The sequence below is a fragment of the Vulpes vulpes genome, chromosome 1 (genome assembly GCF_048418805.1).
Source record: "Vulpes vulpes isolate BD-2025 chromosome 1, VulVul3, whole genome shotgun sequence".
Lineage (NCBI taxonomy): Eukaryota > Metazoa > Chordata > Mammalia > Carnivora > Canidae > Vulpes > Vulpes vulpes.
In genome coordinates this window covers 5,315,729-5,451,323 of record NC_132780.1, presented here as the reverse complement: position 1 = coordinate 5,451,323, position 135,595 = coordinate 5,315,729, and the positions used below count along the sequence as shown (strand labels likewise).

At 51.1% G+C, this 135,595-nt stretch overlaps 9 protein-coding genes across 23 annotated transcripts; 2 read left to right on the top strand and 7 right to left on the bottom strand.

Moving 5' to 3' along the window:
- Window positions 1-11,021: 11,021 nt before the first annotated feature.
- Window positions 11,022-13,217, bottom strand: LOC112928523 (free fatty acid receptor 3). Its single transcript, XM_072751073.1, has 3 exons — window positions 12,987-13,217; window positions 12,834-12,882; window positions 11,022-12,586 (listed from the first exon to the last, which is right to left on the bottom strand). The coding sequence occupies exon 3, from the start codon at window positions 12,573-12,575 to the stop codon at window positions 11,601-11,603; it is 975 nt and encodes a 324-aa protein (XP_072607174.1). The 5' UTR covers window positions 12,576-12,586; window positions 12,834-12,882; window positions 12,987-13,217; the 3' UTR covers window positions 11,022-11,600.
- Window positions 13,218-16,680: 3,463 nt separating this feature from the next.
- Window positions 16,681-17,652, bottom strand: FFAR1 (free fatty acid receptor 1). The gene has a single exon (XM_026010348.2). It carries the CDS (start codon window positions 17,578-17,580, stop codon window positions 16,681-16,683), a length of 900 nt encoding a protein of 299 aa, XP_025866133.1. The 5' UTR covers window positions 17,581-17,652.
- A 3,678-nt stretch (window positions 17,653-21,330) lies between these two features.
- CD22 (CD22 molecule) lies at window positions 21,331-44,883 on the bottom strand. 9 transcript variants are annotated; one of them, XM_072751015.1, is made up of 17 exons: window positions 44,607-44,826; window positions 33,250-33,347; window positions 33,062-33,159; window positions 32,662-32,703; window positions 30,357-30,417; window positions 29,739-30,116; window positions 28,523-28,816; window positions 27,133-27,399; window positions 26,742-27,005; window positions 25,462-25,719; window positions 24,988-25,251; window positions 24,644-24,907; window positions 23,312-23,408; window positions 23,063-23,138; window positions 22,781-22,905; window positions 22,480-22,564; window positions 21,331-22,176 (listed from the first exon to the last, which is right to left on the bottom strand). In XM_072751015.1, the coding sequence occupies exons 3-17, from the start codon at window positions 33,062-33,064 to the stop codon at window positions 22,045-22,047; spliced, it is 2,610 nt and encodes an 869-aa protein (XP_072607116.1). In that variant the 5' UTR covers window positions 33,065-33,159; window positions 33,250-33,347; window positions 44,607-44,826; the 3' UTR covers window positions 21,331-22,044. The 9 variants fall into 9 exon arrangements, with proteins under 9 accessions (XP_072607116.1, XP_072607109.1, XP_072607122.1 ...); XM_072751008.1 differs by having other exon boundaries at window positions 33,250-33,350; window positions 44,607-44,811; XM_072751021.1 differs by having other exon boundaries at window positions 29,739-30,143; window positions 44,607-44,811.
- Window positions 44,884-48,101: 3,218 nt separating this feature from the next.
- MAG (myelin associated glycoprotein) lies at window positions 48,102-62,430 on the bottom strand. Of its 6 annotated transcripts, none has more exons than XM_072750982.1 (12): window positions 62,288-62,396; window positions 60,493-60,717; window positions 59,557-59,625; window positions 59,025-59,393; window positions 57,544-57,840; window positions 56,952-57,209; window positions 55,666-55,926; window positions 50,969-51,256; window positions 50,515-50,611; window positions 49,630-49,729; window positions 49,354-49,392; window positions 48,102-48,621 (listed from the first exon to the last, which is right to left on the bottom strand). In XM_072750982.1, the coding sequence occupies exons 3-11, from the start codon at window positions 59,600-59,602 to the stop codon at window positions 49,366-49,368; spliced, it is 1,743 nt and encodes a 580-aa protein (XP_072607083.1). In that variant the 5' UTR covers window positions 59,603-59,625; window positions 60,493-60,717; window positions 62,288-62,396; the 3' UTR covers window positions 48,102-48,621; window positions 49,354-49,365. The 6 variants fall into 6 exon arrangements, with proteins under 6 accessions (XP_072607083.1, XP_025866029.1, XP_072607087.1 ...); XM_026010244.2 differs by having other exon boundaries at window positions 60,493-60,552; window positions 62,288-62,389; XM_072750986.1 differs by lacking the exon at window positions 62,288-62,396 and adding an exon at window positions 62,186-62,285 and having other exon boundaries at window positions 60,493-60,812.
- Window positions 62,431-65,877: 3,447 nt separating this feature from the next.
- HAMP (hepcidin antimicrobial peptide) lies at window positions 65,878-67,147 on the bottom strand. The gene is made up of 3 exons (XM_025989465.2): window positions 66,982-67,147; window positions 66,208-66,267; window positions 65,878-66,111 (listed from the first exon to the last, which is right to left on the bottom strand). The coding sequence occupies exons 1-3, from the start codon at window positions 67,066-67,068 to the stop codon at window positions 66,001-66,003; spliced, it is 258 nt and encodes an 85-aa protein (XP_025845250.1). The 5' UTR covers window positions 67,069-67,147; the 3' UTR covers window positions 65,878-66,000.
- Window positions 67,148-69,372: 2,225 nt separating this feature from the next.
- USF2 (upstream transcription factor 2, c-fos interacting) lies at window positions 69,373-78,612 on the bottom strand. Its single transcript, XM_072750941.1, has 10 exons — window positions 78,478-78,612; window positions 78,168-78,214; window positions 77,953-78,071; window positions 77,630-77,830; window positions 77,051-77,201; window positions 76,840-76,927; window positions 76,498-76,556; window positions 70,361-70,455; window positions 70,116-70,244; window positions 69,373-70,016 (listed from the first exon to the last, which is right to left on the bottom strand). The coding sequence occupies exons 1-10, from the start codon at window positions 78,537-78,539 to the stop codon at window positions 69,927-69,929; spliced, it is 1,041 nt and encodes a 346-aa protein (XP_072607042.1). The 5' UTR covers window positions 78,540-78,612; the 3' UTR covers window positions 69,373-69,926.
- A 1,118-nt stretch (window positions 78,613-79,730) lies between these two features.
- LSR (lipolysis stimulated lipoprotein receptor) lies at window positions 79,731-93,554 on the bottom strand. Of its 2 annotated transcripts, XM_072750900.1 has the most exons (10): window positions 93,184-93,554; window positions 91,654-91,998; window positions 86,480-86,599; window positions 84,634-84,690; window positions 83,931-84,077; window positions 81,308-81,469; window positions 81,093-81,152; window positions 80,858-80,989; window positions 79,957-80,585; window positions 79,731-79,864 (listed from the first exon to the last, which is right to left on the bottom strand). In XM_072750900.1, exons 1-10 carry the CDS (start codon window positions 93,290-93,292, stop codon window positions 79,829-79,831), a joined length of 1,797 nt encoding a protein of 598 aa, XP_072607001.1. In that variant the 5' UTR covers window positions 93,293-93,554; the 3' UTR covers window positions 79,731-79,828. The 2 variants fall into 2 exon arrangements, with proteins under 2 accessions (XP_072607001.1, XP_025866107.2); XM_026010322.2 differs by lacking the exon at window positions 84,634-84,690 and having other exon boundaries at window positions 93,184-93,552.
- Window positions 93,555-103,665: 10,111 nt separating this feature from the next.
- LOC112928330 (protein FAM187B-like) lies at window positions 103,666-104,382 on the top strand. The gene has a single exon (XM_026009953.2). The coding sequence runs from the start codon at window positions 103,666-103,668 to the stop codon at window positions 104,380-104,382; it is 717 nt and encodes a 238-aa protein (XP_025865738.2).
- Window positions 104,383-121,885: 17,503 nt separating this feature from the next.
- On the top strand, window positions 121,886-126,806 carry LOC112928520 (protein FAM187B-like). The gene is made up of 2 exons (XM_026010337.2): window positions 121,886-122,656; window positions 126,293-126,806. The coding sequence occupies exons 1-2, from the start codon at window positions 121,899-121,901 to the stop codon at window positions 126,687-126,689; spliced, it is 1,155 nt and encodes a 384-aa protein (XP_025866122.2). The 5' UTR covers window positions 121,886-121,898; the 3' UTR covers window positions 126,690-126,806.
- The last annotated feature ends 8,789 nt before the right edge of the window (window positions 126,807-135,595 follow it).

Sequence of the window (135,595 nt, the reverse complement as noted above, 5' to 3'; positions counted from 1 at the left end):
GGGAGAAGTGGTAGTGTCCAAGGGCATGTGCTGGCCCTACAAAGGGAGTAGGTTGTGAGACTCCCACATGTGTCTCTGGGGTCATTTCGTGATGGCCTGTCCTGCCCACATCTCTGCCATTCTCCAGGACAGCACACTCAGTTTTCTTAGTATCAGAGAAATTAAAGTCAAAATAGTACTGAGGGGATGTTTAATTTTATGCATCAGCTTGGCTGGGCCACAGTGCCCAGATTTTTGATCAACTATTATTCCAGATGTTTCTGTGAAGATGTTTTTGGATGAGATTTACATTTAATTTGGTCAACTTTGAGTAAAGCAGAATTCTCTCCATAATATGGGCACATCTCATCCAATCAGTTGGAAGACCTGAATCAAAAGCTGAACTTTCCTGAGCCAGCGGGAATTCTCAAGCAGACTGCCTTCAGATTTTACTCACAACATTGACTCTTCCTCATCTCCCAGCCAGACTGCCTTTGGACTTGAACTACAACCCTTTGGACCTAAGTCTTCAGCCCACCAGCCTTCATCAGATTTGGGGCCCATAAACCACCACAGTCACATGAGCTAAGTTCTTAAACAAATCTCTCTTTACATTGGTTCTTTGTCTGGAGGACTCTAATACACTGAGTTACAAAATTCTAAATGTCAACTTAAAAGGTGGTGCCGGGTAGCTTGGTTAAGCATCTAACTCTGGATCTCAGCTCAGGCCTTGATCTTGGGGTCATGAATTTGTCCCTTACATTGGGCTCCACACTGGGCATGGAGCCTATTTTAAAAAAAAAATAAGTATCAACTTAAAAAAATTAAAATATGATATTTCCCCTTGCTGGCAGGGTTATGGAGTCTCCTACAGACAGGGGACAAAGAGTTGATTCAGCTGGAGAAGGTAATTTGTCAATATTTATTTTTAAAAATCAAATGGCAAAAACAAACAACAACAACAACAAAAACAAAGACATTGCCAGAAAAGAAAACTGAAGGGCAGTATCATTCATAAACATATTGGGTGGGGGGTTGGGGTGACTGGGTGATGGGCAATGAGGGGGTCACTTGGTGGGATGAGCACTGGTTATTATGCTATATGTTGGCAAATTGAACTCCAATAAAAAAAATTTTTTTTAATTAAAAAAATTAAAAATCAAATGGACCTACCAGGTAATATAGCAGTACCCCTTTTAGGAAATGTAGACACACTAGCATTTATGGAAAAGGGTGTTCATTGAAGCATTACTTAAAATAGTGGAAAATCAGACATACTTTTATTATTCATTCATTTATTTATCAAATACCAAATGCCTACTCTGTGCTAGGACTGTGTTAAGCGCCTGGATATAGAGTGAGCATGAAATAGAAGCAGCAACTTGTGGTCAAGGGCTTAAGCGAATGATCAGACAAATAAATAAACCAAACTGTCTTAGCACAGTGTGAGATAATGTCAAGGTGGGGGAGGGTTACTTGAGATTAGGTGATCAGGGAAGACCTCTCTAAAGAGTGACATTGGCGAGAAAACCTGAAAGGAGAGGCCGGTCGGCCAGGTCAAGCATGGAAGAAGCTGTGTGCAGAAATTGAGAGCTTGGCCTGCTTGAGGCCAGGCCAGCATAGCGCTACTCGCGACGATGGGATGGCCTCCCCAGGAGCTTAGAAACTCTCGAGAGGTGGAACCAGATGGCACAGGGCCTGGGAGGCCAGGAAGAGGGGATAGGAATGGATAATGGACAATGACATAATCTAATTAATGTTCCTTAATGGTCCCCGGCCGTGGTGTGGACTAATGGGGTTAAAGACAAGAAGAAAAACCAGGTTAGAAGCTTTTGTAGACCAGGTGACAGATAATGGTTGCCTTGCATTGGAGAGAAGCAGATTCATGCAAGACACATTTTGGAGATAGAAGTAGTAGGACTTCAGGTGCCTGGTGGCTCAGTCAGTTGGGCATCTGCCTTTGGCTCAGGTCACGATCCCAGGATCCTGGGATCAAGTGCCACATTGGGCTCCTTGCTCAGCTGGGAATCTGCTTCTCCGTCTCCCTCTGCCTGCTGCTCCCTCTGCTTGTGCTCTCTTTCTGTCAAATAAATAAAGTCTTAAAAAAAAAAAAAAGAAGCAGTAGGACTTGGTGATAAGTTGCCTGTGGGCAGTAGAGGAGTAGGCATCAAGAATGGCTGCCTGAGCCCCTGTGGCGCAGCGGTTTAGCATCGCCTGCAGCCCGGGGTGTGATCCTGGGGACCCGGGATCGAGTCCCACGTCGGGCTCCCTGCATGGAGCCTGCTTCTCCCTCTGCCTGTGTCTCTGCCTCTCTATAAATAAATAAATAAATAAATAAATAAATAAATAAATAAATCTTTAAAAGAGAAAAAAAGAATGGCTGCCTGACCACCAGACACCTGTCCGAATGGCCCAAATAGAAACACCACACTGCCATGTGCTGCAAGATTATGGATCAGCTGAACCTCTTGTATTGCTGGAAGGACTGCAGAATGGTACAACCACCAACACACAGGCTGAAGGTATCCTTAAAAGTTGAATATACAGTTACCAATGGCTCAGCCATCCGTCTCCTGGGTATTTGACCTAGAGAAATGAGAACTTGAGTCCACACAAACACCTGCCACATGAATGTTTTGCGCAGCTCTATCCATAACTGCCCTAACCTGAAAGCACCCAGAGGGCGGCAAGTGGGTGTGTGGATGGGCCCATTGTGGTACAGCCAGATAATGAGCAAACCACTCAGCACCAGAAACAAATCATGATGCCCACAGTAACTGGGATGCATTTGAAGGACACTCTGCCCAGTGAGAGAAGCCAGTGTCAAAAGGTTAGAGATGGTATGATTCCATTTAGGTGGCACTTTTGAAAAGATAAGATTACGATAGATCTGTGGTTGTCCAGTGGTTAGGAGCCAGGGGAGGATGTGACTATAACTAACTGTTCTTTATCTTGATTGCAGTTGTGGTTACAGGAATCCATGAGTGTTAAAATTCACAGAACTGTAAAGTCCTCCCTGAAAAAGTTCCTTTTCGTTGTATGATCATTTTAAGCATAAAAAAGAATTTAATTGGGGCATCTGGATGTCTCAGCGGTTAAGCGTCTGCCTTCGGCTGAGGGTGTGATCCCGGGATCTTGGGATCGAGTCCCACATCGGGCTCCCTGCAGGGAACCTGCTTCTCCTTCTGCCTATGTCTCTGCCTCCTCTGTGTCTCTCACAAATAAATAAATGTTTTTTAAAAAAAAATTAAGCCTTTGATTTAAAAGGGGGGAGGATTCCTGGGTTTGTGGCACGGGCAGATAGGAAGATGGTCTTGCTGCTGCTCCCTGGCGTGGCCAAGGCTCGGAAGGGGGGCTGCTCCCAGGGAGTGAATGAAGAGCTTGGTTGGGACCAATGACGAGATGTTCACAGTTGAGTACACAAGAGTCTGAGGCTGGAGATGGGAATCTGGAACCATCAATGACTAAAGCTGTGGCCGTGAATTAGAACACCTGAGGAGAGAGGGTGGCGAGCACAAAGGGACAGCCTTCCAGAGCAATGGCTTCCAGAGCTTGGGGACAGAAGGAGGAGCCAGGGCTGAGCTATATAGGGGCCCCCTGGGATTGTGAGGGTTCCTCCGTGGGCTCATCTGCTCTGCTCTGCCTGTGTTCTCCAGAGGCTTCCCTCAGGGAGGACAGCAGAGGGGAGGACAGCCCTCAGAAAGGGCTGCTGGGGTGGGCAGGGACTTGGAAATGCTAAGAATGATTTTAGAAAGTCAGCAGATCTCTGCAGCTGTTTGCCATCAGATCTGGGTGAAGTTATCTCTGAGCTGCACTTGTGGCAAAACAACACTTCCTCCGGCTGCTCTCCCCACCCACCCCCAGCATCTGGACCCTCCTCAGCCTCTCCTGGCGCAGGGGCCACACACTGGAAGCCGGCGCGCCAGACCACAAACCTTAGCCCTGTCTTGTTTTCACCACACACAAGACTTTACCATTATATCAGCTTAAGGAAATGTAAGATTTGACAGCGAGCAGCAACAGTGGGTTTTCAACTAGAAGAATCGGAAGGTATCGCAGCCCCAAACCCACAGCCCTTCTCGGCAACGAGACAGGAGTTGAATTCTGACGAGCTGGGCATTCCCCAGTTGGCCTAGTCCCCGCTACTCCCTGTGGATCTCTGACGCCAAGATAAGAGCTGGTTGCCACTTACCACCTGTTGGCACATGGTGTCTGCCCCCCCCCCCCGCAACCTGGGTCATCTTCAGCTGTCTCGTCTGCAGGGTGGCACGGCAAAAGCAGAAACCTGCGTGGCCTGTCCAAACAGGGGAAGGTGTATTGCCACCATTATGCACACATATAATACGAGGTGACAGAGAGAGGCAAGGTGACCTTGGTGATGAGTTGTTTTTAGAAAGGCTACATGTACACGCAATACAATGCGTCCACTTTAAGCATAGCGTTCGGGAAGTTTTGATAAATGTAGAAATCTGAGTAACTCCCCACCCCGGTCAAGTTATAGAAAACATCCATCACTCTTTTAAGTGGCCGCCTGGCATCTTCCCAGTCCGTCCCCTCCCCTTCTCACCCGTGGCTCCTGGCAAGCACAGATCCGCTTTCTGTTAGCATAGGGGTTCTGGTACCAATTCTAACCAGAGGTTGGAGGGGGGTTCCCCCCCGCCACGCCACCAAGCAATTCTCTGGACACTAGCTGGGTGTCTTGTGATTCAACTTAATTCTGACACTACCCCCTTAGAGATAGTGTCGCATTCCATAGGCTACGGGGCTGTCTTACAAAACTAACCATCACCCCTCACCGCCCTGCCGCCGCCACTTCAGACACCAATTGCTGGCCCAGGTTCTCCATCTGTGCTTCTGACCCAATGGCTGCAGATTGGAGGTTCCCACGACCCCTTTCTCAGGTTCAATTGATTTGCTAGAGCGGCTCACAGAACTCACAGAAACATTTTACTTGCTAGATCACTGGTCTACCGTAAAGGGCTATGACTCAGGGATAGCCGGATGGAAGAGACACACAGGGCAAGAGGTGGGATGGGGAGGGGGTGCGGAGCTTCCACGCCCTCTCCTAGCGCACTGCTCTTGCCCAGTTGCCATGTGTTCACCAACCGGAAGCATCCTGCACCCCACCCTCTTGAGATTATATGGAGGCTTCATTACCCAGGCAAGATTGATTAAATCACTGGCCATTGGGGTTGACTCAGCCTCTAGCCCCTGTCCCCTCTCCAGAGGTCAGGAGGTTGGCTCCTCTGGCAGCCAGCCCCCATCCTTAAGTGGGAGTCCAGAAGTCACCTCAGTGTAACAAAGGACACCTTTGTCGTCGCTCTCATCACTTAGGAAACTCCAAAGGTTTTAGGAGCTCTATGGCAGGAATGGGCCACGGAGCAAATAAGACCCTTGGCTAAAGACCAAATACATTTGTTATTATAAATCACAGCGTCACAGTCAGAGGCTATACGGTTACCTATTTCAGCAGTTCATTACTTTTATTGCCTGGCGGTATTCTGTTGCATGGCTACATCACAGTTTTTAAATCCGTTCTCTTCTGATGGACACCTGCACCATTTCCCCTTTGGGGCTATTGTGATTAAAGCCGCTGTGAATATTTGTGTACAGCCTGTGTGCACAGAGTTGCTCTCATCCTCCTGAGCAACAGCTAGGAGGACATTGCTGGGTTGTGAGGTCAGAAGCGATGCCCGCTTGCGTTTCTCTTGTCCCAGAGCCTGGCCCGATGCCTCCCCAGGCTGGCTGGGGTACGGTTGGTGGACGTGCAATAGCAGGAGCACTGCCAGCACCCCCAGTCAAGGCCCACTCCTCGCTGGCCTGGATGCTCGGTTCACCCTGCAGTGAACTTTTCCTGTTTATATCTTTTCCGGCTGACCTTTTGATTCATAGCATATAATTTGATTCTTTTCCAAAGAATAAACAAACAAGGAGTTGGTCTGAAGGAGGTTTCTAGGGTGTTGAAAGATGAGGCTTGTGCTCCGAGTGCTGAGAACCGTTAGGAAAAGATTATTAGAAGGGGGGGGGCAGGGACAAGGTAAGCAGCAAGCCCTTAATTGTGTGCATAGATTGTTAAGTGGCGAATTAGGCATCTAGGAATACACCTCGTCATCTTCGTGTAGCCATAATGTGTGTGACAGTGACTCCACAGGCAAGAAGGCTGGGTAGCTCTCGTGTTTCTAAGAACACTGAGCAGGGCCAAGTGTCCTTCCACAAGACATGATCCCCTCGCTCATGATCCCCTCCCCAACTCATTCAACCCTCTCTTGCTTCCATGGCAATCTGTGTCCCATAATAAGCCTGGGAATTTTTATCACTAAAAGGAGAGGAGCTTGCAGGCCAGACTGCCCAGTCAGATGACATTCAGCCTCAAAAGTATCCCATCCAGTAGGTTTGGTTTTTTTTTTGTCTTGTGATGCTGTGTCCACACAAACCCAGCCAGTCAGCTCTCAAAAAAGCCAAAAGCCCTCTCGAACGAGGGGAGTCCTGACACCTTGGTGCCAGAGCTACTTGACTGGACCCATAAGAAATCTCCCCTGCGTCCAGCTATGATAGGTAAGATAAACACTAGGATTTCATAGCGCCTCCAAAGCGAATCGTCAGAACTTAGAAATTCTAAGTAAACTAATTTAGAAGAAGAGGAGATGTCACCAAGTGGATTCTAGTAGGATATAGGATGTTTAGATAGAGACTTACCCGTTACAGTTAAGATGCAGTTGCTCCAAGTTAGAGACTGGCTAGTAGCGAGTCAACTATAGGATTGCTTATTGACGATGAGTGTGGACGTGGGGGTCCCAGCTCAGCAAGGCCTTTTGACCCTTCTCCTCTGCCACCCTTAGCTTGTTAGCTTTCTTCCTCCAGTTTGTGGCCTCATGGCCCCCAAGTGGCTGTTGTTACAGCTCCCAGTATCACATCCTCATGAAAAAATTTCCAAACCAGGAGGAGAGAGGGCAGCTCCGCACACGTCTATCTCTTTCAATACAGAGAAAAATCTCTCCCAGACGCCCCTCAGCAGACTTCTTACCTTGGCTGGCCTGAATTGGGTCACTGGGTTTTCATTCTGAGAGCAGTCACCGATAAAGGGGAACAGGATTGTCATAGTTAGTGCCAATTACAACTTAACCCTGGGACTGGGGGACCTGCAACAGGGGATGATTGATTTGGTTGTCTAAACCCAGTGAAGTGAGTCTAAATCCAGTAAAGTCACCTCCTTTCCAGAAACATTTCTGGAGCCCATTTCCTCTTCTGCAATATTTTCGCTCCACGCTCCCAGAGGGGGTGAACTCTGTGCACCATCCCACTCCCACCAGGTTTCCCAGACTTCATTTCTTCTAACCCGTTCTTTCTCTGGAATGGGATCCCAGCATCCTTTTCCCAGATTGTGGCCACCATCTTGGTGCTTCGATCTCCCTCCATAGGGACGGTTTTTCAGAACTGGCCTTAAAGGGAAGTCAGTAGGCTTCTCACAGACTTTCCAGAGTTTTAGGGGCCACAACTACCTATATTGCCTGGAGTTCTTTTTTTTTTTTTAACCAGAGAGGTCATGTCAGGGAGAGGAAGGTAAAAAGTTGACCACTTTCTCACACTATTTCACTTTAGTTTTTTCCTCCACTGCAGACTCTGTGTCCCACTTACAGTTCTCCTCTCCCAGAATCTATGGCCTGACTTCTTCCACATTCTTTTACTTTTATTGCTGCTCTGCTTCCTGCTTTGGGATGATTGTTGCAACTAATTTTGCAGAGTGTCAGGCTTCTTGCTCACCCCCATCTATTCTTCAGTTCACTTCATGCCCCCCCAACCCTGACTTGGTCTCATTTTCACCCCCTTCCCAGCATCCAGTTGAAGCAGATTTACCTCTCCTTGCTCCGAGGGACTACAGCGTCCCTCGCCCTTCTGGGCACATTCACAGGCCGAGAGGTCACTTGGTAAAATAGTCAAAGGCTCTGGTCACAGGTGGCATATGCAACTCAGGAAAAGGCAGCAAGTCAGCCTACCCTACCAAACCCAGTTTTCTCTCTGCTTTCCTCCCTGCCCCTCTGCCCTCCTCTGATGGGTGCTGGTCTACATATAGTTTGAACTTGTTGCTGCACAAGCCTGCAACACTCAATGCCTTTGGCCAAGCTGTATTGGGCTGTCTCTGCTAGTTTCTTAATGACTTTGTGAGTAGCCTCTCTAGGTCTCTGGTCACACTTGGAGCTTTACAACTTCTGGCATCTTCTCAGTTCCTTATAAGCTGAGACTTGACCTGTGACCCAGGGAACCCTGTGGCAAGGGTGGGTCAAGTCTACCCTTCCTTCCTCCTGTCCTTCTGGGTGGTGCTGCCTTGGGGCTTGCTAAAGGAGGACCCTTCCTTCCAAGAGAGAAAATCTCCTCCTCTGTCATGGCCATCAATGAGTTCCTTTTATAAACTTAAAAAAATTTTTTTTTGTTAATTAACAAAATTATATTGCTGAGAAACCTTGCTCTCTAAAACCAGGTTGTTAGAAGCTTGGCTCTTTGAAATCTGGTCAGTAGGAATGGAACATCCCACTGCTGTTCAGATGATCTGAGCGGGGCATGTGACACGGAGAAGCAGCCTGGCTTTTCAACCTCCAGAGCTTCAGAAAAAGAGTTTTCAGACTCAAAATTCCGCCTTTATCTTTTCCATTTTCCAAAGGAAAAAGCCCAGGCCTGAAATGGATCTCTTTGCATACAGGTCTCTTTGCTCTGTGCCTGTCAAGCCCTGCTTCACTGAAACTTTGCCTAAAATTCCCCTTACCCCAAATCCTAAAATAACCCTGTCTTGTCTCTCATGAGATTCCCATGGTTCCTCTGGAATGTGGTTTCCTTTGCTCCAGCAACCTAATCAATTCCACTCTGTCGGGCTACAGTTGTGTGCGACAGGCTTTATCACTCTGTGAGGTAAGACTAGTTCTGTAGCTCATTCGTTCTCAACAGGTCCAACATTGCCCCCCAAAGAGGTGAAAGTTAGTTTTAGGGGAGCAGTGGTTTGTGGCCTGTATCCATAAACAGGTACAGAGTGTGTCTGCTGTGTTAAAATTTCACACACAGGGGAGAAGGGACTGAATAGAAAAAAATATCCAAAAAGTTTCCTTGAGGGGACAGAGATACAAAAAGTTTGAGAAACAGTGCTTTCCCTAAATATTGAGTAGCTTTTTGTGTCCATTGTCGATAAGTAGGTGTCTACTTATCGGCTCTTGGTTGCAACTAGAATTGAGTTCTTCTGACCTCTGTCTTGGGAGAGGTTTGACCTCTTCCAGCATCTAGAATTTCCACCTTACCTGTGGGGAGCTCCCACCCGCTTGCATTGCCAACTGGTGAGAGGGCACAATGGTCCCTGTCATGCACACATACACTCCCATGACACTCTACCAGTCTCATTTCTCTGCCCAGGCAGACACAGGGTAATGGTTCTAGAACACACCTGCCATTCCCTGAGCACCCCTTTCCCTTGGCTTCCACAAGACATGGAAAACGCTGCCACTGTCCCCTCAACACAGCCCAGACAACGGCCCCAGCCTCTGATGATTGTTTATCCTCCCCACCTCTAGCCTTTTGCTTATACAGACCAGGGAGAGGGTGGTGCTGGGTGATAATTGGAAGCAGCAAAGCCCTCTAAGCCGCCTCTTACTCCTCATTATGAACCCTGGGAGAGGAGTCAGTCTCCTGTGCTGCATGGCTCTCTCTAGCACGTGGGGTTTCCAACTCCTTCTTGTTCCGAGTTGGGTCCTTGTTACCCATTCTGGAGTCACAGGACTTCATGTCACCTCTGTTCCCTTTCTGAGCCATGTAGACTCGTGTCCATATTGACTTCTTAGCTGTCACCAGGGCTGAGTGCCTCGGGACAGAAGATGAGTCACAGGTCAGAGAGGCAGCTCGTGCCTTCATCTCTGCACTGAGATGATGTCTGTCCCCTTCCACCTGAAGCCCAATCTTCCCGCACCCCCAACAGCCAGCCCTGGTTCTCCAGTGACCTTAACCCCAGGGAGAAAGCGGATGCTGAAGACGTTAGTATTGGAAGTCCGTGTGGTTCTCAGCCCAGCCACCTGCACAGGAGGGGCCCAACAAATGTTTTTTGAACCAAAGTTGAGTGAGTACAAAGAGGTGCCCGCGTTTCTCTGGTTGCCTTGCTGGGAGAGGAGGCCCTAACCCACTCTTTCTCATGCACCACCCTTCAGTAGGAAAGGAAGGTTTACTAAATGGTCACATCTCGATAAAAATAGCTCTTAAGAACGTTCATCTGTCTTTGAAGTCAACCGTGCTGATTATTTTTTTTTTTCAAGCGAGTTTCTAATAATACGGGAAGAAGACTTAGCCACACAGAGAGCCAAGCTGCTTTGCATGTAATTCCAGTTGTCCTCGTGGCCTGTTTACATTTGTCCTGGCCGGACCATCTCACTGGCTCTGGAAGACAGACCCGGCCCACTCTGTGTGAATAATACACAGCTGCAGGCAGAAGAGCAGAGTGGGTGAGGGCACGGGATTCTGGGGCAGCTAATTCTGGCCTCCAGGCCTGCATCAATCACTCACGGACTCATGGACTGTAGGATCTCAAGAGAGAGACTTCACCTGTCGGGGCTCATCCCCTCCTCTGCAAAATGAGAATAATAATAGTCCCTGCAACATGGTTGCTGAGAGGATCAAAGATAATGAATCAGGCCAAGTCCTTTGCATAAATTAGCTGTTATTTTTATTCCTCCAGCCCAGATCCTCTCCCAACATCTGGGCATTTTAGCTCTTTTCCTTTGGAGTCTAGGATAAAATCCTTCCATCCACCAATCCCATCTGGCCCACGTGTACCATAAGAAAAAGCGGCTCCTGGGTGGCTCCGTTGGTTGAGTGTCCAACTCTTGATTTTGGCTCAGGTCATGATCTCAGGGTCCTGAGATCAAGCCCTTTATCAGGCTCTGCGTTGGGTGTGGAGCCTGCCTGCGATTCTCTCTCCCTCTCCCTCTGCACCTTCCCCCATCTCGCGTGTCAATGCATGCATGCATGTTCTCTCTCCAGAAAAAAAAAAAAAAGAAGAAGGAAAAACCATTCTCTTTTACTTGCTACCAGATTTATTTAGGTCATTTTTCTTCTGTCATTTTTCATAAATATTCCTGAAAATCTGAGTTTACTAAACAATGGAAACTTTCTGGAAAAGTCCACATAAGAGCAAGATACTCCCTCAAGCCTGGGAATCTGTGTACCCACTCGTGACCTGCTGGGCAGGAGCAGCTCTGAAGGGTGGCTGCTTCCACCTCCCGTCCCAAGCCACCGGCAGCTCCCTCAGTCCCGGCTCATGGCTCTCTTCTCCTCTTTTACCCTCAGAAAAGCCCGGGAGCTGGCCTGCTGCCCTGAGAGCCCATTTTCCTTCAGCACACGCTCTCATCTTATTTCCCAGGGCCAAGTCCACAGCATGGGGTGTGGGTGGGTGGGTGGGTGGGGATGGGAAGGGAGGGCAGTTGGGGAAGATGGAGAGCTGGGCCCCGCGAGCGCATCCTTGGGAAGCTGGGCTGCCTCGGTCCCCAGCACCCCCCCACCTCCCCCGACTCCCCAGTCCTGCCTGACTCAAGCTGGGAAGTGCTTGGCAGCTCAGCCACCCACTCCACAGCCCTCCGGAGTCCACTCCCTGCTCTCTACATTGGACAGCTCCCGCGGCTGCCCCCCTCCTCATTCTTCTCTTTCAGCTTCAGGCTGCCCTCCTCCCTCCAGGGGCGCCAGCCCCCAGTCAGCCTTCTCAGCAGCCCGTGAAAGTCAGCCTGGAATCCGGATGATGAGAAGTAGTAGACAAGGGGGTCAACACAGGAATTCAGGGTGCTAAGAAGCAACACATAACTTCTCCACGCTGGGCTTTCACCCCGGATGTAGCCCACGACGTGAGACACATTGTAGGGCCCGAAGCAGACAAGGAAGTTGAGCAGGGTGGCTGCCACAAGCCCAACCACCCTCCGCCGCCTCCGGTGGCTGGCTCCCCTGCTGAGCACCCATACCAGGTGGCCGTAGCAGTAGCTGGTGATGAGCAGGGGCACCCCGAAAAGGACCACAGCCATCTCCAGCCTGACGGGCAGGAGAATAGCCAGCTGGTTCTCCTGGAATTCCAAGTAGCAGGTGTCATTGTTGGTGTGGCTGTAGGAGGAGTTCCCTGAGAATTCGATGATGTAGACCACGCTGCAGTGCGCGCCGGCCACGAGCCAGCAGGCCCCACTGACCAGGCCGGCCTGTCTAGGCCTTGGCCGGGCCTTGTACCATAGGGGGTAGGCCACGCTCAGGAAGCGCTCCACGCTCACAGCTGCCAGGAAGAGGGAGGTAAGATAGATGGTGGTGAAGAAGAGGAATCCGGAGAAGGGGCAGAAGATGAAGGGCAGGGGCCAGCGCATGCCGCTGGCCGCCTCCACCATGCGGAATGGCAGGAAGAGCAGCAGGAGCAGGTCGGAGATGGTCAGGTTGAGCAAGAGCACATCCACGGCCACCGGGCGCCGCCGCAGCTTGCCCAGGAAGATCACCAGGGCCACCAGGTTGAGAGGGAGGCCCACGAGGAAGGTGAATAGGTACACAGAGAAGTAGAGCCAGTGATTGCCGGGGAAGAAGGATAAGTCCGGGCTTGTGTCCATGGTGATGGCCACTGGAGAAAGACAGACAGATGGAGGTGTTAGTCTGGGTGCGGACCTTGGTGTCTCGTGCCAGCGGCATCTCAACCACTGGCAGAGAACACTGAAACCTCCCCCCCAGCCCCTCAAGCCCCCTGATACTTTCTCCAGCAGGGACAGCCTGGCTGTCTTCCTGGTCAGGCCCTGTCCCCTGTTGCTTCTCCAGAAAAGCAAGCACCAAGGGGCCCTCCCTTCCCAAGCCCCTCATGGTCCCTTGCTCACCTGCTTCTTTGAGAACCCAACTGCTCTGCCCCCAGCACCTTGCCGGCTCCTGCAGAACAGTATAGTTAGCTCTTTATCTGGAAGAACTGATAAAGACCCATGACATCATTCCCCGTTGAGCAATCACACAAAAGATGCCTTTAGCTGCATTACCAGCACCGCGCCAGTATGCAAAATGAGGAGCAAATTCCACAACTCTGCGCCTTGCTCATGGGCTGTCTCAGAGAGGATGCTCGAGCCAGCCCCAAGCGGACCGACTTTATCTTCCCCTCCCGGATCCTCCACTTGAATTTTATCTGCTTCTCTGGAATGGCAGTCATCCAATTTGCCTTGTAAGGGCAGGAAGCACGACGCCGTGATGGAGAGCCTGGGATCTGGAGCCGGTGGCCTGGGTGCACTGCCGACTCTGTCACTAACTCTTTGTTTTGGGGGCAAGTGACGTAAACTCTCTATCTCTGCTTCCTCGTCTGCAAAGCAGGGATAATCACAGTACCAATGTCATAGGGTTGTCGTTATTAAAGCATTAATACCTGTCAAGTGCCGGGAACGGAACCTGGCATGTTGTGATGAATACTTAACAGATGTTAGCTGCCATCATCCGAGTCACTGGTATGGGCTTGTCTCCGGGGTGATGGCAGTAATGATGATGATAATGATGATTTAGGGGGCACATAATCCGTAGCAGACACTCTGCCTCCGAGGGCATCGCCAATCTGTCCTTGTGCCTCATGGGGTGGGAGGGAAGTGACTCACTCCGGGCAATACAGCTTGCCCGGATACAGTAAGAATCACCACCAGGGTTCAAACCCAAGTTCTGTCCAGCGTCAGAGAGTATTTATTTATTCATTCAAATATTCATGGAGCACAGTGAGATACCATTTTATACCCTCTGGAATGGCCCTAGGCAAAAAAAAAAAACTAGACAATACCAGGTGGTCAGCAAGAGGTAGAGGTACCAGGCGAGAATCCTCTTGTACGTTGCTGGTAAGACTATAATAAAATGGTAGAGTGACCTTGGAAAGCAGTTTCTTAAAACAATTAATATAAACTGACCACGTGACCCAGCTCCACTATAAGATCCACGTAAGCAAAATAGCATTATTCATAACAGCCAGCAGGTGAACGGAATACTATTTGCCAATAAAATGGAATAAAATATCTGTGAGTACGAGGACACGGATGAACCTCAAAAACATGCCAAGTGAAACAAGCCAGACATAAAAGACCATGTGCTGTATGTTTCCATTTATACAAAATGTCCAGAATAGGCAAATTTGTGCATACAGGAAGTAGATTACTAGTTGCCTGGGGACTTAGGGGGATTAACCGTGAATGAGCAGGTGGGGCCTTACTGGGCTGATGAAAATGTCCTAAACTGGATGACAGTGATAGTCGCGCACCTCAGCAAACTTCCTAAAACTCAGGGACTAGTGCACTTAAAATGGGTGAATTGTAGAACACATACATTTTATCTCAAATAAATTGTTAAAAACGGAGACCACAGCAAAATTTTTGCTGTCACGGGTTGGGTGGTAGTGAGGTCTCGGGGGACTGAGTGGTAGGAGGGGAATAAAGACTCGGTGACACAGGGGCAGGGAACCACCGGGGAAGCCCTGCAGGTGAACAGACTAGCGGGTGCACGGGTGACCTCCTGGGGAACCTGTAGAAGGAGCTTCGTAGGGGCAAGGGTCACGAGGGCGCTGGGGGCGGGTCATGTGGGGCTTCGGGGACCCTCGGGAGGAACTAAGTTCCACCCCTAAGTGGAGCAGACACAATTAACTGGAAGAAGTGGTCCGGCAGCAGCAGGTGCTCCAGAGCAGTGGGAGAGCAAGCGGCCCTGGCTTGCTGGGAGGGGCAGTGAGGCCGCGTGGGCTAGAGTTTGGCTTACGCTGAAATTCTCTGGTGTCACCACTGTGCGGGGAATAAACTTGTTCCTCGCTTCTGTGGAGCTTCAGGCCAGTTTCGTGACTTCTCTGGTCTGTTTTCATTTAATTATAAAACAGATAATAAAATTTCCTTCCGAAGGCTGTTGTGAACAGTCATTTGTTCAGCAAACGTTTGCCGAGATCCTACTAAGGTGCCAACGCTCCCCTCTAGGTGCCGGGAACGTATCAGCAAATAAAACTCCTTGCCCCTGTAGACGTTGAAGCTGGTATAAACCCGTCCATGCACACCAGGCCTTTTTGTGTCCTCTATGTGCGTGGCATGGCTGTCTTTAGAGGAACGAGTCTGCTTCCTGCATCGCGCCTCATCAGAGCAGATGCCCCAAGGTTTGTCTCCTCCGTGGCCACTCCCTCTACAGCTCTCTCGAGGGGTCCAGGTGCCACCATTCACCTTTGCAAAGTGGACCACAGGGACAGGCATGAACCTCGACACCCCAAAGTTTTCAAATATCCCCTGACCCTTTGGGGTCCTGCCTTGAAGGATGGCATCCCGCATCCGCCCCTCCCTTGCTGTAGAGCCCTGGAAAGTTGCTTTCATATATATATATATATATATATATATATATATATATATATATATATATATTATGATAGTCACACAGAGAGAGAGAGAGAGGCAGAGACACAGGCAGAGGGAGAAGCAGGCTCCATGCACCGGGAGCCCGACGTGGGATTCGATCCCAGGTCTCCAGGATCGCGCCCTGGGCCAAAGGCAGGCGCCAAACCGCTGCGCCACCCAGGGATCCCCTATATATATATTTTTGATTGAAGTTTGATTTGCCAACATATAGTATGACACCCAGTGCTCATCCCGTCAAGTGCCCCCTTTAGTGCCCGTCACCCAGTCACCCCATCCCCTCTCCCGCCTCCCCTTCCACTACCCCTTGTTCGTTTCCCAGAGTTAGGAGTCTCTCTCTATTTATTCCCACTCATTTTCCCTCCTTTCCCCCATTTCGTAACCTGCAAAATGAAGACAGTAATAACACTTGGCTCCGGGACCGTAGCTAACTTTTGCAGTGCCTCTGTGCTACGTAATTAGGGAAATGCACCCCCCACACCCCCTCCAGGAGGCAGCACCCTCCACCGGGGTGCACTGCTTGAGGAACAAGTGGTATCTTTGCTCAAATTAGAATAATATGCTCCTTCCTCTAGACGGAAGCAGCCCCGTGCCGAGCACATGGCTCGGTGAGCAAAGCCCAGGTTGAAATGTAGTCAATGTTTGCCCCTCTGCCCGGCATGCTTGTGCAGTGAACAAGCTGCCCATCCGTACAGCAGCGGCAAGGCCAAATCAGAGCATTGCGTGAAGTGGGACAACACTTGAAAAGCGCTGCATGTGGTGACTACCACACCTTAGAGACTCTATTGGTTAGGTGACTATTTCTGGTGTTGTATTATTTTCCCTCTCCCTGCTGGAGCATCCTTTTTCCTACCAGCTTCCTGTTCACAGTTCCAATGCTGCCCTCTTGTGAGTCCCAAGTGGTATAACAGCGTCAGTATCTTGACTCCTGCCTCTTCCTCCGAAATGAAGATGTTCTTTCCTAGGCCACGCGTTGGGAGTAGCATCTCCCAAAGGGTATCAGCAGAGCGACCCTTCCTCAACGTTGGAGGAAAACCTCCGTAGCACTGGCAGGGGGGGCACGGGGAGAAGAGGGACGGGCACAGGTGGGGAGTTGCGCCGATGGGCCCAGAGGCAAGCTTACCTTCCTTCTGTGACCTAGCTCCTGGCCTCCGTTCTTCCCTGCAGCTGGGGTGCGGCCTTCTGCCGGGCTCTGGCGTTTCTGAGCCGCTCCAGGGATGCTCCCAGGCAAGGCTGCACTGCAGGTCCTCTGGAGGAGTCCCCAGCAGGGGCCTGGCCAGGCAGCCAGGCTCTCCTGCTCCATGCCCCTTGTCCCCAGCAGTGGCTACTACTTCTGAGATGTCCCTCCTTTCGTTCTTGCCACACTTGTCACCCGGCTGGTGCCCCCTCCCAAGTAGCCAGTCACCAGCGGGTTGAGCACCACGCTCCAAGCCCCCGTGATGAGCCCCAGTTTCCGCCAGCAGCCTCCTATGTCGGGGCGCAGGAAGCCAGCCACGTTGGAGGCATTGTAAGGTCCTAAGCAGAACAGCAGCGTGAGCAGAGCCCCGCCGGCCACCCAGGCTGCCCTTAGCTTCCGTCTGTGGCTCAGGCCTGAGCGGGCCAGTGCCCGGAGGCAGCCCACGTAGCAGAAGGCCGTGATGGTCAGGGGCAGGAAGAAGAGCAGGAGAGAGAGGGTGAGGCGAGCGGGGCCTGCTGAGGCTGGGTCCCAGGCCTCCAGGCAGACTGGAGAGCCGTTGACCGGCGTGTTGATGCCCAGGGAGCTGGTGGTGTTGTCCACCCAGCCTCCCGGAGCCTCCAGCCCGAAGACCAACCCCAGGTGACAGAGGACCAGGGCCCATATGGCCGCACACACGGCCCAGGAGTAGCGCGGCCTGCGGGCCGCTTGGTAGCCCAAGGGGAAGGCGGCCCCCAGGTAGCGGCCGACGCTCAGGGCCGCCAGGAAGCCCCCGCCGGCGTAGAGGGGCGCGAAGTGGGCCAGGGCAAAGGCGGGGCAGAGCGGGGCGGGCAGAGGCCAGGCGCCCAGGGCCAGCGCCTCCACCGCCTTCAGGGGCAGGGAGGCCGCCAGCAGGAGGTCAGAGAAGCCCAGGTGGAGGGCGTAGACGAGGCTGGGGGTGAGGCGGAGCCGGGCGTGGGACACGGCGCCCCCGATGGCCAGGATGTTGAGCGGGAAGCCCAGCGCGAAGGCGGCCACATAGAGGGCGAAGAAGAGCTGCGGGGGCAGGTCCATGGGGCCAGGGCTGAGCTCCCCTCGCTCCCCACCCTGGGATGGGCCCGGGCAGGGTGGGGGGGCAGGGCAGGGGCTCCCGGGGTCACGGACCGCCCCGGGCGCTAGAAGCCATCTAGTGCGACACCAACTATCTCAACGAGGGAGGCCCCCAGGGAGCAGGCGAGCCTGGGCGCCAAGTGAGGTCTCTAGCTCGGGCCTCTGCTTCCTGTCCTCCGTATCCTGTATCCTCGTATCCTCGCTTAAAGCACAAAGGAAGCGAGCAGGTCCCGTTCGAGGAAAGGCCGCCTGGTTTCTGAGACTGGGGAGAGAAGGGGCAGAAAGTCAGGACAGAGTCAGGCCCCCCGCAGGGACAGGGGGCGCCTGCATGGCAGCCGGTGGGGGGCTGGTGGCGACTCCTAGCTGAGGGGGGATGTCAGGATTGGGGTAAGGTGGGTAAAGGGCAGGCGAAGGGGGGCGGCGCGGGGCTGAGCCCAAAGGCAGGCCAGGCCCCATCAGGGCCACCGGGAATGACCTTAGCCAACCTCAGGGGGCGCCCCGGGCAGGTAGGCTGGGGGGCCTGGAGGGATAATCGCAGGAGAGAGGAGCCACAAGAAGAGGGACTCACCTCTTGGCGCTGCCAGATGTCTCTGAGGCTCAGGAGTCCCCCTCGCTGGGCTGAGGGAGGGCGTCCAGGATGGGCACTGAGCCGGAAGGGAGAGGAGGGCGGGGAGGCAGGGCCATTAGCCCGAGGCTGCAGCAGCCTGGGTGAGCAGCTAATGGGGCATCTCGCGCAGGAGCCGAGGCCGGGTACGGGTCCAAACAGATGATGCAAACACAGGACGGGGGCTGGGGAGCAATGAGGGGTAGCGTGAGGCGTGTGCAGCTAGTCCCTTAAAGGAGTAGAGTTGTGGGGGGTGTCCAGGCTACGGCTTGATCCCACCCCACCCCAGCCTGTTCAGCCCTGCCCTGGGCGCTGTCTTCTCTCCTCCCGGCCTTACCGGCCCACTCAGACACCACAAACTTTGGTGGCCCACCCCACGGCCATTAGGTGACTGGAATGTGGGACAATGAAGTAATCATTTCAGGATGTCTCCTCTGCCCTCCCCGGACCCCCACAGATGGTGGGCACATTTTGGGAGGAGAAGGCTCCTGTGTTCCCTGTCCTTTCCCCTCTGGCTCGATGACAGTAGTTTCTGACCCTTCCTTCTGGTGCCGGCAGGAGTGGCGCAAAGGACAGACGAGGGACGGGTCTCGTTGGGTGGCCCTGAAGTGCCGGGCCGTGGTCCCCGTACTGTGTCCCTCTGGGACACTTGGACCGATGCTGGGCGGATGGTTCGAGGCACGGATGGTGCGAGACTCCAGCGCACTGCTTAGCTTTCTTCTCAGCCTCGGAGAATTCACCCACTTACTCCCTGTGGGGGTCACTTTGCCCTTCTAGGAAGATTTTTTTTTTTAAGATTTAATTTATTTATTCATGAGAGACACAGAGAGAGACACAGAGACATAGGCAGAGGGAGAAGCAGGCTCCCTGCTCCCAGGACCCCGGGATCACGCCCTGAGCCACAGGCAGATGCTCCCCCACTGAGCCACCCACGTGCCCCTTCTAAGTGAGATTTAAAATGGCCACAGTCTGTCTGGGGTTTTGTCTCTCTGTCTCTGACTATACCTGTGTCTCTCTGTCTCTGCCTCAGACAACACAAACGCTCTCTGGACTTCAGACTCCTCTGTTTTGGGGGGTGTGTTCTGGCCATCAGGTCCTCCCGGATTCCAAGCACCCAGGACAAGCTTCGCTAGGGGTTTCCTGGGAGCGTCCCCCCCTTGCCCCCCAGGCTTCGGGTGGGGGCAGCACGGGATTCTCAGGGCACCAACAATTGCCTCCAAAGAAATGACTGAATCCATCCCCCCGTCCCTACTTCATTTGCTAAACTGATTCTTGGTTGCTTCTCTCCCGTGGCCTGCGTATGAGGTCCAGCACCTCCCTGGGGATAGAGAAGAACTCGCCATCTGTTGTTTAGTATTTTATCCTTGGGAACCACAGAACTAAGGGAAAAATCAGAAGGGCCATTTCACCCCCTATAACAAGTGTTTGGAAGAGGAGAAAAGCAAGGCGTGAAGGGAGACATCAGACCTTCAAGATCTCTGCTTTGGCCCCACCCATCTGGGGTTCAGATCTGTGCCCTGTGTCACCCCCTCAGAGGGCCTCCCTTGAACTCTCTCCAGATGGGCCCCTGCCCTGCTCCTGTCTCTCCGTCTTTATCTTGGGCTGTGTTTATCCCTGGCACTATGAGCCTGTGACATCAGATTTGCTGGCTCCTCTGCTAGGATGCTGGTCAGTGAGGCCGAAGGTTTCTGTCTGCTTTGTCCACCCCTTGTTGCATCATGGTAGGGGCTCGGGAATTGAGTGAATGGCCAGTTTTCTGGGCCCTGGGAGGACAGTGAGCTAGGGGGCAGGGTGGAGGACTGCCTGGATTCAGGAGTCCCTGGCTTTGGAGTTGTCTGACCACCTGCCCTGCACACCTCCGCGGTGCCTATTACAGCCACATCTCTCGGGCAATTGGTCACGAAGTAGGTTTATGTCAGCAGCTGGGCTCGGACAGGCTGGCGGGGCACCTGCTGGTTGCCAGGGAGCCTGTGCCAGGCCTCACTGGGGTCAAGGCTGTCTTCAGCTCCTTTGAGGGGATCCTGCCCTAAAACCTTTTGGGCACCCAAGACTAGAGATCCCCCAGATTAGGCGTCTGCCATTTCTTTTCTATATCCCAATGACTGCTCTATGCTGGATGCACTGACACGTGCTGGGTAAATATTTGCTGAATAAAGAGTTGAATGTGTGAGCGATACTGGACTTCATTCGTGAGACAGTAACCCCAAACCCCTACTCTCTCCCTGAAAGGGAGTTCTTGCAGTCTCCCCTTCCTCCAGAAATGCTCAATCACACTGGGAACAAAGTGGATTGATGGGGAAATCAGTGCCCCACTCTGGCCTAATTCCGGGAGGACCAGAGCGTTGTCTTCTCAGGGAGCATTCGGGAACTGAGCAGATGGGAAGGGAGGGCAAGGAAGCAAGGTGGAACTTGGGGAGCACCCACCACGGGCCAGGAATTCGCATCCTCTCGCCGATTGATGGAGCACATGTTTCTGCTTCTAAGAATAGGTGGAGAAAGGTCAGACCTGAGAAGCGGAGGGGAAGCTGGAAGGGACCTCGCTGGAAAGTCAGAGTTAGCAGAACATGACAGGGAACTGGTGGCAGTGACGGTAGGTAAGAGAAAAGCGGTGAGGTTTCTCAAGGCAGTTGCCTTATCGAGAAGCTCTTGGGCAACTGTGGGCAACTGTGGGTCGTGACCGACCTTGGCAGGGTGACTTTTGAGAGCAGCTTGGAGTGACGGAGAGGCTTCCCCTTCTTAGGTCCATCTTATGAGGCAAAGAAGATAGCAATCTGGTTTTTAGAGACTCTTGGCTGTTGTGTCAGGTTTCTTATAATGTGACTCCAGCATATGTACGATTGGCCCTCACTTCCTCTCTTGAACCACCGGCACCGTGAGTAGTGGCAGCTCCGTTTTACAGACATGAGGCTCAGTAAGCTGGTGAGCTTGCCCAGGATCCCTGAGCCAGTGAAGTGGAAGAGTCAGGGCTCAGCCTCCTGCCCGTCTGCCTGCAGGGCCAGTGCGTTCTTTGCAATAAGACAATGGATCCTGAGGTTGCCTCCAATTCATTTCCCTTCTCCCAAATCTCTCCATTCTCACTCTGACCCCACGGACTGGAAACAGTGCACAGGTTCTTTGAAGTGGCGTCTGAGCCATTTTTATTGTGCAGCTCTGTGTGTGTTACACGTCTGTCCACATCGGCATGTGTCTCAGCCCCCCAGACCCGTGCGGGGGTGGGGGGGTCACAGCAGCTAATGGAATGCCTCGCTGATACTAGAGGAGAGCCCAGCCCCAACTCAGGACAGCCCCTCTTTCCCTGCGCTTTGCCCCAGAGGCAGAAGAAACTAGGCAGAGGATTCGTAAGTGGGGCTTTCAGAGCAAGGGTAAGGGGCTCGAAGGTTGGAGAGGGAAAGGAAAAAAATACAGTAACAAGCTGATCCCAGCAGGGACACAGCCCTCTGCGGACGGGGTTTGAGAGGGGATAGGGGGTGGCAGATGGTAGGGGATAGGCGAGATGATTTGGGCAGTGCAGGGTAGGTGTTTAGATGACTCCCCGGATGGGAAGGAGAGTGGACGGGGAGCGAGCCTTCAGGAGGGGGGGCAGGGTTACCAGTGTTGAGACGGGGGCCTGTCTCCGGGCCACGGAGGAAGTTCTGTGCGCCGACTGAGGTTTCGGTAATTGTGTGCGTGTGCATGCATGCGTGTGCGTGTGTGTGTGTGTGTGTGCATGTAAGTTGGCGGGGAGGCCGCGGGACTTTGCAGCTGAGCAGCAGGCCCCGGGCGAGCTCGACGCCCACCTGGCCTTTGCAGTCTCTCAGAGCCTCTGCTTCCATGGGGTTGGCCTGTCAGTGCTTGAGGGTCACGTACTCCACCGCTTCCTGGCCCAGAGGCCGCTCCCCAACCCCAAGATGAACCAGCTCCGAGTAATGTATCCCCTCGTCTTCTACATTTTCTGGAACCACGTTCTCATAGTCGCCCTGAGAAAGGCCCTGTGTGAGGTTGGCTCCTGGTCTGCGTCCCCTGCCTGTTGTCTCCCTGGCTCCTCTTGGGGGTCCAAGAGCCCGAGCAGGTCCCTTTGTCCACACACGCTGGCTGCAATCAGCTTCTCCGCCTGGGAGGTGCGGCCCTGGCTCCGGCCGCACCTGTGCCTGGGCAAACCACCGCCCCCCCACACACACACCAGCCCTTGCCACCACTAAGGCCACCAAGTCCTTCCCTTTTGGGACTCACAGCTGAGGCCAGCCCCCCCCCCCCCACCTTCCACAGCCCTGCCCTCTTACCACTCGACGCTTCTGCAAGACAGAGTAAGTGACGGTGTCATCCCTGTTTGGAGAAGGTCCCTCTGCCTCCAGGGTCCCTGCATCTCTGAGGGAGGGTAGATGTAGATGGATGGCCGCAGATGCAGCCTTTCGCTCGATCTCTCTTATTTCCAACTCCCCTAGACCCCCGAGAGCACCCCAGAACAGAGCCTGGCTCGTGGGTGTGCCATAAAGAGGGTAGGCGGGACACGAGCTGCTCCTCCCGCTGCCCTCCCTGGCTGCCAGTGTCACCATCCCCCGGGGGCCCTCCCTCGCTCAGTACCTAGTTCTTGGTGTGTTGGTCTCGCCAACAGGAAATCGCAAGGTGGCATAACTGATGGCATCTTCCATCACAGGGTTGTAGCAGCCCAGGGAGTGGGGGTCTTCGGAAACCGGGACCCTTCTAATCTGGGAGAGAGACAAGGCCTCAGTTCCCACCGCTCCTTTCTCCACCTGAATCCCCCACCCCTGGCCTCTGACCCCCAGACCTCCCCACAGTGTTCTTTGCACCCCGTCTTTGATGCATCTCTGTCTGCTCTCTGTTTCATCTTTTCCCATATCCTACCTTTTTATTCCTCACAAAGAAGCTCTGCCCACTAGAATTTTCCTGGAGCCCCTGCTGGCTCCGTATCCTCTTCCAGCTAGGAGATAAAGACCAGCTCGGTGAGGATCAGGGCAGTGGGACCACGACCCTGTGCAGTGGGCATCTGGGGGCTATGGGGTGGCCAGCCAGGGTCCTTCCAGGGAAGGAGTCAGGGAGAGCTGAGGACCTGGGCCTCAGGAGGTGCTCACCTGGGCCTCGGGGGGTGCTCACCTGCGCTGCAGCTTGACTCCCCAGAATGCCAGGAGGAGCGTGGCCAGACAGAAACCCACGCCCACGGCCACTCTCCTGCCGATGGTCTCCGGGCTGTCTGGTGGGGGAAGGAGCGACCATGAGTTGGGAACGCTGCTGCCTCTCTGGGGTCACGGCTGGCTCGTTCACCGGGAAGGCATCCATCCTCCACTTCTCTGCGTGGCCACTGCCCTTGCCCCTGCAACTTCTCCTCCCGCAGGCACGTAGGGGAGGGGACACAGGGAAAGGGAAAAGCCGGCCCCTGCTCCCCGCCCCCCAGGCCCCGTTGGGAGGAAAGGGCTAATTCTTCCCAACACACACAATATGCAGTAAAACCTACAACTTCTTTAGAGGCAGCTTAACCAGACTTATCAGAACTTAAAATCACTTGGCCTTTGACACAGCATTTCCATGTAGGGACTTCTGCAACTGTCCCTGAGGGGGACAGAGCCGGGGACACTCAGGGCTGTGGGAAAGGCACAGGGTAGACATGCATGGGAATACAACGGCCGTGCAGCCCTGCGGGCAAGAGGCAGGTCTCCAGGGGTGTCTGCAAAGGGGAGACCCCCGGAACAGGTTTTTATACAACATGTTGCATTTCCAAATAACACACTCAGGTCTCCAAGCTTTGCAGGCCATGATCTCCTAAATTTAAAGTCAGGCTCCAAGTTTAATCTGAAAAGGGCAATAAATCAATTAAATATCTTCCCTATTGTTTTCAGACTCTTCAGATGCCCTGTGCATGCAGGAATATAGCTCCGAGTGGAATTATTACGTGGAAAAAAAAAAAAAAAGAACATCCAGGGCAACATGTGAGCTCTCCCACGATTTGCGAGACGAAGAGTATAGAGACATAGATCCACTTATGCGACTGTGCGTGTGACGAGTAGCTCTGTGAGGAGAGGCAACCAGCTGCCAGTAGTGGAGACCTTCAGGGAGGGAGGGGAGTCCCCAGGGAGAAAGAAAGGAGAGGTGTCTCTACTATTTACCCTTTCATGCTGTTTTATCTTACCTTGTCTTAAAAAAAAAAAAAAAAAACTACTGAAATCTCAAAAGATAAAGAGAAGCAGCCTATTAAGGGTGAGACAAAGAGGGACCCGGTAGCAGCTCTGGATGTCTGGAGGGCAGGGGCAGCCTGAGAAGCAACCCCCCTAGAGGGGGTCAGAAGAGACTGCGAGGAGGAAGACAGGTTAGCCTGTGTGGAGCAGGTGCCATGCCCAGGAGTGACCCGCTGGGCTGCCCCAAGGACAGGGGAGGGGCGGCGGGGGAGGGAAGGAGAAGGAGGGGCAGAGAAGGACAGGGAAGGGGCCTTACAGTAGACAGTGAGGGTGCCGGGGGGCGACTGGCCTGTGCCCAGCCGGTTGGTCGCCTGGCACCGATAGGCGCCGGAATGCTGGACCTTCACCGGATCCAATCTCAGCATCTGATCATAGTGGCGGAGGTTTTGGTTATTCCAGTCAAACCAGGCGTACTGGAGGATGGGAGGGTTGGCATCGCTCTCGCAGGTCAGGACTGCCTTCTTCCCCTCTATCACTTCGTCCTTCGGGCTAATGGCCACGCGCAGCATCCTTGGTGCGTCTGTAGAGAGACGCGAAGAAATCAGGATCCCAGATCGCTGTCACCTGCCGTCCCGCGTGTCTCCAGCACCCGCCACTCACACAGCACTCGGAGCATCTTGGCCTCAGACATGGTCTGTCCGATGGAGTTGTTCACCAGGCAGTTATAATTGCCAGCGTCTTCTGGAGAGATGGAGTCAAAGCTCAGTTCTCTTCCTTCCTTCAGGAAGATTCCATTTTTCTTCCAGAAGAAGCGGACGTCTCTGGGGCGGCTGCTTGAGAAGTTACATCCGAGGAGGACTCGGTGCCCGGAGTGAATCTCAGAAGAGGCGCTGGTCTGCTGGACCCTGACGTCCTTGGGGGCATCTGGAAAGCAAGGGGCTCCGGCTGACCTCTTGGGTCCCTTTCCCTCTTCCTCCCCCACCCCCAACCCCGGGATTTCCTCTCCCCTTGGCCTTGAGGCCAGACTCTCAGCCCTCAATTCTCTGTGAAGGTTCTGGCCCAGGCCCCAGTGCCCTAACCTTAGCCCATTTCCCAGATGCGCTACCTCTTGGATCCCCTCGCCCGGTCACTCACGCTGGACATCCAGGTTGACAGAGGGAGCCCACGAACACCACTGGTTACAGGCTGCACAGGCGATTGGCCTGGCGTCCCAGGAGACTTTCTGAATTACCAGCACCTCAGAAAATACTTTATTCCGGGAGCCTTGGACGTTCCATTCGTATCGGTTAACTCGGGGATTACTGGAATTGTAGTTACAGGACACGGTCACATTGTCTCCTTCTCGAATCCGCGTGGGGTTCTGAATCACTGCGGTCACCTCCTTGGGGGGATCTGGGAAGAAAGCAGACAGATGGGCAAGGGAGAGTCAGCTGCTGTCCAGACTGCCTTCCAGGGCCGCCTCCCCCACCCCTTAGGCACCCCCCCCCCCCCGTTTTCACACAGTTCCTAAATTAACCAAAGGAAGGCTTGTGCTTCCCTCTTGCATCTGTGTAAGGACAGGAAACCTGGCCACTTGGCCTGGCGGTGGTTTGAGGCAAGATGACGTGGTGATTCAGAGCAGAGCTCAAGTAGAGAACGCGGGGTGTGTGCGAGGCCGAGGCGCCCTGCCTGGGGGTCTCCGCAGGGGCCTCGGCCGTGGAGCAGGCCTTCACCGGGGGGTTGGGGGGGTGGAGAGGGAACAGCACAGCTCTGGACCAGATGGCCAGACCCTGTGACTCAGCGTTGCAGGACTGTGGGCCGTGGGACTCAGTTTGCTTATCTGTCAGATGGAGTCCTAAGGGCCCCTAACCTGCTAGAATCATTGCAAGGAGGAAATGAAATCCTCACTCCAGAAGCACTGCTGCCGCTGCTGCCTATGGCGCACCCAGTGTCCACACGTTCAGGATTCGAGCAACCCCATCAAAGTATCTGGCTCGGACCCTGACATTAGGGTCCAAGGATCAAACTTATGGATTCTCTTTGTCCTGGGCTTGGCTGCCTGACAAGATTCCCTGTGCTAAACAAGGTCTGACCTCCGATGGAAAGGCGATGAGACGCTTTACTCCAGTTCTCCAAAACGTCAGGCCCCCTCTGGGACTCAGCCACTGCCTAGTGGCACCAAGCCTCCGTGTCCCTCACAAGGCCCTGGCATCTTGCAGTTCATTCATTCAACAAACATCTACTGAGCACCTGCCACGAATGAGCCAGACCCTGTCCTGGTGCTGAGTGTACAACTGGGAACAGCAGCAAAGCACCCACCGAAGGAGCGTACCCCGGCCTCTGCATGCCATCCACTCTAGGACCCGGGAATCGCCTGCGCTCCATCTGCCTTCCTCCTTAACCCTCAGGAACCCAGAGGCCCTGTGACTACTCACATTGGACGTCTAACTCAGCTTTCTGGCCAACTTGTCCAAGACCAAGGCTGTTTTGTGCCAAGCAGGAATAACTCCCAGCATGCCCGATGAGGACCGCTGGGATCTGGAAGGCCTTGCCTGTAATTCCTGGCACTTCTCTATCATTGTGATACCAGGTGTAATTTGTTGGAGGAGGATTGGCCAGTGACACACAGGTCATCTCTACTCTATTTCTCTCCTTAGCTGGCGAGGAGAGGATCTCAACCGTGGAAGGTTCCGGAGCATCTGGAAAAAGGTGCAGAGGCAGGGGAGGGAGGTGAGCAGAGGCCTCTGTTGTTCACCTCTCAAGGGCCTTGCTTCCACCCGCTGCTGACTCCCTGCCTGCCCCCCTTCCGGCTCCCAGGAGGCTCACAGTATACTTGAAGGACCACTCCATCCGACTGTCCCGAGCCTACATCATTGAAGGCCTCACACTGGTACTTTCCACTCATCTTCTTGGTCACAGGGGACAGAGTTAGTGTGAATGTCTCCTGCTCCTGCAGTGTGTCCCCATCCTTGAGCCAGGATATTCTCCGGTACTCTGGGTTGCTGCTGATGACTTGGCACGTCATGATCACAGACTCTCCCTCTGTTACGTTGGCTCCTCCGGGACTGACCTCAATCTTCAACTTTGGGGCATCTAGAGGAGCAGAGAGGCAGTGGGAGAGGGGGTAGGGAATTCCCAGAGGGTGTGACGTGGTGGGAAGTTGCAGGGCTTCGATTCACATAAAGCAGCAGCCTACACTTCGCGTGCGAGTGTGTGCAGCCACTCGCCACTCCCCTGGTCCACGGGGCTGGGCTGGCCCAAGGGCTCAGGTGACTGTCGCAGACTCTTAACGTGTCTCTCTGCTCGGAGCATCACTCCTCCCACTCGTTCCCAGAAGTTCAGGTCTCCACCAGCAGCCAGCCGTCTTCCTAACTCCGTCAATCAGACTTTGCCACTCCCCTAATTGAAACCATTCAGTGGACTCCACACCCAGAATAAAATCCAAAACCCTGCTGCCACCTATGAGGTCTGGCCATGGCTCATCCTTCCTACCATTGGGCCATTGGGACGCAGGGCTGAGGCTCTCCGGCCCCTTGCTCTGTCGCAGGCACACCAAGCTCCTACCGCCAGGCCTTAGTCCTTGTTCTTTCCTCTTCCTGGGATCTTCTGGCAAATACCTGCCTGCCTCCGTGTTTCCCTTCACCCAAGTTCACCTCCCTCTCTCGCTCCCTCTGGCCAAGCCGGGCCTTACTTCCTCCTGGTACACTTATCACTGCCTCCAGTTAAGTTCCATATTTCTTTGTTAATCTGTTCATTGTCTTCCCCACTGCAGTGCTAGCTCCTCATGGGCAAGAACAGGCCTGGCACCTAGGAGGCTCATAGTAAATATTTATTGAATGAATGAATGAATGAATGAGTGAGTGAGGCACAATGACATGAAAACATTTCTTAGCCCAACACCCTCCCCCTCTGGGGGAACAAAAATACTTAACCACATGATCTCCAACTCACGTCATGGCTCGAGGATATTGAATTATGTTATTCTGTTAGACCAAAGCAGATGCTACGATGAATCTGTTCCCTGAAACCCTGGGGCTGACCACTGGGGTGGCGGAGGGACGCAGCCCTGGCTGGACCTCCCCCAGCTGCGTGGGTCCACGCACTGATCATGCTTCCTTCTGTGTAGGTGCCCGCTACCCTCTGCACTCCTTGCGGGGTTGGGGAAAAGAGACAAGACCCACGTCCTTCCCCGGGGTGGGGCACTGGGGACACTCACGCTTCACATCCAGGTACACCGTGTCCTCAGAGAGCACCCGCTCCGCTTTGTGATCCCAGAGCTGGCAGGTCAGGTTCTTGCCGTGGTGCGTCCACTGCGGCCGGAAGGTGAGCTTGCTCTGGGTGGAGACGGTCTTGGTGCTCAGGGAGGTCAGGGTGACGGCAGGCTCCTGCAGGGACCACTTCAGTTGGATCGGGAACCCAGGGCAGGAGAAATTCAGCAGGCAGGTCAGAGTGACTTCCTGGGACTCCTGGATCTCTGGAGGGAGCTGGATGTGAGGTGGAAGCGGCGTCTCTGCGAAAGAGGAGGGGCCGTGCTGGAGGCCTGGGAGACCTTGGGGGGAGCAAATGCCAGCGTCCCACACCTGGCGTTAGATGCCCCACCCCAATTAACCCCTCAGGAGCCCCCCTCCCCCCAGCCGGTCCCTTCCACCTCTCTCTGGGCCTTTCTCTGCTTTGGGTCACTTTTGCTCAGCCGAAGCATTCTCTAGAAGGTCTTGTGAAAGCTGATGCTCCTTAGGAATCGTATTTTATATTTATATTTTATACTTACCTCGTTGTCCTTCCCTGATGTGTGCTCCCTAAACATTTGCAAGCTCGCTCCCTCACCTCAAGGGAATTTTATCAGTTTAGGTCACCATGCCTTTCTCGGCTTCTTGGAGGACAAACCTGCCTTTGTAACGGCCTCAATGCTGGACACACCCAGCATGGCATTCCTTTAGGGAATCCCCAGGGCTGGGCCACCCTAGAACCGCAGGTCTGAAGCTACATCCATCATCGCGGTGGAGGGCTGCTTAGAACCCCCCTCCTCCCGCACCGAAGAAACAGGCTGTGGGGTAGAGGTCCCAGGCCTATGCTCGACTCATCTCCTACAGGGGTCTCATTTAGCCATGGAGGCCTTATTAGAATTAACCATCAACATTAAAGCATTAGGAGATTTCACTTGAAAATCCACATTTCCATCTTCTCTTGAAAAATCAGGCAACCCCGGACCCAGATTCCAGAATGGGCGGGAGCTAAGTGGCAGGTGAGATGCTTGAGGAGAGACGGGTGCCCAGGCCACAGCCTGCCACAGCCGCCACTGTCTTGTGTTGCCTGAGTCACTTACTGGCACCTCCTGCCTGGCTTCTACAGGCAGCCTGGCTTGCACCCCTGTCCCCAGAGTTGAGTGGTTCCCACCTCCCTCCTTGCCCACAACCCATCCCGCAGGGTCTTACGAGAGACGTTGAGGTTTATTTTCTCCATCCATTTGTCAGTCTTCGTATTCACTCTGATTCCCAGCCAGCCATTGTCTTCTTTAGACACAGGGTTGATGCGGAGGGTGCAGTTGAATTTTTCGTTTCCCAGGAACTGAACCCTCATCTCCTGAGGAGGATTCTTCTTAAACTCTTTGGTCTCATAGAGAATGGACCCCTGGAAGTCCTTGGTGGTGTCATTATATTCATAGTTGCTGTACACGGTCAGCTTTTCCAGCACACTACCACTCTCTGGAATCGTGTAGCTACAGGGAATCCAGACGCAGGCCTTTTCCCAGGTGTAGAGAGTGTGGGGGTGATTAAACCTCCAATAGGATGAGTCAGAGAAGGCCAAGTATTCTGGAACCCACCACAGTGATCAAAAAGCTTTATTGAGAGACATAAAGAGCTTTCAAATGAATAGACTCCCCTCCAAAGATAGAGGGAGAGAGGAAGGTACACAGAGAAGTGTATACACACACACACATACCCTGCCTGTCCCCACCCTCCCCAACACTTACTCTTTGCTCCAGAGCTTTCCTCCTCCTCCTCCAGCTCCCACAGACATCCCAGAACCCAAGCCTAGGCCACAGTCCTTACCAAGGAGCAGGAGCAAGGGGCCGAGGAGATGCATGGTGCTGTGTCTAGGCAGGAGCCTGGGCTGAGAAGAGTTTGTCTTTGAGCCATCTGGTCGCTTACTCTTTTCAGATGGCTTTTCTCGCTCACCCACCAAGCCCCAATCCCTCTTCCCTGATCGTAGGAGGACCACATCTGGTTGTATCGCATGATGTGAATTCTGGAAGTCCGTGGGGCCTTTTGTGGATATGCCATGTCTATTCTGTCTGCCTAAGAACTCTGTTCAGCTAGCCTGTCTCTCTTCCTAGCCTGCCTGCCTTCCTTCCTTCCTTCCTTCCTTCCTTCCTTCCTTCTATCCATCCATCCACCCATCCATCCGTCCATTCATCCATCCATAATTTTACAAACTTCCTGCCCAGCTCTCAGGCTTTGAGTGGCACCAGACTACTGGGTGCCTTGAATCCCAGGCCTTGGGGTAACTTGAAGCTCACCTTGAGACAACTAGTGAAGGATTTTATGTAGGGGAGAGCCATGGCCAAAAATCTGATTTTAAAGATCAAGAACAGAATTACTCTAAAACTAATAATTAAGTGTGATTGCAGGACAGCATTTAGAGGGCTCTAGGAGGACTTAGGAGAATGTGGTCCAAGAATCCCACTCAGATAAGCCCGGGGACGGGGGAGGCTGGGAGAAAACAGAAATCAGCCAGGGGGGGTCATGCTTTCAGTAAAGGCAGTGAGTCTCTCAGTACCCGCCAATTGTTGCCAACTGGGGACATGAGCTCAGCACTTCCTGATCTTCTACTGTTTTAAGAGAAATAAGAAGCCAGATTTTCATGTGAAATGTCCTGCAATCAGAAACCAACCAGCCAGCCAAACAAACAAACGTGGTGCTGGTCAAACAAAACCTGTCTATGGGCTGGAGGCAGTCCAAGGGCCTCTACTTCGCAGCTGCTGCCCATCTGTCTCTCTTTGAGACATCAATGAGCTTACCTGCCACTTTACTAGACTTTTACATAGAGTTACATTTACATAGAGTTAAATTTAAGTCCCAATTTGCATGGCTGGGCCCCTCTGTGCTGGTCCCTCTGGGGTTAGCAGGATGTGTGACAGAGTGTGTCTCCGGTCTCACGCAGACCTGCACCCCTCCCACCTGGCCAGCGACATTTCCCATGCATCAAAGGCCCCTCACCCCCTCAGGCTGTTTATCTCCTCAGGCTGCGTGGCTCATGCCAAATGCTGTTGGGTGTCTAGTACCTGAGTGGGGAAAGCTAGCCTGCTTGCTGAGCAGGAAGGAGTCTGTCCCCAGGCGTAGTATGCTGGGCTGGACCAAGCACGGGTTAGGGGTGAGAGCTCCAAACTGGGGCAGACTCTCCAGGCAGAACTGACACCAGCTCTGCGGGTGCTAATAGTGCTACACAGAAAAATGTCTTCAAGGCCACATCCACTTGAGAAAAGCTGGGTTAAAAAGGTAAATAGATTCTTTACTGTGGGTCTTAAATAGATTCTTTACTGTGGGTCTTTTTTGATCTCTTTAATCAGCTGTGTGAGCATGACACGTGTCCCCACATGGGGCCTAGAGTACAGTACGTTGCCCACACTTCTTTCACCACGGAACCGATTTTACATTTCCCGTGAACAACTTGGCAGGGTTGCAGGGTCAGTGTTTTGAGGGATGCACTTTGGGTCCCCTTGGGTTTCCACAAGGGCTACGGCAAGGGCTAGATTCCATTCTCTGTGGCAAAGACTAGCCTCCAGTAGCTGGGCCATCGTCCCCTCTCTACCACCAGCCCCCCTCATGGAGGAATGGTTTGAGGACACCTGGACAAGTAGGAAAGGGCACATGAGCAGAGCAGAGCAGAGCAGAGCAGGGCTCAGAGCAGGGCTGCGTGCTCAACCCAAGCAGCTCCAGGCAGTCTTGGGACATAAGAAGTGGGACCACAGACCTGGAATTGGAAGGCTGCTGAGACAGGAGAGGGTGTGGAGGCTGGGGACAATAGGCATTAAGCACAAAGACTCAGGACAAGACCATGCTAGCCAGGCCTGTGGCCTGCTCATCAGAGACCTGTTGAGGGCCTTGCAAGATCTCAGAGCCAGCCTCCCTGGGTCCATTCTTCCCTCCTGGGCATCTGGTAACCCATCTTACTCTCAGAAGACTCATTAAGCCCGTCAGGGGGCATACTCAAAGACAGGGCTCAGAATCAGTTATAACACAGGCAAGAGAGAGGAGGGCTTCCTGCTGTGCTCCCAGCCCCAAGAATCGTGCCTGGCACACAGCAGCTGCTCCATACTGGCTTGCTGAATGCATAAGAGAGCAAAATAGTTTTTACCTGTTGTCTCGTGTCTTCCTTCTTCGGGGACCCTGGCAGCATCTGAGAGTGAAAGGGGAAGCACAGTGAAGGATTTTCACTCTCCTTGGCCACACCCCCTGCCTCCCTCTGTGACTCTCAGGGCAACCAAGAGGCATGGCAAAGTGGAGAGTTGGGAAAAGAGGGAATGAGGGCAATGTGGGCTCGAAGGCAGATTGGAGGGCACATTCGGGCATCCACGGTCAGTTTTTAGTTTCAGTATATGGAATTTCTATATCAGATAGTTAGAGCTGGTTCCTCCACAACTTCCCCTCTATCCAGCTCTCAGGAAATGCTAAAAATTCAAGACAAACAGATTAGAACTGCCAGTCTGTTGGAAAAGGCCCAAGGCAATCTGAAAGTATTTGTAGTTTAGTGATACCATCCAGTTATTCTCATTCTTATACTTTCCCTTCAGAGGCAAGAATGGTCAAGAGTCTGATTCCTATTCACACTGATGCTTCAGCGGCTCCGACGGTTCTAGGGAAGAACACATAGATATCAGGAAGAAAAAAGATAACTTACATGAAGTGTCATTGAATTGGGCAAGTCATGAGACTGGAAACTTACCACTTGGTCAGCCTTCTAGTGGCATCAGACAAAGCCATTCAAATCCTACAGATGATCAAGGACGTCTCTGAGTAATCTGCATCTGGCATCACCAAACTCTACTGATGGCCAGCCATTGAGAAGGAAACGGAGAAGGGGAAGCACAGCTCATTCAAAAACAGTAATGTTCTGGAAAGATGTATTCTTCCCTATTTCTTTTGCTGAGAACAACTAAAAACCCTGGATGTTATAAAACAAGCACAAGAAGACATCGAAAGATTGAGAGAGGAACACACTGGTTAGGGACCTTGGGACCTGAGGAATGATATGATGGTGAATTCTCTGGGTTTTCTCTTTATTTATATATCCCAGATTGGATACTGAAGAAGCAAGCGACTGGAAATGCCAGTGGACACAGACAAAAGAATGCTCAGCAGAAAAAAAAAAAAAAAAAAAGAACGCTCAGCAAAATTCTGCTCCTCTGGCCAAAAACTGAGAAAAGGGTAACCCAGAAAGACAGACATCTTTCAGGCAATAACTGTTCTACTCCAGCTAACTATCAGAAAAACCTGCTGCTGACAGCAAAGGCTGAGTGGGGCCCTAGACTTCCACCCTTGCTAGGCCATAATGAAGAACCCAGGCCACTGCCCCATACCACATCTGAGTGGTGCCAGGCTGAGTGTGGAGCTGGGCCCTCCATCCCCACTGGGCTATTCCTCCTCACAGTGTCATTGGAGACCACATGGGGAGCCTGAACATTCACCACCACCCATGGTGATCATTCTCCTCACTGGAGTGATGTAAGAGGGGATCTAGGGGAGAGTCAGGACTTTTACTGTCACTCAGTGGTCATAAGCCCACCTCCTACTGTGGAATCTATATGGAAACCATGTGGAGAGTAGTAATGAAGTACCCCTCCCACTCCCAGCTAGGGTGATATTAGTAGATGCATACTGGGGAACCCGATCTACTACTCCTGCCCAGCAGTAATAAGAAAACTTCACACACACACACACACACACACACACACACACACACACACACCAGATGTCAAGAGAGGCTGAGTGGAGAACCTGAACTTCTACTCCCATTTAGCAGTAATGAGGCAGTGCCCCCATTATTTCACTGAAGCGGTGGCAGGGGAGACTTGCTAAAACACAGATTTAAATAAGATCCAATCCCATAAATAATACCCAAACTGTCCAAGTTTAAATTGTAAATCACTTGTCATACTGAGAACCAGGAAGTTCTCAAACTGAATATGAAAAGATAATCAGACACAAACACCAAGATGACACGGATGTTGGAATTATCGGACAAAGATTTTAAAGCAGCCATTATAAAAATGTTTCAATGAGCAATTACAAACATGCTTGAAACAAATGAAAAAATAGAGAGTGTCAGCAAAGAAAGAAGAAAATTTTAGAACTAAAAAAATACAATGACTGAAATAAAAAGCTTAATGAATGGGCTCAACAGCAGAATGGGAATTATAGAAATAACAATCACTGAAATGGAACATAGAACAATATAAACTACCCAGTTTGAACAGCAGAAAGAAAATAAACAAACAAATAAAAATTAACAGAGCTCCAGGGGCATGTCTGGCTAGTATAACAAAAGATCTAACTTTTATGTCATTGGAGTCTCAGAAGGAGTGGAGAGGCAGGGTGAGGCTGAGAAAATATTTGAAGAAATAATGATTGAAAAATGTCCTTAATTTGACAAAACAAAAACCATGTATCTACAGATTCAAGAAGCTGAGTGAATCCCAAACAAGATAAATCCAAAGAAATCCATGACAAAACACATAATAGTCAAACTTCTAAAAATTAAAGACAAAGCAAAAATCTTGAAAGCAATCACAGAGAAATGACACATTACCTATGGGGAGAAACCCATTTAAATGACAGTAGCCTTTGTATCAAAAACCATGGAGGCCATAAGGAACTGAAACAGCATTTCTCAGATACTAAAGGAAAAGAACTTTTTTTTTTTTTTAGATATTTATGTCAGTTGTTAGTTTATTTTTTTTTATTTTTATTTATTTATTTATGATAGTCACACAGAGAGAGAGAGAGGCAGAGACATAGGCAAAGGGAGAAGCAGGCTCCATGCATTGGGAGCCCGATGTGGGATTCGATCCCGGGTCTCCAGGATCGTGCCCTGGGCCAAAGGCAGGCGCCAAACCGTGGCACCACCCAGGGATCCCCGGAAAAGAACTATCAACTTGGAAACCTATATTTACTGAAAATATCCCTCAGGAATGAAGAGGAAATCAAGACATCTTCAGATAAAGGAAAACTAACAATTTTTAACCAACAGAGACCTGAAAAGAACAGCTAAAGGGAATTCTCTAAACAGAAAGAAAATGATTTTTAAAAAAAAGAAAGAAATCTTGGAACATCAAAAAGGAAGAAAGAACACGGAAAGAGCAAACCTATGGGTAAATACAATAGACTTTCCTTCTCTTCTTGAGTTTTCTAAATTATGTTTGGCAATCAAAGTAAAAACTATAACACTGTGTAATGCTGTTCTTAATGTAAGTAGAAGAAATGTTTATGACAATTATAAATGGGAGAGGGTAAAGAGATGTGAAGGTTGGTGAGATTTCTATACTTCACTTGAACTTGTAAAATGTTGAAACCAGTAGACTTTGGTAAGTTCTATATAATGTAATACTTAGATCAATCACTAAAAAGCTATGCAAAGTTATTCACTCAAAAACACTAGATAAATGAAAATGGAATTTTAAAATTGTTCAAGAGACCCACAGGTAGGAAAAAAAACAAAACAAAACGGAGAGAACAGAGAGAAAACAAAAGCAAACTGACAGGCTTAATTAAGCCTTACCATGTAAGTATTACATTAAATGTAAGTGGTGTAAATACACAAATGAAAAAAGAGATTGACAGAGTGAATAAAAAACATGACCCAACTGTATGCTGTCCATAAGAAAATAACTTCAAATATAATCAAGTTGAAAAATAATGTAAAAGGATATACTATACTAACATTAATCAAAAGAAAGTAGAGTTCTTCCAAAAAATTAAAAATCTGTGTTTGAGCAATTCTCCTTCTGGGTATTTAGCTGATAGAAATGAAAACATTAATGCAAAAACCATGGGAGTTCCTCAAAATATTAAAAATAGAACTACCAAATGGTCCAAGAATTTCACTTCTGGGTATTTATCCAAAGAAAATTAAGACACTAATGCAAAAAGATATGGCACTTCCAAATTCACTGCAGATTATTTACAATAGCCGAGACATAGAAGCAACCTAAGTGTGTATCTGTAGCTGAATGGGTAAGGAAAGTGTGGTGTGCACATACAATGAACTATTATTCAGCCACAAGGAAGAAGGACATCTTGCCATTTGTGACAACATGGATGAACCTTAAGGGCATTATGCTAAGTGAAATAAACCAAACTGAAAAACAAACATTGTCTGACCTCACTTGTATGTGGAATCTAAAAAACAAACACAATGAACTCATATATACAAAGAACAGATTGGTGTTTGCCAGAGACAGGAGTTGGGGAGGTGGGCAAAAGGGTGAAGGTGGCCAAAGGTACAGGCTTCTAGTTTTAAAATAAGTCCTGGGGATGTAATATACAGCATGGTGACTATGGTTAATAATATTGTTATATTTGAAAGTTTCTAAGAGAATAGATCTTAAAAGTTCTCATCACAAGAAAAAAATTGTAATTGTGTGGTGATGGATGTTAACTAGACTTATTGTGGTAATCACTTGACAATATATAAAATTTTGAATCATGTTGTACATTTATGTTATATGTCAATTATATCTCAATATAAACAAATAGGAAAAAAATATAAACAAATAGGTAAAGTAGACTTCAGAACAAAGGAAATGACCAAAGCTAGGGAGGGATATTATATTTTAAGGAAGGGGTCAAACCACCAAGAAGACATAGCCACCAAGAAGACATTTTGATATGTGTATCAAACAACAGAGCTGCAAAATATATGAAGCAAACCCCAACAGAAATGAAAGGAGAAGTAGAAAAATCCACAGTTATAGTTGAAAACTTGAGCACCCCTCCCTCAACAAATGATAGAACAACTAGACAGAAAATCAGCAAGGACATAGAAGAACTCAACAACAGCATCAACCAGCAGGATCCAGTTGACCCCAAAACAGCATAATACACGTTCTTTTCAAGAACCCATGGAAAATGTACCAAGATAAACTAAGTTTAGGGCTAAAATACAAGACTTAAAATTGTTGAAATAATTGAAATCATGTAGAGTATATTTTCTAATCACAATGGAATCAAACTAGAAGTCAGTAACAGGAAAATCTCCAAAGACTTGGAAACTAAACATCACACTTCTAAATAATCTATGGGTCAAAGAGGGCATCTCAAGGGAAATTTTTTTAAAAAATTGAACTGAAAGAAAATGAAAATAGAACTTATCAAATTTTGTGAGACACAGCTAAGTACAGGAGGGAAATGTATAGCATTGAATGCTTACATTAAAAGAAGAAAAGCAGGGCACCTGGGTGGCTTAGTCAGTTCAGCGTCTGCCTTCGACTCAGGTCATGCATGATCCTGGGGTCCTGGGATTAAGCCCTGTATTAGGCTACCAACTCAGTGGAGAGCCTGCTTTTCCCTCTCCTCCCTACGTGTGCTTTATCTTACTATCTCTATCTCTCTCTCTCAAATAAATAAATAAATAAAATCTTTTTAAGAATAGAAAATAGGGACACCTGGGTGGCTCAGTGGTTGAACGTCTGCCTTTGACACAGGGTGTAGTCCCGGGGTCCTGGGATTGAGTCCCACACCAGGCTTCCTGCATGGAGCCTGCTTCTCCCTGTGCCTATGTCTCTGCCTCTCTCTGTGTGTGTCTCTCATGAGTAAATAAAAATAAAAGCTTTTTTTAAAAATATAAAATAAAAGAAGAAAAGCTTCAGGGGCACCTGGGTTTGTTAAACAGCTGACTCTTGATTTCAGCTCAGGTCATGATCTCAGGGTCATGATATCAAGCCCCACATCAGGCTCCATGAAGATACCAATAAAACTGACAAATCTCTAACAAGGCTAACAAAAAGAGAAGACAAATTGCTAACATCAAGAATGAAATGGTGTATCACTACAGGACCTGTAGACATCAAAAAGGTATTAAGGGAATACTATGAACAAGTTTATGTGCATAGATTTCAAAACTTAGATTAAATGGATCAATTCTTCAAAAAGTACAAACTACTCAATTCACGAAACTTGAACAACCCTATAACCACTGAGATAATTTAAAATATGAAAAAGAACTCTCCGGGCTCATATGGCTTTACTGAAGCATCCAAGTCAATGTTTAAAGAAGTAACAGAAATTCTACATAATCTCTTCCAGAAAACAGTCAGAGGAACACTTCTCAACCCATTCTCTGAAGCCAGGATTACCCTGAAACAAACAAGACAAAACAGTATAAAGGAACACTACAGACCAAAACTCCTCAGGAGAAAAAAAAATTTACCAAAATATTAGCAGATAGAATTCAGAAATATATAGGAAGAATTATACACAATGACCAAGTGGATATTATTCCAGAGATGCAAGGCTGGTTCAGTTTTGAAAATCAGGGGATCCCTGGGTGGCTCAGCGGTTTGGCGCCTGCCTTTGGCCCAGGGCATGATCCTGGAGTCCTGGGATCGAGTCCCGCGTTGGGCTCCCGGCATGGAGCCTGCTTCTCCCTCCTCCTGTGTTTCTGCCTCTCTCTCTCTGTGTGTCTATCATGAATAAATAAATAAATCTTTAAAAAAATTTTTTTGAAAATCAAATGACATAATCATATTAATACATTAAAGAAAAATCACGATCATATAAATTGTTGCAGAAAAAAGTATTTGCAAAATTCAACACACATTCATGACAAAAACTCTCTGAAAACTGGGAATAGAGAGGAAATTTCTCAACTTGATGATCTATAACTCACCTAGAAAACCCAAAGCTAAAAAAAAGTATGCGGTGCTTTCAATAAATAAATTAAGTATTCAGTACTTTCCCCCAAGATTGGGAACAAGACAAGGGTGCCTACTATCACCACTCTACTCAGTGTAGTACTAGAAGTTCAGCAAGATTGCAGAATATGAGATACACACAAAAATTAGTCACTTTTTAAAATACTGACAATGAACATATGGAAATTGAAATGTAATATACAATTCCATTTATAATGGCTTTTTAAAAAGAAATAATTAGATGTAATCTAAAAACATATATAAGACTTGTATACTGTAAAAGTATACTTGTATACTTGTAAAATGGCAAAACCCTGCTGAAAAAATAAAAGGAGACCTAAGTAAATACCATATTCACAAATTGGAAGACTAAACACAATAAAGATGTCAATTATCCCCAAGTTGATAAGCAGATTTAATGTAACTACTTTCAAAATCCCAGCAAAAATTTGTGTAGCTATAGACAAGATTATTCTGAAGTTTATATGGAAGAGAGCTACAATAGAATATTTGTTTTCCTTTTTAAGATTTATTTATTTATTTTAGAGAAAGAGAGAAAGTGCATGTATGAGTAGAGGGTGGGACAGAGGGAGAGGATGAGAATCCTCAAGCAGAGTCCCTGCTGAGCACAGAGCCTGATGGGGGCTCAATTCCAGGACCTTGGTATCATGACTTCAGCTGAAATTGAGACGATCACTCAACCAACTGAGTCACCCTGGTGTCCCTAGATAGAACATTTCTGAAGAAGAATAAAGGGGTAGTCAGCCTACCCTGATTTTGAAGCTTATTATAAAGTAACATACAGTAATCCAAACTATGGTATTGGGGCGGGGGGAATAACACATAGATCCATTGAATGAACTAAAGAACCCAGAAATGACCCCAAATAAGTGTGGCCAACTAATTTTTTATAAAGAAGCAAAAGCAATCCAATGGAATAAACATAAGTCTTTTAAGCAAATGGTGGTGGAATAATTGGCTATATCCATAAGCAAAACATGAGCCTCAACCCAAACCTCACCCTTTATACAAAAATGAACTCAACGTGGATCATAGATTGCATGCAAAGCATTAAACTATAAAACTTTTAGAAGGTAATATGGGAGAAAATCTTTGGGATGTAGGGCCTGATGAAGCATTCTCGGACCTGAGACCAAAAGCATTACCCCTAAAAATCTATAAATTGAACTTCATCAAAATTAAAAATTTGTGGGGGTTTTTGAGGGTTTTGGGGATTTTGCTTTGTTTTGTTTTTCTCTGTGAAAGCCCTTGATAAGACAATAAAAAGACTAACTACAGACTGAAAGAGAATATTTGCATATCTAGAATGCATATATATGAAGAACTCTCAAAACTCAACATTAAGAAAAACTCAAATTAGAAGATAGCATTAATCCTAAAAATAAGACAGTAAGTTATTTTACCAGCAAAAATTAGTTTATTCGAGAATAACAGAAAATTGCAATGTGGGACAAGCAAGCTATGTAAAACCACAGGCAGGCCCAACAAAGGAGAGGATCATTATTTTATGGACAAGGAACAAGTTAAAAGAGGTTGTTTGGAATAAAAGTCCACTAGAGAAAAGCACAAGTCCAGGGTGATAACAGTTTCTCATTGGCTGACTTCCAGGGATAGTTGATTTCTTGCAGGAGACGCAATGTGCATTTTTTCTCCGTTTGGGGCCTGCAATTGAGGATTCTTTCCTGTTGAGAATTCTTCTTTTGGGGTCTGTAGTTAACCATTCTTTCGGTAATTGACATTGAATTGGTGTGGCTCCCCCTTTTAGCCTCCCCTTCTAGCCTCCCTGCTCCATTTTTGTGAGGTTCCCCTTCATTAATTTTCACAGTGGGCAAAAGACATGAGGAGATATTTCACTGAAGATGATATATATGGATAGCAAATAATCATATAAAAAGATGTTCACGATGAGTGTTGCATGCAGCTGATAAATCACTGAATTCTACCCCTGACACTAATAATAATAAAATAAAATAAAATAATAAAAAGATGTTCAACAATCATAGCCTTAAAGAAATGCAAATTAAGAGCACAATGAGGTAATACTACCGCACACCTATTATTATTAGACAGCTAAAATAAAAAATAGAAAAAAAATAGTGGCAATATCAAATGCCGGAAAGATGTGCAGTAACTGAATCTTTTATATGTTCCTGGTAGGAATGTAAAATTGTCCAGCCACTTTGGAAAACAACCTCAAAACAATTCCTCAGAAGGTTAAATGTATAATTACCGTGTAACTCTTCACTCCCACTCCTAGGTATACACCCGAGGGAAAAAACATATCCGCTCAGAAATTTGAACACAAATGTTCACAGTGACATTATTCATAAAAGCCAAAAAGTAGGAACAGCCCAGGTGTCCTTCAAGTGATGAATGGATAAACAAAATATGGTATATCCACACAATAAAATATTTAGCAATAAAAGGAAATAAAATACTGATAGATGCTGCCACACGAGTGAACGTGGAAACATTAAGTGAAAGAAGCTGATCACAAAAGACCACATATTATATCATTCCATTTATATGAAATGTCTAGAAAAGGAAAATCTATAGAGATACAAAGTAGATTTAATGGTTGCCTAGAGCCAGGGTGGGGGTACTGGGAGGAAATGGCAGGTGACTGCTAATGAGTATGGGTTTATTTTGGGGGTGATGAAATGTTCTAAAATTGATTGTGGTTGGGGTGCCTGGGTGCCTCAGTCAGTAGAACATGAGACTCTTGATCTTCAAGTTACGAGTTTGAGCTCCACGTGTGGTGTGGAGTTTACTTAAAATAAAACATTTTAAAATTGATTGTGGGGATGGCTGCACAACTCTGAATATACATAAAACCACTGGACTGTGCACTTTAAGTAACTGGATTGTATGGGCAATTAGAAAATGGGCAAAAGTCATGAAGAGACATTTTATAGAAGGGGATACACAGATGGCTAATAAACACCCAAAGAGATGTTCAACATCACTAGCCATCAGTGAAATGCAAATCGAGACTATGATAAGATATCACTACATAGCTATTAGAACAGCCAAAATAAAAGCTAATGACAAGACAACATGCTTGTGATGATAGAGTGAAACTGGATCAGTCATACATTGCTGGCAGGAACGTAAAATGGTTACAGCCACTCTGGAACATAGTTTGTGAGTTTCTCTAAAAACGACTCAGCAATTGCATTCCAGGGCGTATATCCACCCCCCCACACACACTGAAAACTTATGTCGACACAAAAACCTTTACACAATTGCTCACAGCAGCTTTATTTGTAATAGCCAAAAACTGGCAAGAACCAGCACGTCCCTTAGGAGGTGAACCGTTAAACTGTGTTCCATCCATACCATGGAGTGGCAATAGCACAGCACAATAGTGACACACACAACTCGGAGGATTCTGACGGGCATTCCACCGAGTAAGAAAAAAAGTCAACCTCAAAAGGTCATAAACCATATGATTTCTTTTATGTAACATTCCTGAAATGACAAAATGATAGAGATGGAAAACAGATTACAGGTTGCCAGGGTCAAAGGGAAGTGGGCTTGACTACGAGGGAGAGCCTTGTGGTAAGGGAATAATTCTGGATCGTGATTGCAGTCATCATCACATACATCTAGACATGTGATAAAAGGACTTGGAACTGTACACACACACTGTACTAATGCCACACTCCTCGTTTTGATACGCTACCGTAATTGCGTAAGATATGGGCACGCTGGACCTCTCTATTCAACCCATGCGATTTCCTGTGAACCTATAATTATTTCAAAATAAAAAGTTCTATTTTTGCAACTTCCCGTGATTCTATAATTATTTCAAAATAAAAAGTTATAACCCCCGGCAATCTCAATTGCTGGTGGGAAGGGTCCTGAAGGTCTCTGACAGGAGACCCACTGGGGACTGAAATCCCTGATAGTCACCTAGAAGGAGCACCTGTGGCCTCTGCTGGCATAACTCCAGGCATTGCTCACAGTAACAAGAGGAAACTGTGCAGCAGGCTGATGGACATGCCTTGCTGTCTGGTGGCCAAGGCCTATGGAGAAGGCCAGGGTGGAAGCAGGACTCCGTGACGTGGTGCCCTTACTCTTCCTTCCATCTTTTCCTCCAAAGAGGTAGATGGCCTCCATTTTGGGTGATCAAGTGTTCTAAATACTTTCTGTAACAGATGATTCTTTCCTGTTGATGAGTCTTCCTGTAACTGACAGTTCTTCCTGTAATTGACATCAGGTGGTATGGTGGGTGACCACCATTTTGGGTGACTCCCCCCCCCATCCAGGGAAGCAGCGGAGCTAGGCAACTAGGTGCCACTGTGAGCCCTGGCTGTCACCCCCCACCTGACCATGTGCCCAGGACTATAAGGTGAGGATAGTGATAGGGCCTTCCTCACAAGGTTAGGGCGGCCACACGTGTGATGCACTTAGCTGCGTGTGCAGCTGACAAGCATGTGGCAAACAGACCTGATTCAAATCCTAGTCCTACCAATTGTCAGCGGTGACGTCCCTCAGATTCCTCTTTTTTTTCTTTTTAAATATTTTATTTATTTATTTATTTGATGGAGAGAGAGCACAAGCAGGGGGAGTGGCAGACAGAGGGAGAGGGAGAAGCAGGATCCTTGCTGAGCAGAGAGCCCAATGTGGGGCTCCAGCTCAGGATCCTGGGATCATGATCTGAGCCGAAGGCAGATGGTTAACCGACTGAGCCACCCAGGCGGCTCCTGAGTTTCCCTTCTGAGGGAGCTGATAATATTGGATATTGGCAGCACCGACCTCGTGGGTGGCCTGTGAGAAATCACGAGCACAGCAAGCACTTTGCACGGTGGCTGTCATGGAATGAGCGCTCTGCAAAAGTGAGCTGTTATTCTTAGGGATATTGTCACTTGCTGTGCTTGACTCCATGATGACACTGAGTCACACATCTCTGGCTACTCAGCCCTGCCCTGGGCTTGACAGAGAGACCCTATGGTTTCCCTCCCATTCCCCAGGGAAGGTATTCCAGACACACCAGACTGGGGGTGGGCCTTCTGCCTGTCTCCTCCTGTCCTGGGAGCAGGCCAGAGTCAAGAGCCAGGAAGGTGGGGAAGAAAGACGCTTGGCTACTCCTGAGCAGTGCTGAGAGTCCCCAAGCCTGGCCCAGGGGAGGAGGCTTTGGAGTGGCCCTCTCTGGCCTGGAGCCCTTTCATCAATGAGGATAACAGAGCCGCCTGGCACAGGCACTGTCCACAGGACAGGATTGGGGGCCACCAGGGTTGGCTTGTCTCAGCCAGGAGGAACCGGGAGGTTGGCGGGAGAAGAAGGAAAAGGAGACCCATGTTGCCATGACCCTGGCCTGGTGCCCAGGTGTCCTCCTTCCTACATGGGGTGGCCTGTCCGTGCTCACCTCTACTCTAGCCCAGCCAACCGTCATCTCACGCGTCTGTTCCCGTCTCTCCAAGCCACCATGCCGTGGGTTCTGAGTCTTCCTCAGCTTGTAATTTCCCAAGGGAGGGGGGCTGCCATCAACTTTTTCCTGTTGACGTGGTCAGTGTAGATGGAGCACACTTGTGTTCTCCTCGAACCCGTTCCTTCCACCGTCTTCGACAGCTGAGGAAGTGGCTCTCTTGGATTCCTGTTTCCCTCCCCTCCAGCTTTCGCAAAGCTCCACCAATTCTTCTTACGAAAGAGGTCCTGACCTGCCCCCTCTCGCCATCCCCACTTCCTCTCACTTGGCCTCCTGAGCCCTCTGCCTGCATCTGCTGACCAGCTGTGCTCATTGTCCGCACAGCTGCCAGCGGGGTCTTAGAAACCTCAGCCCCTCCTTAACATTCCTCTGTGTATAATCCTCCAGCAACAACCCAATCTGCCCGAGTGAAAGCCTGAGTCCTAACCGTGGCCTCTAGGGCCTTCGGTGACGAGGCTCCCTTGGGCAGCTGCTCTGGCTCTCCAGCCCCCTCCAGGCAAGCTGGTCTCCTTCTCGCTCCTGAGCATAACAAGTACATTCCCACCATGGGCCTTTGTGCCTGATCTTCGCTTTTCCCTGGATCTCCGTTCCCCAGAAATGGACAGAATTCTCTCTCTTGCTTCCTTCCTCTCTCTACTCAAATGGCCTCTTTCTAGAACAGCAGCCTGGCCCTGCACATTCCATCCTGCCCTGCTTAATTTCCTTCTTAGCATGCTCACTATCTGGCCAACACTTGTTTATCTGATTGCCATCCATCCGTTCCACAGAATGTCAGCTCCACGAGGTCGGAGAGTGGTTTCTTCTCGGTCACTATGATACCCCTAGAGCCCAGCATAGGCTTGTCACATAGTAGGTGCTCAGTAAACATGTGTTGATGGAACAGATGAATTCTGGGAGAGTCCAGGACGAGGGGTGGAGCGTGATATCCTGAATTTTGGTCCTCCTTGTGTGTCGTCACTGACTATGAGTCCCTCCTACGAGATGGCCTTTGCATCAGATCACTTCATTTTTCCTAAACTTTAGAGGTTTGCCTATGACCTTCGAGACTTTCATCCTGTAAACCTTTATTTCCTACATCTCTTTAAATCATTCACTTGATTGATTTTTTTTTTAACTTAGCTTCCTCCTAAGCTTATATGTAAAAAAAATAAATCACCCGTTTGGTATGCCGGCTTCTCTTTGTTCTGATCACGCTAATATGTTAATACATATTAACACAAAAGTTGCTGTCCATTCCTCCTGGGATCCCCTGGCTCATCAGGATGGTGCTTGGGTAGCCCTCTGGACAGCACAGGGTTACTCAGTCCCTCATTATTGACAGTGCTCTGCTCCTCAGGGCGAAGTCCTTCGGGGCATTCCTCCCAGGCCAGACCTGCTGGAGCCAGGGTCTGTTGTCAGAGCACAGGTGTGTCAGGGCGGGGTCCAAGCTCGTGTGCAGGAGATCCGGTGGGGACGGCCCCTGGAACTGCTGTGAAGCCGCTGCCGTTCTCTGCCCCGTCCCCGACCACTCTCTGGCCTTATTTTCAGCCCCTGGGATTTTGCCAAACATCTTCCCACTTGGGGCCTTCACATACAGTGTCCTTGTGGGACTTTCCTGTCATTGGGACACCTCCCCGGGCTCTTGAGATCCCAACACACACTTCCATTCTGTGCTCTAAAAGCCCCTCTTGCACATCTCTCAGGAGCAGGTGCCACAGGTGGCAAGTCAGGCATTATGCATGAGGTCATTTGGTCAATGTCCTCTTCTCTACAAGACTGAGAGAGCCCCCACGAGGAAGGGGCTCGGGCAGGCATCTGGTGTCAGTCCCCTCCCCGCCACTCACAGCCCCACTACCACCCTCAGCCCCACTACCACCCACAGCCCTGCCCTGCTCCTGCACGTGGACTTCCCATTCCAGCCAAGGCGGCCTTATCACCTTCTCTCCCAACATGGTTTGGTTAGTCCTGCCTCTTGGTCTTGACTGTGGTCTCTGTGGTATCCTCTGCCTTCATCAAAAACTAGGGGAGAACAGCCCTGGTCAGGAGCCATACCCAAATGGCAGCTCTATTCTCAGTGCTCTCTTAACCCCATTTGGCCCTTGAGCCCCTGTTGCTTCTCACCAAGATGACAGAGCGCACAGTAGTGAGAGCTCTGGGCCCTGGGCGCAAGTCGGGGCTGCACAGTTACCAGCTGGGGGACCTCAAGGAAGTGACTTGACCTCTGTGTCTCAGCACTTCCAGGTTCACAAATGTCAATGTGCCAGAATCACCTGGAGGAGTCATCAAAACAGACTGCTGGGCCCCACCCGAGTTTTTATTTCTGCAGTCTGGCATGGGGCCTTGAGAATGTGCCTTGCTCCCTTTTTTTTTTTTAAAGATGTATTTATTTATTTATTCATGATAGACACAGAGATTGAGAGAGAGGCAGAGACACAGGAGAAGGGAGAAGCGGGCTCCATGCCAGGAGCCCGACGTGGGACTTGATCCCGGGACTCCAGGATCGCACCCTGGGCCAAAGGCAGGCGCCAAACCGCTGAGCCACCCAGGGATTCCCCCCCCCCCTTTTTTTTTAAGATTTTTATTTATTTGATAGAGGGAGAGAGAGAGTACAGGAATGGGGCAGGGAAGGGCAGAGGAAGAGGGAGAAGCAGACTCCTCATTGAGCAGGGAACTCAACGCAGGGCTCGATCCCAGGACCCCGAGATCATGACCTAAGCCGAAGGTAGATGCTTAACTGACTGACCCACCCAGGTGCCCCGAGAATGTGCCTTTCTAACAAGTTCCCAGGTGATGCTGATGCTGCTGGTGCAGGGACCCAACTTGGAGAGCCATTGTCATACTAGTTAGAGAAGGTAAGTGGAGGTTAGTTCACGTAAATCGAGTAGAACCACTCACAGTAAGCGCTCGACAGCTCTTAGTTATTACTACCATTCCTCCCAGAGAGTCTGGCAAAATTCAAATTGCCAGCGGGGGTTATGGAAAAAAGAATAACTGAGACCAGGGCCTGGCCACTCTGTTTCCTAGCTCTGGGACCCTAGGAAAATCCCCTGGCACCTACACTGAGCCCCAGTGTTATCTTCACGACACGGTCCCTTCCCAGGGCAGCCTGAATTCCTGAAGGGGCTCCATACACAGCTGAGGCCTAATTAGTGTTTCTGAAACAGTTGGAAAGGCTGCAGCTGCGGAGTACGGCCTGAATGCGAGGGACGGCAGTCAAACCCCCACAGGCCCATGAAACACCCCGAGCTGCAGGGGACAGGAGGGAATGTCAGTGCGCGAAGAGGCCTCAGCCCACAGCTGCCAGCTCAGAGTGGCAGCGGCGTCAGGGCGGGTGGCCTTGGGCTCGGGGCTAGAACACCCGGGCCCTTGTCCCCACACGGGACCTTGCCGGGGGCAGGGAGGGCAGCGGCAGGTTCCCCTAGGATGGATCAGAAATCATCAGGATCTGGACAGGCGTTTGGCTTCGTGGCATTTATTTCACGTCCCTCTGTACAGGCCCTGGGGCCGGGTGTGGGGGGCAGGAGACCAGGCAGGGGTAGCAATAAATAACATGGACAGACAGACAGGGCTCCCCTCCAGACAGATGAGGTTAAAGGAGGTTAGAGAGGAGCCACAGTGTGGGGTGGGTGCTGGCAGGGCTGGGGGCGGCTGGGAAGGAGGGGAGGCCAGGCCCCCAGGACCTCGCTGTCACCTGCCCCCTCCCTTTCCTGCCCTGGCCCCCACGACTCTGGGGAGCAAGGGAGCCCGTAGCCAGTAGGGGCCAGTGAGGGTCCTGAGGGAGGGGTGGCCACACAGGCGGCCCCCAGCCCCCTCACTTGACCCGGATTTCAGCATACTCGGCCAGCTCCTCCGTCAGGGTGTAGCTGTCCTTGGTGGCTCGTTTGCCCAGGTCCGAGTGAGAATAGCTCAGGTCCAGCTCTGGGGGTTCCCCCCGAAGGCCCAGCAGCCTCCTCTCCGATCCCAGTCGCCTCTCACTCTATGAACAGACCCAGCCCATTAGAAGGCTACGGTTCCACCTTTTCCAGGTGCAGAGGCAGCAGGTACCTGCACCCCCGCAGCTCTGGGGCTGAGTCCCAAGGCCCCGTGCGAACCTCCTTTCTTTTTTTTTTATTTTTTTTATTTTTATTTTTATTTTTTTTTCGAACCTCCTTTCTTAAGGACCAGCACGCAGCCAACCCTTCAGTGTCTGGGTCCCGCTCTGGAGCCTCTGCCCCAGCTGGCGCCGCCACGCACCACCCCCTCTTCCTTGCTAAGCCTGAAAATCACCTAAGATCCACTGTCCCCAGGGAGCCCTCTTCGACCTAGGAATTGGCGGGGGCGGGGGGGGGCACACTATTCAACCCATAGCATCTTCCCAGATTAAAGCCACCTGGCTGGGACCCCGCCTTTCCAAATATTTGTAAGCACCTGGCTCGGTACGTTCTTCCCCTGATGCCTGGGTCTGGTGCGGCTCCCCTCCTCGCTCCACCCGGGTGACCCCCGCTTCCCCGTCGCGGGCTCCACCCTCACCCCCACCCTACACAGGGCCTTCAGACACAGACACAGGACAGTGGCCACAAACAGAATAGACAAGGCCGGGAGTGCCAAGCAGGGCCAGGCTTAACCAGGGAACATTCCGGGTGCCTGACGAGAACGCACACACATGCACCCCAACCCCCAGGCCCGACAGGGGCCCAGAGGTGGACACACTGAGGCCCCGGGGACCTACCTCCTGGGGCGCTCATTCCAGGGTAGAGACCTCTCTGGACTATTAGAGAAGGAAATGCAGTCATAGACCGGGGTGGGGAGGTTGGGGCTGCCCTCCGCTGAGCCCCTCAGCCCCCTTCGTGGCCTCCGCCTGAGTGGCCCTCCCAGCCCAGGTGCACCCAGCCCTCCGCACTTCCTCCTTTTCCCTCCCTTGGCCTCCCAGGCCCTCCCAGGTCCTCAGGGTCCCTGGCACCCAGGTTCTCCAGCTAGCCTGGAGCCACAAGGCTCTGGCCCTCACCTCATACTTCTCTGGCGCCCCAGAGATGCGGAAGTCACTGCTGAACAGGACCGGGGGGTTGTCCCCCGCCGAGAAGCTGGGGCTCTCTGTCACGTTCTTTCTGCAGGACAGGACATGTCAGGCCCCAGCGGGAGTCCTGGGCTTCCCTCCCCGCTCCCTTTCTGCACCCCATCTACCTTAGGAATTTGGCTCAAGGGACCCCAGGGTGATTCCCACCCCCCATGTCTCTAAGATGGAGCAGATGCCTCTTCAGAATGACCAGCCTCCTCCTGCCCCCCCCCCACTGCCCATCCCCCTGTCTGGTCCCTGGTCTCTGCCACTTTTCGGGGCCCCAGCCTAGCTTCTTGGATTTCTTCTCAAGTGCTCCGGCTCTGTCAGCCCCTCGCTGCCAGGATGCGGAGCAGAAAGGTGCATTCATTTTCAGGAAAGCTGACGTGCGTGTGCACCATACGAAGGAAAACCAGCCCAGTTGTGGTAGGTGCGTGTGGTTTGGGGCTGGGGAGTGTTTTTGTTGCCAGGGATGATGTGTGTAAGGATCGGGGCCCTGGAACCCACGGTGCCTGACCCCGTGGCTACAAGCCAGGGGACGCTGGCTCTCCCCCATCACACCTGAGCGCTTGCAGGAGGGTTCCCGGAGGACAGGAGGCCACAGCACCGACCGTGGGGCACAGGCATCCATCAGGATGCGCTCGGCCCAGGCGCCGGCCGGCCTGACAGGCGGGGGTCTCTCCTCCGTCCAGCCAAACATTCACAGAGCAGAATCCGCCCTCCCTCACACGCACAGGGCCACCCTCCACTGCCCACCCGCTGCCTCTAACTGACCTCCCCGCCTCCCCAGCCCCGGGGCACCCCCCGCCCCCAGGGGAGCCCTGGCAGGCCGCTCACTTTCTGCGTGTCTGGGTAATGTAGCAGACGATGGCGATGAGGATGGCGAAGGCTACCACAGCTCCCACGGGGCCGATCTTGGCCCACATCAGGCGGTCTGAGGACAGAGGACCCAGGCACCCTCAGGAATGCCAGCGGTAGCGAGGACACGGGGGCTTGTAGGAGACGGGCCGGGCGGAGGTGACAGTGAGGACATTTACACAGCTGGCAGGTCCCTGCACTGCCTGACGGGCCCGGAGGGCTTAGTTGCCAGAGAGCCCGGGACAGGGCCCAGTAAAGCGCCGGCCAACCCAGGGCAGCCCCCCCTTACCACCCGGAAAGGGCATCTTTATCACTTGCTCCATCTGTGTCGCCTGGCCCATGCTTGGAGGCTGATGGCCAGCCCTGGGGTGGGAAGCCTGGATCCAAGAGGTACCCTCCCCCTCCCCGTGCCCCCCCCCCCCCCAGCACTCACGGGCTCCCTGGAAGGGCAGCTCCAGGCTCTTGGAGCCGTAGAGGTTGCGGGCGGTGCAGATGACCCGCGGCGGGGCCTGGGCCTGCCCGCGCAGCGTGAGGATGCTGGTGAGCAGGAGGCCGCTGCGCTCCGAGTACACGAACTCCCGCTCGGTCTCGTTCACGGTCACGTTGCGTGAGGGCAGCTCAAAGGCCACGGATGGCTCCGGGTTGGACTTCACCACGCACAGGCACTGCACTGTGTCTCGGGCTGCCGCGCAGTGGGACTCCAGGAGGATCACAGGGGCAACTGCAGGCCAAGAAGGACCAAGACTCAGGGGACAACCGGCGACAAGCAGAGGCTGAGCCTCAGGGGACTCCTTGGCGGAGGACCAAGAGCAGATGGTAGCTGTCCCAGAGACGAGCGGCCTTTTCCCCTTTGCACGGTCTCTGGCCCCCTCTCTAACTTTGTTCACCTTGTAAGACCCAAATGACATCATGATGTTCCCCACTCAAAAAACAAACAAACAAACAAAAAAGACAAAAAACAAAAACAAAAAAACCCCTTCGGTTGCTCCCCATGTCACTGACAATGATATCCAAAGTCTTTTCCTGCTTTCATGAGGCCCCGAAAGGCCCCAGCCACACTAATCTCTCATCGGGGCTCCTGCCCAGTCGCACTGGCCTCCTCGCTGCTTCTGCTTCTTCTTCTTCTTCTTCTTCTTTTTCTTCTTTTTTAAGATTCTATTTATTTATTCATGAGAGACACAGAGAAAGAGGCAGAGACACAGGCAGAGGGAGAAGCAGGCTCCCCGCAAGGAGACCGATGTGGGACTCGATCCTGGGACTCCAGGATCATGCTCTGGGCCAAAGGCAGGCTCTGAACTGCTGAGCCACCGAGGGATCCCCTCCTCGCTGCTTCTAAAGCTCATGAAGCTTCTTCCCACCTCGGGGTCTTTGCCTGGAACACTTCCCTGACACCTGCTGAACTCAGGTGACATGTCTTTTTTCTGACCACTCATGGAAACTGCACCTCACTTCACTGACCATTCGCACCCATCTCACCTCGGTTTGCTCCCAGCACTTATCCCTCCCGTGTTAGATACCTGTAGGTCTGGGCTCTTACTGCGGTCAAGACAGGCTCTCCTTCCGCCTCCACCCTGTCCCCACACTTAGAACGCACCCTCATATAGCGGAGCTCTGTGGAGACCGGTGTGGGCCACTGAGTTCCGCAGGCTCCCCTTCCTGGCCATCCTACAGATGCCCCTGCTGGCTCCCTAAGGCTCCCTTGCAGGCTGCCTGTCCCACTTTCATGGGATCCTCCACTGCCCCTGACACCAACCCCCACCCTCCACCCAAGACCATTGCATCGAGCTCTCCTTTGCTGCCCTTTGTATTCCAAGAATGAAACTGGTGTGGTTTTTGTGGCTTTTTTGTTCTTGTAGTTTCTTTCATTTTCCAAAATATGATATTATAATAGAACATCGAACATTCCTTTTTTAAAACTATGTTCTCTTTCCCTCCTGAAAAATCCAGCACCAGAGTCTGCCCCGCTAGACTGAACTCTGATTCTCAGTTCTGACCAGAACCTACTTACGAACGGCCAAAGGACCCTCGGACCATCTACCACCACTTACTTTCAATTTCCGTCAAAAAAAAAAAAAAAAAAAAAAAAGAATATGCACGTAACATTGACAAGCCAGGGAGTCACATGACTGGATTCAAACTCGAGATGGTTCCAGTTGGAACCTCAATCTGTACTTGCATCTAAACCCGGTAAATTAAAAATATATTGCCCGAATTCTGTTCAGGCAAACATGCACTGCGCTGGCTCTGGTGTTAACAAATTGACACTCCGCAAAGTGCATAACGACAAACCTGAACCAACAGCTATTACATTTTTTTAGAAACCCTTTCATTCAAGACTGCACCCCTGGTGCTCCGGTGACAGCTTCCACCCTTGACCCCTACCGCCGCCCTGCCTGCATGTGCTCAGTATCTCCGCAGCTTTGCAGGTAGCCTGGGAGACCTGTCAAAGCCTGACTGACCCCACACAAACCCCAAGTCCCACAAAGAATGGGGAGTTTGGGGTGTGACAGCTTTGGCTGGAAGTCCAGCTCTGTCGCTTACTGTCCCCGGCCAGGCCATTCGGCCTCCTTGGGCCTCCAAGATGGAGTTTTCAAACAGGAGGGGCGGTCCTTTCTTGCAAGGGCCTGTGAGAACTCTGAAGATAAGCTCCCTAGTGTGATGTAAAGGCTTAACTTTTCCCTTCCAAGGATTTAGGATGAGATAAATAGAGCCATTCCAGCAGGGGGAGCACGTGAGAAAAGCCTTAGCAGCAGGAAGGCCGGAGGCACCCAGCCTGGAGTCCAAGGGAGAGATTAGTGGGAAATGATTTAGGGAGCACAGAGGACGCGTCAGTCAGGCACTGTGGGTGCTCAGCATAACTTCCAGAGTCTTCACAGGCTTCTTTGGGATAAGCTACTGCTATCATACCCATTTCTCAGTAGAGAGGCTCAGCAAAAGTGAAATCACTTGTCAGGGATGGTGCAGCAAGATGAAGACAGAGCTGGGATTCTGCCCCAGGCCGGGTCAGCTCTGTCTGGTGCTGGACACCAGTTCACACTTCGGTTTCCTTCTATTAAACTGGGGTGAAGAACAGTCCCTCGCAATCACGTTGTGGTGAGACCCACATAGGTCAGGGAGCGCCAGGGGCTCAGGTTAGGCCCCTGGGCACAAGCACTCGGTAAGGTGAGTACCTGCTGCATGACTCATGCCACCCTGGCCCTGGGCTCAGCTGGTAAGAAGGAAGCCCCGCACTAGAAGCCCCTGCCATTGTCAGGGAGCACCAAACCCCTGGTGCTAGGGATCACGGACTTCAGGGACAGAGAGGAGCCTGAGGGGTGCCCTGCCTAGCACCCTGTGGCCGCACTGCAGGAGAGCACGTCCTGTGATCAGGGCTCGGGTGAAGCCTGAAGGGCTCAGCAGGTGGGACGGGGCCAGGTGGGAGGGGGCCTTCCACTCCAAATCTGTTGGTTTGTCTTCAAAAGAAGCCAAAGTAAGTAAGCCCTTGGGTTCCACGGGCTTCGGGGAGGCAAAGCAGCCAGCGGTTTAAGAGCTGGGTGGGACAAGAGTCCAGAAGATTCATGGCTCCGACCCACCTTCCTTGCTGCACGGTCCTCGGGGATTCTGACTTTTATTTTCTTCTTCACAGGGTGACCACACAGGCTCAGCAAAAGAACACGTGCCGAGCCTGTGGTCCTGCCCAGAGTAGACCATTAATGACCAACCTTACTGTGCAAGAGAATCTGTGACTGCAAATGTGTGTGAGATGCTGTGGTGTGCATGTTCCGGGGCCTCCATATGATTCTCAGGGAGCTCTCTGACCCTTAAATGTAAGATCCACTGGCTTGGGGTGCGACAGGGAAAAAGGGTGTAGCAGAAGGAGGAAGCTGGGCCCAGAGGCGGAGTATGGAGAAAGCAGAGTACCCCACACTCATGATCACCCTGGGTACTGCGGGCGAGCAGAGGCCGGGAGGGAATGCACCCCAAGGTGAAAGGTTGGCACAGCAGTGCATGGCCACCCCTCTGCCACAGAAGGTGGCACTCCAGAAATAATCTCTATCTACCACGTGCTGATTCTCGCCACATACAAAGCACTGAGTACAGATTGTGCTCAATACCTTCTGGCAAACTTGCGTGGCGAGGACCACCGTGGGTAGAGTAACGGAGGCCGGGAGTGGTAAAGTCCGGAGACTAGCGCAGAGGCCAGGCAGGAGCTGGAGAGGAAGCAGGGGAGATGGAAACACGGAGGTGACACTCCGGAGGGAGCTGCTGCTGGAGACGGAGTGCAGACTGTGAGTTGGGAGCCACAGCCCTGAATGGCAGCTGGGGGTGGGGGTGGGGGTGAGGGTGAGGGTGGGGGTGTTGGCGATGCCACCGGGTGAGGAGGCCGGGAGAGGTGCTGATTGGCAGTGGAAGGATGAGTTTCACTTCCAAGACAGCTTTCTCTGCGCATCCGTCCCATCTCTCTGGCTCGACTGTATCTGCTATAAGCCTGGTGTCTGTACTGGTCCTCTCCTCCACGTCCCCCAGAGCCACACTGCCCTTTGCACACAACAACTGCTTGATCAACGTATTCTGACGTAATAACTTAGGATGAGGTCAGCTATGGCAGTCCAGGAAAGAGGAGCCAGACTGCCTGAATTCGAACCACTTTCCAGCTATGTGACCTTGGGGTAAGTTGGCATAAACTCTCTGGGCCCCAGTTTGCTTCTCTGGAAACTGGGGACAGTAATAGGACCTCCCTCATAGGAACGTCCTGTGGAGGAAACGAATGGATCCCCGTACAGAGCTTCTAGCAATGCCTGGTACACAGCAATGCAACGCAAGGGTTAGGTGTTGTGGTTCTTGGTGAATGCAAAGGGGCAGAGGCCACGGGACGACCCAGAAACCTTTCTGGTCAAAAGCGCATCCCCAAGATGTGGGAACACAGCACTCTCGGGTGGGACTGAATTTCTGGCTGTGGATTCAGCTTCCCTCCCTTCCTCATTCTCATCTGCTGGTGCAAAGCTGACCCTTGGCTGGGATGCATGGTGCAATCCAGCAATCGAGGTGTCCCCCCCCCCCCCAAACCATCCACTGAGGAGGGGAATGTGGAAGGAGGTCAAGTCCAGCCGGCGGTCAGCAGAGGAAGGGGTGAGGAGCGGCGGTACTCACACTCCACGGATAGGTTGAAGGTGGTGGCCCTCTGGCCATACTGATTCTCAGCCACACACCAGTACTCCCCATCATCCTCGGGCGTGACGGCAGGCAGCTCAAGCTGCAGCTCGCTCTCGTAGATGACTGTGGCCAGAATCTGCTTCTCCTTGAAGATGGTGAGAATAGGGTCCGGGTTGCTCTGTGTGGAGCACAGGATGGAGACGGTCTCCCCCTCCACGGCCACCATTGTCCCGTTCACCATGGGCTTCCGGGGTGCATCTGGGGGGCAAGACAGGGGGCTGACGGTCAGAAGGCAACAGTGCCTCTTCCCACCCACCCCCCACCAGTGTGACCGCATATGCCCCAATCTGAGCACACCTGCTCAGGTAACCCTTGTCCTGGCTACCCTGTTTATAAGAACAGGGGCTCTGCCACCAGGGCGCTTGTGTCTGAATCCCAGCTCTACCCCTTCCCAGCGGTGTGTGTGACCTCTCTGGGCCTCCTCTCTCTCATCTGGAAAATGAGCCTGATAACAGTCCCAACCTCAGCGGGGCCACTGAGAACCTAAGTGACAGGTGCCGTTCTAGCCTGAACAAGGTAAGGTAAAGATTCCCAACCATGTGAGGAGACTCTATGTAAGTAAACACATGTAGTTGGCAAGATGCAGATAAGGGCTTTGGAGAAAAAGAAATGTGGTGACGGAAGTCAGAGTCGTTACAGTTGTAACTGGGATGGTGAGGGAAGTCATCCCCGAGAGGAGAAGAGGTGGGTCAGGGCCAGCCCTGGGGATGTCTGGGTGTCTGGGGGAAGAGTATTTGTGGAAAGCGCTCAGAAACTGCTGAGTAAATGTTGGCTGCAGTTCTCATTATTATTATCCACAGCCCTGGGCATTTTGCCTCAATAAATATTTGTGAATGAGTGAATGAATGAATGACCTCTCCCTGGCTCCCAACAAAGGACCTTATCTGTCCAGCCCCTCCGCCGGGGACTCCCTAACGTACACAGTGCGGACAAGGGGCTGCGTGGGGTCTGGGGTCCCCTCATCCGTCCCCCTACAACTGCAACGGGGCTCACGGGGAAATGCGGATTTCCAGGGCCCGGCTGTACTCCCACGCCAGCCAAGGCTGTCCGCAGGATCCGGGGTCTAACCAGCTCCCCTGAGCCCTGCGCCTTCCCACCTCGCCCCGGGATGCGTGGTGCGCAGCAGGTGGGACGCAGGGAGGACCGCCTCCAGCCTCGGGTCCCCCTGCTCCGCCCGAGGCCTGGGGGGGGCTGCCCCTCATCCCCCCTGGGCCGCCACTCACACATGACGCTGAGCCCCACGGTGCGGTTGTCCTGGCCGTAGGCGTTCTCGGCCAGGCAGGCGTAGACGCCGTCCTCCGCGGGGGTCACCTCCTCCAGATCCAGGAACAGGCTCTCGGCCACCGCCTCGCGGAGCACCGTGCCGTCCCGCATCCAGGTCAGCAGCGGCAGCGGGTTGCTGTCCGCCCCGCACAGCAGGCTGACGTGCGAGCCCTCGATGGCCTCCACCGAGGCGTTCATCTCCACGATCACCGGGGGGTCTGAGGCCCCGAGACACAGCGGGGGCGGGGGGGCGTGTCAGCGGGCTGGGGCCGCAGACCCCGCCTAGGCCCCGCCCCCAAGTCTAGCCCCGCCCCTCGCGGCCCCGCCCCGGACCCTGGCCCCGCTCCGACCCCCGGACCCCGCCCCCGGCCCCGCCCCCGACCCGCCCCTCGCGGCCCCGCCCCCTCGCGGCTCCGGCCCCAGACCCTGGCCCCGCCCCCTCCCGGCCCTGGCCCCGCCCCGCCCCGCGCCTGGCCCCGCCCCTCACGGCCCCCGCCCCGGCCCTGACCCTGGCCCCGCCCCCTCCGGCCCCGGCCCCGCCCCCACACTCACACTTGACGTCCAGGCTGGCGTAGCCCTCGAAGAGCAGGGTGGTGTTGGGGAACGAGGCCTGGCAGCCCAGCCGGTGGCCGTTGGCCTCCCTGGTGGGCACGAAGTGGAGCAGCGACACCTGCACCCAGGTGCCCTCGTCCTCGCGCAGCCGACCCAGCACGGCGGGCTCCCCCAGCCCCTCGTGGCCCAGCCAGCTCAGCTCCGGGCGCAGCTCCGGGCAGTTGTCAGGCACCATGCAGCTGACCTCCACTTCCGAGCCCGCCACCACCTCCGGGGGGACCACGATGTTGGGGGTGTCTGGGCCACACGGGGGAGAGGAGGGTTGAGGAAGCGTTCTGGCTTCCTGGTCCCCTCCCCATCCTTGGATACAGAATTCCCTACTGCCTTCTCTGCTCCCGGTGTCCCTTCACCCAGAGGCCCTCCAGGGTCCCCAGGTGTGTAATCATGAACAGAACACTACAATGGCCTCACAGCATCTACCTTGCCCGGGAGGTGGGTGTTGTCATTTGGCTCATGTTTTAGATCACAAAACAGGCCACAGCCCGCGCGGAGGAGAAGAGCTTCAGACGCTGCCACTCCAGTTTCATCGTCTGTGCTCTGGATACTACGTTGTGGCCCTTAAGAAACTTCTCTCCTTTCCCATGTTTGCTTTGGTTCCTTTTCCACTTATGTACGTGAGTGTGTGTGTACGTGAGTGTGTGTGGTATGTCCTGGAGATACGTCTATGTCTGGCTGTGCCAGTGGGGTCTCTTTCTGTACTGGGGCTGTAATCTGGCTCATCTGGACTCCGGGAGTCTGAATTTAGGGGTTCCGTGCTATGGGGCCTCTCAGAAATTGGGCAGCGTGGCCTACTCTGATGGCCAACTCTGGCCCAGAACCACAGGTTATTTGGCCAAAACTGGATTTGTTTTTAAAAATCCAAATCCGCAGCCAGTGTTTAGGAGTTAGGAGTTAGGAAATGACACAGAAAAGCACACGATTCTGGTTTCTCTTAATGCAGATTCCCTGAGAGCAACATCTCTATGTTCTCTATGTTCTCCTCCCGCACAGAGCAGTTACCCAGAGCAGGGTGCCACGGGCCAGGTGCTGCTCTGGGTGCCCCGCGACTGTCTGCTTGCTGAGCTGTACGTGCTCTCCTTGTCCCCATCTTACAGAAGGGGAAAACAAGGCCCAGAGAAATTAAGAAACGTGCCCATGGTCACCCAGCTAACCCCAGGGATCCGGAGGCCTTTTGCCCCCCACCCCTGGGCCCCATTGCTTTTCTCCTAGTTGCTTCTAGAAGAGGAAGCACCCTCGTTTTCCCTCTGAGGGCGGCAAGACTATTTGGGGCCCCGCTTTGCTTAGTTCTGTCGGCCGCCAGGTCTGTGCGGGCATCGGGGTTCGCTCCCCAGAAAGGCGCGGGGGAGCCCGTTGAGCCACATGTACCCAGCCTGGCCAGCGCGGCCCCAGCCCCCGGCACGCGCACGCCCTCGGGGACTCACTGATGATGTCCAGGACACTGTGCTCGGAGAAGGTGTACTGGTTGTAGCCGCCGAGGTCCCCGCGGAAGTAGTACTTGCCGCCCAGCTCGGGGCTGAGGCTGCTAAGCAGGAGGGTGCAGTTCCGCAGGCCCAGGTCCCCCAGGAGTCGGCTGCGGCCCTGGAAGCTCTCGTGGACAACTTGGGTTCGAGACTTGAAGACCACCGGGGGATAGTTTTTCGGGTAGGGGCTGTTGAAATACCAGACGCCGTGCACGACGGCCGGCCGCAGCTCGTCAGGGAAGTCGAAGCGGCAGGGGATGGAGACGCACGTGCCCTCGAAGGCAGAGATGGACGAGGGCATCCAGGCACCCCAGTGGCCCCCTCGAGAGGCTGTGGGCAAGCAGGACCACTGAGGTGGAGGGACAGGTCCTTCCCTGACCCCCCCCCACACACACACACTCCCACCACCTTCCACCCTGCAGGGACCCACAGAAACAACCCCAGCCTACTCGGGGACCAAGGCCCCGGGATCCCCAGCACCCCTAGTCCTTACCTGAGATCATGATCCAAAACAGAGGCAGTGTCGTGAGGAAGATCATCTTGTCCAGCAAGTGAGCGACAGCTGGAGAGGAGAGAGGAGAGCACGGGAGGCTGGGGGGAGTGGCAAACGGTGCTTTTTTTTTTTTTTTTTTTAATTTATTTATGATAGTCACAGAGAGAGAGAGAAGCAGGCTCCATGCACCGGGAGCCCGACGTGGGATTCGATCCTAGGTCTCCAGGACCGCGCCCTGGGCCAAAGGCAGGCGCCAAACCGCTGCGCCACCCAGGGATCCCAGCGAACGGTGCTTCTGATAAGGCTTCAGGAGGGGGCCTGTTCAGATGTTCGCTGCAGCTGGTATTCTTTTTTTTTTTTTAGATTTTGTTTATTTATTCACAAGAGACACACAGAGAGAGGCAGAGACATAGGCAGAGGGAGAAGCAGGCTCCCTGCCGGGATCCTGATGCAGGACTCGATCCCAGAGCCCTGGGATCACAACCTGAGCCAAAGGCAGACGCTCCACCATGGAGCCACCCAGGTGCCCTTGCTGCAGGTACTCTTATGTGGAATTACGAACATTTCTGAGGCATTGACCATGCATCAGGCCCCAGTGCTATATTAATTCATCTGGTCCCTTTGAGGCGGGAGCCGTTATAACCCGCACTGTATAGCTCAGGTCCAGAGAGGTTAAGCAATTTGCCTAAAGCCGCATGGCTGGTTAGCAGCTGAGTTAGGATTCAAGCCCAGTGTGCCTCGCTCCAGGTCTGCAGACTTAACTGCCAAACCGCCCTGTCTCTGGGTCTTAGTGACATGCTGACCATTCTCCTCATCGCCATCGTGCCCCTGGGCATCTCCAAGAAAGTAAGGACAGAGCCAGGGCTGGACGGGCAGCAGAAATCAGGGGTAGCCAGGGGAAAAGAGAACCCCAAGAGTTGGAACCCCACCCCTCACCTCAGTCTCCCTGAGTTGGGAATGTCTTCGGGTCTCACTTGAAGCTGTCAGCCAGCCCACCTGGAATGAGAGCCAGACAGGTGCACCCTCTGCCGCCCTCTCTCCGGGTCGCTCTGAGTGGTGGTGGCCCACGTGGTCTCCGCCGCCCCGATACTAGGGACCCTCCCACACAGCCTGGAAGCTGCTCTGTCGTCACCGCCAGCCCCAAGCTGTGATGGCGAAGAACTTTGGGGAGGAGAGGGGAGCGGCGGAGCATCGGGGTGGGGGGAGCCGGCGGTGTGGTGAGCGGGGTGAGGGAGCAGATGTCCCACGGCAGAGGCCTGGGGGTGGCGGGCAGGGACCCAGCCCATCAATGACCGGGTTTCACAGCATCAGCATTCCCAACATGCCGCGGGAATTCCTGCCGCCCTCTCCCACCCCACAGACGGCCCCTGCTGTCCCCACCCTCAGCGGAGGCCAGGGCCCCGTACAAAAGAGCCCTGTTCCCTCGGGGCAAGGGTGCCTCATCCTGGGGGGCTTCTCGGGTAGGTGGGATGAAAGAAGAGTCTGGCGCTCCTGGCTGGGCTTGGGAGTAAGGCCAGGAAGGCCCCCGGGGCTGGGAGTTGGTGAGTCCCTGGCACCCGGCTGCTCTGTGGGTCGCCTCAGGGCCGAAGCCAGGGTTCCAAGTGGCTGCCTTCCCTGGCCCTCACCGCCCTCTTCCCACGGACACAGACGCATGCACAGTCAGACACATGCAAATGCTGGCATGAAATGTGACAGATCTAGACCCGACCAGAAGGAACAGGCTCACACAACAGCGACCCGGGCACACTCCTGGGGGGCCCCCTGCACACATGGACGGCCCGCGAGACCCCTGCCCCTGCCTCCCGTCCACACACGCTCCCAATGACACACAGACCCACACACACGCTGAGGGTCGCTAAGGACAGACCCACCCAGACACAGGCTGACGGACACACGACAGATGCCAGCCTCGCGCCTGCGACGGAAAGATGCAAGACACAGGCGAGGGCCAGTTTCAGGGACGGGACAGACTTGTGACACAAGCATGCAGACCCTCTGCTTATAATGGGGGCAGAAATTGGTTCTTGGGGTGGAGGCCAGGAAAATCTTAGCTGTCACAGTGAGCTGTGACTCCCTGACGGGCCGCCGTACATAGACATCTACTGTACGGCTGGCTATAGTAGTAGCATTCGTGGGCGGAATCCGATTAGGAAAAATAGCTCTGAAATAATTCCTTAGTGGGGTACAGTGAAAACAAAGTGGAGGAACACTGATGTAGATTAAGGCTCACCCAGGGATGGTGTGTGTGCGCGCACACACACGCACACACACACCTGTCATGCATCCAGGTGCTGAACTGGCTCGCTCACAGCCCACTGCCCCCACCCCCTCACAGATGGCAGGACGCAGGTGGCTGATCACCTGCCCATCCTTCTGCTCTTCATCCAGCCCCCGACCACTGCCACCCCATCTGCCCCAAACTTAGGAGCCCCAGGGCAGCTGCTCCTGCAGCGCTTCCACCCAGAGATGCTGAGAAGAGCCCCTCAGTCTTTCTCTCTGGGGGTTTCTTCCCTCAGCCCAGTCACTGTCCCTGCCGTGGTCCCAGCCCATTCCCAAAGCGGTCCTGAGCAGCACCCGGCCCCATCCTGAACCAGCCGCGTCCCCGGTGGGCATCGGTGGCCCGGAGCACCTGGCTTGCACGTGCTGCTGCGCACCCTTTGCCCCACCCTCTGAGCCCGGCCCTCCGCTCCCCTCTCCGCTGGTCACGGCCCCTCCGGGCCGCAGTACTCACTTGGATGCTCTCGCTTCTGCACACTCCGCTCCACCGGCCCCGCTCACAGTCTCCTGGCTCGCAGGGTCCAGGCCCCCACTTGCCAGTCCGTCCCCTCCCCCCGGGTGCCAGGGGCCGCCTGCCTCCAGGGCCCAGCTCCTCCCTGCCCCCGAGGGAGGGGGGCACAAAGGGGCCCTTGTCACCACCGCTGGGACTGGGCAGCCTGACGCCTGGGTTCTACTAGCTCCTTCCTGGAGGGGATGAGGGGAGGCAGCCTCCATCGCGGCGCGCCCGGGTCTGGGTCCCTGGGAGGGCCTTCTAAGATCTCTGCAAGCCTCAGGCTAAGAAACAGAAGGCTTTGTTCTCAGTGTCTAGGGACTCTTGGTGGCCTGAGCAGGTATAGGTCGGTCCCAAGAGGCCACAGAGTGGGAGCAGGAGGAGACAGGTCCTGCCCACCCCTGGTTTTCGTGTCACCTCTATCTTCTCTTGAGCCACTCCCTGGGTCACGTTTGGTGCCGACGTCCTGATCCATTTTCCAGACTCTTCTGACCGTCAGAAATGACCTTATGGATTGATTGTCTCCTCTCAAGAGAACATGATCTCCAGTAAGATAAGGGCTTCGCCTGCCTATTTCCAATCTATCCTGTTTGCAGACTGGCACCTGGCACAGAGTTAAGGTTCATAACCGCTGAGTGGGTGCACGCCTTATTCCTCAAACACCAGCGGCACCTTCTGGCTGCAGACCTTTGCTCTCGTTCCTTCCTCCTGGACCCCCACGCCATCCCATACCCCACTCTGCCACAGGCCACAGCCTGCACATCCTACAGGCTCCCCACCCGGATGCCACTTTGTCTGGAAGCCTGCCCTGCCCGGCTCACGCAGCCAAGCCCCTCCACCCAGACGCTGCCCACAGCCCTCCGCACATCTGCCCATTGCCCTCTGGGCACCCTCCTTCTCTGCCCCCACAGGAGCTCCCAGAGGCCAGGGTTTCTGCCTGTCTGCTCTGCCCTCTGTCCCCTAGGACAGTGCCTGTGCTCAGTGGGGCTTATAGAGGGCTCTGTTTACCCTTCGAGCTGGATGAGGACCCACTGTGTGCAGACTCCGGATTCCACAGTGATCCTCCTCCCGCCCCCACCCCTCCCATCGGTCATGACCCTTGCAATGTGCTTGAGTGTGGGGGCGGCAGAGGGAGCCGATGGTTCTGTGATCAGGCGTAGTCATGGTTTGACCACGAGCTGTTGAGTCACGCTGGAGCATCTTCTGTCCTTCAGGGCAGAGCAGTTTTGGGGGAGAAGGAGGGGGTCCTCTCTCCCAAGGGAGAACCCGGCCGGACTGGGGAGGGTGAGGGGCAGGGAAATCCCTCAGACTGGGGTGTGTGGAGTCAGAGAAAGCTGGATAGAGGGGGAGGGGGTTCCCACCCCCACCTCAGGCTTCATGATGTCAGACTCTGCCCGTGCCTTTCCCAGGCAGGGACAAAGGCCCATTGAGAGTGGGGTGGGGCTTGAACGCCTGGGTCCTGGAGAAGAGAGGGGCCTTGGTGCCTGGGCTTTGGAGGAGGATGTCGAGCTCCTGGGGTACTCCTGGGTCACAGCCTTCAGCCTCGACACCAACCCCCTTGGGGTCATGTGCCTATGCAGTTTGGGAGTCCATCGCCTCTCTAGGTGTGGATGGAAGGCTGACCCTGGGGGAGGGGTGCATGGGCAAGTGTGTCCACAGGCAGCACTGGCAACTACCGCTGAAATCTGCAATCCCAGGTCCCTGGGCCACAGGAGGATGGGGCGCTGGGGAGCCTGGGCCTGTCCGAAGGGGGAGCCACCACTCCAATCCAGCAGAGCCCTCTCAATGGGGCAGGTGTGTTAGGGCTGCTGTGAGAGAGCACCACAGACTGGGTGGCCTAAAAACAGAACTTATTGTCTCGCAGTGCTGGAGGTCACAGTCTGACGTCAAGATATTGGCAGGGTTGATTCTTCTGAGCACTGTGGGGAGGGATCTGTTCTAGGTTTCTCCCTTTGGCTTATAGATGACGGTCTTCATGTTCACATGGCATTCCCATGGTGTTCACAGAGGCCTCTGTCCAAATCCCCGCTTTGTATAAGGATACCAGTCCAACTGGATTAGGGTCCAACCTACTGACCTCATTTTAACTTGATTATCTCTATAAAGACCCCATTTCCAAATCAGGTTGCAATCTGAGGGGCTGGGAGCTGGGACTTCAACATTTAAATCTGGGAGACGGGCGACACACACAACTCAGCTCATAAGTCATAAGCAGCTGTGCAGCCTGAGGAGCTGAACACTGCAGAAACTTCTCCTTTCTCAGATGAGGAGGCGGGGTTGCAGAGTGGAACGAAGATGTCTGCAAGGTCCGGAAGCTCATGGGAGGCCAAGCTGTCCACCTGCCTTCCTCTCCCCACCCTTCAGCCTCCATTCAGAAAAACCTCTCCAGGCAATGGGCCTCTTGTGGCTTACAAGACAGAGGGTGGTGGACGGGATTGATCTGGCTCCCAGCTGGGTTTAGTTTGGCTCCCAGAGTGTTGATTTAAAAAATAAAATCCCTTTAATCAGTTGGCGATATTTTAAAAATCAGGAAATTTCACCTAAAAATCAACATGGCTGCCTTCTCTTGAGAAGAAGCTCTAACCATGTTTGGCCTGCCTTTGGCCATGACAGCCATCTCCTGGTCCCCCTAACCATCTAACCCAGGCTTCCCTATCCATATGTGACACTGGGGCCCAAGAGCCAAGGCCGTTCATCACCATGCCTGTGCTGACGTGTTCTTAGGGAGTAAGAAGAGACAAATGCTGTCTCTGTCTCTGTCAAAAGTGGGGAAATGGGATGAATTGAGAGGGATACGGTTTCGAGAAGATTGGGAGGGAGCTGACCTCCTTGTGGAGGTGAGAGATATTCTCCAGCACATCTCAGGGCTGGCGTGTCCTCCCTGAGAGGATGTAGCTTCCTGCGCTCCCCTGAAACCAAGCCACTGCCCCCTACTCCTTCACTGTGTCTGCCTGGAAGGCCAGCGGTTCTCCAACTTCTTGGTGCCAGGACCCCTTTATGCTCTGCAGAATTATGGAGGGCACCCCAAAATACTTCTGCTCAAGTGGGTTTGATCGACAGCTGCTTACTGTATCGGAAAACAGACTGGGACGTTTTTAAGGCCCAAGGCGCACGAGCACCCAAGCCGTCATCGTCAGAGCGGTGAGGTGACCCCACATCGCAGGGCCTGTACACTCATGACAGAGGCGAGGGAGGGAGGCAAGTAACATCTTAGTGGTTTCCACCCAGTGGAGCCCTGCCAGGGGTTCCCCGGACCTTGCTGTGAGCACCCTTGTGAGGACTCTGAATCCGTTACCCTTGTCTCAAGAAAACTTCAAGGAGAGGAAACTTGGTTTAACTTCCAGGCCCTGCTCTTGCAGCAGAGATTCTAGGGCTTCTGAAGAGGGGGAGGAAGGGAAGAACAGGAAACAGATTTCCTTCCCCGAGCCTCCGCGCCAAGCCCCGTCCACGCCGAGCCCGTACGCCCTCCCGAGTGCTGGCCCTGCCCAGGCCGGGCCCGAAACCAACCTCCGGCGCAGGCCTGGGGCGGGAAGAAAGGACAGTGGACGCGCTAGTATGGAAAACAGCAGACAGAACCAGCCATTTTATTCCAAGTCTGGTCACCGAGGGGTGGAGGGCGAGGCAGGAATAAATACGGAGTGGAGGGGGGGACCGGGGAGGGGGGCGGCCGGGGCGCTCTACGTCCTGCAGCAGAACCCACACTTCGGTGTTTTACAGCAGCCGCAGCAGAATATGCAGATGGGGAAGTGGGTGTCTCGCCTCCTTAGCCTCCGGAGCTGGAGCGTGGGCTGCAGGGAGGAAGGGAGAGTGAGCTCCCATCCAGAGATGGGAGCTGGGGCGCAGGGGAGGCCGGGGGAGGCTCAGAGGGGGGCAGGTGCTCTCACCGGCAGGCCCGCCTCGGCTCCAGCTGTGTCCTGGGCTCGGAGGTCTGTGAGCTGTCCTGTCTGCGGGAGCAGAAGGGGTGGTGAGCATGGCCAGGGCCCGGGGGAGCTCGCCCACCTGCCCCTCAACCCACCACCTGCCGCCCAAGTGTCGGTGTCCCGGGGCTCAACTGGTGTCCCGGGAGCGGCCCTACGGTGCAGCTTCTCCCCTTCCCTCGGGCAGCGCCTCCTCTAGACATCCCAGGTGTGTCTCCGTCTCTCTCCACAGCTACTCTTTTGGGGACAGCGCCCTCCCAGCCCGATGCCACCCCTGCCTGCAACAGCATCCACTCGGTTCCGTTCCACTGGCCTTCTCAGAGGGAAAGCCTGCAGGGCCCCCCTTGTGGTCGCTCTCCTAGCATCATAATTTTCCGTTACTCATGAAGAGCATTTACTAAAACAGTCACCTTGTTTGAACTGGTCACGAATTCCCTGACCGAGACGTAAGCTCCGCGAGAGCAAAACTCTTCTCTCGGCTCCCGTGCTCGTTGCGTGATCCCCACCGTGCAGAATCGGACTTAACACAGGCAGGGGTGGCATCGGGCCGCCCGTCCATCGGGTGGAGGGGGCTCGGGGCCCTGGTTCTCAGGGTCCTATCCCTGCACTTCACGCAGCTGCCCGTAGTCCCCCCTTTTCCGTCCCTGAGCTCTGCGTGGTGCTAAGGGATCCCCAGCCCCAGGGTCTGGCTCTCCTGGAGTCTTGGCCGCCAGGTCGGGCCCAGGCCCCGTGGGCTCTCACCTGGTGCAGAAGGACTGAGCCACTGGCCATGCTGGCCAGGAGGAGGAGCAGGAGGCAGGCAGCCTGGATCCGCGTGCTCAGGGCCATCGTGCCGTCCGTCTGGCTGTCCTGCTGTCAGGTTTCAGACTTGCTGTGGTGTCTGGGGCCCCGATTCGGTTGCTTTTATGGGTCCTTCTGGGGGAGGCGGGGGTACTGAGCCCCCTCCCCTTTGTCCTAACTCATTTCCAAGAAGGTGGTGGCGCCGACAAGACGGGAGATAAGCGGGAACAGAGTGACAGGGAACAGTGTTATGTCACCCTTAGCCAGCAGAGGTGTGTCCAGGGGGTGGGGCAGACGGGGCCACAGACACACACAGACACACGCCTCTAGCCAGCCACCTGGGAAACACTTTCCCTGACATGGCATCATCTGTTGACGGCGGAAAAAAAAGTCCCCCCTTTGCCCCAAGAGTCGAACAGGTCGATGAGCAGGTGAGGTGACCTCTATTCTGCACTCTTTCCGGATGTCCGCGTCCACAGGAAGGCTAGGCTGGCTGTCACTTGTGGGTCCCTCGGGGGTGCCCAGCACAATTCCTACTGCTTCAGGCTCCCTTCGCGCCGGCAGGGATCCTGGCACGAAGCACTGGGGCAGCCAGAAGCAGCTCGTGTCGGCACAAGCCCCCAGCGAGTGTGGTTTTCTGTTATCAGAAAATATATCTGGAAAACGTCCCCGTGCATTTTGGGCCAGGGTTAGCAGTGGCTGACATCGGATGCCTCTCCTATGCCGGCAGACACGTACTGACCCGCTTTTGTGTTACCCCAGCCTGTGCCACCTGTCCTCTGAGCAGCTCCTGCCTGCCCCGTGCTGGGCTCTGCTCTGTATTCAGGGGCCCGAGCTGCCTGCTTAGCCACCGACCCCAGGGGCCCGGCTGCCCAGACCCTGCTCCCTCTTAGCACCATGCCCACCCCATGACTTGTTTTCTTCACTTTCTGGGAGGAACTGGAGGCAGAGATTGGGGAACTGCCCAAGCTCACTCAGGCAGAGGCAGGAGCTGGGATTCCAGCGTGAACAACCTGACCCGGGGCCCATGTTCTCCCCATTTGGCTTTCCCGGCTCCCCACAAGCACAGGCGGCCACAGGGGACTGTGCCAGGCCTGGGTCCCACAGCTCTGTGATCACGCGCCCCCGTCCCAGCAGCGTGTTGCGGGACATCACCCTGGTACCTTGCATCCAGCAATGGTGTTATTTAAAGCACAGACACCGGCTGACACTACAAACCTGGGCCTTTCTTTTGGGGAGCCGGTTCTCCAGCAGGTCACTGGATGGAGATGAACCAGGTTGCCTGACCGTGGCAACCTCACTCCTACCCACTCTGAACTGTCTTTGGGTGCACATGTCCCAGGGAACCACGAACCTTGATTCCACATAGACTTTTGGGCATGTTGCCTCCCTGACTCACTCTGGGACCACCCGGGTCAGCTCTGGCATGAGAGCCTGTGGACGATGCTGCCAAGGAATGAACACTCTTCCCAGCCCTGAACTACTGCCAAGGCCCACTCAAAACCCACAAAACTGGGGGGTGTGGGGTCCAGGGAGTGAAGGCTGCTCCCTGCCCTCTGCCTCCCGTTCACCCCACGTGAGGCTCTTCCTGCTGCACACACCTTGGCTCTAAGACGGCCTCAGATGGAGGAAGAAAGGGAGACGGGGCTGTCAGGGGGAAGACCAGTTGGGAGGATCTGGGTTAGGATGGGGTGGAGGGCTCAGCCAGGTGACCAGGCCGGCCGGACTAGATCCAGGGAGTTGCATGGGGCCACGGGCTGCAGCAGAAGGCAGCAAAGGGCCCGCGCTCACCCATGGGGAGAAGCAGCAGTGTCCCCCAGCACTACCCCGCATCACTGCATCTCAGCTCAGGCCAGGTTTCGTCATCAGCCAGGGCAGGGGTCACAGTACAGGCGCCAGAGCCACAGTATGAGGCGACAGGCTGACGGGCCAAGCCTGGCTTCCTGGCCATCTGCCCTTCCTGGGGGTGGGGGGCTCAAGGCCAGGCCCCACCATTGGCTGGTACAGAGGGGAGGGCTTCAACCCCTTAAGGGCAGGGTCAGGAGCCAGTTCTGTTTTTAGTAACAGATGACAGGAGAGACCCCAGCCTCTCCTCCAAACACATGTGCCATGTCCTTGACCCTAGCTTCCCACGCCCTCACACCACATATGCGCACCTGGAGCCTCAAAGAGGATATCCATTCCTTAATTTCTCCGCCCGTCTGCCCAACAGCCTGGGGACCAGGTGGGAGAGGATGGCAGGGACCCGCACACAGCCACACAAACAGCAGCCGAGGCACCGACCACCCTCATGGAGCACCGCACAGACCCCGGGCCCCTTCCCCATACCCGAGATGGACAGATACACAAACAGACAAGGCGGGGCCACATGGGGCCAGTTTATTGCAGTTAAATACCTCTCTCTCTCTCTCTATTTTTTCGTCCACTTTTCCATAAAGAAAATTAAAACACACACACACACTCAAAGGGGAGCAGGGATCCAGAAACAAGAGGTGGGGTGGGACATGGCCTCCCTGCTCAGGTCCAGGCCCCGGGGTGGCCCCCCTAAAGGCTCCCCTCCTTCCCAAAAGCACCCTGTCTCAGTACCTCTAGAGACCAAGGAGGCAGCGGGATAGGGCAGGGCCTGTGTCCTCCTCCCTCTTGCCTCCAGGCGAGACCACTAGAAGTGCTGGGGCTTTAGTGGGGGCCGAGAGAAGGGAGACAGACAGGGGAGGGAGGAGATCGCTTCTCAAGTTGAGGAGAGCGGTGGGAGCTTATCCACAGAAATGCATTATTTCTCCCCGTTTTGTTAAAAATCTACTATAAAAAAACGCAGCTGGGGGAGGGGCGTCTGTCCCTCTCTGTGCTAAGGGCTGGGGAAGGGGCGGCAGGGGCCAGAGGAGCCCCCCCGCGCCGCGGGCTGGGCGTCACTGCCGCGCACTCTCGCCCACCATCTCCAGGTTGTGCTGCTGCAGCTGGGCGCGGAGCACGGCGTTCTCGTTCTTCAGCTCCTCGATCTGGCACACAGGACACGACAGGGCACAGGACAGTGGACGAGGAGCGGGCTGGCTCCCCGCACCCGGCCGGCCCGGCCCGCGCCCCGCCCCGCCCCTCACCTGTTGCCGCAGGAGCTCGTTGTCCATCTGCAGCCGCTCGGCCTCCTTGAAGGTCTCCTGCATGCGCTGGTTGGTTTGGCGCAGCTCCCGGATGTAGTCGCAGGCCTTTGACAGGATCCCTCCTTTACTCTGGGGGGTGGAGGGGCAAGAGCACCGCTGGTGGGCACCGCTGGAGGGCTCAGCCCCCAGGGGACAGCGCCTGCGCCCAGGAACCCCCCCTTTCCCAAAGGGCCGGGGGCACTCACCGCTCCCGTCTTGCTGTTGTCTGCGTTACAATCTGGAATGATTTTTGAAAGTTGGACGATCCAGTTGTTGATCTTGTCCCTCCGCCTCCGCTCCACTGCAAGGGTAATAAGGGCAGGGGCTCAGGCGGGGACCGTGAGGCAGGAGGAAGGGCTCCCTCCCCCCGCCCCCTGCCCCAGGCAGGTCTGGGTGAGGGCAGACCCAGAGGCTGGCACCCCCTCACACTGCCTCTCAAGAGGAACCCGGTGCGGCCTCAGGGGCCACACACACACCTTCAGGCACAATCGACGCTGGAGGCAGCAGGTGCATTTTGTTTACCCACCGGCATATTTTAAAAAATCTGAGCCAAGATTTAAGTTAGAAAACTTCACATAATCATTGGTGCCTCTGCAAAGCAGAGCTGTGGCTCGTGTTCCTGGGAGGCAAGAATGGGCCAGAGCCCCTTCCCACGGGACCCCAGTGCCCCTGTCTGGTCCTCCACAGCTGCTGCCTGATTTTCCACGGTCCTCAGGCCTCTCGAGCTTGGGCTCCACAACTTTGGTTCTTCACCTTTAAAATCACTGACTGACCATGTCTCACCCCCTGGTGAAAATCTTCCTCTGGAGCCCAAGCAGCAAGACCCCAGCTGCCCAGGCCGGCACTGTGGCTCCCAGGGGCCTGGCCCCATCAGGCGTGCACCACCCAAGGGCAACGCGAACCCTACCCTGAAGTCCAGGGCGAGCGAACTCATGGAGGACTCTGCTTAGAAAAGTCCAGATTTGTGATTTTGTCCCATTACACTCGGCAATCTCACCCAAAGTGTCAGCTGGCTTGAGTGGCAGCCACCCCGGTTCAGACGGGGCATGTGCCTTCTCTCTAGGGCTTCTCATCCAGCTCATGTCATGGCCTTATGACAGCAGCTTCGGGGCTGCCTGCATTGGAGCCCAAGACCATGGCTCAGCGCTTACGGAAGCAAAGCTATGCCAGAACCTTCCTTACCTCCCAAGCACAGTACTAGGCACTGGTGTGGACACACAAGAAAGCCCAGTCACCTGCCCCAACTGTCACACGCCCTCACTCCTCCTGCCAGGACAGCTCATGGACAACTGTAGGTAGTATTTGTGGTGAGACTAAGCCTATAGGTGGGATTTGGAAAGCAGGGCAAAGGAGTATTTCCTCCAGGCTGGGCGGTGCCGATGGGGGTCTCAGAAGGGGGTGAGTGAAAAAGGAGGGTGGGCCAGAATCACACCCCTTACTCCTCATGGCCTCTGAGGCTGGCACCTGCCCCTTGACCCTGCTGTTCTCACAAACAACATGCCTGGCCCCTAACAGGCAAATCCTACTGCGGGCTCTCGGCACTTGGCTTTGTCTGCTCAATGCCACCCAGTCCCTCCCCACCTCCAAGTGCCCCATTACTGCTGGGGGGAGCTGAACCTCCCCGCCAAGGATGGCCGTGTCCTACAACCTGCCAATTCTGTGGCTAAAAATCACCGAAGAGCCAAGAATCCGGCCCAGGCCAGCGGCACCGCCCACCCGGTCCCCAGCAGTGTGCTCTATTTCTCAGCTGCCTGCACATCCCTGCACACCGTCTGGCATTCTCAAGCCGGGGCACCACAGTGCTGTGCGGGGTCTCCTGCCATCCCTCCCTTCGGGCCACCAGAGGGCGGGGCTGGGGGCTGGGCATGACTTTTGTAGTTGGTGTTTGCTTTCCTGCCCAGTGTGCCCAGGAGAGCTCAGTAGGTCGAGCAGCGGACTCTCCTTTCTCGGTTCCAGCTGGAGTTGTGATCTCAGTCGTGGGATTGAACTCCGGGTCGGGCTCTGTGTTCAGTCGGCTTGAGATTCTCTCCCTCTGCCCCTCCCCCTGTTCTCTTGTGCACATGTGCACTCTCTAATATTAAAATAAAATAAAATAATAAATAAAATAAAATAAAATAAGCCCCTGCTGCCTGCCTTAACCATGCATAGAGTCTATGGTGGACTCGGGTCTCTGCCTGGCTGGTGCTCACAGCATCCCTGTGAGGTGTGCGGGAACGGGGGATACTGACGCCGCAGATGTATTAGGATGGAAGATGGTACCAAGTGCCTGGGGAATGCCAGGGAAGGGCAAGGACTTCTGCAGGGGCTGGGGTGTGGTGGGCCTTCAGAGGAAGATGGGAGATGGAACATGTGGGCTGGTTTCTGAGGGGCGTCAGGCAGACAGGTGTGGGAAATGCAGAAATGGGGCCGTGGAAATACTCTGGAGGGGGTGGAGGCAGGTGGTGGCAAAGGCCAGGTTGGGAAGGCCTTGAATGCCCTGCTAATGGGTCTGGGCCCTTTCATCAAGCAGATGGGGAGGTGGTCAGGCCCGTGGCTCGGAAAGACCATCCTGGCACGTTGGAAATGGAATGGAGGACGACCAGTTAAGACCCAGGCCACGTCTACTCCACAGAAGTGCTTCAGTTAGGCCATACAACATTGAAAACAATTCAGAAGCAAAATCTGGCCAAGACAGATGGGAGAAGTAGACAAACTCCCAGACATACTTGGAGATGTTAACATTCCTCTCAGTAACTGATAAAACAAGTAGACAAAAAAAATCAGGATAGAAAACCTGAACAGTGTCAAGCACCTTGACCCAGCTGATGCTGAGGGAACCCTCCACACCACAGCAGAGATTCACAGCCTCTTCAAGTACATGTGGGAACTTTCACAACACGGACCAGATTCAGGGCCATAAAATATATCTCAACAAATTTCAAATAACCGAAATTATACAGTAAGAGTACGCTTCTGATAGTTCTGAACAGAACTAAATTAAAAATCAGTAACAATAAAATATCCAGAAAACCCACAAATGTTTGGAAATTAAGCAAGGTACTTCTAAATAACCCATGAGTCAAACAAAAAATCAAGGGGAAAATTGGAAAGTATTTTAAAGTAAACGACAATGAAAACCAATATATCCCAAATAGGATGCAGCTGAAGTAGCACTGGAGTGAAATTTGCAACTAGAGAGGCTTGTGTTAGGAAAAAGAGAAAAGTTTAAATCATCTTGAAAGGCTAGGAGGAAAAAAAAAAAAAAACAACTAATTAAACCCAAAGTAAGTAGATGGAATGAATTAGCAACATTAAGAGTAGAAACTAGTGAAATAGAAAAAGCAAATCCATCCTGCATTTAAAAATCAGATTTCACCTAAAGATGTGGATTTTTGGCTCCTCAGAGGCTCCCGGCCACAGTGGGCCCAAACTCTGACCCGGCTGCAATGGGCTGGCACAACAAGGGCTCCAGTTCCCTGTGGGGCCTGAGGATGGGCTCCTACAGTCCCAAGAAGCGGTGGGAAAGAGGGAAAAGGAGAAAGAGAAGCTGATTTGAGGCCCACTGCAGCACAGAATCTTGGGGTTCGAGGACATGAGGGAAGGAGAAGGGACAGAGCAGGGTGGCCCTGGCTTTCGGTTCTAGCTTGGGTAATTCTGACAGGGGTGCCTTTTACCACTCTGGAAAAAGAAATGTTGCATGGGAGCCTTTGGGAAGTTTGGGGGGCGGCGGGGGTGCTGTGCTTGTTTTGGACAATTGAGTATGAAGTGTCTAAGGACGTCTAAAAATGAAGATTTTTAATGGGCAGTTCAAGATATGGGTCTGGAGTTCAAGAGAGAAGAATGGAATAGAACAGCTTTGCACACAGCCAGGGTCTGGGGTGAGGGGGAGCCCTGGGAGGACTCCAAGGAGCGGTTCTCACCTTGTCCGAATCACATACTCCTTTCTAGAGCAATGATGGGTACCTACAGTTGGGGATAGGCTTTGGGGGTGTTGCCCATCCCTGGGCCTAAGGTTTCAACTCTCCTGAAGGCCAGACCTTAAGGGATGCCAACAATCAAAGCAGTTTCCCAGCCTCTCCAATGGGAAGAATCACCAGGGCACCTTGTTGAAATACAGGCTCCTGGGCCCCCCTCTGATCTACTCGTTCAGAACCTAGAGAGGACAGCCCTGGAGCTCGTGACTGTTAACAAGCTTCCCGGAGCTACTGGGGAGCTCTGCTTTGAGGAGCAGGCCGGGCAGGAAGAGCAGAACGAGTAAAGCATAAAGGAACATTCCCGAAAGGGGAACAGGCAGGGTCAGATGGTTGGAGCAAAGACAGGAAAGGGAGCCAGTGGATTTGGCAATGAGGTCGTCACGGGTGACCTCAGACAGACCTCTTTTGGTAGAGAATTGAGCCAGACTGCCAAGGTACAGGGAGATGGGCAGAGGGTGGGTGGGACGGCACAGGTTAGGAGAGAGAGCGGGTGCAGCTGGAATGTTAGGACAGGTGCGGAGAAAGATCGCTGTCTTCTGGAGGATGAGAAACATTCAAGACCTGGCAGAGAGACTTAGCTGGTGAAAGGGGGAGGGTGGACGGTGGCTGGATGGGACCCCCCAGGTGTCTGCAGTGGCCTTAGCAGGTGGCACGTGGCACCACTAGGGGCCTCGTGCGTCTGGACGGGCTGAACTCGCCACGAGCCCCAGTTAGTAGTCATGCAAACACCACCTTACACAGCACTGGGCAGGTGCAGGGACTGAGAAGCAGCCGGGACGCCCCCAGACACACCAACCACACTCAGGCTCTCCCCCTTCCTTCCAAACCAACCTGACACCATCATGAAACCCCGCTTCTCTGGCCTTGGAATCTTCTCCCAGACGCACTCCCCTACATCCTGCCGTGCCCTGTCTCAGGCCAGCATCCGCAGTCACCTCCCACGCTCCCAGCCTCTGGTGTCCCATCACTCTTACCATCCAGCCTCTGTACACAAACCCCTCTGCTGGCTTCCCCTCCAGTTAGACTAAAACCCCGGAGTAGGAATGCTGGTCTTACAAGGCCCCACATGACCCGGCCAGCCCTCCGGAAACTCCACCAACTTCCTCTTTCCTTCTGTGAATCCTGCTCTTTTTCAAACACATCGAGTCTGTTCCGGTTCTGGCCTGGCTGCACTTGCCCGTCCCTCTGCCTGCGACTCTTCTCCAGGGACCTGGTTGGCCCGTTCAGGCCTCTGCTCCCATGTCACCTCTCAGAGAGGCCTACGGAGCCCACGCCGCCATCACTCTCCACCTTCCCTCGCAGCTTTATCTTCCTTCTTGGGGCCCATGTTACCCCACACCCCTGGAGCTTGGTGTAATCTGTCTTTCCCACCACAACGAGCGCTGCGAGAGCCAAGACCTCATCTGTTCTATCATCTGCGGTACCCGAGGGCCTAAAACCCAGGCAGACGTGGGGTACAGATAGATACACTGAACGCCGAGCTCAGTGAGCTGCTCAGATCATAGCCGCAAAGACCCACAGCCAGCCGAACGCTTTCAGGCTCTCGGGGCGTCACCCTGACATTCAATGCCTTCCTGAGTCCTCCCTGGTCCCCTGTCCCACTCTGCACTTCCTCCAGCCTGTGCTCCCCTCTGCCTAAAAGGCACTCCCGAACGAAGGTCAGCTCTCCTGGGAAGACACCAGCCTCAACTCCTTTCAGCCTCCTTGACACTGCAGACCAGGGTCCAGACCTGGCCTGGGTGCACACTGCCCAGCCTAGAACCACCTTCAGGAAACATTTGCTGAGACACGACTGTCTGGGTGTAAATGTTCCCCTGGACTCGCACGCTACCTCTTCCACTGCAGTGGCTACCGACTGGGGGCAGGGGAGGGTTGGAGGACTGAGGGACAGCACCGAGGGCCAAAAGGACCTGAGGGTAGGATGTGGTGCTTCCCGGAAGAGCATGATGCTCTGGCCTCGGCCAGCCAGAGGCACGGCTTCCGGGAGCTTCAATCTCAGGTGTGTTCCCCGGCACACCAGAGCTGCTTCTGGAAGTCAGGTGGCAGGGGAATGGAGGAAGGAGGGACTCAAACTCAACAGCTGCCAACGGGAAAGTTCTAGGGAAACCAAATCAGACTGATTTGTCAAGAGAAGCAGAAACTCTGTATGTGAACGTGAAATTTGCCATTTCAGACGTTGACTGTGAATTCAAGATCACTAACCAGCGTGACAAAATGCCTTCCGGATCGCACCTCCTGCCTACGTTCCTGACAACGCACTTCTACCTATTTCTCCTTCTCCAGCATCCAACAAACACCTCTCATGCACTTATGGTGTGCCAGTGATCCGGGACACCAAGCACTGGACCCAGATGTGCCCGTGGAGCCCAGGAACTCCATCCTGACCTTACCTTCATTGTGCTGGGCCCTCCTTCTTTCATCCCGTGGTGTTCTGGTTCCGTCAATTTTCCTAGAAGAGGAACGAAATGGGCATACGTTCTCTCAGGTCCCGTTTGTCTAAACATCTATTAAGATGTCAGACTTAAAATTACCTCTGTGAGATAAACTCTTACGCAAAAAGAGAAGAACGCTAATTATTTATATTCAAGAAGCAGAAAAGGCCAAAAAATACGCTGTTTGCTCTGTGCTCAACTGTCTGGCTCCCATCCCAGAACACCTTCCCTTCCTTTGGCCCCCTCACACCAGACCCTCCCAGGGTCCCCCATTTCTGGGCCCAGGTGTCCCGCACTTACGGGGAGTAGGGGTGCGTCCGGGGTGCAATTGTCCTCTGCGTTCCTGTCTGAAGCACGTCCTGTGGCGTCATCATGACATAGAACTGGCCTGCAGCAAAAGCAGGAGTTAGCGTGAAAACTAGGGGGGCAGCCAGAACCAGTTGGGGGGCTTCCCTCCCTGCTAGGCCTGCTGCCTCCCCTGCCTTCCGCCCTGGCCCCTTCCTCCCTTTACCTCCGGCCTGCAAGCTCTGGTCTGTGGTCTGTACGGACACAGCTGTGGTATCTCCCACACTGGATGCTGGGAAATAGGCAAACCGGGCCTCCCCACTGACAGCCTCAGCTGCCGGGCTGCCGCCATTGCTGAAGGGATTTTGGATTACGGCCTGGGGAGTAGGAGGACACAGAGGCCACCCTTAGCCATCTTTGTTGGCCGACTGGTCCCCTTGCTGCCGCGGCCCATGGTTCACCGCATCCTCTGGAGGACGGGAAACAACGGCCACGTGTGCCCCTCCGTCCTGTCTCCTAGCCCGGGAGCTCAGCAGATCCCCTGCAATCGCTTGATACCTCGATCCGCTTTTATCTCTAAGAGACTTTCCTGTTCCCTTCACTCCCATTTTACAGAAGGAAAAAAAAAAAAAAAAAAAAGGTCTTCCAACGCTCCCAACCCAAGTTTGACCTTGCAGAGCTGGGATTCGACCCACACCGCCTGACGGCCCAAAGGCAGCATCGGTGTCTCCCTTGCCCCGCCCCCTGGGGATTCCCAAGCACAGCATCGTGTCCCGGCCAGCCCCCCGGGGCGGTGGGCACCTACCAGCGGGAAGGGCGCTGCGGGCCCTGGGGGCACAGAGGCGGCAGTGGGGCCAGGGCGCTGGGCCGCCCCATCCACACCCACCTGGGTCACAGCCTGCTGCCCCCCCGCGAAGGCGGCCGTGGACACGACGCTGACGGCGCCCGCCGCGTCGCCTTGGCCATCCAGCTGACCATCAGTCACCTGGACGACGCGGTACGTCACCTGCAGGGGGCGGCAGAGCAGCGGCTCGGCTCCGGCTCCGGGTCCGGGTCCGGGCCGCGGCCGGGTCGCGCCCCTCCCCGCCGCCGCCGCCGCCGCTCCCCGGCCCGGCCCGTCCGCCTCACCTGTCCTCCATTATTCTCTGTGCGGAACTGGTACTGGATGTTGTGGTCGCCAAACGCCGCCTGCTGGACGCTGGCGATGGCCACCGCCGTCTGCTCCTCCGCCCCAGGCCCGTCCCCGCCTGCCGGGGGGGGTGGGGGGGGTCAGTGGTCACGCGGCCCGGGCGCCCCGGACCCCCGACCCGGCCGCGGCCCCGGTGGGCCCCGCGCGCACTCACCTTCCTGCAGCTCGACGCCCTCCTCCGCCTCGGGTCCCTTGTCGTGGCTGCGGGCAGGACGGGGGGAAGCCGGGGTCAGGCCCGCCCCCGCCCGTGGCCCCGTGCACGGCCCCGTCCCGCCCGGCCCGGGGCGGCGTCGGGGCCCGCGGGGACCGGGCCCGAGGGTGCCGGCGCGGGCCCCCCTCCCTCGCAGCCTCCATTTTGAGCCGGGCCCGGCGGCCGCTCGGGATCATGGCGGCCCGGCCGGCGGGCCGAGGGGCCGGGGCCGGGGCCGGGGCGCGCGGGGGCACGGGCCGGCCGGCGCTCTTACCTGGCGGCGGCGGCAGCGGTGGCCGAGGCAGCGGGATCCAGACCCGGGTCCAGCATGTCCATGGGGGGGGTGGGGGCGGGGGGGGCGCGGGGCCCGGGGGGGGAGGGGAGGGGAGGGGAGGGAGGGGAGGGGGCGGGCGGCCGGGGGGGCCCCGAGCCCGGCGCTCACGCCGCGCGGCAGGAGGGGACGGAGGAGACACGGGAGCCGCTCGCGCTGATCACGGGGACAAACAGTGGGGTCATGTGAGGAGGAGATGCCGCCGCCGCCGCCGCCGCCGCCGCCGCTCCTGCAGCCGCCGCCGCCGCCTCCGCCCGCCCGCCCGCCGGCTCCCGGCGGCTCCCGGCTCCGGGACGCCGCGCGGCCGCCCCCCGCCCGCTGCACGCGGCCCTCGGGCCTCCTTCCCTGCGCAGCGGCCGCCGCTGCCGCGACTTTTTTTTGAACCCGGCCCGCCCCGGATGGCTGCCGCCTGCCCCCCGGCTCGCCGGCTCGCGCGTCCGCCGCCCGGCCTGGCCCCGTCCGGCGGCGGATCGCTGCTGCAGCCGCCGCGGCTTTCTATTTTTTCCTCCTTTTTTTTCCTCCTTTACTTGAGCTGCGCGCGCGCGGCGGCGGCGGCGGCGGCGGCGGCGGCGCGAGCCCGGGGCCGACGCGCGCGGGGGGAGGGCAGCCCCCGGGGAGCGCGCGCGCTGTGTCTCGGATGGCGGGCGGGCGCGCGCGGGCCCGGGTCTCGGCGGGGCGCGAGGTCGCCGCCGGCGCCTCCGCGGCCGCCCTGCACGCGCCGGCGGGCCGCCCGAGGGGAACGCGGGCCCGGATGGAACGCCGGGGGACCCGGAGGAGGGGCTGCGGCCGCCGGGGCCGAGGCAGGCCGCGGGGCTCGGAAACAGTAAAGTAGGTCGGACTTGGGGGAGGTGAACGGGGTTGAAGGGGAGAGGAGCGCGCACGCGCGCTCCCGGCGGCCGGTCGGAGGTGCGCGAAGGCGGAGGCCGGGGCGCATGCGCACGCCTGGGCGGGGCCGGGGCGCGCACGCAGGGCGGGGCGGAGTCGGCGCGGGGCACGTACTCCCGGCCCGGGGAGGAAGGCAGAGCCGGGCGGCCGGCGGCCCGCGGCGGGAGTCGTCCCGGGAGGGGGCTGCACACGCGTCCGCGGGCTCCTGCACACTCGCGGGCGCGCACACGCACACGCACCCGCACACGCAGCAGCTGCCCGGGCTCCCCACCTCGCGCGGCAGAAGAAACACGTCCCGCTGGACACAGGCCTTGTGATCATAAGTTTTATTAGACTTAGGAGGGCAAGATCATCAATAGTTCCTCAAATTAAAAAAAAAAAGTACAAAAGGTACATACAAAACGTGAGATCAGACGATTAAACTCTCCCGACTCAGGGCCAAGTTCTGCGAGGGAGGAAGAAGAGGGGTGTGAGCGGGGCCGACTGGACGGGGTCCAGGAAGGGTCTTCGTAGGGCGGGGAAGGAGGGGGCACTCACCTTCTTAAGCCTCCGCTCCCGTGAGGCCTGGGAGTCCGTCTCCGAGTAAGGGGGGGGCGCTGGGGGGTAGTAGGCCTCCTCCTCCTCTTCCTCCCTGTAAGCTCTCCTCCTCTCGGCTGGCCCCTTTTTCCTCAAAGCCTCTTCCAGTAGCCGCCCATCGTACTGGGGGTCCCCAGACCTGGAGCCATCCTCCCGAGAGTCCCGGGAGCGGTGGTTGCGGGACCTAGGGTCAGCATGAGGGCGGTCTCTAGGCCTGAAGTCATCGTAGTGGGGATCCTGGGGGTGTGGAAACTCCCTTGGGCCATCTTGATCGTAGAGGTCATCTCGGCTTCGGCTTCTGGGACGACCGTAGGCTTGACCTCTCCTCCCCCGACTTGGGGGAGACCGCCTCCCCGATTCAGCAGAGCTCGGCCGGGTGAGGTCATCCAGAGCATCCACAGATCGGGCCCGGGGCCGCGCGGCCCCCCAGCCACTCCCTGGCCGCTCTGTGGGGGGCTCTTGCTCCCACCGTCTGGGATTCCGGGGGGAGTGGTGGTCCCATTCCTCGTCCCGGATTGGGGTAAGGGCAGGACCTCGGGACGGCCGGGATCTCCAGTCGTCCTCATGGAGGGAGGTGACTTCACTCATAGCTGTAGGGAAGGGGGGTGTCACTGACTGCGAGGTCAGGAACGCCAAGGCCCAGCACTGTCACCCACTTGGTCATACGCTTTCAAGGGGGCCCTAGACTTCACATTTTTAAAGTGCTGACATGCAGGGTGCTGTACACCTCTCACTGTGGCTGTGGTAGGGAAGGAGGTTCTATGTCCAGGATTTGCAGCAAGTGTACGTGGGGCAGGTGTCAGGGAGACGTGCTCCTCTCTCCCCACTCAGGAACCCCTCCAACTGCAAGGCTCACACTCACCCCGCTCTACACGGCCATTGGGGGCGCCAGGTCGGGAGGGATCAAAGTTGGCCAGCTCTTTCTCCATGTAGTATAGGACCCGCATGGAGTCATCCTGCTGGCTGGCCTGAATCCTGTAGCCACTGCGGACTTCTAAGGACAGGAGTTGGAGGAGGTGATCAGTGTAGGAGAACAGCTGCTGACCCAGCCCCCTCCCGTAAAGACTCGTCCAACCTTGTTAACAACTGGTTCTCACCAGAGGTCACGCTGCTGTCTGTGTCACGAAGCAGGGGTACCTGGGAGCTGTGGCCGCCAACTGAGGGAGATTGACCGAACCGTGAGTGGCTGTGCCCCCGAAACAAAGCTCTCCATACCCAGCCCCCAGTCCCCTTCCTTCAGCCCCAGACCCCTTAGTACCCAAATGCCCAGCCTACCCCTGCCCCAGCCACTCCTGGTTCCACCAGGCCTCACCTGAGCTATTCCTGTCGAAGTCTCCAGGGTACCCATTGTAGAGAGGCCCCATGGGAATCATGGCTGGTGGGGGCGGGGTCTTGGCAGGGGAGAGGTGAGCGTAGGTGCTGGGGGCGTATATGCTTGGGACGCCTGAAGTGGCAGCTTTGCCAGCTGCATACACTGGAGAGGACACACGTTATGAGAAGGCAGGGAGCCATGCTGCCCTCTGCTGTGTTAGAGGGTCTGGAGGGACCCGTGCCCGGGCCTTCTTTCCAACCCCCAGGTGTGGGGCTTCCCCGGACGCTTAGACTGGTTTCCACAGAGTTCCCGAGATTCAGGACATCAGCTTCACTGAACCCACACCTCCTGTGCTTCCTCACACAGGTTTTGGGGCAGGGGGTGCACGCTGGCAGCCACAGCTCCAATCTGGCTAGCTAATATGTTTGACTGTGTATGATGGTTTGCCAACATTGGATGAGGTTTTACATACAACCCCAGCTCTGTAGCCACCTTATCAGGAGATGGGGCCACCCCAGGCCTGGGTTCTTACAGAGCAGTTGGGGGGCAAAGATGCCCCTTTAGATAAAGCCCATGTGCTGGACCCACTAGCCGGATTCAAGTGTTCCCTTTGGCAGGTAAGCCACCATTCCAGAAAATGCATCATCTGTGGGGAATCCCAAGCCCACTCCCTTATGGCTGCTGGGTTCTCCAGGCCCAGACGCAATGGGAATCATTCTGAGGCAGAAGCGTGGGAGCCTCAGAGTTCACTTGGCTCGGCCAAGCAGCAAAGTACCTCTGCAAAGTACCTCTAGTGTTTCCAGCCCGAGGGCCACACCCGCTCCCACCCTGGCCTGGTTCAAGGCCGGATAGCTCAAGGGCAAATCCTCCTTGCTGCCTTCCTCCCCAGGCAAGAGGCAGGGTTCAGGCGGCTGCTCTGGTGTCAGAGTCCCTGGGAAGCTGACAGGGCAGTGGGGGACTCAGGAAGCCCCCTCCTCGGATTCAGTTTGGAAGCAGAAGGCTCAGCGCTCAGCAGCCCCAGGAGAAGCCCCTCAGTAGCTCAGGGGACCTGGCACTTCATAACCAGCCGCGGGAGTTGCTGTTCCTGGCAGGCTCGGCAGGGTTGTGGCCCCAGCAAAAGGAACAGGGTCTCTGCAGTGAGTTAACGACTCCCCCGTTGGAGGTATCAGGGTCTCAGGATGAAGGAACGTGGCCTTGGGACAGACATTTGCCATCCTGGCCCTGACCTTCGTGAGTGGGGTAACTACAAACTTGGTTGCGGCCCCGAGAGCTGGGGGTGTCCCTCCTCACCTGTGATGGGGACTAACAGCCACCGCCTGAGCAGGAAGCCCTCAGCTAAAAATGACAAGAGAAACAGGACGGCCAGCAGAGCCTCCAGAGAGCAGCAACTTTGAGGAACCAGGTTACCCAGTGCTGAGTTCACAGTCATAAAATTAGCCAGTGTGGACCGAGCGGCAGCTCTGTGCAGGGCGCCCACACAGTCTTCCCTGGATGCTCACGCCTCATGGGAACCTTGCAAAGGAGACCGTCTCAGGGAGCGAGTGAGTGGCATCTGAGGTCACCCAGTGGCTGTGGCAGGCCTGAGATTTGCTTCCTGGCCCTCGGTCACCACCGTGCTGACAGCAACACGTCTGGCAGCTAGCGGGTGAGGAACATTTCATGTAGGCTGAGCCCCGTGCCAGGTGCCAGACAGTGGGGAGGCCACTCATCAGGCTTCCAAGCAGGTAACCCAGCCAGCCAGGCCTCACACCTCCACCTGCCTGAGCCACAACGACCTCACTGAGAGTTGCCATCCCCCAGAGGAGAAATGGGGCGGTGTGGCAAGAGGGAGACTCACTTGCTTCCTCTCTTCCCACTTCCCTATTGGGTTTGCTCCCTCCCCCTTCATCTCTGGTCCCACGTCTGTCCCCAGTGCCCCAGAGACCTACTGTGATGCGCTAGAGATGTCCTTAAGCATAGAATCTGTGTAACACCCAGAGTGCCTGTGTGCATGGGGTTTTTGTAATTGTGTACATTATATCAGTGCTGTAAATCCCCTTTGGTTTCTTACCTTTTTCATTTAAAATGTTATTTTTAAAGGGAGCTTTACTGGGGGACCTGGGTGACTCAGTCGGTTAAGCATCTGCCTTTGGCTCAGGTCATGATCCCGGGGTCCTGGATAGTGCCCCCCCATGCCGTTGGGTGGGGGTGGGGGGGGGTGGGGGAGGGTTCCTGTTCAGCGGGGAACCTGCTTCTCCCTTTCCCTCTGCACATCTCGCCCCCTGCTGGTGCTTCCTCTTTCTCTTTCTCTCTCAAATTAATAAAATCGTTGAACAAGGAAAAAAAAAAAGCTGTATTTTCCAGTGAATGATGTTTTGGACTATCTGAATTTTTTTCCCATGTGGATAAATTATGCTTTCAAAACAAACAACTGAAAATGAGTGAAAATTTAAGATAAATGAAAAGTTGAAGTATGTAAATGATCATCTAAAACAGCAGATGCTCCTTGGCCCGCCTTCTCCCAAATTGCTCACCTCACACCCTCCGGACCGATGGCACTGTCCTGGGAAGCAAGCAGATGGCTCCCTCCACCCCCTGAACCCAGGGGGAGGCCTGCGGGGGTGGGCATATGAGGGGCACTTACGGGCCTCGGGGCAGCAGCACTTCTCCGGGCAGCAGGGGCACCTGACATAGCAGCAGCAGGTGTGAGGGCAGCATTGACACCAGCAGATGCCCAGGAGGAGGAAGACGAGGAAAACAGCCAGGCAGACCACGACCACAAATAGCCAGTCTGCAGAGAGAGAACAGGCCATGAGCAGGAGGCTGAGGAGGGAAGAGGGGAAGAGGGACACAGGCACAGTGGGGCAATGCAGAGTCGGGGCCGAGGGGGGTGATGCCTACTGGGGAAGCTGCGATGCCTGCTGGATTCTCCAGCCCGATGCGGGGGGCACAGCAGCCGAGGGACGCCCACCCCCTCCGACCCAGGCCAGTCCTGAATTTAGGGAACCTGCACTGGGCTCATCTGGCAAAGCCGAAAACGAGAGGTGACCTGGCTGGAGCGAGAATAGGATGTAGCTTCAGAGGAGGGACAGAGAGCCAGCTGCCCAGATCCCACTCTCTAGAAGAGCACTGCAGGCACCAGTCAACAGGAGCCCCCTGCCTACACCCCAGGCCCCTCCGCAGCCAGCCCAGCCCCCCCCCCCCCCCAAATCCCAGGGCCAGGTCACTAGATGCCACAGAGCTGGAGTCAGGTAAGGTTAGTGGGGGTCCACAGGGAGCAATGTTTGGGTGGTGGAGAATACTTAGGAGCGGTAAACTGGGGGTCTGGGGGGGACTCCACCCCGTACCTTCCATGGGCCCCGCCTGAAAACCAGGTAAGAGCTCGGCCACCCCCGAGGTCCTGCCTGGAGGGACAAAAGAGAGACAGATTATGCTGGCAAGAGCCAGCCCAGCCCGCCCCTACCCCGAAGCCAAGTTCAGGCTCATCAGGGTGAAGGTGTGTCCTGAAGCAGAGGGGCTGGTGGCCGAGGAGGGGAAGCACATGGTTCCTGCCCACCGCCCCCATGGATGCTATTTTCCAGAAGGCTTCCACATAATTTACCCACTCTCTCATCCCATGGGAAATTCTGTTGCCCCAGAGGGTTCCAGAACATACCCAACGGGTTCTGAAGGTTCAACCTCAAGAGTAGGCACCCATCTTTTCCACATACATGGGTCCTATCACCCCAAAGGGCTCCATCTCCTGTGACAGGGACAGTCCTATTCCATCAGGCAGGGTAGGCACGGTGCCCTAGAGCCCATGAAAATGTTTTAATTTTATTTTAAAATCAGAAGGAAAAAAGAATAATACTGAACTATATAATAATTGTCTTTACAGCAACGCAATCATAAACCATATGCCCGTGAGGGCGGAAGTGCCACCGGCCCGTAAAAATCATAGTAGGACCCTGCGTCCCAGCCCATTTCACGCATTCTGTCCCCTGTACAGACCCCATCCATGGCCCAGCCGGTGCCTCCTCGAGGGCCACCAGCTGCTCTGTGCCCCACGAGAGTCCTACCGCCGGGGCACCCACACACCCCGCTCTGCATCAACAGGGCTCGCGCACTCGCTGCCACCTGCCCTCACGAGAAGGTTCTAGCATGCAGACCCACAGTGGGGTCCCGTCTGTGAGGCCAAGACTGCTTGCAGAGAACACCAAGCCGTTCCTGCCTTTCTCACACGCCTTCTCCCTCAGGTGTTCCAGAGGCTTCGTGGTGTGATGATGACCTCATCGCTCGGATGATAATGGACCGTGCGCTCACGGGCCTCGCACTTTAACAATTTCCTGCTTTCAGTTTGTAACTAGCGTCAGGCAACCATAGACGTCACCCACAAAAACTCAGACGGAAACTCTTTTGAGATCCTCAAGGGTTCTTTAAAAAGTAGAGCAGGTCCTGACGCTACGTTTTGAGAAATGCTAGACTGTGCGTTCTAGCAAAGGACACACGGAGTTCTCCGGGTCACTGCTGCGTGCGCGGTCACCCAATGTGAGGTCTGTCGTGATCCGAGCGCCCTGGAGCATGCCCCCCGTCATGTGTGCTCATTCACACATGCGTTTCCTTGCATCATGCGTGCGATGATGGCAACGTACAGCCCCGCAGCACCACACACACAGCACACGCCTCCCAAGGCCATAGGTGTTGGCTGCAACAGAGCATCCGGCTAATGGTGGCATCCCCTCGAGGCAGGGGGGCATCAGGGCCAGCGGGGGGCTGCTGGTGGGTACCCCACCCTGCCCTTGAGCATGTGGAGGCGGCCTCATCCTGAGCTTTGGGTGGCCCTGGGGATGTGGCAGGTGGGTCCAACCCCCACCCCCCCAGTTAGACAAACCATCTGCCCCCCTCACTGCCAATTAACTCTAAAAATGAGGGGATTAAAAAAAAAGAGACCGGGATGAGGTAGGGTCCCCAATTCTCTCCACTCTCAATTTGGCTCTGGCTTATCTGAAATGGGGGGGGAGGGGTCCTTGCCTGGGGTGCAGGGCACAGAGAAGCCCCCGTGACTGGCGGTGCCATGAGCGGAGAGCAAAGCAGGCGACAGAGTCCAGAGAGCGAGCGGAAGGGCAGAGGGCAGACACACAGAAGTGGCTGAAGAAGGGGCCCTGGTCCCAGTTCCCGACCCCTTCCCAGGCCCTCAGGGCCCAACCCACTCACCCAGGACGATGAGCTCTGCGTAGGCCTCGTTGTTCCCCTGGAGGTCCTGGGCCGAGACCACGGAGCAGTAATACACGCCACTGTCCCCCCAACCGGTCTGGTCAAAGGTCAGGTCGGCATCTGCAACAGGAGAGGGGTGAGGACACCTCGGGAGAGGATCGGAGCCGCCCCACGAGCACAGCAGGAAGGAACGGGGCACGAGAGCGGGGCTGCCGACGGCCCGGGGAACATTACAGAATTTGTACCAAGGGTGTGCTACGTTTTAGGCTCTGCTGTAAACACTTAGTTGGCACAGGGTATTTCAACAAGTCTGTGAGGTGGGTCCTGTTACCTGTCCTGTTCTATAGGTGAGAAACGAGGTCTGGCAAGGTTACCTAATCTGCCCCGTCCGAGTCATCAGTGGTGGAGCTGGATGGTCCGAGTCCAGAGCCTGGGCTGCAGTTACGGCCATCCTCTTACCTCTTCTCACGGCTAGGGTAACTCCCCGGACTCGAACCACCCCAGAACCTGGTGCTGACCCAGGGGCAAGGGGCCTGGGGGGGCGAGGCAGAGATAAGTAGGCCACATTCCAAAGATCAGGTGCCGCCCAGGCGTGAGAAAGAGTGGCTGTGATAGAGAGTTGAGGGCCGCCCCCAGTTCTGGAGTCGTGGGCCCCACATTCCAGGTCAGGCCCGGCGCTTGGGACGCTCAGGCTGGCAAGGAGCCTGTCAATTATGGCAGTAATGAAAGTCTTTCAGCACATCCGGTTTGCTCTCTACTCCTCAGGCCCTAATTAGTTAAAGCCCTTCAGTCATTCACTCACGTGGGTCAGGTGGGTGGAGGACCGCAGATGTGAATGGGCAGAGAGGAGCACCCCCAGAGCTCCCCAGCCGCTCTTGCTCCCTGGCTCCTGCCGACCTGCCCACCTCCTCGCCCCACGCACCCCCTGCCCTTCTCCAGGCCGACTCGGGGGGATAGTAACCGTGTGCACCCCAGTCCGTTGCTGAGGGAATGAAAGAACTGGAGCCTTCTTCCTTCTTCAAAAGACCTCACGTCTATAGAAAAACCCTCCCGAGGTGCCTGGCTGGCTTCGTCAGTCAAGCATCTGACTCCTGATTTCAGCTCCGGTTGTGATCTCAGGGTCATGAGATGGAGGGAGCCCTGTCTCCCTGCCTCGGGCTCCAGGCTCATCAGGGATTCTGCTTGGGATTCTCTCTCCCTCTGCCCCTCTCCCACACCCACCCTCTCTGGAAAAAAAAAAAAGAGAGAGAGAGAGAGAAAGAAAGAAAAACCCTCCTATTGATGTTTTGGGCCTGTACTTCCAGGGCTCGTGCTACTCCCTCTGGCCGGCACTGGCTTCCCAGATGCTCACAGGGCTCGTTCCATCCTGCAAGCGTACCCCCCGCCTGCCCTGACTGCTCAACTGTCATCAGCCAGCTTAGGGGCTGACCCTCCATAACCCCACACCCAGGAGAATGCAGGCTCCATGCAAGCATAATCCGGCGTGTCCTGGCCACTGCTGGGCCCCCAATGCTTGACACGAGGCCTCGGCCAGGACCTGGAAATGAACCCCTTCCCTCTTCATGCCCCCCTTCCTTAGCTCTTATTGTCCATTCCAGTATTCCGGACACATGGCTAAACTCAAACAGGCACTTGATACACTCATTCAATATTCAATACATAATTACCAAATGCACCCTATGTTCCTGGCAGTATCTGAGGCACCCGCTATCCTAGAGAACAGCAGTTCTCAAAGTCTGATCTGTGGACCTTGAGGTCCCCCCAGAATCTTTTCAGGGCATCCTTGAGGTCAAGGTTATTATCATAATAATACTAAGATGTTATGTGCCTTTTTCACCTAATCGCTCATGAGTATGCGGTGAAGTTTTTCAGAGGCTCCAGGGTTGTGCTGTCACAATAAACTGAATGTAGAAGCAGCTTTGAGAAACCCGCCTCTTCTACTATTCAAGCAGACTTAAAGGAGGCGTGCAAAAATATAAAGCTAAAGCAACACCAGACTCTTCATTACCGTTTTTTGCTGTGTTTTGGAAAATACGGTTATTTCTTCATAAAAAGCATGTTATGTATATTAACCTATAATGAGTTTGGTTACTGTCATGTTAAATATTTTTCAAACTTCCCTCAGTGTGCTAGATATAAAAACAAAGTTCTTTGAAGAATTTAAGAGTGAAAAAGAAAAAGCTTAGAGGTCCGACAACCAACACATTTGAGAACCCCTGCCACAGACAGGAGATAGGACTCCCTGTGCTTACGAGCTTAGATCCTAACTGGGAGAGAAAGACAAACAAACAAATGTAAATAGGTCACATCAGATGGTGATAAGCGGTATGGAGAAAACTGGTCAGGAAAAGCAGACAGAAAGTGCCAGAGTGGAGGTGGGAGTTGTGCAAATTTAAAAGGTGACCAGGGAAGCCCTTCAGGTAAGGTGACCTTCCGAGTAGTCGTGAAGGGGTGGAGGACACTCCACGGTCACATGTCTAGCCACCAATTATCGAGCTCTGTCTGCACTGGGTCCCTTTCCACGTATTTGCTCACTGAAACCTCACAAAATGCCCAACTACGTGCTCCTAAATCTTCCTGATTCACCATAACACCCTGTCGGCCCATCAGTTTTCAATTTTTCCACCTATGTCCTTAAATCAGACTCTAACCACATCTCTCCAAAATCAGAGCTCAGGGGCAGGTTCCCTACCCAATGCTGAGGAGGTGGATGGGAATCCCGTGCTACTGCCAAAGTTCATAGGCCGGGAGTTGAAATCTGGGCTCCATTGGGCCGGATCCCAGCCTCAGTGTGTTTTGTTTGGCCCACATAATGTTTTCAAAGCCCACAAAAAATATGGCCTTCCAGCTTCTTTTGATCAATTCTAAGGCCTAGGCCCACCCCCTTCCTGCAAGGCGCACCCTGTTCCCGGTCTATGTCTGGTCCTGACATCACTTGGGCTGGGCACTGGCTTCATTGTTTTAGGTGCCAGGAGATGCTGGGTCTTCAGCTGAGGACAGAAGTGGGGCCTTCTCCAAATTCCTGGGTTCCTTATATGTAGAAAGCAGAGGCAGCCCTCATCTCAGGGGTCCCATGGGCTCTTTTTAGCACTAATGGGTGGGAAGGGAGCCCCAGGCAGCCTGATGAGGTAGAAACAAGACTCCTATCCTGGGGCCCCAGGTCACCCAAAGCGGGGAGGAATGCAGGGGTAGCAAGAGCCACCCTGGGCTGATGGACACCGAGGGTGCACAGCGTTAGTTTATCTGGGACAACTTTCGGTTAAAACCCGGACAGCTGGTGCCCCCAGGAGCACCAAAAGGAGGTCCACTTTTCTCCATCCTCAAAGCTGGAGTGGAGGAAGCTCCTACGGCTCCCGGGTTTCCTGAGAGGACGCGCACACAATGGGTATTTACAAATTATGGCCTGTATCAAACACCCGAGCACGTCAAGGCAGCTTGAAACACCCAAACCCATGAGGCCTATGGAACACAGACAGTCTACCCCAGGAGAGCCTGAAGGTCACTCTCAGCAGAGGAGGCACAATTCCAGCTGGCCTTCAAGGACACTCTGGGTTTTGGGGTTATCCTGACCGGGCTGCTGGGCCATCGTGCCCGGTCCAGGCCAGAGAGGGTGCTGGGTAATGGGGAGGGGCCCGTACGGATTGAACCCCCAAGAAGCTCTCCCACCGCTGGAACAGCAGGATGCTTCAGGTTGGGTTGCTCAGGAAAATTCAAAGCAAGCAGATCCAGTCCCCCCTCCCGCAAACATGACTGAAAGGCTGGGTCCCTGGACACCTGCCTCTCATCCACAGTCCAGCAAAGACTCCTCCCTTCAACCCCTCTGTCCCCAAGCGCAGGATGAAGACTCTAATCCTCGTGTAAGACGGTAAGAGGGTAAATCCATTAAGTGAGTTGGTGTTTTCATCCCTTGCCCACTGCAGCCTGTCACCTTCCTCAAGGTGCTTTAGGGTCTGGTCCTTCTAAAACCACATTCACAAAAGATCTTAATGGTGGGCACCTGAGCCATTCCATTTAGCACATGGTCCTAGTTGGTTTCCTTTCCTCTTGCTCTTTATCTGCCTGTTTACTGCCTGTCTCACCCCACTAGAATGTCATCTCCTTGAGGGCAGGGACCACAGCTGTCCTGATCACCACGTACATCCCCAGCACAACAGCAGCACCGACATAGGAGACGCTCGATAACTACCAAAAGAATGAGTGAACGACTCCCCACCTCCCTCTTACTTAGTCCCAACAGGCACTTCCTATTAGCTGGCAGCATTACGGTTAAGTGCAAGACTTCAGAGGGCTGCCTGGGTTCCAATTCCAGCTCCAGCTCCTTCCTAGCTATGTGCCTAGACAGTCACTTGACCTCTCTGTGCCCCGGATGCTGGGAGTATAAAATGTGGTTGTGAGGACTGTATGGGAGAAAAGTGTGCAAGGTGCCTGGCAAGTTATAGGCTTTATCTGTTAAAAGCTCTCACCCTGTCAGTTCACTCAAGTTACCTCCTTGGTGAGCCCTTTGCTGACCACTCTGGGGCAAGTACAGGGGTCACAAGCTTAGAGAGGAGACCCAAAGTGGCTCACTTAGCCCCTTAGAATCCCAGCCCTGTTACCAGCTTTGTAACCCTGCGCAAGTCGCTTTACCTCTCCGGACCTGCATAAAATGACAACAGATCACACAATCACTGTGTGGTCTAAATGAGTTCATCCATGTAAACCTGGATTAGAGCTTGGCACTTAGGAGGCCTCTAGAAGTTGTTATTTACATACAAGTTACTTACTGTTGCTGGAACTAGTATTATTATAAACCCCCTGCTTCTCTTCTTTACCCTTTCATGTCCCAAGCACTTGATAGGATATGTTGTATCATCTCATTTGTCTCCCTCACCGGAATGCAAGCTCCCGGAGGGAAGGGTTTTGATGAATGTGTTTACTGCTGTATTCCCAGCTTCCAACGGTGCCTGTATATGTTAGGTGCTCGATGAATCTTTGTCGTTAAACAAAGTCTAGATGGCTGGACAAACGGGTGGATGGAAGCAGGGATCCCTCCCCCTTCATCAATCCTTTCAGACACTGGTGCTCAAGAGCTTCGAAGTGGGAACGCCAGGTTGGACACAAGGGAGTCACCGCCACCATCACCACCACCACCACCCAAGCGAGCCCAGCCCCATCCCCTGCCCCGCCCGACATACTTCCTGTGATGGTGATCCTCCGGCCCTGGTAGTAGTCTCCCAGGGTCACCGCATTGCCCTGCTTGGTGGCCACGACCCGGACCGTGCGCATGCTGTCCTGGCACTCCACATACGGGTTGTAGCCGGGGTTACCGGCTGCCAGCTGGGCATTCAGCTGGTTGTCAGCACTGGCTGGGGAGAAGGCATCGGCGATACGGTCGCGGCAGAAAGACTTGTACTTCCAGATCACGATGGGTGCCGTAGGGGTTGTGGTCAATTGGTAGGTGCAGGGCAGGGTCACCGGCTGGAATAGGATCACCACGTGGTAGGGGTCTGACACAGTCACCTGGATGGCGCTGGCAGGGGCTGAGGGCGAGAGGAATGTTAGCAGCGCCTCTGTGAGCTCAGGGAGGTACTTCATTCAGCAGGAATGTGCAACACCACTTGTCACCAGTTTGACATTTAAAACTATAATGGTTTTACAGAGCGCCTAGCACACATTGTTTCTTAATCCCTGGGACCGGTAGGTTCCGATAATCATGCCCATTTTATAGACCCATGGGGCTAACGTGGCAAATACAAGGTTGCACAGCCAGATTTCTTGGAACATCCTGTTCATCCCTCTTTCCAGAGCGTGGCCTCTGAACCACCCCAGCTCCCTCTTCCCTTAGCCATTCCCTCATGGAAAAGGCCACCACTGTGGCCTGTACAGGAAAGCGCACATGACCACCACAAAGCCGCACTCAAGGCCCTCCTGCAGAAAACCACCGCTAAAGGTTCCAAGTTATGCAGAGGTTTTGGGAGGAAGGGGGAGATTGTGGAGTTTTTCTATTCAACTATTTTGCCATGGAGTAGGTAAAGCCCCCATGGTGTCTCCATCAGCCTCCCACCTCGCCCTGCCCAAAGCCAATTCATATAAACACAACAAAAGTGCTTGGGGAAAGCTAAAGTCCCCTCCACACCCGCACCCAAACAAACGCCCCATCCAGCTGAAAGCTTGCCAGCAGAAGGTGATTTCACACCGAGTCCACACGTCCATCCCACCAGACCCTTAAGAGGACACTTCGGGACACTGGTTAGGACTGGAGTCCCCAGTCCTACACCCGCTCCAGGCCTGGGCACTGTTTCTTGACCTCCCTCTCCAGGAAGCGTCGGATCCAGCCCTCCTGCGTCCGCTCCCCGTTACCCCAAGACTTAGAAACCTTAAGGTGCGCCCAAGTCCCCATCCTGGCCCTTCCCAGCGATCGCGGGCGGGGTGGGGGGTCCTCCGTCCCTACACCACAAAGAGTCCCATTCTCCTTGCCGCTCCAGGGCTCGCGGTCCGGGGAGTTTCACTTCCTGCTGTCTCCGAGCAAGGGCGGGGGAGCGCTCCCCGGCTCCAAGGAGCAACTCCTCTCGCTCCGGCGCCCAGAGATTTCCCGAGACCCTCGGGATCAGCAGATCCCGGCCTCGGCTCGCCCCCTCCCCCAGCCCTCCTGCGCGCTCGGCGGTGGGGACTCTCCATCCATCGCCCTCCACGGTGCCCTCCCGCCGCCCCTCCGCTCTCCCTACCTGCGCACAAGGTGCTGAGGAAGAGGCACCCGAAGACGACCGCGCCCCAGCCCCGACAGGCCGGCCGGGGGCCCACCCCCCCGGGGAGCCCGCGGGCCACTGGCGCCATCGCGGCCGTCTGGGCGCGCCCTGCCCGCGCGTCCCCTACTTGGTACCGAGAGGGTCGGGGGCGCGGCGCGCACCAAGGCGGGCAGGGGTGCAGTCTCCTCCCCTTCCCGCCTCCGCTCCGTGGCCCCACTCGAAGCCCACTCTGCCCCCGTCCCAGGACTTTAAAGGGCGGAAATAACGTGGACGAGGAGCACGGCTCCAGCTTTCGGGGAGAAACTTGCCGGACCCGCGGTGGCTCCCCGAGCCTCTCCACCCCCGCGCACTCGGGGGAATGGATCGGCCCAGGTGCACGGGGCGAGCGCGCAGGGCTGGGCCCGGGGGTGGGCGGCGGGGAGGGGCTCCTCCGCCTCCCTCCCCGGAAGTGGGCTGACCCAGGTGCGCCCCGGCCCCCGAGGGTCGGAACCAAGTGACCAGCCCGCCGGGAGGGCGCCTGCACACGGGGGCTGCTGGCCCGCCCTGTCCTGCCCGGGCGGAGCCGAGCGGGGTGTAGCTCGCGAGGCCCGAGGCTCCGCCCGGGTGATTCACCTGTCGACGGGGGCGGGTCTCTGGCTGCACCTGTTCCCGCTCTGCCCACACCCCCCTCCCGGCTGACGATGGTCCCGCCTAGGTACACCCCGCGGGGAGGGGCGCGGCTCGGCGCGCGCGGGGAGCGGAGGCGCGGGGCGCCCCTTGCGCCTTCCACTTGGAAACTTCTGGATTGGAAGCTGTGCCGTCTTAGGGACGCTCGAGGGGAACCGGGCCCGGGAAAAGTTGGAATTCTCTTTCGGAAGTTTTGCGCCCCGCCCCCCTCCCGGTGGCAGAGTCGCGGTGCAGCCCCGGGCATCCCCGGCTCCGGACGCTCCGGCTCTTAAAGGGGCCGAGCGGAGGCGCGGAACCAGGGATGGGTTTCGGCTTAAGGATCGCCGGGGACTGGGCCACCTGCGACCCAGGGTGGGGCGCGTCGAGGCACCCCAAGAGCGGGGCGTTCAGCGCGCCTCTTCTGCCCCCCGAAGGCGGCTGGGGGAAGCGCCTCCTGGGAAACCCTAGGGCGCTTCCTGGGAGAGACCCGCAGGGAGACGGCAAGCCGGGGGCGGGGGGACGGAAAAGGTGCAGCTGATGTTACCGAAAGGTCATTTCTTACAAAAATTCTCAACCCTTTCACGTCCCTCCCGCGCCTTTTAACTGTTTTGTGCATGCTTGGTAAAGTATACACCGTGGGCAGCCCCGGGGGCCCGGCGGTTTAGCGCCGCCTGCAGCCTGGAGACCCGGGATCGAGTCCCGCGTCGGGCTCCCTGCGTGGCGCCTGCTTCTCCCTCTGCCTGTGTCTCTGCCCCTCTGTCTGTATCTGTCATGAATAAATAAATAAAATCTTTAAAAAAAATAAAAATAATGAAATATACACCGTAATACTTATATTAGCCATTTTTAAATGAACAGTTCATTACATTCACAGCGTTACCTCCTCGTCCCCAGTATAAACTCTGCATCAATTTAACAAAAACTCCTCAATTTTACCTGCCCCGAGCCCCTGGTAACCTCTTTTCGACTTTCTTTATCAAATTGTCTATTCTGAGTGCCTCATACGAGTGGGATCATACATTTGTTATGTCTGGCTTATTCACAAAGCATAGTGTTTTTGAGGCCCATGCACGTGGTAGGATATATGACAATGAAAATTTCCTTCCATTTTCTGGCTGCAGAGCATTTCATTGTGTGTATATGCCACGTTTTGTGTATCCGTTTATCTATTGTTAGACGCTTGTTTCCACCTTTTAGTTGTTGTAAATAATGCCGTGAACGTTGGTGTACAGATAGCTGCTTTCAGTGCGTTAGAACCTATATCTAGGAATGGGATTACTAGGTCATAGGGTGGGTTTTAATCTTGAGTGACTTCCAAACTGTTTTCCACATCCAAAGCTGTGCCTTTTACACCGCCACCAGCAGCACAGGACGGTTCCAATCTTTCCACATCCTCCCTGACATTTATCATTTCCCATCTCCTTGATTATAGCCATTTTAGTCGGTGTGAGGTAGCATCTTATCACAGTTTTTATTTGCATGTCCTTAATGACTAATGGTGTTGAGCACCTTTTCACGTACTTATTGGCCACTTGTATATCTTTGGAGAAATGTCTATTCAAATCTTTGCCCATTTTTGAGTTAGGCTGTTTGTTGTTGTCATTATCGAGTTGCAATTCTTTTTCTATTCTGAATATGAATCCCTTGTCATATATATAACCTGTGAATATTTTTCCCATTCTGAAGGTTGTCTTTTCACTTTTTTTTTTTTTTTTTTTAAAGTCAGCTCCACACCTAGTGTGAAGCAGGCATGGGGCTTGACCTCATGACTGTGAGCTCGAGACCTGAGCTGAGATCAAGAGGTGAATACTTAACTGACTGAGCCACCCAGGTGCCCCTCTTTTCACTTTCTTAATAGTATTTGTTCTTATAAAGGTTCTTAATTGGATGAAGTTCAGTTTACCTATTTTTTCTTTTGTTGCTTGTACTTTTTGTCATATCCTCAAAATTGTTGCCAAATCCAAGGTCATGAAGATTTTCTCCAAAATTGTCTTCTAAGAGTTTTACAGTTTCAGCTCTTAAGTCAGGTCTTTGATACATTTTGAGTTAATTTTTGTATATGGTATAAGGTAAGGGTCCAACTTCATTCTTTTGCGTGTCATCATCCAGTCTTCCCATCACCATTTGTTGAAAAAGCTATTCTTTAAACATTGAATGATCTTGGTACCTTTGTCAAAACTCAACTGACCATATAGATGAGGATTTATTTCTGGGTTCTCTGTTCTATTCCATTGGTCTGTATAGCTGCCTTTATGACAGCACCATACTGTTTCAATTACTGTAGTTTGTATTAAGTTTTGTAGTATGAGTCCCAACTTTATTCTTTTTTTTCCCCAAGATTGCTTTGGCTATTTGAGGGTTAAATGCAATTCCATACGAATTTGAAGATTTGTTTCTATTTCTTTGAAATAGGCTATTGGAATTTTGATAAGCATTGTGTTGAATCTCTGTAGCACTTTGAGTTTTGTTAACATGTTAAGTCTTCCTATCTATGAACGGTGAATGTCTTTCCATCTATTTAGATTAAGACATTTTCATTTCTCCCAGCAGTCTTTTGTAGTTTCAGCTTGCAAGTCTTTCACCTCCTTGATGAGATTTATTGCTAAGTATTTAAAATTTTAGATGTTATTTTAAAGGGAACTGTTTTCTTTATTTCCTCTTTGGATTGTTTGATACTATTGTGTAGAAACACAACTGATTTTTTTGTGTGTTGCTCTTATACCTTGCAAGCTTACTGAATTCATTTATTGATTTTTAGTGGCTTTCTTGTGGTTTCTCTTAGACTTTCTCTATATCGGATCATGTCATCTGTGAATAGGGATAATTTTACCTCTCTCCAGTTTGGATGCTTTTTACTTCTTTTTCTTGTCCGATTGCTGTGCTAGGATTCTTAGTAGTGTTGAATGACAGCAGTGAAAGTAGGCATCCTTGTCTTGTTCCTGACCTTAGAAGGAAAGTATTCAGTCCTTCACATTGACTATGATGTTAGCTGTGGATTTCCAATAATACCCTTTATCAGATTGAGAATTTTCCCTCTATTCTTGGTTTTTGAAGAGTTTTTATCAGTAAAGGATGTTGGATTTTGTCAAATGCCTTTTCTCCATCAGTTGAAATAATCATGTTTCTTTTCCTTTCATTCTTTTTTAAAAAAAAATTTTATTTTTAAATTTTTAAAAAGATTTTATTTATTTATTTGAGAGAGAGAGTGAGCACATGAGTAGGGGTGGGGTGTCGGGGAGAGGGAGAGGGAGAAGCAGATTCTCCCACCAAGCAGGGAGCCCAACTCAGGGCTGGGCTCAGTCCCAGGATCCCAAGATCATGACCTAAGCTGAAGGCAGATGCTTAATCAACTGAGCCACCTAGGTTTCCCTCTTTTCCTTTCATTCTATTAATATGATGTATTATTTAATTAGTTTTCTTATGTCGAATCACTCTTTACATTCTTAGATAAATTCTACTTGGTCATTGTGAATAATCTTTTAATATGCTGTTGGATTTGCATTGCTAAAATTTTGTTGATTTTTGCATCTATATTCGTAAGGGACATTGGTCTGCAATTTTCTTTTCATCTGATGTGTTTATCTGGCTTTGGTATCAAGGTAGTTCTGGCTACATAGAATCAGTTAGGAAGTGTTACCCCCTTTGCAATTTTTTGGAAGAATTTGGGAAGGGTTGGTGTTAATTTTTCTTTAAATTATTGCTTAATCTGTGAAATCATCTGTCTCTGGGCTTTTCTTTGCTGGAAGATTTTTAATTACTTTTTCAATCTCTTTACTTATTATAGATCTGTTGAGATTTTCTATTTCTTTTTGAGTTAGTTTAGGTAAATGTATGTTTCAAGGAATGTGTCCATTTCTTCTAGATTATCTAATTTCTTGGCATATAGTTGTGCCTAGTATTCTCTTGTAATCCTTTTTATTTCTGTAGGGTCAGTAGTAATGTGCCCACTCTCATTTCTGATTTTAGTTATTTGTGTCTTCTGTCTTTTGTTCTATGTCAGTCTAGCCAAAGGCTTGTCAATTTCTTTCCCTCCCCCCATTCTCTATTTTATTTGTCTCTGGTCTGCTCTTTGTTATTTCCTTCCTTCTGCTAGTTGTGAATGTGGTTGGCTCTTCTTTTTCTAGTTCTTTAAGGTATAAAGTCAAATTACTAATTTGAGGGTTTTTTTTAATATATGCATTAAAATCTATAAATTTCTCTCTGAGCAATGCCACAGTTTGAGCTTATTACATTTTCATTTCTAAGTATTTTCTAATTTCCCTTGTGACTTCTTTTTTGACTTATTGTTTGTTTAATTTCCACAGTTGTAAATTTTCTATTATTTTTCTTTCTGTTATTAACTTCTTTTTTTTTTTTTATCACATTGTGATCAGAGAAGATAGTTTGTATGATATCTGATTTTTCTCCCGAGACGTAGTTGGTGGCCTAACACATGATATATCCTGGAAAACATCTCATGTGCACTTGTATTTTATTGTCGGGTAGAGTTTTCTGTATATGTATGTCAGGAAGAGTCGATTTATTGTGTTGCTCAAGTCTTTTATTTCCTTACTTGTTACCTGTTTGTTCTATCCATTATTGAAAGTGGAATATTGAAGTCTCCAACTATAGCTATAGACCTATCTATTTCTCTGTGCAACTCTGTCCACATTTGCTTCATATTTTGAGGGTCTGTTATTAGGTGTATAAATGTATGGGGTATAGCATCTTGCTGTGTTGAAACTTTTATTAATAAATACTGTTCTTGGGCATCCCGGGTGGCTCAGCGGTTTAGGGCTGTCTTCAGCCCAGGGCCTGATCCTGGAGACCTGGGATCAAGTCCCACATCGGGCTCCCTGCGTGGAGCATGCTTCCCCCTCTGCCTGTATCTCTGCCTCTCTCTCTCTCTCTCTCTCTCTCTCTCTCTCTGTGTGTGTGTGTCTGTCTCTCATGAATAAATAAAATCTTAAAAATAAATAAATAAATACTCTTCTTTGCCTCTTGAATCATATTTCTTTTTTTTTAAGATTTTATTTATTTATTCATGAGAGACACAAAGAGAGGCAGAGACATAGGCAGAGGGAGGAGAAGCAGGCTCCGCGCAGGAGCCCAATGCAGGATGTGATCCTCCAGGATCACGTCCTAAGCCAAAAGCAGATACTCAACCGCTGAGCCACCCAGGCATCCCCTGAAACATATTTCAATTCAAAATCTATTTTGTGTGATATTAGCATAGCCATTCCAACTCTCTTTGGTTACTATCTGCATGGAATATCCTTTTCTATATTTTCACTTTCAACTTATTTGTGTCTTTGAATCTAAAGTGAGTCTCTTGTAGACAGCCTATAGTTGGATCATGTTTTCTTTATCTATTCTGCCAATCTCTGTCTTTTGATTTAAATAAATTATGGATAAGGAGAAACTTATTTTTGCCACTTTACTGTTTATTTTCTGTATGCCTTATAGCTTTTTCTGCCCCTCATTTACACCATTATTGCCTTCTTTTGTGTTTAATGTTTTTATATAAAATGTTCTGATTCCCTTCTCCTTTCCTATTGTATATATTCTATGGTGATTTTCTTTGTGGTAACCCTGGAAATTACATTACATATAAAACCCCCTAAAGTGATAACATTTCTATTTGAATTTATACCAGCTTAACTATAAAATATCATATAAAATCTCTGTACCTATAGTTCTCTATCACCTCCTTGCTGTTACTGTGTCTCAAATTACATATTTATATGATGTTTTCCCAATAGCAAAGACTTAATAATTATTTTTATGGATTTTCTTGTAAGTCATGTAGGCAATTAAAAGTGGATTTTAATACAACAATACTAGCTTTTATAATTACAATTATCTATGTATTTACCTCTGCTGGAGATCTTTATTTCTTCTGATGGCTTTCATTTCAATCAGGAGGGCTCCCTTTGTCATTTTCTTCAAGGCAGGTCTAATGGCAACTAACTCTCTCAGCTTTTCCTTATCTGGGCATGTTAATTTTCCCCTCATTGTTGAAGGACACTTTTGCTAGTTATAGAATTCCTGGCTGAAAATTGTTTTTGCAGGATGCCTGGGTGGCTCAGTGGTTGAGCATTGCCTTTGGCTCAGGCAGTGATCCTGGGTTCTGGGATCGAGTCCCACATCGGGCTCCTTGTGGGGAGCCTGCTTCTCCCTCTGTCTGTGCCTCTGCCTCTCTCTGTGTGTCTCTCATGAATAAATAAATAAAATCTTTTTAAAAAATTGTTTTTTCTTTCAGCACTTTGAAAATTCCAACCAATTGCCTTCTGGCCTCCAGGATTTCTGATAAGGAATCAGCTAAAACTCTTACTGGGGGCCCCTCTATGTGACAGTTGCTTCTCTCTTGCTTTCAAGATGGTCTTTTTCTTTTTTGGCTTTTACTAGTTTGATTACAATATGTCTTGGTGTGGATCTTTAGGGATTAATTCTATAGAAGTTCAGTTGATTTGTAGATTCATGTCTTTCTAAAATTTGGGAGGTTTCTGGCCAATATTTCTTCAAATGTAATTTTGTAGCAGCTTTCTCTCTATTCTTCTTCTGGGACTCTAGCAGTATGTATGTTGGTCTGCATGATCATGCTCCATAGGTCATTAGGTTCTGCTCACTCTTCTTCAATCTTTTTTCCTTCTGTTCCTCAGACTCGATACTTTCAGTTATCCTATCTTCAAGTTCACTAATTGTGTCTTCTGCCTCTCACATCTGTTCTGAACTCCTTGAATGAATTTTTTATCTTAGTAATTGTATTTTTCAGCTCTGGGATTCCTTTTTGATTCTTTATTTTTTAATATTTTCTATGTCTCTATTGATATTTTCATTCTGTTCATACATGATTTTCCGTCTTTCACCATACCTTCTCAAGTTCCTTGAGCATTTTAAGACTGTCATTTAAGTCTTTGTCTAGTATGTCTACCACTTGGGCTTCTTTGGGGATATTTTTTTGCTTTGAATTGGCCCCACTTTTCTGTTTCTCTATGCCTTATGATTTTTTTTTGTTGAAAACAGACATTCAGGGGCACGTGAGTGACTCAGTGGTTGAGCATCTGCCTTTGAATCAGGTCATGATCCAGGGGTCCTGGGATCAAGGCCCACATCAGGATCCCCACAGTGAGCCTGCTTCTCCCTCTGCCTATGTCTCTGCCCCTCTCTGTGTCTCTCATGAATAAATAAACAAAATCTTAAAAAAAAAAAAAAAAAAGAAAGAAAGAAAGAACACAGACATTTCAATCTTATAATGTGGTAACTCTGGAAATCATATTCCCCCTCTTCCCATGCTTGCTAGCAGTTGTTGTTGTTATAGGGTATCTCTGTGCTGGGGATCAGCCTGAGGTGAAAGTTTAGGGTCATCTCAGATCTCTTCTGAGTTTGCATTTTTCTCTGGGCTTATGCAATGACTTTCTAAATTCCCCTACATTATGTATGTATTGTTGCTTACAAATGTCCTAATCCCTAAATGTCTGGCTTCCAAAGACGGGAAAGGGGAGAAAAACCCTGAGGCTGTCCCTTTAAATCTCCAGGAAGCTGCTTCAGCCAATGAAGGTCGAAACAATGGTGGCCTGCTGCTGTGTCTGCACTTTTGTGATCAGAAGTAGTAATCTGCAATCAGAATATAGAACTCTGATATATAGAGGACAAGGTCCTTATTGTGCATTCCCCAATAACGACACTGGCTGAGCCCTTTATTTACAGGATCTCATCAAATCTTCATAAGTGCCCTTTGTAGCCAGTACCATTAAAATCCCTATTTTAAAAATGAAGAAACAGGTTCCCAAAGAAGAAAGCCATTTGATCAGCCTTTCAGTGCAGGAAGAGACTTCACTGCTGTTCCTGAAATGTGTGAGAAAGAGAAAAAAGCAGCCTCTGGTGTGGGAGCTGGCCTGACACTAATAACTGTTGTTAACCTGGCCTAGGTTATGGTATACTGTCAAACATAATAATTCCACAGAACACCAACATCACACAAAACCTCCCTGTGACAATGATGGATCAAGACAAAAATGAGATATATAATCATATCTGAAAAGATAAGACAGAATCATTGTCCAAGCCACAAAATACCAAATGTCATCCTCTCCCAGGTCATATGAGTGGCTGCTACTTTAGCTTTGTTGCATTCTTCTCATCTTCTAGATAGTGTAGAATTACTCCCATCAAATAAGGATTCTCTTCTATATCTCTCCTATATACAAAGCCCTGATTTTGTCTTCAATGACTTCTGTAGTCAGAGAAGGTTATATTTCCCCAGTCCTAGAGAACAAAATCTGATTGTCTTAAGCCTATCATAAAAATTCTATATTTTCTCAGGGATTGGTTTGGGTCTGCACATGGCACTTAATCCTTCCCAGTGAAACCTTAGGACATCTGATGGGATGATTTTGGAAAATATTTTAACTTTGCAATGTAAAAGAACACTCCTTTAGTAAACATCAAATGCAGTAATCATTACTGACTTCCTTTTGCCAAATGTTTTTTGGGCATAGCAGAATTCCATTTGTTTGTTGGGCTGGTGGATTGGTGGTGCTATGTAACTGTTCCTGGTCAGTGGCTTGTGAGCAAGTGACAGGTATCATTTAAGACCAGAGCATTTAATTGTAGACATGAAATCTTACAAAGCTCTCTTTCTTCCTCCTCTGGCATGAAACTAGAAATGTTTGAGGTGGCTTTGTTCCGTTATCCTTGGTCCCTACCCACAATGGACATGGAACTTGAGTGGAGGAGTAAACCTTTGTTTTTATGTCACTGAGATTTGGGATAAGTTTACTATAGAAGCAAATAGACTATCTCGAGTGATGCAGAAAGGAGTATCAGGAATGAGGTGCTTCTGTAACCAAACATAAAAATACATGGCATTGGCTTTGACACAAAGCAAAGGGAACAAGAAAATTTATTTGAAGGCATCAGGACTGGGCGGCCCCAGTGGCTCAGCGGTTTAGTGCCACCTTCAGCCCAGGGCCTGCTCCTAGGGACCAGGGATCTAGTGCCATGTCGGGCTCCCTGCATGGAACCTGCTTCTCCCTCTGCCTGTGTCTCTGCCTCTCTCTGTGTGTGTCTTTCATGCATAAATAGATAAAATCTTTTTTTACGATTATTTATTTATTTATTCATAGAGACACACACACAGAGAGGCAGAGACACAGGCAGAGGGAGAAGCAGGCACCACGCAGAAAGCCTGATGTGGGACTCGATCTAGGGTCTCCAGGATCATGCCCTAGGCTGTAGGCGGGGCTAAACCGCTGCTTCTCCCTCTGCTTGTGTCTCTGCCTCTCTCTCTGTGTGTCTCTCATGCATAAATAGATAAAATCTTAAAAAAAAAAAAAAAAGAAAGCATCAGGATGATGATTGTTGCCCAAGATACTTTTTTTTTTTAAAGATTTTATTTATTTATCCATGAAAGACACAGAGAGAGGCAGAGACATAGGCAGAAGGGGGAAACTGCTCATGTGGGAAGGAGGGCACATCTTTCAATGCCACCTCAGACATAGCGAAGGATAGTCATGGAAAAGGAGAAACGTCTCTGGAGAGTAAGTAGAGACATGAGCCTCAGGGAACAAAGATTTAGAAAGCACCCCCACCCCTCCTCAATGAGCTGATCTGGTGCTCTGCTAATTGAGCAGTCCTTCCAGTTTACAAGACGAGAGGTCCTGGCAGTGTTTCCTCAGTTGATTTTAGAAATGGTACAGACCAGTGAGGTCTGCGTACTCCTGAAAGTGCAGCAGGACCAAGTTTCATTCCACTCAGGGCTGATGTCTGAGTTCTGTGGGTGACTTCACAATGCCCAGGGTGGTTCCCAGCATCCTTTTGTAGTCTCAGGCTACCATGTTGGCCACCCTGTGGTTGCTTAGCCTTTCTCTCCCCATTCTGTGGGCCTACACATTAATCAGCTGTGCCTATAAGAGTCTCTGCCAGCAGGCCCTAGTCTCAGGCAATGATGTTGTCCTGCAGTGTGACTATCCCAAGGCATTCTGGTACTTCTCTTCCATTCTGGGGGAAGAACCCCTCCTGCTCGCCTCCATGCCTCACGTAAAAAAACTGCCCGGGGGCAGCCTTCAACTGACCAACCCTCAGCCCTCCCAGACAGGCCTCTATCACTGCCAGGACAATGACAGTGCCCTTGTGGTAGAGTATGAGATTGACTTCCAGGATGTCAGCACCCTGCACATTACACACAAAGACCTGGGCCAAAAGCCCCTGCAGAATGAGACTCTGGGTCTGAGTGGCCACGTACTCATCTTCACCCGCTGGGAGCCTTGGCAGGACTGTAACCGCTGTGGGGAGCCAGGTGAGCGGAAACGCTTGGGGTACTGCTACGTCAAGGAGCACCTGGAAAAACCCATGCCCTGTTGGCTCTATCTGAGAACCAAGAAGGCACGATACAGCCGTATGCGGCCTGAGCTGCAGGTGGAAGCCTGTCTCGTACCCTGCAACCACGTCAAGGAAATCGACCAGCCATACTTCATCTTTGACATTTATCAATTGGGCAAGTTGACCAACAACATGTGGCTTACCTGCCCCTTGGCATCCATCTACAGGTGACTGGACCAGGGCATCAGCCCTGCCTTTGCCCCTCGCCTAGACTGTTTCCTGTGCCCACCTGGGGGGCAGGGGTTTGCCTTCCAGTGGAAAAGAAGGGTCTGTCTCCCAGCCCATAAGCCTTCACCATCAGTCTGTCTAGAAAGGAGTCTCTTCACCGGCCTGTCCAGATGTTCATTCAGTAGGAAGTACTTGTGTCCCTTCTGAGTCAGGCCCTGGGCAGGTGATACTAGGGACACAGTAGTGACCAAAAAGGTTTAGTCCCTGCCCTCATAAGCTCTTGATATTTGGAATAACCAAATGTAAAACCTAGACACCAAGACGCTTTGGTCCATACTCTTGCCAACATCCTCACTAGTGTGGTTTTTGTCGTCTCATGGGACTCTGATGAATTCAATTTGTCAATCCATCCTTGCGCCAATGCCACAATATTTTTATTACTCTACTTTTATAGTAAGTCATGATATCTGATAGTATAGATTTTCTAACTAGTTCTTCAAGATTGTCTTGATTATTCTTGGCCCTTCGTATAAATATTTTGAAATCAGCTGGTAGTTTCTATCCCCCCGCAAAATCCCATTTTTTAATAGAGACTTCATTGAATCTAAAGATAAATTTGGGTAGAATTAATGTATTACAATATTCATACTTCCAATCCATGAACATCATAAATATTCCCATTATTTAGGCTTTAATTTCTCCCAATAATGTACAGTTATTAATATAGAGATTTTACATATATTTTTATTATATTTATTCCTAAGCACTTGATTTTTCATGCCATTACAAATTGTGTCTTTTTTATGGATTTATAATGCATGGTTTAATAATACATAAAATAAAATAATCCAAGGTTGTAAACAGTGTTTTGACTATTGACAAAATTTTAATATATCTGATATTAAAATCTGATTCAAGTCATAGATATGTATTATATATACCACATACATACAATATATAATACATATTATTATAATACAATATGTTATTATATTATCTACATTACATTATATTGTACACCTGAAGCTAATATAATCTCATATTTCAGTTATACATCCCCACCACATGTAGAGAGGTATAATTGAAATATGACATTATATTAGTTTCAGGTGCACAATGTAATGATTCAGTATTTCCAAACACTGTGAAATAATCACCATAATAAGTCTAGCTACCATCCATCCCCATACAAAGTTACAAATTTTTCTTCCTGTAATAAGATTTACTCTTTTAAAAACTTTCAAACATACAAGAAAATATTATTGACCTTTGTCACCATGTTGCACATTACATCTCCACATGCATTACATCTCCATTTATTTATTTTCCAACCGGAAGTTTGTACCTCTTGACTCCCTTCACCCATTCTACCCACCCTTCAACCATCCTCCCCTCTGGCAACGAACAATCTGTTCTTCGTATCTATTTTGTTTGCTTAGTTTTTTAGATTCCATGTATAAGTGAAGTCATTTGGTATTTGTCTTTCTGTCTGATTTATTTCACCTAGCATAATGCCCTCAACTTCCATCCATAGTGTCACAAATGGTAAGATCTCATTCTTTAAAAAAAAAAAAAAAAAAAAAAAAGATTTTATTTTATTCATGAGAGACACAGAGAGAGGCAGAGACATAGGCAGAGGGAGAAGCAGGTTCCCTGCAGGGAGCTTGATGCAGGACTTGATCCCAGGGCCCAGGCATTAGGACCTGAGCCGAAGGCAGTTAGTTGCTCAACTACTGAGCCACCAGGTGTCCCAATTTCATTCTTTTTTAATGGCTGATATGATGTGTATGTATACCGCATCTTCTTTAACCATTCATCCATTGATGGGCATTTAGATTGACTCTGTATCTTCTACAGTGAACATAAGGGTACATATATCCTTTATATATTTTCAAATTAGTGTTTTCATTTTCTTCAGATAAGTTCCCAGAGGTGGAACTGCTGGATCATCTGATAGTTCTATTTTTTTTAATAGTAACCCCTTATTGGAAAAATAATTTTCAAATATTTTCTCCTAATCAGTATGTTGCCTTTTCATCTTGTTGATGGTTTTCTTTGCTGTGCAGAAGCATTTTAGCTTGATGCAGTCCCACTTGTTTATTTTTACTTTTGTTGCCTTGCTTTTGGAATCAGATCCAAAGATTTGTTGCCAAGGCCAATGTCAAAAAACTAACTGCAGAACTAACTGCCTGTATTTTCTTCTAGGAGTTTTATGGTTTCGGGTCTTATATTTAAGTCTTTAAGCCATTTGAGTTAATTTTTGTGTTTGGTGCAACATAGGGGTTTAGCTTCATTCTTTTGCATGTTGCTGTCCAGTGTTTTCCAACATAATTTATCAAAGAAGCTGTCCTTTCCTCATTGTTTATTCTTGATCCTTTGTCATAAATTAATTGACCATTTACATGTGAGTTTATTTCTGAGCTCTCTGTACTGTTGATCTGTGTGTCTGCTGCTATGCCAATACTACACTATTTTGATCACTGTGGTTGTGTAATATAGTTTGAAATCAGGGAATATGATGCCTCCAGCTTTGTTCTTTCTCAAGATTGCTTTGGTTTTGGGGGGTCTTTGGAGTTTCACACAAATTTTAGAATTATTTCTTCTATTTCTGTAAAAAAAAGTCATTAGAATTTTGATAAGGATCGCCTTGAATCTATAAATCACTTTGAGTAATATGGACATTTTAATAATATTAATTCTTCCAATCCACAAGCACAGAATACCTTGCTATTATTGGTGTCTCCTTCAATTTCTTTCATTAGTGACTTATAGTTTTCAGTGTACAAGTTTTTCATCTCATGGGTTAAATTTACTCCCAGACATTTTATTCTTTTTTTTTTTTTTTTTTAAGATTTTATTTATTCATGAGAGTTACAGAGAGAGGCAGAGACTTAGGCAGAGGGAGAAGCAGGCTTCTCGCAGGGAATCTGATGGAGGACTTAATCCCTGACCCCAGAATCACGACCTGAGCCAAAGGCAGACACTGAACTGCTGAGCCATCCAGACATCCCTATTTTATTCTTTTTGATGCAAATGTAAATGGAATCATTTTCTTAATTTCTCTAATAATAGTTAATGTATAGAAAGGCGGCTGATTTTTGTACATTGATTTTGTACCCTACAACTTTACTGAATTTGTTTAACAGTTTTTTGGTGGAATCTTTAGAGTTTTCTATATATATAAAACCATATTGTCCACAAATAGTGATAGTTTTACTTCTTTCTAAGTTGGATGTCTTATTTCTTTTTCTTGTCTAATTGCTCTGTCTAGGATTTCCAATACAGTGTTGAATACAAGTGATGAGAGTAGGCATCTTTGTCTTTTTCCTGGTCTTAGAAGAAAAGCTTTAAGTTTGTCACCATTGAGTATAATGTTAACTGTGGGCTTGTCGTATGTGGTCTTTATGTTGGGTACATTCCATCTATACCCACTTTAAGAATTTTTGTTATAGGGCAGCCCGGGTGGCTCAGCAGTTTAGCACCGCCTTAAGCCCAGGGCCTGATCCTGGAGTCCCAGGATCAAGTCCCATGTCAGGCTCCCAGCATGGAGCCTGCTTCTCCCTCTGCCTGTGTCTCTGCCTCTTTCCTCTCTGTGTCTCTCATGAATAAATAAATAAAATCTAAAAAAAAAAAGAATTTTTGTTATAAATGGATGTTGAATTATGTCAAATGCTTTTCCTGTATCTACTGAGATAATCATATGACTTTTATCCTTCATTTTGTTAATGTGATGTATTGCATTGCTTGATTTGTGGATGTTGAATCATCTTTGCATCCCTGGAGTAAATCTCACTTGATCATATCTTATGATCCTTTTAATGTATTGTTGAATTTGATTTGCTAGTATCTTCTTGTGGATTTTTACATCTGTGTTCATCAGGGATATTAGCCTTTAATTTTTCCTTTTCTTTCTCTCTTTCCCCCTTCCATTCCTTCCTTTTCCTATTTCTTCGTCTCCTCCTCTGTCTTTTTTTTTAAGGTTTTATGTATTTATTCATGAGAGACACAGAGAGAGAGAGGCAGAGACACAGGCAGAGGGAGAAGCCGGCTCCATGCAGGGAGCCTGATGTGGGACTCTATCCTGGGATGGTGGGATCATGACCTGAGCCTAAGACAGATGCTCCACCACTGAGCCACCCAGGCATCCCCTCCTCCTCCTTCATCCTCTTCTCCTCCCTCCTCTCTTTCTTCTCCTAAAATAAGTTTGAAAACATTCCCTCACCTTGAATTTTTGGAAGAGTTTGAAAAGGGTAAGTATTAAATCTTCTCTGAATGTTTGATGGAATTCACCAGCAAAACTTTTTGGTCCTGGACTTTGTGTGTGTGTGGGGGGGGGGGTGGTTACTGATTCAATCTCCATCCTAGTAATCAGTCTTTTTGGATTTTCTATTTCTTTACAATTCAGTCTTGGAAGATTTTATATTTCTAGAAATTTACCTCTTTCTTCTTGGTTGTCCAATTTGTTGGCATATAATTGTTCACAGTAGTGTCATGATTATATATATATTTTTATATTGTATATATTTTTATAATATAATATATAAATATTTATATATAACATTTTTATAAATATATATTTTATATATTGATTTATAATATATAAATATTTACATATAAATCATATATATATGATTTATTCATTTATTGTAGAGAGAGAGTAAGTGTGACTGGGCGGGGCATAGGGAAAGGGACAGAGGATCTCCAGCAGATGCCACACTGAGTGTGGAGCCCAACAGGGGGTTCGGTCTCATGACCCTAAGTTCATGACCTAAGTCAAAACCAAGAGTTGGACAATAAACTGACTATGCCACAGGCGCGCCATGATCCTTTATATTTTTGTGATTATCAGTTGTAACTTCTCTTTCATTTCTGATTTTATTTATTTGAGCCTTTTCACTTTTTTTAGTGAGTCTAGCTAAAGGTTGTCAATTTTGTTTATCTTTCCAAAGAACCAGCTTTTAGTTATGCTGATCTTTTCCACTCTTTTTAGTTTCCATTTCATTTCTTTCTGCCCTGATCTTTATTATTTCCCTCCTTCTACTAACTTTGGGTTTCACTTGTTCTTTTTTGTTTGTTTGTTTGTTTCTTTAGGTGTAAAGTTAGATTGCTTATTTGAGATTTTCCTTGTTTCTTGAGGTAGACCTGTATCACTATGAACTTCCCTCTTAGAACTGCTTTTTCTATATCTCCTAGATTTTGATATTTTGTATTTCCATTTTCATTTGTATCAAGGTATTTTTATTTCTCCTTTTATTCATTTCTTCATTAAGAATTCATACATTGATTGTTTAGTAGCATGTGGTTTAATCTCTACATATTTGTGATTTTTTCCAGTTTTTTTCATGTAATTATTTTTCTAATTTCATACTATCATGGTTGGAAAAGATGCTTGATATGATTTCAATTCTCTTTAATTTATTGAGATTTGTTTTGTGGCCTAATATATAATTTATCCTAGAGAAGATTCCATGTGCATTTGAGAAGAATGTACATTCTGCTGCTTTGGGTGGAATGTTCTGTATATATATATATATATATTAAGTCCATCTTGTCTATCTGTCATTTAATGCTGATATTTCCTTATTGATTTTTCTGTCTGGATGATCTATCCATTGATGTAAATAGCATATTTAAGTCCTGAACTATTGTTTTACTGTCGGATCCTCCTGTTAATATTTGCTTTACATATTTAGGTGCTCCTACGTTGAGTGCATTAATATTTACAGATATTATATCTTGTTGGATTGAACTCTTTATCATTATGTAATGCCCGTCTTTCTCTTTTACTGCAGTCTTTTTAAAAAAGGTATTATCTATTTATTTGAGAGAGAGCACTAATGGGGTGGGGATAGGGAAGGGCAGAGGGAGAGAGAGAAGTGGACTTCGTACAGAGCACAGAGCCTGACACGGGGCTTGATCCCAGGACCCTGGGATCATGACCTGGGCTGAAGGCAGATGCTTAACCAGTTGAGCCACCTAAGCACCGTAGTCTTTATTTTAAAATCTGTTTTGGGGATCCCTGGGTAGGCGCAGCGGTTTGGCGCCTGCCTTTGGCCCAGGGCGCGATTCTGGAGACCCGGGATTGAGTCCCACATCGGGCTCCCGGTGCATGGAGCCTGCTTCTCCCTCTGCCTGTGTCTCTGCCTCTCTGTGTGTGTGTGTGTGACTATCATTAAAAAAAAAAAAATAAAATCTGTTTTGTTTGATATAAGTATAGCTTCCAGCCTTTTGTTTGTTTGTTTTCATTTGCATGAAGCATCTTTTTCTTTCTAATGCCCTCATTTTCAGTTTGTGTGTAACTTTATATCTGAAGTGAGTCTTATAGGCAGCATATAAATGGATTTGGATTTCTTTCTTTTTTAAAATCCATGAAGCCATGCTATGTCTTTTTTTTTTTTTTTTTTTTTTTTTTTTGAGACAGAGAGAGAGAGAGAATACTTGTGAGCAGAGGTGGGGTAGAAGGAGAGGGAGAGAATCTTAAGCAGGCTCCATGCCCAGCACAGTGCCCAACACAGGTTTTGATCTCATAACGTTAAGCTGAAATCAACAGTCAGATGCTTAACCAACTGAGCCACTCGGGCAGGTGTCCCCTATGTCTTTTGACTGAAGAATTTAGTTCATTTAATGATTTAAAGTAATTATTGTTAGATGTATACTTATTCCCATCGTATTAATTGTTTTCTGGCTATTTTGTAGCTCTATTCTTTCATTCTGTTGTTCTCTTCCCTTGTGGTTTGATGACTTTCTTTAGTGTTATGATTAGATTCCTTTCTCATCTTCTGTGTCTTACTGTGGATCTCTTTGGGTTCATCTTTTTCAGAACTCTCTGGGATTCCTGGATCTGGATATAAGTGTTCTTCTCCAGTTTAGGGAGGTTTTCAGCCATTATTTCTTCAAATAAGTTTTCTCCTCCCTTCTCTCTCTCTCTTTTCTTCCTGAGGCTCCTATCATGCGAATGTTATTCCACTTGATATTGTCCTATAGGTCCCTTAAACTGTCTTTACTTTTTAAAATCCTTTTTTCCTTTTGCTGCTCTGTTTGTGTAAGTTCCACTGTCCTGTCTTCCAGATCACTGATCCTTTCTTCTGCTTCATCTAGTCTGCTATTGAACCCTTCTAGTGTATTTTCAGCTCAGTCATTCTTTATAGTTCTGTGGCTTCTGTTTGATACTTTCTTGGATTTTACTTATCAGTTTTTTTGGATGAAGTTCTCACTGTGTTCATCCATTCTCCTGAGTATCTTTCTGACCATTACTTTGAACTCTTAGTCTATCAGGTAAATTATTATCTCCATTTTATTTTTTTTCTGAAGTTTTATCTTTTTCCTTCATTTGGAACAAATTCTTCTCTTTCCACATCTTGTTAAATTTTCTGTGATTATTTCTATGTATTAGGTGAAACAGCTACATCTCCCAGTCTTGAGGAAATGGGCTTGTGTAGGAGATGAACCTTTATCATTCAACTGTGTCCTAGTTCTTGGTTTTCTCTTATGCCTTTGTGGTTTTCCAAGCAGCCTGAGGCATTCTTGATAGGTCCCAGTTGTTGAGGGTGGACCTGTCAGACTTTCAAAGGGAGGAATCTCAATCAGCAGCTAGTTTCAGGCTGACTGGAAGCCAGACCATCTGGAAATAGCTTGTAAATTATACAGATGTATACAGTCCTATGGGACTGCAATCATAAACCCTGCTGACCTCTTGACTAGGTGATCTGCAAGTGTCTCTTGTGTGAGAGTTGTGAAAATTGGGGATCCAGGTCAGTATATATACTCCTTTCTGGGAGGTAACAGTGAACTGTAAAGAAACCAAGGGAGAGCACAAAGATGGTGACCTTCTGCCTACATTCCCTGAGAACTCCTTCATAGCCTCTAGATGTGTGGCAAACTTGAAGCTATGCTAAAACTCTAGGATGTGTAAATAGATCTTTTTCACAGAAAGACTATGATGTATTTCAGTCTGCTGTCTGTAGAGTGCCCTGGGGATAGTAGCCTGCCAAGAACTATCCCCACAATTGTTTCAGTCCCACGGGAGCCAGAAACACAAATGCTTACACACACACCCCAGCGAGCCACCAGAACCAGGCAATCAAGGGGAATCCCTTGTGTTGAGTGCATACCCGCTAGCTTTTGTGAGGCAGGGTGAGAGCACAGGGCCCAGGTACATCCATCAGCTTTGGCAAGGCTGCAGGTGAGTGCAGGGCTGGAATTCATGCTTGTCAGCTTTGGAGGGGCAGCTAGAGAAACAGATTGTATCTTTTAAGTTTCATGTTCTACTTGTCTGTTGTTGGTCAATAAAAATATATTTGATATTTGTATATGACTTTCTATCAAATTATTTTGCTAAATTCACTTGCCTCCAATAAAATGCTGAGTGGAGAAGTTGATGGCAAACATAGTTATGTTATTCTTAATATTTCACTAGTAAATATAATACTGCTCTAGGTTTTTAGTAGAAAAACTATCAGATTAATAAAATTCCATTTTATTCCTAGTTGTCCAAGAGTTTTGAACCATGAATGAGTGTTGAATTTTATCAAATGCATGTTCTGCTTCTAGTGAGATGATAATATGGTTTTTCTCCTTTATTATGTTAATATGGTGAATTTCATTTATTATGTTCATATGTAAACCCAACCTTGCTTTCCTGGGATAAACCCAATGTGCTCATGATATTTATTCTTTTTGTTTGTCATTGGAAGAAATTTGCTAATATTTTGTTTAGGATATTGTATCCTTGTTCACGAAAGAGATTGGCCTGATATTTTTCTTAGTGGTAAAAACCTTACATGATTTTGGTATTAAGGTGCTGTAGGCCTCACAGAAGTTTGGAAGTATTTCATATTTTTATATTTCTGGAAAGATTTTGAAAGATAGATGCCATTTCTTAATTGTTAAGAAATGTTTGGAAGGATTCAGTGGTAAAGCTTTCTGGGTTTAGAGTTTTTTGTGCATAGGTTTTTAATTCTAAATAGAGAAAAGTTCAGTTTTTTTCTTGTGCCAGTGTTGCTAAGCTTTTCAATGAATTTATCTATTTTATCTAAATTTGTATAAGTTTTGGCCAAAAGTTGTTTTTAATATCATCTGATTATCTTTTTGTGCCTCTAAGATCTGTAGTAATGTTTCTTTTTTTCAGTATAATATTTGTTATTTAGACCTTCTTCCTGTTTTTATCTTGATTAGTCTTGCTAGGCCTTTATCAATCACATTCATCTTTGAAAGAACTAACTTTTGGTTTACTGGTTTTGTTTATTGTAGTTTTGTTTTCTATCTAATTGATTTATGATACTTGCTTATATCTCTAGTTTTTATCTTTCCTTTTTCCCTTGAAAATATGTATTTAGTCTGGAAATTTCCCCCTAAGTACAACTCACTAGCATCCTACAAGTTTGGATATCATATATCTTCTGTCAGTTAAAAATACTTTATATCTTCAGTTGTGATTTCTCTTTGGATCCATTAGTTATTTGGACATCTCACTGTATAAATTTCAAATATCTAGTGATGTTCTTGTCTTTTGTATTTATATCTAACTTAATTCCACTAACCTAAAATGTGTTTCTCTTCCTTTAACATTTATTGAGACTTGTTTTATGACCTAGGATATGGTTAATTTTGGCAAAAATTTCATTTAAATGTAAAAAAATATGATCTGAAGTTGAGTGCAGTGTTCTATATATATGAATTAGATCAAGTTTATATCATATCGCTCAAATCTTCTATACCTTTACTGTGGACTTGTCTATTTCAACATTTAGTACTATAAGGTTTTGCTTTATATATTTTTAGGTTCACACAAACTTAAGATCGTTTTAACTTCCCATTGGACTGGCCATCTTATAAAATGTCTCTTATAGTCTCTATTAATACTGTTGGCCTTTATGTCTACTTTCTGTTATTAGTATAACTAGCATACCAGTTTTCTTTAATGTTTGCATGATACTTTTCCATGGCTTTACTTTCAATTTCTCTATATATTTTTTTACTTAGGATGAATCTCTTAAGTATGTGTTAGATTTTTGTTGGGGACACCTGAGTGGCTCAGCAGTTGAGGATCTGCCTTCAACTCAGGTCATGATCCTGGAGTCCTGGGACCAAGTCCCACATCGGCCCCCACAGGGAACCTACTTCTCCCTCTGCCTGTTTCGGTATTCAGTCTGAAAATCTTTGTCCTTAATTGGAGTATTTAGTTCATTACATTTAATGTAATTACTGATATAGTTGGGTTTAAGTTTACCATTTTCCTCTTTGCTTTCTACATGTTCTGTGTCTTCTTTTGTCTTTTTTTGAATTTGGATTTACCAAGTATTTTTTAAAAATTTTATTCAAAGATAGTTAGCATATAACAGTGTTATATTAATTTCAGGTGTACAATACAGTGATTCAACAGTTCTATACATCACTCAGTGCTCATCACAATAAGTATAGCCTTAATCCTCCTCACCTATTTAACCCATCCCTCCCATTCACCTCCCCTCTGGTAACCATCAGTTTGTTCTCTATAGTTCAGAGTCTGTTTCTTGGTTTCTCTCTCTTTCATTTGCTTATTTGTTTTGTTTCTTAAATTCCACATACTAGTGAAATAATATGGTATATGTTTTTCTCTGACTGATTTATTTCATTTAGCATTATATTCTCTGACTCCATCCATGTCATTGCAAATGGGAAGATTTCATTCTTTTTTATGGCTGAATAATACATATATATGTGTATATATACACACACACACACACACATATATATATGTATATCACATATTCTCTATCTATTCATCTATCTGGAAGCAGATAGCATCTGTGGATGGGCTGCTTCCATAATTTGTCGTAAATAATGCTCCTATAAACACTGGGGTACCTATATCCCTTTGAATGAGTGTTTTTGTATTTTTAAAAGATTTTTAATTTTTATTTATTTTTAAAGAGAGACAGAAAGAAACAGCATGAGCAGAGGGGAGGGGGGAGACAGAGGGAGAAGGAGAGAATCCCTAAGCAGGTTCCATGCTGAGCATGAAGCTCAATGGCCTGATCCCAGGACCCCAAGATTGTGACCTGAGCCAAAATCCGGAATTGGTCGCTCAACTAACTGAGCCATCCAGGCACCCCAGTGTTTTTGTATTTTGGGGGTAAATACCCAGTAGTGTGATTACTGGATCATAGTGCAGTTCTATTTTTAACATTTTGAGGAAACTTTATACCATTTTCCACAGTGGCTGCACTAGTTTGCATTCTTAGCAACAATGCGAGAGTATACCTTTTCTTCCAAATCCTCTTATGATTGGCCATTTCTTGTATTTTTTAATTCAGCCATTTTGACAGATGTGAGGCGATATCTCACTGTAGTTTTTTTAAAAAATATTTTATTTACATATTTGAGATAGAGCAAGAGAGAGAGAACATAAGCAAAGGGAGAGGCAGAGGCAGAGGGAGAAGCAGGCTCTCCACCCAACAGGGAGCCCGATGCAGAGCTCAATCCCAGGACCCTGGAATCATGACCTGATCTGAAGGCAGACGCTCAACTGACTGTGCCACCCAGTTGCCCCTTCATTGTAGTTTTTATTTGCATTTCGCTGATGATGAATGATGTTGAGCATCTTTTCCTGTGTCTGTTGGCCATCGGGATGTCTTCGTTGGAGAAATACCTGTTCACATCTTATGCCCATTTTTTAATTGGATTATTTGTTTTTTGAATGTTGAATTATATCAGTTCTTTATATATTTTGGATACTAACCCTTGTCAGATAGATCATCGGCAAATATCTTCTCCTAATTCAGTAGGTTGCCTTTTAGTTTTGTTGATTGTTTCCTTGGCTGTGTAGAAGCTTTTTGTTTTGAGGTAGTCCAAATGGTTTATTTTTGCTTTTATTTCCCTTGCCTCAGGAGACATATCTAGAAAACTGTTGCTATGGCCGATGTCAGAGACATTACCGCCTGTGCTCTCGTCTAGGATTTTAATGATTTCAGGTCACACATTTAGGTTTTTACTCCATTTTGAGTTTATTTTTGTGTTTTGTGTAAGAAAGTTACCCAGGTTCATTCTTTTGCATGACCAGTTTTCCCAACACCATTTTTGAAGAGACTGTCTTTTCCCCATTGCATATTTTTCCCTGCTTTGTTGAAGATTAGTTGATAATATATATATTTATTTATTTATTTGCATAATTGTGGATATACTTTGGAGTTTTCTGTTCACCACGATCAAATGGGATTTATTCCTCAGATGCAAGAGGGGTTCAATATTTGCATATCAATTGACATGATATATTATATTAATTAGAGAAAGGATAAAAACCATATGATCATTCCGGTAGATGCAAAAAAAAAAGCATTTGACAAAGTACAACATCTATTCGTGAAAAAAGCCCTCAGCAAAGGCAATATATGAAAAACCCACGGTGTACATCGTACTCAGTTGGGAAGAATTGAGAGCTTCCCCTCTATGGTCAGGAACAAGACAAGGGTGTCCACTCTCACCACTTTTATTCAACATAGTACTGGATTCATCAAGTATATTTTTCACCAAATATTTTTTAATTATTCCATTTCCCCCTCTATTAGCTTATTATTCTTTTTAAAAATATGTTATTTATTCATTCATGAGAGACACAAAGAGAGAGGCAGAGACACAGGCAGAGGGAGGAGCAGGCTCCATGTAGGGAGCCTGATGCAGGACTTGATCCAGCAACCTGGGATCACTCCCTGAGCCAAAGGCAGATGCTCAACCACTGAGCCACCCAAGCGTCCCTCTATTAGCTTATTAGATATGCACCTTTTATTGTTTTCTCTAGAGATTACAAAATTAATTCTCACTCATTATGATATAATAATATAATATAAATTTATACTTGTACCATTTCCTAGGCGATATAGAGATCTTATAACTTTTTAGCTCCATTTGTTCCCCTTCCATCTGTTGTACTCTTGTTATCAGATATCTTTATTTTAAATATATTTTAAACCCCACAAGACATTATTTTTAAACACTCTAAATGTTAATTTAATTTTACCCGCATATTTACTTTTTGGTAGTTTTCATTCCTGCATTACCTTACTTCCACTGGGGATCATTTTCCTGCTACCTGGAGAATTCTCTTCAGTATTACTTTTAGTGTGCTCTGCTGTGGTAAATCTCAGGTTTCATCTGAAAATATCCTTATTTTTTGCCTCCACCTTTAAAGGATATTTTCATTGTGGTTTTATAGAAGTCTCCATATAGAATTCTAGATTGGCAATCATTTTCTTTTAGTGCTTTAAAGGTGTCGTTCCATTGTCTTCTACCTTCCATCATTTATTTTGATTTAATTAATTAATTGATTAATTAATTTATAGATCATGCACAGGGAGAGACAGAGGGAAAGGGAGAGAAGTAGACTTTCTGCTGAATGCAGAGCCCAGCGTGGAACTCAGTCTCATGATCCTGAGCTCATGACCTGAGCTGAAATCAAAGAGCCAGACACTTAATTAGAGCCAGACGCTTAACTAATTGAACCACCAGGTGCTCCCCATCATTTCTTTTTAAAAGTCAATGTAGGGGGCAGCCCGGGTGTCTCAGCGGTTTAGTGCTGCCTTCAGCCTGGGGCCTGATCCTGGAGACTGGGATCGAGTCCCATGTCGGGCTCCCTGCATGGAGCCTGCTTCTTCCTCTGCGTGTGTCTCTGCCTCTCTCTCTCTCTCTCTCTCTCTCTCTCTCTCTCTCTCTGTCTCTCTGTGTGTGTCTCTCATGAATAAATAAATAAAATCTTTTTAAAAATTAAAAAAAAAAAAAAAAAAGCCAAAGTAGGATCATGATCTCAGCTCAGGTCTTCATCTCAGGGTTGAGTTCAAGCTCTATACTGGGTTCCACACTGGGTGTGGAGCCTACTTAATAATGATAATAATAATAATAGTGATGATGATGATGATGATGTTCTTAAAAAGTCAATGTAGGGCCTTATGATTGTCGCTTTGAAAGCACTTATCTTTTTCTTCTCTGGACATTTTTATTATATCCTCTTTGGTTTTTAGCAGCACTTTCCTATAACGTGTCTAGGTGTGGCTTCATTTATATTTATCCTGCACGGTGTTTGAAGGTCATCTTTTTTTTTTTCTTAAGATTTATTTATTTATTCATGAGAGACACAGATTAAGAGGAGAGGCAGAGACACAGGCAGAGGGAGAAGCAGGCTCCTCTCACGGAGCCCAATGTGGGACTCGATCCCGGATCCGGGGATCACAACCTGAGCCAAAGGCAGGTGCCCAATCGCTGAGCCACCCAGGCATCCCTGAAGGTCATCTTGAATTTGTTGCTTTGGTGTCTTTCATGAGTTTTGGAAAATTTTTATTCAGTGTCTTAAAATATTGCTTATGTTCTTGTCTCTCCTTTGCTTCTGAGTCTCCATTAACATAAGTGTTAGAACTTTTCACCATGTCTTATATATCTCTTACGCTCTTTTATGTATTTTCCTTTTTTTTTTTTTTTTTTTTGCATGCTTCAGTATGGATGTTTTTCTGTAGTCCCATCTTTCATTTCCTTAACCCTCTTTTCTGTTGTGTCAAAGAGCTTGCTACCCTTTCTAGTGAATTCTCAATTTCACATATTTCATTTTTCAATTCTAGTATTTCCATTTAATTCTTCTGTATAGATTCAAAATCCTCATCTTGTCATCTCCTGGACATATTAATCACAGTTACCTTAAAGTCTACAGTTGTTTATTATTAGCAAAAGTGCTGGTCTGATATAAGCTTCTCAATTGTAGCAGTAAGCAGAAACCTCACCCACGTTATTTAAAGAATATCAGGGAATCTGGATTTTCACATGAAATCTCTTGGACTGGGACTCCTGGGTGGCTCAGCAGTTGAGCATCTGCCTTTGGCTCAGGGCGTGATCCCGGGATCCTGGGATCGAGTCCCACATCAGGTGTGTAGCCTGCTTCTCCCTCTGCCTGTGTTTCTACTTCTTTCTATGTCTCTGATGAATAAATAAATAAATCTTAAAAAAAAAAAAAAAAGAAGAAGAAGAAGAAGTTTTTGGATTTTACATGTTGGTCACTGATTTAAATATTCTAAAAACACCCTAGGGAGGCCAATGAAAACATTTATTCAGGCTGGATCCAGGCAGTTTATTACTTCTCAGACAATGTGAAAATTGGAAGTGGGCTATCTCAGGGTCCTCCTAGCCCTGCTTCCTTGTTTAGAAAGATTCCTGGGCTGAGGAGAGAGACAGAGAGACAGGGAGGGAGATGGAGGGCAAGCAACAGAAGTGCAGATGTTAATGTGACTCAGGTAGAGGGACTTTATAAGATCCTAGGAAGCAGACAAAAACTCTAGATAGTTTTATAGATGTGAGAACAGAGGGGATGTGTGGCCCATTGGGGAACAGAGATGGTGGCAAGATGCCTCAGAAGCAGCATCAGACTGGAACTGGATGCCTCAGTTCCAGTCTGAGCATCCAGTTTGTGCCAAACACAGCCTGTAGAGGTCCCCGCATGGGGCAGGGACACGACTAAGAGAGCCCCAAGCCATAAGGAGCCGGGTGGAGAGGAAGGCAGGATGTCCTAGCAAAGGCGTGCATGAACCTCTGACCTCACCCCTCCCCACTCCCCTGCTTGTGCACTACTTCTTGGTCACTCTGGCCTCTGTGCCCTTTACATATGGCAGCCGTGTCAGGGTCTAGCCATCCCTTGGGAATATCTGCAGATATCCACAGGGCTCTTTATCTCACTCTATTCACATGTTGGTGAAACCGCCTTGGGGGAGTGCTCAGACAGGCCGGATCCCACTCCCTAAAACAGCTCACACCCACATACTCTTCTCGTCCTATCCCCATTTCCCTGCTCTGTTCTCATCCTCAGCGATTATAGGGTAACCCTCCCTGTTTGAGGACCCCAAGCTTTTGTGAATTCACCTACTTGCTGAAATTCACGCAAAGCCCCCAGGCCAGTACCCACAGGGGTTTCATCATCCTCGTTCTCCGCAGACAGGCCCAGGGTGGTGGAAACGTTGAGTCACTAACAACGTGCATTCCCAGCTGAGGTCCAGCAACATGCGACCACCTTCTAGTTTTAGGGCTCCCGCTATCAGCAAGTATCCTTTGTCCATGGTCCGTTTAGTGCCGCTCTTGTGTGTTGCTGCATTTTTGCATTTTTGCTGGTGATTCTGCTGTTTCAAATGGCTCCCAAGCAGTGCTGATGGGCTGGCCAGCGTCCCTAAGCACAAGCAGCCTGTGACATATCTTGCGGAGAAAACCTGTGTGTTCGAGAAGCTTCGCTCAGGCGTGAGTTAATTGTGCTGCTGGTCGCAGGTTCTTTTTTTTTTTTTTTTTTTTTTTTTTGGTCGCAGGTTCAATGTCAGTGAATTAAGAATGTATATTAAATAAGAGGTCTTTAAACAAAAATACCCGTAAAGCAAGGTTCTGTGTTGAGTAGTTGACAAAGATATTATGACCAGAGGCTTGGAGGACCTTAAGCCTGTATTTCTCCTGGAAACAATGTTTCCACATTTGCCAACTCAGCAACTTTATAGAACATAACAGCCCCGAATAAGGAGAATCTACTGTGTCTGATACTATGTATTTTTTGGTCTGATACTATGTATTATATAATTGCCTATTATCTACCTCTTCCTCTAGAAGGTAAGTCCAAGGTGGCGGTGGGAAGGGGCTTTGTCTGACTCGCTCAGGGCTGTGACTAGAGTAAGGGCCAGCACATGGTAGGCATGCGGTAAACATTTGTGAAATGAGTGAATGATGCAGATCAAGCCTGCACAGTAATCATTTTTAATGTCAAGACCGACAAGGGGGTTAGGAAAGGGTTTTGGAAAGAGACAACCGAGAAAAACCCTTATCTGTTTAAAATGAATTGAATCGTGCAGATTATCTGTGGAAAGAGTCTGGGATGGGTGTGTGCAAAGATCCTGAGGCAGGAGCCCTTTGCTTGCCTGATGTTTTCAGGAGATGGCAGGGAGGCCAGCGTGGCTGGGAACACGGGGCTGGGATAAAGGGGCAGGAAGTCAGAATGGTAACCAGAGAGGGTTTAGTCACCTTTTGTCACCTTTCCACGCTCAGCGCTAAGAATCGTACCCAGAATGTAGTAGGCGTCTGGGGGGAAATGTGTTGAATGTTCACATGTGACACTTTAGGGTTTTTAAAAATATTTTATTTATATATTTGAGAGATAAAGACAGAGCATGAGCTGTGGGGGAGAGGCAGAGGAAGAAAGAGATTCCCTGCTGAGCGAGAAACCCACTGCGTGGCTCGATCCCAGGACCCTGAGATCAGGACCTGAGCCGAAGACAGCCGCTTAACCGAAGGAGCCCCCCAGGCAGCCCCACGTGTGGCACTTTAATGCCAAAGCCGGGGATGGTAGAGAAAACCTTGAATGGACAAATTAAGTTTCGTCCTATCCCAGCAAAGCGGGGGACTCACAATAGGAATTAAGTAGAGTTGTTCAATTGTCGCAAATCAAATGGGGATTGTGACCTCACAAACCCATGGCATGGACTATAGTACGTCCTGCGGCCCAGGGCTGAGATCTGGGTCTCTTGGGTGACTTCACAATGGCCAGGGTGGTGTCCTGCCCACCGCCACAGCCCCAGTCCACCATGCTAACCACCCTGTGCCTGCTGCTCAACCTCGCCACCCCCTTGCTGGGGTTCTATCCTTCCTTCAGCTGTCCCAGTGAGAGGCAATGCCAAACAGCCCTCCTCTCAGACAATGACATCTTTTTGCTCTGCAACTCTTCTGGGGCACAGTGGAACTTCTTCTTCATGAACAACAGGGCCAACTGGCCCAACAAAGTCGCCAGCGTTTCCAACATAGAAATCATACCTGGAACCGGCATTCTCATTAGGAGTCCGTTGCCCTCCCAGACAGGCTTCTACCACTGCCAGGACGAGAATGGCATCCAGGTGGTGCAATACGAGGTTGACTTCCAGGATGTCAGCACCCTGCATATTACACACAAAGGCCTGGGCCAGAAGCCCCTGCAGAATGAGACTCTGAGTCTGGGCGGCGAGGAGCTCATCTTCACCCGCTGGGAGCCCTGGCAGGACTGTAACCGCTGTGGGGAGCCGGGCGAGCGGAAACGCCTGGGGTACTGCTACATCGAGGAGCCCCTGCAGAAACCCGTGCCCTGCTGGCTCTACCTGGGGGATCTGAAGATGTGGTCCACCCGCCTGCGACCTGAGATGCAGGTGGAAACCTGCCATGTCCCGTGCAAAACACCAACGCTGGATTTCATCACCTTTGACAACTTTGAGATCAGCGAGGAGTCAGAATCCGTGTGGCTCACCTGCCCCCTGGGATCCATATACAGGTGATGGAGGCGGGCACCAGCCCCTCGCCCCTCGCCAGGCTCCCCCAATCTGGAGCCCTCATGACTAATTCGTGCAGAGGGCAGGGCTCCCTCGGGAGCAGCCCTGCAGTCTATCTCTGCTGGCCTCTTCAGACGTGCCTTTGGCAAGAATCCCCTGGTGCCCACATGCTCTTGAGTCACACAGGTGGAATGGGACAGCTGACACCTAGGGAGGGCTCGGCTGGTTCTGGGCCTGGTCCCGTGGTTGGCCCATGCTGTGGATGCGGCAGTCATCGGACCCCCGCCCCCCGCCCGGGAAGCCCCCAGCCAGCGTGGGTGGGTGCTGCGGACAGCCCCAGGGTGGCCAGGGCTGGCGTGGGAACAGCCCATGTGAGTATGAGTCTGTGCTGGGGGGAAGGCTGTAGGGCCTGAGGCTGCTTCTCATCTGGCAGGATCAGCAAGTGTCAGAGAGAGGACGGTGCCCCCAGGGGATGCCCATCAGGGTCTGCCTCCCAGAGCTCGTGCTCCTGTTCTTGTCTTCCTGCCGGGAGCCCTGGGAAATGTCCCCTTGGCCTGTCTTCCCCAAGCCACCCGCACTAGCCAGGAGTAAGGACTACAACCACCCACAGTGCTGTGCTTCAGCCCAGGCTGCATCCTGTTCCCACCCTCCTTCCGGGGGCCCCAGGGGCTGGGGGCTCCACGGGGGTCCAGCTCGGAGGGGTGCAGTTCTTGTCCAGGGGGAGCCGTGGTGACTTGAAACCCGTGAGGTCCCCTCGCTCTCGTTCCCCACATGCCTGTGGCAGCCCCTCCCTTGCAAGGAGCCCGAGCCACCTCTTGAGGCCTCTGCAGCCACCTGCTCCGTCAAATCTGGGCTCGCCACCTCCATCTGGTTTTCTTCTCCTTATTCCAGCTGTGACTTCTCTCCTCCTCTTTTGTCTCCCTTCCTCCTGTCTTCCTCCCCCTGTAAGTCTAAAAGTTAACACCTAGTCTCTCCAAAACCCCCACAATTCAGAAGTGCGGGAAAGTGCATGGGTGCCTGCTATCTGGACTGGGACGCCTGTCCCATGTCATTTGCCAGACAAGGGATTCCTGAGCGCCAGTCACAGGCCCTCTGGATGAGACTCAAGAGATGGGGGATGCCTGGGCGACTCAGTCACTTAAACGTCTGACTCCATCTCAGCTCATCTTGATCTCAGGGCTGTGAGTTCAAGCCCCGGGCTGGGCTCCATGCTGGCCGTGGAGGCTACTGAAAACAGAACAAAAAACTCAAGAGAGGTCACTGAGGCTTCGAGAGCTACCATGTCTCTCGGGAGCTGCGTAGAATGGCATTTCATGTGAGCTTTATGTCCTGGACTCCGGATTCAGGCGGGCCTGGGCCCCAGTCCCAGCACTGCCACTCTCCCAAGCTGTGCGACTTGGGGCCTGTGGCATCTTTCTGGGCCTCAGTCTCCCTGTCTGTTGAATGGGTGCTGTATCCCTTTCCTCGGGCCCATCATAACAAAGTACCACACCCTGGGGGGCTTAACACAATTACAATGTATTCTCTTACTGTTCTGGAGTCCAAGTCAAATTGTCACGAGGGCCATGTGGCCTCTGAGATGCTGAGTGGAATCTGTCCTGGCTTCCTAGCTTCTGGGACTGGCAGGCCATCCTTGGCCTTCCTGGGCTTGTAGCTACATCCACCCCCCCGCCCCACCCCGATCTATCCGCATCACTTGGCATTTTCCCCGTGTGTTTGTATCTGGGTCTCTTCTCCATTTCTTAAAAGGACACCGGTCATATTGGATTTAGGGCCCGGGGTGATGTCTTTCAGGCCGCACCTTACCTGGTACATCTGCAACAACCCGATTTCCAGATAAGGTCACCCTGTGGCAAGGACACAATCCAACCCAGTACCGAGGTCTCGCTGGCCCCGGCCTCGCTGGGTCACTGTGTGATGTCTAAGGATGCAAATGCCTACAAAACACTCCGGAGAGTGTCTGACCAAAGTTCCGAGCTCTCATTGGTGTCCTTTTTTGCTTGTGTGATTATTGGCCTTGTCAGTGTTGTCTACTGAGCGGCCCTCTGTTCCTCAGCCGTGATAGGTGTGTTATGTGTCTGATTTGCTTGTTCACGTACCATGTTTTCACTCAGTGTTTGTTTATAAACCAAGCACTAATGTTGGTCCCCGGGGTGCAGGGGAGACCAAAGCTGGGGAAAATTCCTGCCCTCATGGAGCCGTAAAACAATGTCACGAATAAAACATACGGTGGCCATCAGGGAAATACAAATCAAAACCACAATGAGAGCCCACCTCACCCCAGTGAGAATGGGGAACATTAACAAGGCAGGAAACCACCAATGTTGGAGAGGATGCGGAGAAAGGGGAACCCTCCTGCACTGTCGGTGGGAATGTGAACTGGTGCAGCCACTCTGGAAAACTGTGTGGAGGTTCCTCAAAGAGTCAAAAATACACCTGCCCTACGACCCAGCCATTGCACTGCTGGGGATTTACCCCAAAGATACAGATGCAGTGAAACACCGGAACACCTGCACCCCAACGTTTATAGCAGCAATGTCCACAATAGCCAAACTGTGGAAGGAGCCTCGGTGTCCATCGAAAGATGATGGATAAAGAAGCTGTGGTCTATGTATACAATGGAATATTCCTCAGCCATTAGAAACGACAAATACCCACCATTTGCTTCGACGTGGATGGAACTGGAGGATATTATGCTGAGTGAAATAAGTCAATCGGAGAAGGACAAACATATGGTCTCATTCATTTGGGGAATATAAATAATAGTGAAAGGGAATAAAAGGGAAGGGAGAAGAAATCGGTAGGAAATATCAGAAAGGGAGACAGAACATAAAGACTCTTAACTATGGGAAACGAACTAGTGGTGGTGGAAGGGGAGGAGGGCGGGGGGTGGGGGTGACTGGGTGACAGGCACTGAGGGGGCACTTGACGGGATGAGCACTGGGTGTTATTCTGTATGTTGGCAAATTGAACACCAATAAAAAATAAATTTATTATTAAAAAATAAAAATAATAAAAAAAATTTTAAAAAAACATACGGTGTCCCAGATGGTGGTAAGGAAGGGCTGGGAGGGGGGTAGGAGTGGAGGAGAGAATCATTTTAGATACAGAGGACAGGGGAGGCTTCTGAGAAGTTGCCAGACCAAAAGGAGGTGAGGGGGCCGCATGTGCTGAGGGAGTGCACTCCCGGTGGAGGGAATGTCAGGAGCAAAGGCCCTGAGGCAGGACGGAGCCCAGCCCAGCAGGTTGGAGGACCACCTTGGAGGCCAGCATGGCTGGGAGAGAGTGAGGTACAGGGAGATTGGAGAGAATGAGGCTGGCAGGGAAATGGGGGGGGGGCTATCACACAGGCAGTGTTCTCACTGATTCCTCCAAGTAGCCCCCAAGTAGTGAGGTGGGTACGACCTTTACACCCCCAGTTTTCAGACGATGAAGTGGAGGCTCGAAAAGCTGGAGGTGTGTGCCCCTTGCCCATTAGTGTGGGGTGGGGCTCTGAGCTGCATGCCCACCGTCCCCCCTGCTGCTGGGACCCTCTGGGAGGGGGCGCCCCGTCCGCTGTTCCCCGGGGAGCAGGGGGCCGCCGTCTCCACCTCCTTTCTCCCCGGGGCTGCTGCAGCTCACCTTGTCCTCCTTTGCAGGCCCATCCTCTGGGAAGCCAACGACATGCCCCTGACGTGGCAGGGCCAGCTCTCCAACCAGGACTTAAACACCGTTCTGGAACCCGCCAACGGCGGCAGGCAGCTGCGGGTCTTCCAGCCAGCCATCTACAAGTGCTTCGTGCAGCAGGAGCTCATGGCTCGGTTCAACCCCAGGCCCTTTCCCGACATGCCGGAGGCCCTCAGGGAGGAGGAGGCAGGCCGGCCGCAGGGGGCGAGGGAGGCCTCAAAGGGGAAGGCCGGGCCAGTCCTCAAAGGGCTGAAGTTGACGCTGCTGGTGGGCATAGTCCTGGCGCTGCTGGGGCTGCTGGGGCTGCTGCTCAAGTTCTTCCACCATTCCCAGGGCAAAAGAAGCGACCAGGTGCTGCTGGTGAAATAAAGCGAGGCCTCGGTGCCCAGGACCCCTGGTCTCCTGTGTCTTCATCCCCTTACCTGTCCTTCCCTGGGCACTCTGGGGGAGAGGGGGGCACCCAGACAGACCCGTGGCCACAGCTGAGGCCGGGTCTACCCTGTTCCAGGTCCTGCTCTGTTAACTCATTAGCAATCCCAGTCCCACAGACAGGGAAACTGAGGCAAGGCTGCTGTCTAGAGACTAGGGGGCAGGGCTCCAGTGTGAACTCGGGTTACCTGGCTCAAGCCTTGTGTTCCTCCCAGGGAGGGAGGGATGGAATGGAAGGAGGCCGTTTGCAGGGTGAGTCTCTGGGAGTTGAGAAACCGCGGCCACCTTACTGACTGCACTCCCCCAAGGACTGGGGCCAAGGCGGGCTGGGGGGCGGGGAGCCGGCAGACTGCAGATGTGCACTGCGCTGGGGCCTTTCCAGGCTGCTCGCCTGCCCCACCCTGCCCCAGTTGTGCCTGGGGCCTCGGGCTTAGCCACATCTCTTCCGAGGCCAAGGATACTGCCGGGGGATGGGTCAGGGTGGCCCAGGGCAGCTGGACATGTGTCACCCTTCCTGGCTCTTGCAGTGCAGAGAGCCCCCTGGGGCCCCAAGAAGGAGAGACAGACCCCTGTGCCAGGACAAGGCGCCAGGCCTGGCCCAGCTGGCCCACGGGAATCACCAAGCCTGGCCGTTCCCAGAAATTCTATACCCTGTGCAGCAGAGTGCAAGAGCGGGAAATAAAATATTAATGCCTGGTAAAACTCATTGCCCTGATATTGCACTGTGAAGCAACGGCAGGACAGATCTGGAACTTCCAGAAGGGAACTTCTGCCCCTGAGGAGAGAACAGAGCTCGCTCCTCACTTACAGACGCAGTTGCCAGGACACGTAAGGCTTCACCAGTGCCTGGAGACGCAAAGATTCCTGCCGAATGCGGGAATGTTCGCGGGGAGCTGCACGGGGAGGAGGCCGCGGATAATGACAGTGGTGGCAAATATTTGTGGACTTCCTGGCAGGATCAGAACTCGCACCGTTCGGGAGCATTAGGTCCTCACGGCCACCCGTGAGCCTGCGGTTCCTACGAACCTCGTTTTATAGTCGAGAACCGCAAGGCACAGAGGGTTCAAGCGCCCTGGCTGGGGTCACACAGTGAGCTTGGGGGGAGGCCGGGGGTGGGAGACTGAAGACCTCTGGGCCCCTCCTGGCCGGACGCCCAGGCCTGTCCGCACAGCCCTGACGGTCACAGCTGCAAGTGGCCTTTCGGACCTGAGGTGACAGCTGGGGCTTCGGTCACAACAGCCACAAGGAAACGAACCCTGCCAACCATCTGAGTAAGGTCGGAGCAGATTCTTCAGCCAAGCATCCAGCTGAGAACTCAGCCTGACCCTGACACTTTGCGGGCTTGGGAGACGCTGAGCGGAAGACCCGGTCCCGCCACCTCTGGACTCCTGACCCCCAGACACTGGGGTACCATGCATGTGTGCTGTTTTAAGCCACTTAACATCTGGCAATCCGTCATGCAATGGTAGGCAAGAGATACCCCTCCTGTCACCCCCAGCCCACCCTGAGGTCCCCTGTAGCTTCAGCAGTGACATGGACGGTCCCCGTGTGCACCGGGGGCCCCTGCTCCCCTCAGGGGCCTGCTGCACCAGGCTGGCAGCCGGGTGCTCGGTGCCCCGGGAATAATCCTTCCCCCAAAGGGATGGGAGCAGAAGATAGGACTCCAGGCCACATTCCCTCTGAGGGTCCTCGGTGGCACAGAGCTTCCGGTGGGTATAGCAGCAAGTGGCTCCCTAGGGCGCTATTGAAGGGGGCAGCCCTCCCCGGCCTCGCTCACCCTCCTGCCCCTCTCGTGTTGATACTTTCTATTTAAATATTTGCTTTCGGGGTCACCTGGGTGGCTCAGCAGTTAAGGGTCTGCCTTCAGCTCAGGGGGTGATCCTGGGGTCCTGGGATCGAGTCCTGCATCGGGCTTCCTGCAGGGAGCCTGCTTCTCCCTCTGCCTCTCATGAATAAATAAATAAAATCTTTAAAAAATATATATTTGCTTTCAGGGGAATCCTTGCTGAGATCCCGGGGTTGCTAACTCAGGCGTGTGTGAGCCAAGCAGAAGCCACACACGAGGGGGGAAGGCCTGGCGGCGGCCGTTGTAAAAACTATTATACTGGGAAGGGGAAGGGCTAGGGGGCCACATCTGCAAATTCTAGCTGAGTGTCGCCGAGCCCGGGGATGCAGGCCTCGATCCTCCAAATGCTTGTGGAAATTGAGATGTCTGAGTGAAACTATTTCAACTTAGAAATATTGGCTCAGAAAAGTTTTTAAACACAACCTCAGTCAAACAAAACACATGAACCCACAGGTGTTATCCTGTGGGCTCCTGCTTCAACCTTTATCGGGGTCACATGTACATTTCTGTTTTCGATTATTCTTTCAATAAATATTTATTGAGCCAGAGAAGCCAAGGACAGCTTCTCTCAAGAGATGACGTTGCCGATGAGCCTTGAACAACAAAGACGAGCCAGACAAATAGAGGTCTGGGGGGAGCGGGGGGTGGGGGGTGGTTTCCTAAGGCCGCTATTGCAAATGACTGCAAACGTCATTTGGCTTTAAAACAACACAGATTTCCAATTTTACAGTTCGGGAGGTCCAAGTCCAAAATGGGTCTGATTTTGGTCTTGAATGGGTCTAAAATCATGGATTGAATCCCTCCGGAGTTTCGAGGGCAAGAATCCTTGGCTTGCCTCTCCAGCTTCTTAACATTCCCTCCATTTTTTTTTTTAATTTTTTTTTTTTTTTTTATTTATGATAGTCACAGAGAGAGAGAGAGAGAGGCAGAGACACAGGCGGAGGGAGAAGCAGGCTCCATGCACCGGGAGCCTGATATGGGATTCGATCCCGGGTCTCCAGGATCGCGCCCTGGGCCAAAGGCAGGCGCCAAACCACTGCGCCACCCAGGGATCCCTCCATTTTTTTTTTTTAAGATTTTTGTTTATTTATTCACAAGAGACAGAGAAAGAGGCAGAGACACAGGCAGAGGGAGAGGCAGGCTCCATGCAGGGAGGCCGATGCGGGACTCGATCTCAGGACCCCGGGATCGCGCCCTGGGCCAAAGGCAGACACTCCGCCGCTGAGCCACCCGGGTGCCCCACATTCCCTCCATCTTCCAAGCCAGCAGTGGAATATTTTCGAATCTCTGTGACTCTGGCCAACGATGCCAGGGGCACATCTTCTCCGACTCCAACTCTCCTGCCTCCCTCCTATGTGGACCTTTATGGTTTCATGGGGCCTCCCCGATAATCCAAAATAACGTCCCCATTCCAAGGTCCTGAGCTTAATCACACCTGCAAAGTCCCTTCCACCTTATACAGTAATGTTTTCCTAGATGGCAGGGAGGGATTTGGAGCAGACTCTTCGGGGGCTGTGTCCAGCCTGCCACGAGGGGTTCTGGGAAGAGGCAGCGTTCACAAGGGCTCCGGAGTGGGTGTCTACCTGCGGGCGGAGTGGACTGGGGCAGCGAGGACATGAGGGAGGGGAGCACAGCCCGATGTTGAGGGCCCGGTAGGCCAGGGTGAGGGCTTTGGATTCTATCTGAAGCGAGATGGGAGCCACGGGGGGCTTTTGAGCAGTGGGGACACCTGATCGGATGCCCTTTGAAAAAGCTGATGCTGGGCAGCCCGGGTGGCTCAGTGGTTGAGTGTCTGCCTTTGGCTTGGGTCGTGATCCTGGGGTCCTGGGATCGAGTCCTGCATCGGGCTCCCTGCAGGGAGTCTACTTCTCCCTCTGCCTGTGTCTCTGCCTCTCTCTCTCTCTCTCATGAATAAATAAATAAAATTTTAAAAAACAAAATAAAATAAAAAGCTGATGCTGACAAGGTAGCGATCCTGACAGGGAAGGGGGGCGGGGGCAGCCCTAGGGCTGAGTGGGGAGTAGTGGCCACTCTCCATCCTCACCACTGGACCACGAGAAGCTTCCATCCTCCCGTAGGAGAAGGGGTGAGGCCAGCCCTTGCCACCTCTTCCCACACCTCTGAGTGCACTGTAAGGCACAACATGCCCCATATTCCATTTTTAACCACCCTATTTTGCCCTTTTCCTTGTCATATTGTAATTTTAAGACTTTGCCTCTTTTTTTTTTTTTTAAGAACAGTTCGAGGCTCACAGCAAAATCGAGAGGAAAGCACAGCAATTTCGTGGATTTTCCCTCCCCCCCCTCGACATCTGGTGAAGGCCCAGCCTCCCCATCATCCACACCTCCCACCCGAGGGGCACATCTCGCACAGCTGATGAGCCAGCACTGGCACATCGTTATCACACAGGGCCGGGGTCCACATCAGTGCTCACTCTTGACGGGGTACCTCCCACGGCCTTGGGGAACCGCAGGCAGCACTGCAGCATCAGAGTCGCTTCGCTGCCTCACGGGGCCCAGGTGGCTCAGTCGGTTAAGCGTCTGCCTTCGGTTCAGGTCATGATCCCGAGATCCTAGGATCGAGCCCCGTGTCGGGCTCCCTGCTCAGCCGAGAGTCTGTTTCTCCCTCTCCCTCTGGCCCCTCCCCCAGCTAACGGGCTCTCTTTCAAATAGATAAAAAATCTTTAACAACAACAACAACAACAAAACAAAACAGAGTGGGCAGCCCGGGTGGCTCAGCGGTTTAGCGCCACCTTAGGCCCAGGGCCTGATCCTGGAGATCTGGGATCGAGTTCCGTGTCGGGCTCCGTGCATGGAGCCTGCTCCTCTCTCTGCCGATCTCTCTCTCTCTCTCTCTCTCTGTCTCTCATTAATAAATAAATAAAAAAAAACTTAAAAAAAAAAACCCAAGGGGATTTCACTCCCCTAAAAGCCCTCTGTGCCCTACCATTCATTCCCATCTCCCAGCTAACCCTTGGCAACCACTCATTTTTACACCATCTCCAGACTTTTCCAGAATGTCCTAGAGTTGGAATCGTGCAGGATGTCACCTTTTCAGACTGGCTTCCCTCACTTTGCCATACGCACGGAAGGTTCCACTTGTCTTTTCATGGCTTTTGCTGGTTCATTTCTTTTTTAGCGCTGCAGACTCTTCCATCATCTGGTTGTACCACAGACAAACTTGGTTGTTTCCAAGTTTTGCCACTTATGAAGGAAGCTGCTATGAGCATATACATGCAGGGTTTTGTTTGGACCTAAGTTTTCATCTCCTTTGGGTAAACAAATACCAAGGAGGGCAATTGCTGGGTTGTATGGTTAGAGGATGTGTAAGAAACGACAAACTCTCATCCCAAACCACTGCACCATTTTTCATTCCGACCAGTAATAAATAGGAGTTCCTGTTGCTTCACATCCTTGCCAACACTTGGTGTTGTCTTTGGTCCAGATTTTGGCCATTCTGACAGGTGTGATGCGGTATCTCATTATTGTTTTATTTTTTTTATTTTTTAAAGATTTATTTATTTGAGAGAGAGAGAGAGAGAGAGAGAGAGAGAGAAAGCCAACAGGAGGGGCAGAAGGAGAAGGAGAGAGAGAATCCAAGTAGAGTCTGTGCTGGGCGTGGAGCCCGACATAAGGCTCAGTCCAGACTCCGAGATCGTGACCTGAGCCGAAACCAAGACTTGGACATTTCACTGACTGAGCCACCCAGGTGGCCACTCATTATCGTTCTAACTTGTATTTCTCTGATGGCATCTGATGTGGAGCATCTTTTCATGTGTTTATTTGCCGGGCGTAGATCTTTTTTGGTGAGGTGTTTTACACTGTGATTTTTTTTAAATTCGTAGGCTTACTTTTTAAAGAGTATAATTACTAATAAATGGCAAGTCCAGCGCTTGGCCTTGCTGTAGCCCCTCCCATCTCCTACAGAAAGAAAGAAGAATGGAGAAAATAATCCTCCCCCTTTTTTTTCTGACACTGCAGAAATGCAGACAAAGCTGCCACTAAGGTGCCACTTTGTCACCTTACTGTACAATTTAAAGCGGGCTTCCTTCACACGGACACAGCCTTCTAATCAGGGTACCGGCTAGGTGAGTAGGGCGTGGAGTGGGTCCCTACTTGCTCCTTGGCTGGCCACTTTGCCTAATGCTAACCTACACAACCCCACCCGCTAACCCTGAATATAGACACTTTCGGCATCATGAAATGGCTTTTGCAAATATTATTTCTATTAGAGGAGTCCTGTAAGTCATTTTATAAGTCAGAGTGGGGTAGGCTTTGCTACAGTAATGAATAAACCACAGAAGAAACACAAAGTCTTATTTCTCGCTCATACCATGATCAGATACAGCTCAGGGCTTTCCTCCAAGCAGTGACTCAGAGGGTACAGGCTGCCGTCTGAAGTGTGGTTTCCAAGGTCACTACAAAATGGACCAGAAGAACATGGACTCAGATATGGGGGTTAGGGCCAGGCTCAGAGGTGTCATTTATTTTGTCCACATTTCATCGGCCAGAACCTAGACACGTAGCTGCTACTTGACTACAAAGGAAGCTTGGAAATGTGGCCTTCTGCGTACCCGAGGAGGAGGAGGAGGTGAACTGGTGAGCATCTGACCAATTACTGCCCCAATCCAGGCGTCAGAGATTGTGGCCATGCCCTCTGAAGCAATGGTAACCTCTAAAAAAATCTGTAATTCTGATTCCTTATACTAATTTGTTGACCCGAGGGGAATATTTAAATTGACATTTCCCAATTCCCAGAACTTGCATATGCTCCTCATTATTTTTGTTCACACATTAAAAAGATCATCTCTTCTCAAATTTAGGTAAAAATACAGCTTTGAATCTGCCATAGTCTTATGAGGCCCAGAGTTTCGGAGGGTCCACATCCTTTAGCAATAAATGGCTCAGGGCGCCCTTCAATGGCTTTCATGAGAGTCCATGGCCGTGCTCTCCCTGAATGCTCAGGCAAATCCAGGAGACCCTACATCCGCCTAAAGCCCCGGCAATGGCCAATCCTTGCTCCTAGAATCAGACCAACTATCTTCCTGGCCTACAGGGCCTGCACCAACCGGCTGCCACACACTCTCTTCTCTCCTCACACAGTATGCCACACCATCTCTGGCTCCAGCCAAACTGGCTGCCTTCAAGCCACCCCTACTTTTTACCTTCCTCCCCACGTGGTGCCCTCCTTCTAGAAAAACCTCCCCTGCCCCCTCCTCTTAGTCAACTCCTTGTATTGTTCAGACCTCAGCTGTTCAGGCATTATCGCCTCATGGAAGCCTCCCCACCACATTCACATTTTCAGAATGGTCATTGTGCTGTTCACCAAATCTCCCTGGCTGCCCATCTTCCAACAGGGTAGGATGGTGCTACTTGGCCTCCTTATGGGTGGGGGGGGCCATGCAACTAGCTCTGGCCCAGGAGATGTGGGCAGATGTAATCCAAGGCACTTCCAAGCTAGAGCACTTGATTCCAGAGCAAGATGCTCTTGGGTCCTCTTTCCTCTGTGCGGAACTCACAGTACTCGAGACTAAATATTGTGGTTTGAGCAGAGTTCCAGCTGACCCACAACAGACAGGGCACATATATAAGAAATAAGCACTTCTTATCCTAAGCTATAAGGCTTGGGGGACGTCAGTTCCCACAGCATAACCCAACTTGTCCTAACTGATACCCCCTCCTTCCAAAACACTTGTCACTTTTGTGATTTTTTTCACTTGCTTTTGTCACTGGTGGGTTAATATTTTTCTTTACCCACTGAACTGAGGGCTCTCTGAGGTCAGGGGTATTTTTGATGTTGGTGACACTAAAGTATAAAAGGCTTGTTGTTTCTCCACTGTATCTCCCCCTCTAGAAACAGCTAGAATAAATGTATGTCCACTGATTGAAGGAAGAAATGAATGAGTAATAATCCTCAGAGGTAGGTACTAGTTTATAGGGACGAAATGGAAGCTCAGAAGAGTTGCATGGGTTGCTCAATGTCACACGGCAGGTAAATGGCAGAGATTGGTCAGAACCCAGGTCTGAGTCCAGAACTTGGACGTTTCCTGGACAGGATGGCCTCAGTGGGCCAGGCACACCTCTACTCAATGGTTTCAGCCCTACCTCTGAGAAGGAATGTTTCTGTGTTGGTGACACTAAGGGATAAAAGGCTTAGGAATCTATGGGCCATTGGTCATCTCTGGAATGATTCACTGCTGGCCAGGTAAAGCAGAGAGATTCAAAGAGAGAGGGGAGGTGGTCAGTTGTCTCTTTGTCTATTTTACCTCTTTTTAAAACAGCTTCCATTAACTGCACGCTCACTCTCTGCCAGGCCCCACACCAAAACGATCATGAGCTCACGCCATCCTCATGACCCATCCCATTTTATTTTTCACAGGACAATGAGGTCTAGCATGGGAAATCTACCTGCCTATTGATACAAACTTGGTGTATCAATTATGGCGGCAAAATAAAACATCCTCCCAAGTCAGGGATTTAGAATAGTAAGAATCTATGATTGCTTATGAGTCTAGAGGTGATGGGATGCTTCTGCGATGGACAGCAGGTTGGGCTTGGCTCTCCCATCTTGGCTGAGGTGTCTTCTGTGTGCTAGGCTGGAGCAGGTACCATCAGCTGGGGCAGCTGGGCTGGCCCTGTGATCTCTCATCCTCCAGCCAGGCTTGTCCACAAGGTGGTGGCAGGGATCCAGGAGAGCCAACAGAAGCTGCAAGGCCTCTTGAGCCTCAGGCTCAGAGAGGCAGTGCCTGACTGGTGACTGGAGCAGAGTGGCCTTGGCTGGCCATGTGACTTCAGTGTTAGGTTTGGGGGTGTCCCCTGGACAAGGCTGGTGTAAACAAGGTGTATCTGTTATCTACTGTCACGTAAGGAACCACCCAAAGTGCAGCGGTTTGATGCAACAATGCCTTAGTTATCTCTCCGTTCTGTAGGTTGGTAACCTGGGCTGGGCTCAGCTGGGTAGTTCTTCAGGTCTTGGCCAGGCTCATTCATGCGTCTGTGGT

Bases quoted from the DNA above. Each gene is read 5' to 3' on its own strand.
- MAG (XM_026010242.2), bottom strand. From the start codon at position 59,602: ATGATCTTCCTCACGACACTGCCTCTGTTTTGGATCATGATCTCAG. The intron at 51,257-55,665 runs GTGAGTACCGCC...CTTGGCCTGCAG, and splicing joins CTTCAACCTATCCGTGGAGT to TTGCCCCTGTGATCCTCCTG. The intron at 50,612-50,968 runs GTGAGTGCTGGG...CTCTGTCCTCAG, and splicing joins GCTGCCCTTCCAGGGAGCCC to ACCGCCTGATGTGGGCCAAG.
- LOC112928330 (XM_026009953.2), top strand. From the start codon at position 103,666: ATGTTGGCCACCCTGTGGTTGCTTAGCCTTTCTCTCCCCATTCTGTGG.
- LOC112928520 (XM_026010337.2), top strand. From the start codon at position 121,899: ATGGCCAGGGTGGTGTCCTGCCCACCGCCACAGCCCCAGTCCACCATG. The intron at 122,657-126,292 runs GTGATGGAGGCG...CCTCCTTTGCAG, and splicing joins CCCCTGGGATCCATATACAG to GCCCATCCTCTGGGAAGCCA.
- USF2 (XM_072750941.1), bottom strand. From the start codon at position 78,539: ATGGACATGCTGGACCCGGGTCTGGATCCCGCTGCCTCGGCCACCGCT. The intron at 77,202-77,629 runs GTAGGTGCCCAC...CCTACTCCCCAG, and splicing joins CCGCAGCGCCCTTCCCGCTG to GCCGTAATCCAAAATCCCTT. The intron at 76,928-77,050 runs GTAAAGGGAGGA...CTTTTGCTGCAG, and splicing joins CCAGAGCTTGCAGGCCGGAG to GCCAGTTCTATGTCATGATG.
- CD22 (XM_072750992.1), bottom strand. From the start codon at position 32,876: ATGCCCGAATGTGCCCTCCAATCTGCCTTCGAGCCCACATTGCCCTCA. The intron at 28,817-29,738 runs GTAAGACCCTGC...CCTCTTTCGCAG, and splicing joins AATAAACCTCAACGTCTCTC to AGACGCCGCTTCCACCTCAC. The intron at 24,908-24,987 runs GTGAGTGGCGGG...GTCTCTCTACAG, and splicing joins CAAGATGCTCCGAGTGCTGT to ACGCACCAAGGATGCTGCGC.
- HAMP (XM_025989465.2), bottom strand. From the start codon at position 67,068: ATGGCCCTGAGCACGCGGATCCAGGCTGCCTGCCTCCTGCTCCTCCTC. The intron at 66,268-66,981 runs GTGAGAGCCCAC...CTGCTCCCGCAG, and splicing joins GCTCAGTCCTTCTGCACCAG to ACAGGACAGCTCACAGACCT. The intron at 66,112-66,207 runs GTGAGAGCACCT...TCCTCCCTGCAG, and splicing joins GAGCCGAGGCGGGCCTGCCG to CCCACGCTCCAGCTCCGGAG.
- LOC112928523 (XM_072751073.1), bottom strand. From the start codon at position 12,575: ATGGACACAAGCCCGGACTTATCCTTCTTCCCCGGCAATCACTGGCTC.
- LSR (XM_072750900.1), bottom strand. From the start codon at position 93,292: ATGGCGCCAGTGGCCCGCGGGCTCCCCGGGGGGGTGGGCCCCCGGCCG. The intron at 86,600-91,653 runs GTATGTCGGGCG...CTCCTGTTGCAG, and splicing joins GAGGATCACCATCACAGGAA to ATGCCGACCTGACCTTTGAC. The intron at 81,153-81,307 runs GTGAGGCCTGGT...AATCTCCCTCAG, and splicing joins CTTCGACAGGAATAGCTCAG to TTGGCGGCCACAGCTCCCAG.
- FFAR1 (XM_026010348.2), bottom strand. From the start codon at position 17,580: ATGGACCTGCCCCCGCAGCTCTTCTTCGCCCTCTATGTGGCCGCCTTC.